General features: G+C 42.3%; 2 protein-coding genes and 1 pseudogene across 4 annotated transcripts; 1 reads left to right on the top strand and 2 right to left on the bottom strand.

Moving 5' to 3' along the window:
* Nucleotides 1-5,353: 5,353 nt before the first annotated feature.
* LOC116420360 lies at nucleotides 5,354-25,590 on the top strand (annotated as a pseudogene).
* Nucleotides 25,591-41,236: 15,646 nt separating this feature from the next.
* LOC105751073 (mastermind-like protein 2) lies at nucleotides 41,237-47,952 on the bottom strand. Of its 2 annotated transcripts, none has more exons than XM_031944786.1 (3): nucleotides 46,194-47,952; nucleotides 44,191-44,272; nucleotides 41,237-43,385 (listed from the first exon to the last, which is right to left on the bottom strand). In XM_031944786.1, exons 1-3 carry the CDS (start codon nucleotides 46,245-46,247, stop codon nucleotides 42,370-42,372), a joined length of 1,152 nt encoding a protein of 383 aa, XP_031800646.1. In that variant the 5' UTR covers nucleotides 46,248-47,952; the 3' UTR covers nucleotides 41,237-42,369. The 2 variants fall into 2 exon arrangements, with proteins under 2 accessions (XP_031800646.1, XP_031800645.1); XM_031944785.1 differs by having other exon boundaries at nucleotides 44,191-44,275; nucleotides 46,194-47,951.
* Nucleotides 47,953-84,522: 36,570 nt separating this feature from the next.
* On the bottom strand, nucleotides 84,523-139,394 carry MAMLD1 (mastermind like domain containing 1). Of its 2 annotated transcripts, none has more exons than XM_031944784.1 (2): nucleotides 138,947-139,394; nucleotides 84,523-88,870 (listed from the first exon to the last, which is right to left on the bottom strand). In XM_031944784.1, the coding sequence occupies exons 1-2, from the start codon at nucleotides 138,953-138,955 to the stop codon at nucleotides 87,101-87,103; spliced, it is 1,779 nt and encodes a 592-aa protein (XP_031800644.1). In that variant the 5' UTR covers nucleotides 138,956-139,394; the 3' UTR covers nucleotides 84,523-87,100. The 2 variants fall into 2 exon arrangements, with proteins under 2 accessions (XP_031800644.1, XP_031800643.1); XM_031944783.1 differs by having other exon boundaries at nucleotides 138,941-139,393.
* Nucleotides 139,395-144,179: the final 4,785 nt, after the last annotated feature.

Here is a 144,179-nt window from a genome sequence, read left to right as displayed (position 1 = left end):
GTTGCCAAATTTTTTGTGACCTCCACATTCAGTTACATGACCCAATATGGAGTCGCAACTCACAGTTTAAGAAGCTTTGTCATAATCTAGGGGAGGGGGGAGGGGGAAGGAGGGGAAAAGTTGGAATAGAAGGTTTTGCAAAGGTCAGTGCCGAAAAATCACCCATGCATATGTCTTCTAAATAAAAAGCTATAATAAAAAACGAAAAGAAGGAAAATACAATGTGTTGTCTAATGTAGACTGGTTATATGAAGTTGTTTGGGAAAAAGAATAGGAAATATACAAAAGCAGGTGGCCTTAATGATATATTCATGGATACATATGTAATATTAAAAGGGTTATTTAAAGCTAAAAAAGAGAAGAAGCTCTGGCATAGAGTATGCTGGGACCACAGAGGATCCTTCCAAGACAAGCTTGGTTTTTCAAGGCTATTCGGGGGTAAGGTAGAGTGTCCCAGTACAAGAAAGCAGCGCTGGTGAGCTAGTTTGAACTCAAACTACTGTAAAGCAGTCCCATCAAATTTAAATAGAAATGAATCCCTGCTGGCTGCATATTGACAAAAAAACATTAACTGTGTTTTATTATATTTGTGTTTATTGCAATGGAGTAAATGAGATTGAATTTGAACTCAGGTTCTCCTAACTCCAAAGCTGGTGCTTTATATACTGGGCCATCTAAGTGCTCCTTTTATTTATTTTCTTAAACACTGTCCAATGACGTTCAGTTTGTCTACCTGCAGATGGGAGCAGCTGTGGTCTAGCAGAAATCTGTCACTTGTTCCTAGGCTCACTTGCCGGGCTCCTGTGGTCACCTTGCCAATATTTCCATCTGCTGAAGCTTACCCGGCATTGAAGTGATCAGACTCAGCGTCAGCAGAATCTCCATCCTGCTGAGCTCTGCCTGAATCTGAGTGAGTTTCACCTGTAGAAAAAGAGCAATCCCAGCCCGGACTAGAGGATGTGCCCCCTATGAAGGTCTTGGGGCTGGTGTGGCCCTGACCTCGGCATTCCAGATGGTGTTCTGCAATCTGCCCGGCTTCAGAAGCTGGACAACCAGACTGTTAGCCAAAGAAGAGCCATCTTGATCCTTGATCGAAGGCAAGGAGATCATGGCTACTTGGCCAGGCAGGGTTCCGAGAACCATCATCTCCAGCTCTTTTGTGGGCTGAGCACTATTGACTCCTCCATAGACACTGAGAGTGACCTGCTTAACAGCATGGAGGAGACCAATAAAATCCAGGAGCAACTCAGCATGAAGCCTCCTCTCAGGGACTGGTTTTCCTCCTTCTCCCTAAGAGCATCATCAGTCAGTAGCTGTAATAAGAGGGCAAGTGTGTCTAAGAATACTCTGCCATGAACCCAGTGCAAAGACAAGTCTGTGGGAGCCCCAGAGCTTCCCATCTATGCGGAGGCTAGACTTTTGGCGATACTCTCCAATAATAGCCTAGATGCTGATGTGATGATTCTGAAGGAACTGGATGCTGAGGGCCTGGGAGGTGAAGCCCTGCTTCTAAGTCCTAGGGAAGCCAGAATTGCAGGAGGAGCACCAGGGTCCTGGCGCGCTGTGACTGCTGAAGGTAGTTTTACTCGCAAATGGGGGATGGAGGACCAAGGCTGAACCTGGGCATCTCAGCAACACCTTCTCCCTTGGCCAGACCTGTGTTTGGAGGCCTTTGGCCAAGTATAATGAATGTTTGGCCTATGTGGTCAACTTGTCCAGTCTGCCGTGTATCTACTCATCACTCAGGTGGCCAGCATCCGTGGGCTGATCACACCATTGACCAACTGACTCTCCTGAGATTGTGCTAACTCTAGTTCTTCTGGCCCAAAGAATTTGACACCTCTGATTTAGATTAGCCATGAACGAAGTGAAGCCAGTCCCCAAAGTGATCTACTCCCTAGAGAAATATCCTGGACTTTATGAAAACAGAAATCCTGGCTGATCATTCTTGGATGACAAGAGACCAGTGAGGTTCTCCCATCCTGGAACTACGTGAGTCCAAAACCACGCTTGCCAGTGTGGGCTCACGTACAGGTTACTTCCTAGGGAAGAAACACGAGGTAAGGAAGTGCATTTCATTCTGGCTTATTTGTATCTTAGGCAACAGGGCAAGAGTAGGGGTTGATTGAGTTGGGCTCTTCAGTAGGGGCCAGGATGATTCTGCTCAGGGTAGCTGAGGCACACCCTTCTGGGAAATCAAGATCAAGGTTCAGGACTATATTCCTACAATTTCTAAGCAGTAAAAGATAGCAGTGCAAGTAGTTAGGAAATCTGGGTCACAGAGACCAAGGGTTCTCTTTATGACCCTGACAGTGGTTCCTTATGAGCCACTAAAAAGTTCACAGTCACAATATCTTTAGTGAATGGAATACAACTACCTTAACAGCTCCCAGAAAGCTTCCCTTAAAATTCTGGCCACTCCCTCTCTACCTAAAGTCTCTGCCACAGCTTCTGTCTCTTAGTTTTGGGCTATTATCAGTGCTTTGAGGCAGCCTGGAGTAGTGGCAAGAGCCCTAGGCTAGGAATGCCTTGCTCAAGGGGGCCAACATTCAGGTGTGGGGAAGGGCAACCACTGTCTCTCTCCCTTACTTCGCATTCCTTGGCCAGCCTCCACCCTGAATGACACAGTCACACCTAGGACCATCACTGTTCGAGTCTCTTTGTCGTGACATCGCTCTTGCAGGCCTCATCTTTTCCTCTCAACCCCTTTGAGGTCTCAGTCTAGACTCTCCAGGAGATCAGCCACCTCCATCTCCCAACAAACTTTATAAAGACTTGGAAGGTCTTTTATGTTATTACCATAGTCTTGACCCACAACTGAATTATCCCCATATACCAGGGTTCCTCTTTATGCTAGTGATGACCCTAACCTTTATCACATAGAATTCAATCTTCTGAGCAGTTTCCAGATGAAGAAATCAAAGCTATGTATAGTCATATGAAAAAGTGTTATATATTACTATTTTTTAATTTTTGTGTTTTAATATTTTTTATTTTCCCCAGTTACGTGTAAAGCAATTTTTATGTTTGTTTTTAAAACTTTGAGTTCCAGATTCTCTTTCTTTTCTCCTTATATTGCCCCAAATGAGGCCTATGTGAAATTATACAAAACATTTTCATAAAAGTTATGTTGCAAAAGAATATAAATCACTATTGATTTGAGAAATGAAAACGAAAACAATTCTAAGGTACCACCTCACACCTATCAGATTGGCGAACATGACAGAAAATTAAAATGACAGATGTTAGAGAGTATGTGGGAAAATAGGGACACTAATGCACTCTTAGTGGAGCTGTGAACTGATCCAACCATTCTGGAGAGCAATTTGGAACTATGTCCAAAGAGCTATAAAATTGTACATACTCTTTTTTTCCTTTTTTTTAATTATAGCTTTTTATTTACAAGATATATGCATGGGTAATTTTTCAGCATTGACAATAGGAAAACCTTTTGTTCCAACTTTTTCCCTCCTTCTCCCCACCCCCTCCCCCAGATGGCAGGTTGACTTATTATTGACTTAATACATTGACATGTATTACCATGTTAAATATGTTAAAGTAGAAGTTAAATACAATATATGTATACATGTCCAAACAGTTATTTTGCTGTACAAAAAGAATCAGACTCTGAAATAGTGTACAATTAGCCCGTGAAGGAAATAAAAAATACAGGTGGACAAAAATAGAGGGATTGGGAATTCTACGTAGTGGTTCATAGTCATCTCCCAGAGTTCTTTTGCTGGGTGTGGCTGGTTCAGTTCATTACTGCTCCATTGGAACTGATTTGGTTCATCACATTGTTGCAGACAGCCACGTCCATAAGAATTGATCATCATATAGGATTATTGTTGAAGTATATAATGATCTCCTGGTCCTGCTCATTTCACTCAGCATCAGTTCATGTAAGTCTCTCCAGGCTTTTCTGAAATCATCCTGCTGGTCATTTCTTACAGAACAATAATTTTCCACAATTTATTCAGCCATTCTCCAACTGATGGGCATCCACTAAGTTTCCAGTTTCTGGCCACTACAAAGAGGGCTGCCACAAACATTCTTGCACATGTAGAGGCCCCTTTCCCTTCTTTAAAATCTCTTTGGGATATAAGCCCAGTAGTAACACTGCTGGGTTAAAAGGGGCTGCACAGTTTGATAACTTTTTGAGCATAGTTCCAAATTGTTCTCTAGAATGGCTAGATATGTTTACAATTCCACCAACAATGTATCAGTGTCCCTATTTTCCCACATCCCCTCTAACATTCCGCATTATCTTTCCCTGTCATTCTAGCCAATCTGACAGGTGTGTAGTGGGATCTCAGAGTTGTCTTAATTTGCATTTCTCTGATTAATAATGACTTGGAGCATCTTTTCATATGGCTAGAAATAGTTTCAATTTCTTTGTCTGAGAATTATCTGTTCATATCCTTTGACCATTTATCAATTGGAGAATAGCTTGATCTCTTATAAATTAGAGTCAATTCTCTATATATTTTGGAAATGAGGCCTTTATCAGAACCTTTGACTGTAAAAATGTTTTCCCAGTTTATTGCTTCCCTTCTAATTTTGTCTGCATTAATTTTATTTAAATTGTACATACTCTTTGAGTTAACAATACCACTACTAGGTTTGCATCCTAAGGAGATCAAAGGAAAGGGAAAAGGACCAATATGTACAAAAATCTTTATAGTACCTCTTTTTGTAGTGGCAAAGAATTGAAAATTAGAGAAATGCTCATCAATTGTGGAATGATTGAATGATATGAGATATGATTGTGACAGAATACTATTTACCAATAAGTAATGATTATCAGCATGCTTTCCAAAAACGTGGGAATACTTACATGAACTGATACAAAGTGAAGTGAGCAGAACCAGAAGAACATTGTGCATAGTAAGGACAATATGGGACAATAATTAACTGTGAATGACTTAGTTATTCTTAGCACTACAACGATCCAGGACAGTTCCAAAGGACTTTTGATGAAAAAATTCTATCCATCTCTAGAGAAAGAACTGATAGAGTCTCAGTACAGATTGAAGGATACTTTCTTTTAAGCTTTCTTTATCTTTCTTGGGTTTTTGTCTATTTTCTTTTGCAATGTGACTAATATAGAAATATGTTTTGCTCGAATACCCAAGAATAATCTCTATCAAATTTCTAGCCTTCTCAAGGAGGGGGGAAAAGGGAGAAAATTTGGAACTCAAACTTTTAAAAAACAAACGTTAAAAAATTTTGTTTACACGTAATTGAGAAAAAAACAAAAATAAACAACATAAAAAAGAATTCATTCTATTAGAAATTAGGATGTTTCTAACCCCATCAGTAACCACACTGAGAGCTCTGTCACAGTACTGGCATGTATGGGCCACTCTGGCTACAGCATACCTGGACTTCGCCAGACAGACCTGTTGCTATGTTAACCACACAGCTGGCTGCCATCACACACGAAAGCCCAGCTCGCTCCATTGTCAATGTCATCTCTCAGTACAAAGAGCCATGGTATGTTTAAATCAAAAGGCCCACTATGAACACTAACAGTCTGGGGAGAAAGACTTCCTTTCTACGGAATCACAGATTTTCAGAGTTGGAAGCGACTTCAGTTACCATCTAATCCAATCCATACTAAAAAGCATCTACAATGTATTTGACAAGTGGTCATTCATCCTCTTCTTGAAGACTTCCAAAGAGGGAAAAGGAAGAAGCATTTATTAAAGGACCTATGAAATGCCAGGAACTATATACTAAGCATTCTACAAATATAATTTCATTTGATTCTCTCAACAACTCTGGGAGGTAGATGCCACTTATATCACCAATTTACAGTTGAGGAAACCGAGGAAGAGATTGTGACTTGCCTAGGGTCACACAGCTAGTATGTGTCTGAGATCATATTTGAACAATGATCTTCCCAGTTCCAGGACTGACATTCTATCTATTGTGCTACCTAGTTGCCTAGAAGGGAACTTGCCACCTATCAAGGCAGCAGTTCATTCTGTTTGAGGGCAACTCTAATTAAAAATCATTTCTCAAACTTTCCTTTTTTTGCAACTTCTCCCCATTGTTTCTGATGCTGCCTGCTGAGGCCGAGTAAAACAAGTCTAATCTATCTTCCATATGACAGCCTTTGAACTACTTAAATATTCTCTTCCCTAACTTAAGCATCCCAGTTTTCTTCAGCCAATACTCATGGATTCAAGGCCCTTTGTCATCCTGGTTACCCTCCTCTGGATACAGTGTCTTTTTTAAACCCTGGTGCCTAGAATTGAACACAGTATCCAAGATGAGGTCTGACAAGGGCAGAATACCGAACTTCCTGATTCCAGGAAGCTAGATATCTCTTAATGGGAGTTTAATATTTCTTTAGCATTTTTCTGGTCACCACATGACATTACTGACGCAAATTGACCTTTGGGTTCCCTAAGCCCTCCAGATCTTTTTCAGATGAAGTCTTATTTAGTCAGCTTCTTCTGACTTCTACTTGTGAAGTTGATTTTTTGTACCCAAGTATTTTATCTAATGAATTTCATCTTACTAAATTTAGCCTAATGCTCTCACCATAGATGTGTATATGACATTTCATTAGGGTATGAATCTAGTGATTTATTTTTTTTAAGCAAACATTTATTTTATTGATTACAAAGGATGTCATTTTTATTTATCAGGAAAACAGAACCCCCTAAAATTGAAAACTTAATTTTAAAAATTAACAACTAAACTTGGCTTTTAAAATGAGATGGAATATCTATGCCTTGAGACATCAGAGAGATCCTGGGCATTCCTAGCATACCCTGTAAATATTCTTTTGTCTCTAGCCTGGCAAGATCTTTGTTGGTTTCTGATGGCAGCATCCAATGTGTTATATGCGCCTCCTCCCAGCTCTGTGTCACCTTCAAATATGGTCACTAAGCCATATGTACCTTTTATCCAAACCATTAATAAATATGTTAAATGGGGTGGAGCCAAGAAGTGACCCCGGGGGTACTCCCCTGGAAACCTTCTGTTACATAGACATTCAGATACCCTTCTTTGAGACCAGTTCTGAATCAATGCAGCTGAATTACAGCTCGGTCCACATGTCTTTATCTTGTCCACAGAAATAACATGAAATAGCTTATGAAAGGATTTGCCAAGACCTATGTAAACTATATCTATTGCATTTCTCCCACCTATGACATTGGCAGTCCTGTTAAAAAAGAAGTTTCGTCTATAACGACCTATTCTTGGTGAACTCTTTGCAATCACTACTTCCATTTGTAGATGTTTCCCAACCATCTCTATACCGTCAATAAGTGTGTATTAAGTATTTACTATGTGTCAGTTTCTAATATAGCCCATCTGAGCCACGTTACTTGAACTCATCAAGGGCATCTAGGTGATCCCTTACTAGTTCCTTTCTTATTAGTGAGTATCAACTCCAAGTTAGTCCTTTTCTGTCCTGTCATTTCCAATATAAAGGTCATTCATCCTTCTTGGCCAAGAAAACAGAAGCAAAGTAAGCACTGGGCAGTTTGGTCGACTCTTCCAGTTGTCAGTTATCGATATCCTAACAAGCTAAGCCAAAGTCCTTTCCCTTTCCCGACCTTTCATTTTTCTTAACATGGCCAAAATCTCCCTTGTTTGCCAGCATTTTACCAGGCTCAGTTCATTCTGGCCTTGAGCACTCCTGACACTTTTTTACAGGACCAAGCCTGGCCATTCATTCTCTACGCTAGCATCCTATGAACAATTTTTTTTTGGTTGAGCGCTCTCTCTATCTACATTATTCTCTTTTCCTAGAGAATTTTACTCAATGGGATCCTATCCATCCTCTGAATCCTATGAAATATGCTTTCCCATCTATGCCCAAAGGGCTATAAAACTATGCATACCCTTTGATCCAGCAGTTTCTCTACTGGGCCTGTATCCCAAAGAGATCATAAAAGAGGGAAAAGGAGCCACATGTACAAAAATGTTTGTGGCAATCATCTTTGCAATAGCAAGAAATTGTAAACTGAGTGGCTGCCCATCAGTTGGAGAATGGTTGAATAAGTTATGGTATATGAATGTTATGGAATATTATTGTCCTATAAGAACTGATCAGCAGGATGATTTCAGAAAAGCCTGAAGAGGCTTACATGAACTTATACAAAGTGAAGTGAGTAGAACCAAGAGAACATCGTATATAGCAACAAGAAAATGATATGATGATCAACTGTGATGCACTTAGCTCTTCTCTGCAATACATTGATCCAAGACAATTCCAATAACTTGGCATAGAAAATGTCATCTGCATCCGAAGAGAGATGCAGATCTCTCTATAGAGATCTAGACACTGATCTCTGAATGAGACTGAATGTGGATCAAAGCATAGTATTTTCACCTTTTTTCCTTGTGTTTTTTCCTTTTGTTTTGATTCTGTTTCTTTTACAACATGACAAATATGGAAATGTGTTTAAAACGATTGTACTTATATAATCTGTGTTAGATTGCTTGCTATCATGGGGAGAGGGGAGGAAAGAGAGGGAGGGAAAAAAATTTTAGAGCTCAAAATCTTACAAAAATGAGTGTTGAAAACGATCTTTACATGTAGTTGGAAAAAATAAAATATTATTGAAAAAAAGAAAGAAATCAAGAGAAAAAAGAAATATATTTTCCCCAAATCAAAAATAAATTATGCCTGGGTCTCTTCTCTCTCAGTATCTCTAAGGGCTTCTTAAACTTTTTCCACTGGTTACCCCTTTTCCCTTGAAAAAGGTTTATGCAACCCTGGGAATATAGGTATACAAGTTAAACATTTACTGATAATAATTTTCTTCAGTTAAAAAAAATCCCATATGGGGTTGGGACCCACAGTTTAAGAAACAGGACTTTGAGAGGAGATAATAGTCACTTTTCCACAAAGCTGCCATCATTTTTGCCCTAGTAATCAGTTCCACCCCATTGGTAAGAATCTCCATCTTCTTCCCCTGTACCTTTTGAAAAATAAATTGATCACTAAGGCAAATCTTGCAAAAGTTGCTTTGAGGGCCTTCAGTGAAACAGGCTACTATGCTTATAAAGGTCAGTGAGGAGGGAAGCTTAGCAATTCTCTTCTTGGAATTTCCTTCCAGACAGGATAGATTACCCATGCTAATAAAAAGTCCAGCCTCATTCCAAGTGGTGGCAGGATTGAATGCTGGGCATTGGGAGGAATTGGTGGGGGTGGGGTGTTGCTGTGCTCCAGTCTACATGCCTTAAAAGAGCAGGGTGACACTAGAGCAGAGTGATTGCCAGAGAAACCATTGGGATGTCTGGGGGAGCAGGTGTCCTTTGGGGGTGGGGATGGAGAGAGTGATAGAATAATAACTACCACCACTAGAGCAGCTTACATTTGTGTAGTTCTCTCAGGCTCAGAAATGGCTTTTCTTATAATATCCCTGAAATTGGTAGTACCAATATTTTTCTTTTCTTTTTTTTTTGGGGGGGGGGGGGGGGTCCAGACCCAGAATTTCCTAAATGTGGGAAACTCCCAATATGAAAATTCCCTCTGCTGATAGAGGCTGCCAATTTATCTTTAAATTATAGCTTTATGGAGATTTTCCTGGAGTTCTGGTAATTTAAGCAATTTATTCTGGGTTTACTGTGTGACAGAAACAAAATTTCAACCCAGGCCTTCCTAATAATAAAATCAACCTTCTCTTCATTATAGAGAAGGTATTCAGTGCTTAGGTGGACTCAGTGGAGGGGGCAGTGATGAGCATTTTAGAATTGGGCAATGGGGAAGGAGTGGGGAGTATCCTACTGAAAAGGGGAGGGAATAGTTATTATTTAAGCATTTTCAATGGTGGTTGGAATTGGCTAGGCTGGAGGATACTAAGGAATATAATCTTACCTCAATCCCAAGAAGGTCTGAGTATACCTCTGGGTATCTAAGTGGAAGATGGACAAAGAAGGAATTATTTTTCTTCTGAGAATAGTATCTGGAGCTGATGTTCAGAAGGGTAACCTGTTGCCTGGCCAGATACTGGTACTTATGCATTTTCATGACTCAGCTAAATATCCATTTGGTATAGGAGGCACAGCCCCTACCATTGCCTGCCAGGGTTCCATGATATAGGGGCACATCAGAGGAAGTAGAAAATAACTCATAAGGTCTTGTCAAGGATATAGCTGTCACCAACAGTCAAAGAGAGTCATTAATACTTAGCCTTTTGGTATATTCTGGATGTTTTGTTTTGTTGATCTGCCAAATGTTATTTCTTTTTGAAAATTTTATTTTTTTCGGAATTACATGTAAAAACATATTATTTCATTTTTTAATTTTTCTCAATTATGTATAAACAAAAATTTTTAACTTTTTTTTTTTTTAAAACTTGAGTTCCAAAGTCTTTTCCTCCCCATCCCCTCCTTGAGAAGGCAAGCAACTTGATATAGATTATACATGTGCAGTCATGTAAAACATATTTCCATATTAGTTTGCAAAAGAAAATGCAGTCCAAAAAAAGGATGGTAAAGAAAATTACATTTATTCCTATGGTTTCTAATGTTTTTAATAGAAATAAGTGTGTAATATTGCTGTTACAATGGTTCTGCTCATTTTCCCTCATTGTTGTTTTCATAAAACCAGCTCTTAGTTTTATTAGTTCAATGGTTTTCTTACTTTCAGTTTTATAAATCTTTTCTTTGATTTTCAGGATTTCCAATTTAGTGTACAAATGGGGATTTGTGATTTGTTCCTAGATTTCTAGTTTTTTTAGTTGTGTGCCCAATTCATTGTTCTGCTCTTTGTTTTATTGATGCAAACATTTAAAGATATACATTTTACCCTAAGTACTGCTTTGGCTGCATCCCCCAAATTTGGTATATTGCCTCATATACATTCTCTTTAATGAAATTATTGATTGTTTCTGTCATTGTTCTTTGACCCACTCATTCTTTAGGATTAGATTATTTTGTTTTTGATTAATTTTTAATCTATGTTTCCATAGCTCCTCAATGAATGTAATTTTTATTGCATTGTGATTTGAAAATGATACATTCGATATTTCTGCTTTTCTGCATTTGTTCATGAGGTTTTTATGCACTAAATACATGGTCAATTTTTGTGAAGGTGTCATGTACAGCTGAGAAAAAAATATACTCCTTTCTATTCCTGTTCAGTTTTCTCCACAGTTCTATCAGTTGTTTTTTAAAATATCTTTTCTAAAATTCTACTCATCTCCTTAACTTCTTTCTTATTTATTTCAGGTTAGATATATCTAGTTCTGAGAGAGAAAAGTTGAGGTCCCCCACTGTCTATTTCCTCCAATTACTCACTTAAATTTTCCTTTAAGAATTTAGTTGCTATAATCTTTAGTATTTATATCACTTCATTATCTATGGTACTTTTTAGCAAAATATAGTTTTCCTGCTTATCTCTTTTAGTTAGTTAAATTTTTGTTTTGCTTTGTTGGAGTCATGATTGCTACCCCTGATTTTTTTTTTTTTAACCTCAGCTGAGGTGTAGATTCTTCTCCAGACCCTTAATTTTACTCTTTGTGTATCTCTCTACTTCAAGCATGTTTCTTGTAAACAGCATATTTTTGGATTATTTAAAAATTTTTTTAATCCATTCTGCTATCTATTTCTGTTTTATGAATAAGTTCATCCCCTTCACATTCACAGTTATTCTTATTAACTATATATTTTCTTCCATCTTTTTCCCTCCTGTTTATCCTTTTTTCTTTTTTAAACCTTGTCCTTCCTCAGAAGTCTGTTTTTTTTTAATTTTTCTAATTACTACCTTCCTTAATTCACACTATCTTCTATCAGTTCCCATCCTCTTCTTTTATCCCATTCCCTTCTTTCTTCCCTATAGGGTTAGAGAGATTTCTGTTTCTGAGGTGTATGTTATTCCTTTTTTGAACCAGTTCCAATAAGAGTAAGGTTTAAGCATTACTCACTTACCCCCATGTTCTCCTCCACTGTAAAAACTCTTCCTTTTCCCACATGTGTAAAAATGTTTGTAGCAGCTCTTTTTGTGATAGCAAAGAATTGGAAAATTAGTAGATGCCCATCAATTGGGGAATGGCTGAACAAGTCGTGGTATATGAAGATAACGAAATATTATTATTCTATTTAAAATGATGAACAAACTGATTTTAGAAAGGCCTGGAAAGATTTACACGAACCGACACTAAGAGAAACAAACAACCAGGAATATATTGTACACAATAACAGCAAGAACGGCGGATGATCAGTTTTGAAAGACTTGGTTCTTCTCAGTGGTTCAGAGATTCAAAACAATGACAATAGACTTTGGACAGAAAATGCCATCTACAACCAGAAAAAGAACTAAGACTGAATGTAAATCAACACATGCTATGGTCACTTCTTTTTTCTGTTTGTTTTTTTTTAAATCTCTCCTATGGTTTTTCCATTTTGCTCTGATTTTTTTTTCTCCCAACATGATTCATAAAGTAATGTGTATTAAAATAAATGTACTAGAAAAAACTCTTCCTTTTGTGCCTCTTTTATGTGAGATAATTTATCTCGCTGTATTTTTCCTTCTTCCCTTCTCCTAGTGCATCCCTTTTTCTTGCCCCTTACTTCTATTTTTTTGAATATCAACCCATCATAGTCAATTCACACCCACACCCTCTTTCTATGCATACTCCTTCTAACTGTTCTAATAATTATACAGTTCTTAGGACTTGCAACTTATCATTTTCCCATACAGAAAAGTAAACAGTTTAACCTAATTGAATCCCTTATGATTTCTTTCATGTTTACCTTTTTTATGCTTCTTTTGAGCTTTGTATTTGCAAGTCAAATTTTCTATTCAGCTTTGGTCTTTTCATCAGGAATGCTTGAAATTCCTCTATTTCATTAAATATCCCTCTTCCCCTCTGAAGAATTATAGTCATTTTTGATACATAGGTTTTTCTTGGTTGTAATCTTAGTTCCTTTGCCTTTTATAATATCATATTCTAAGCCCTGTAATCCTTTAATGGAGAAGCTTTAAATCTGTGATCCTGACTGTGCCTTCATGATTTATGAATTGTTTTCTTTCTGGCTACGTGCAATATTTCACTCTTTTTGTTGCTTGCTTGCATTTTGTTTTATTTCTCATTTTTTCCCTTTTTGATCTGATTTTTCTGGAGCAGCATGATATTTGCGGAAATATTTATAAAGGAATTGCACATTTAACATATATTGGGTCACTTGCCGACTGGGGGTGAGGGTGGAGGGAGGGAGGAAAAAAATTGAACACAGGGTTTTGTAGGGGTGAATGTCAAAAATTATCAATGTATATATTTTGAAAATAAAAAGCTATAACTAAAAAAGTATACTTCCATTCCAATTCAGGCTTTATCACTTCTTTCTCTGGAGACTAGTAGAATTTTTTCATCATGAGTCTTATGAAATTGTCTTGGATCATTGTATTGCTGAGAATACCTAGAAATGCAATTGGTCATCATGCAATATTGTCAGTGCTGTGTATGCTATTTTTCTGGTTTTGTTCACTTAACTTGACATTAGTTCTTGTAAGTCTTTCCAGGTTTTTCTGAAAGCACTCTGTTCATCATTTCTTATAGCACAATTGTAATCCACCACAATCATATACCATGACTTTGTTCAGTCTTTCCTCAATTGATGGCCATCCTCTCCGTTTCCAATTCTTTACCACCACAGAAAGAGCGGTTATAAATCTTTTTGTACACATCGGTCCTTTTCCTTTTTGCTTTTGACTTCTTATAGAAATAGAAAGACTTAGTAGTGGCATTGCTGGGCCAAATTGTACAGTTTTATAGCTCTTTGGGCATAATTTAATTGTTCTCCAGAATCATAGGATCAGTTTACAATTCCACTAACAATGCATTAGCATCCCAATTTTTCCACATTCTCTTCATCATCTAACATTTTTGTTTTCTGTCATGTTAGTCAATCTGATAGGTATGATATGGTACCTCAGAATTGTTTTAATTTGTATTTCTCTAATCGAGTGATGTGAAGCATTTTTTTTTACTCATATAACTATATGAAGCTTCGATTTCTAATGAAAACCACTTGTTCCTATTCTTTGACCACTTATCTAATATGGGGATGGCTTATAAATTTGATTCAGTTCTCTATATATTTGAGGAATGAGGCATTTGTCAGAGAAATTTGCTGTAAAATCTATCTCCTCCTCCCCAGTTTCCTGCTTTCCTTCTAATCTTGGTTGCATTTTGTTTTGTTTGTCCAAAAACTTTTAAATTTAAGATAAACAAAATTATCCATTTTATATCCCTTAATGCTATCTCTTATTTCATCATAAATGTTTCCCTTATTCATAGATATCTGACACGTAAAACATTCTATGCTCTCCCAATCTACTTATCATATCACCCTGTATTGCTAAATCATGTACCCATTTTTGTAATGACCGCGCTAGCACCCAGGATGCCCCAGAATCAGCTGGAGTCAGGATAAGCAAAAGTTCTCAGTCTTTATTCTTGGTCCCCAGATGCAGGATTGAACAGGATGGGAGCAGATTCTCCGCAACTGCTTTCTCCCTTGTCTACCGCCAAGAGCGTGTCCCTGGCTAGCTTTACCCCACCCCCTAGTCCCTCCTACAATCCTCTATACACTAATCATGGAGCCAGTATGGACAGTGGAAAGGACCATTTTCCAATGCCCATAGAGTATTGGCCAATCAGTAGTTAGCCTCAAGTGCTCAGCAGTCCTGACCTCAGTGCATCAACCCAATAGTTTCAGCCCTCTACACATTTTGACCTTATCTCAGTTTATGGTGTGAAATGTTGGTCTAGAACTACTCTCTGCCAAAATGATTTCCAATTTTCCCAGCAGCTTTTCTCAGGTAGTGAGTTCTTGTCCTAAGAGCTTGAATCTTTGCCTTTATCAAACACTAGATTACTATGTTCTTTTACAGATGTGTAATATGTACCTAATCTATTCCACTGATTTGCCACTCTGTTTCTTAGTACCAGTTTGTTCTGATATTACTGCTTTGTAATACAGTTGAGATCTGATACTATGAGGCCACCTTCCTTCAAATATTTTTTGATTCCTTGATAGTCTTGACCTTTTGTTCTTCCAGATGAATTTTATGAGTATTTTTAGCTCCATATAATAATTTTTGGTAGTTTGATAAGCATGACACTAAATAAGTAGAATAATGTGGATAGATTTGTCATTTTATTATATTGGCTTGGTATACTTATGAACAATTAAATTTTTTCCAGTTGTTTAGATGTGACTTTATTTGTGTGAAAAGTGTTTTGTAATTGTGTTTATATAGTTCTTAGGTTTGTCTTGGCAATTAGACACCTAAGTATTTTATATTGGCTACAGGTATTTTAAATAGAATTTTTCTTTCTCTCTTGCTGCTGGAGTTTGCTGGTAATATATGGAAATGCTGATGATTTATGTGGGTTTGTTTTATATCGTGCAACTGTACTAAAATTGTTAGTTATTTCAACTAATTTTTAAGGTTTTTTAGGATTCTTTACTTATTTTTCCAAATAGTTTATGTAGTATCAGAATTAATTGGTTTAAAAAATATTCTGTGTATTTTCAGACAAGAAGCTTGCAAGATTTTTCCAGTATGGGAGGCTCTCTTTAGAAACACAGAAAATAGGGGAAACATACGGACATGTAAAGAACCCCAAAATAAATAATAGCTAACTTTTATAGAATGCTTACTCTGTGCTTGGCATGGTGCTAACTTTTTTTGGTTTTTTGTTTGTTTTTACAATTTTTATCTTGTTTGATGCTTAACAACAACCCTGAACGGTAGGTCCTATTATTATCCTCATTTTACAGATGAGGAAATAAAGCAAAGAGGTTAATTAACTTTGCCAGCGTCACAGAGTTACTAAGTATCTTTGGCCAGATTTGAACTTAGGTGTTCTTGATTCCAGGTCCCCATGTTCCATCCACTACACCTTCTAGGTACACCTATCCCAGGTAAGCTGCATCTCCAAGGACTCACTCACTTTTGTACAAAGACTTCTCTTCTGACTCTTGCTCTCCTTCCTGTCTCCACTCAGCTATGTGTTCATAGTATAAGGATGGGCACAAGGGACGAGCCTCTTTATTTATTGTTTTAAGGCACCTTTGTTGTGCATCGACCCTTTAGTAGGCAGCTAGTCAGTAAGTAAACATTCATTAAGCACCAACTGTTTGCCTAGTACTGTGCTGAGCATCAGGGATACAGAAAAAGGCAAAAAAAACCAGTTCCTGCTGTGAGGGAGTTCAAAGTCTCATGGCAGAAACAGCGGATAAACAACTATATACAAACAAATACAATATATTGGAGTTTATCAACAGAGGAAAGGCATTAGAAACAGAGAGGATGGGAACAACTTCCTGGATGAAGAGGGATTTTATCTGGGATTTGAAAGAAACTGGGGCAAGGAGATGAGGAGGCAGAGTAATCCAGGCATGTGGGACAACCAATGAGAATGTCTGGACTTGGAAGATAAGTGTTTCTTGGGGGGCAAATAGTAAGTAGACCAGTGCCCCTGGGGGATACGTGGAGGGATGGTGATATATGGCTTAAGAAGACTGGAAAAGTAGGGAAGGGAAGATTATAAAAGACCTTGGATGCCAGACAGAGGATTTCATATCAATCAGTAAACATTTATTAAGCATCTACTATGTGTCAGTTATTGTGTTAAGTGCAGGAGGTATAAAGAAAGGCAAAAAGACCTGCCCTCAATGAGCTCCCAATCTAATGATAGAGGCAGGTTTAGCTAAGTCCTATTAAGACCTGAGGATTTCAGGACAGTTTTACATCCTAAGAGGCCTCCCTGTTGCATTGTAAGGCAGCTGTTATTTTGATGAACATGTCTTTGAAATAAGCATCCCATTATTTGCTTCAGTCTTTACCACTGACAGCTCTAATCTTCTATTACTGCTGCCTCTGCAGGTTAACAGAATGCTTCTTTGGGATCTTTTAAGTCAAGTTTTTCTCTCTTTAAATCCTTTCAGCCACATTTTCAAACCTCTCTGACCTATTTACTTCCTTGTTTATTGATTTATTTACACTTCTAACAATGAGTCCCTTGATCAGAAACTCAATCCAATTTCCAGTAGCACCCTACTTGGGAAGTCAAAAACCCCGATACCCAAAAAGTCAACAAGAGATATCTCAGTGGTTTGATCACAGTAGAATAGAGGCAACTTGTAGAAAGCCCTATTAGACTTTTACAAAAAGCAACAAACAAAAAAACACACAGAAGTTGGGAGCCAAATCCTGGAATATCTTGAATGTCAAACAAGTACCTTGCTTGCTGCTGTAACATTCTTGGTATTTTGATATTTGACATTTTGAATTTTTTTGACATTTGACATTTGAATTGACATTCAAGGTTTTTAATAATTTGGCTGCCAGCTTAGTTTTTTTGGTCTTGTTTCAGACTATGCTCCTTCATGTACTCTATACTCTGATTAAATGAAATTCACCATCTTCTGGCTTCATCCTGGACTTTTCTGTTTCCATGCATTTGGACCAAGTCTGAACTAGACTTCCCTCTCCATCTCTGCCCATAGAAATATTGTTCTTCCTTCAAGACCTAGTTCAGGTCAATTTCCTTTGCAAAATCTTCCCTGGCTGGCCCAGTTAGTAGCAATTCTTCCCATCTACCAATCTACCAATTCTAAGATCTACCAATCTTGTTCGATCTCAACTAACTGGGAATAGAGTTATTTGTGTAAGCCTCTTTGCCACCCCCCCCCATTATGATAGAAAGAAAGAATGAGGTCAAATCTAACTCATATTTACCTTCTCTAGACTTCATTTTCCTCATTTGTAAAATGAGAACAACAAGTCTGTTGCTGTGAGGACAAAGATAGCAAATTTAAAATCAGTCCATGACATAGTAGGTAAAGCCTAATGGTTTGTGCAAGAGAGGTCACCTAGAGTCACACAGCAGCAGAAGTAATATTTGAGACCAGTCTTTTTTACACCAACCCTAAGACTCTATCCACTGCATTTCATTACCTTCTTTTGATGAAAGAACTTTATACATCTTAAGTACTTTAGCAATATGAACTATAAGCTCTGGGAGAACAGAGACTATGAGATTTTTTCATTGCTGTAGCCCTACTGCTTCGAACAATGCTTTGAATACAGAAGGGATTTAACAAGTACAAGATGCAAAGAACTGAATGTCATTATTTTATATGAACACTTTGGTAATTGGACAAACTCTTTTGAATGGCAATTAAGATGCTTGTTCCTTGAGCATGAACACGAGTTAAAGAGAGAAATTGATAACTGGAGAATCATTTCTACCAACATGGAAACTAGTCAAGGGCAGTCTTCTATTTATAAGTGGAATGGCACTTAAGTAGACCTTGACATTGAAGATATTCCATAATCTCCCAACTCACTTTCCTGGCCTTGTTTCAGACTACTCCCCTTCATGTACTGTAGCTTCTGATTAAATTAAGTTCACCATCTCCTGACTTCATTAGAAAAATATTACATTTCTGGAAAAAAGAAGAAAACTACTATAGTCCCACAAGCACTTTCCAAAGAATTAATTAGGTCATTTGAAAATCAGAGAGAGCAGCAGTCCTTGGTGGGTACTGGTCAGCTCCATGGTTTTTGACCAATTAATGATTCCATCAGACCCAGTGCGGAAGATACTAAAAAATACACAGTATCGTTATAAAGAATATTTCTTAAAGAAATATTGCACATACTGCGTCTTTCTTTTTATGCCTTAGGAGCTACTTTGTGATTGATTTTCCATTTTTGTATACTTTGGGGGTTTTGATTCTTACTTGATCTAATCTTCCAAAGGAAGCTCAGAGTTAGAAGAAACCTTAGTGACCACCTACTCCAACCCATATGTGAAAAAGAATCTCTACAAGATCCCCGCAAAATCGCCATTCAGAGCTTGCTTAAAGCTCTCTAGGGGGAGAAAACCTACTATTTCCTTTTTTTTTTTATTTAATAGCCTTTTATTTACAGGTTATATGCATGGGTAACTTTACAGCATTAACAATTGCCAAACCTCTTGTTCCAATTTTTCACCTCTTAACCCCCACCCCCTCCCCTAGATGGCAGGATGACCAGTAGATGTTAAATACATTAAAATATAAATTAGATACACAATAAGTATACATGACCAAAACGTTATTTTGCTATACAAAAAGAATCAGACTCTGAAATATTGTACAATTAGCTTGTGAAGGAAATCAAAAATGCAGGTGGGCATAAATATAGGGATTGGGAATTTAATGTAATGGTTTTTAGTCATCTCCCAGAGTTCTTTCTCTGGGCGTAGCTGAAAACCTACTATTTCCAAAGACAACAGTGGGAGGGGGGATAGGTGCGATTATTATCCCCATTTTACAGATGAGGAAACTGAGGCAAACAGACATTAGAGTACCTTGATTAGGGTCATGCAGCTAGTAAGTGTATGAGACTGAATTTTAACTCAAGTCTTTTTTTACTTCAAGACCTGCGCTCTTTCCCAGTCTTAACTTGCTTTTTTTGGTAATTCTCTATCTCTAATTCTTGCCTCAATAACATCCTGCCTGAACCCTGTCCATCATTTCCATCTTTCCCTCACTGAAAGCATGGACTCTGCCTCTCCCAGTTTCAATTCTTCTTTGTGAGAGGTCTTCCCCCATTAGATTGTAAGGTCCTTGAGGGCAAGACCATATTGTTATGTTTAATATAGTTATTGACACATAGTGAGCTCTGAATAAATGCACACTCATTTACACTCTCTCTCTCTCTCTCTCTCTCTCTCTCTCTCTCTCTCTCTCTCTCCTTCCCTCCCTCCCTCTCCCTCTATAGTCATTTTTTAATCATGTCCAACTCTTTGTGACCCCTTTTGAGATCTCTTGACAAAGTTATTGGAATGGTTTGCCATTTCATTCATATACGCACACACACACATATATATATAGATATATTGTGTATATCATTGGCCCTCTGATTCTTCTCTTTTCCCAAGCTAAGCACCCAGTTCCATCAATAAGCCTTATGGCATAAGATTCAAAGAATGTCACCATTCAGACTGCCCTCATCTGGAAGTTTTATGGCTTATTCTTATCTTTCTCAGACTGCAGTATTCAGAAATGCCCATGATGCTCCAGGTAAGGTCTGACTAGGACAGAACACAGAGGATCTGTTGCTTCCTTATTGCTAAAGTTCTCTCATGTAGTTCAAGATTTAATCACTTTGCTATCATACCCCATTGTGGATTCATATTGAACTTGAACGTTGAGCCTTTTCATTCAAATGGCTCTTTAGCCACATTTTCCCCCATATTGAATTTGTGATATTGATGCTTTTGAACCCCCATATAAGACTCTATTCATCCCTATTGAATTTTATTTTCTTGGATTCAGGTACAAATTGCAATCAGTTAAGATCTTTTTGGATCCTGTCTCAGTACTCTGGCATGTTAGCCATCCTTCCCAGTTTGGCGCCAGCTGTAGATCTGACAAGCATGCCACATCTGCTTTTATCTAGTTATTGATAAGAATGTTCAACAACACAGGGCCAAGTACAGATTCTTAGGGAATTTCACTGGGGATCTTTCTCAAAGTTGGATTTTTTTTTTGCAAAACTTCATCTGCATAATGGGTATTATATTGCTTCCTTTCCAGTGATGGGGGAGAAGATGGAAGGGGGAGAGAATTTGGAACTGAAAACAAAAATTATAAAATATATAAATTTAAAAGAAAAAAAGTTGATGTTGAACCATTCATGCATGAGTTCAACCATCTTGATTTTCTGTAACCCACATCTCTTTACCTTTTCTGCTTCCATGCATTTCAACCCATTATCCGAGTTTGAAATAGTCTAGTATGAGATACTTTATAAAACGCTTTCCTAAAGTCTAGGCTGACGAAAGCTTCAGCACTGTCCCAATGACTATGTGAAATGACAATGTCAAAAAAGAAGATAAACTAAATCTGGCTTGACTGGACCTGACAGATTCTGATAAAGTTCTACTAGGTCTTTTTGCTCACTGCTTTCTTTTACCAACCATTTGTTAAAGAATATTTTATCTTTATTATGATATTCTATAATTTTGCCAAGAATCAAAGTTCAGAGCTTATAATGCAAAGTTTCCATCTCTTCCCTTTTTTGAAAATTAGTATAGCATTTACTCATCTTTCTTTAGTCCTGTGATATTCCTCCCAGTCAACATGATCTACTGAATATGCCTGTAAAGGTCTTAGCAGTCCCACTTGCCATTTGTTTCAGGGCCCAAGGATGGAGTCCATCTGGACCAGGTGACCTGAATTTATCAGGGACAGCTAAGTGCTATCTGACAATTTCCCTGCTTGGTTACCAACGTCCTCTCACCCATTCTGTTCCACCTTTTCTAGTCCAAAAGCCATTTTCCTTGTCAGAGAAAACTAGCTCTTCTTTTCCTCTGGAGTTATTCATCACTATTCCTTCCATCCCCCTGAGCAGTGGTAGTATCCTGTGTTTGTCTCCATTTTTGATTCAATGTAGATACAAAATGTTATCCTTGGCTTTCCTCACCAGCCTCAATTCATTCTGAGCTTTAGCATACCCAATAGTATTTTAAAAGGACCGTGTCTGTTTTCCTGTTCTCAATTTCACCTTCTGTAGAAATCTTATTTAAATGCTTTATCAGTTGGTGAGCTCCCTCTGCATCCAGTATTCTTTTTAGATAATTTCCCTTCTCCTTCATCAAAATTGTATCTTTTATCTTCTTGTGAGTATCCTTGACAGATAAAGTGATATATGCTTGTAATCTCTGTTCCTGGAGGAAACCGAGACCAGTGGATCACTTGACTTTGGGAGTTGTGAGCCGTAGGGTTAAAGTTGATCCAGTGTCTGTATTAAATCTGGCACTAAAATGATAAACTGCCAGGAGTGGAGGGCTATCAGGCTACCTAAGGATTGGAAAATTGCAGCAAATTAAAACTTTTAAAAATTTCCAATCAGTATTGAGCCTGTGAGTGGTTGCTGCATTAAAAGAAAATAATTCCTATCCTTCCTTCCTGAGCCAATTTCCCCTGAAGCATTTTAACCTAGGGGTTCCTATCCATTCTTCCTCTGATAAGCATTCTGTTCCATCTCCCACTCGGGGAAAACTTTGGAAATTAATGGTCTTAGAGGTCCCCTAGTCTATTCTCATTCCTAGGAGGGAACCGTCCGTCCCTGAAGTAAATCAGCCTCATCTTGCTGGAAATTTGGAAGCAAGAACTAGACAATCATACTTCAGAACAAGCCTATTCCTTTTTCCATGTGCTAATCATTCAAGAGAGCAATCATATCTTCCCTAAGCCTTTTCTTCTCCCAACTAACTAGTCTCATCAACCCTTACCATGCCCATAGTTTCTTCAAAAGTTTGGTTTGGGTTTTTTAAAAACTTTTTAATTTCTATTTTTCCCTCACGTGTATTTTATTTTTCCAAATAGTTTTCAATATTCATTTTTATAAACTCTGTTCCAGATTTTTCTCTATCCTTCCTCTCATCTCCCCCCTTTGCAAGATAGTAGGAATCTGATATAGGTTAAATATCTGCTATTCAAAAGGTTTTTATGTCCCAGGAGTCAAAACATATCTCCTGAAAAAAAAAGGTGTTATAGTAAAAGTCTGGCCCAATGTGGTTAGCTGAGAAGTTGGACATCTGTATTGTTCTCCAACTCCAGCATTGTTTGGAATGGCGCTGTCAAACTCAGAAACTGGGGCCACTAAACCATATGTAAAGATTCCCTGTGGATCACATTTTGGCTTAGAAAACTACAAATTAATGTTAAATCTATTTTTATTGTATTTTTATTTGTTTTCTGAAATATTTCCCCATCACATTTTAATCTGGTATGCATCTCTGAATCTTTTGTGAGAAATGCAAAATAAGAGGAAGATGTAGGGCGGGTTAACACAGGAAGTTGGGTGGGTTCAGGAAGACCGGAACAGGTGCATGTGAAAATTGTTTTTCTTTTCTTAAAGGGCAGGCATGGCCTCAAGTCCCTGTTGCACCAGGGAGCCTGGCTGACATCTGCTATGTGGATTGCTGATCTGAATGCTGGGATCAGCAGGATGCCTTGGCACTAGGGTCTCCGATAAGGGAATGTGCAAAGTCGCAGGAAAGATTCGTGGGTAATGTGATCTTCAGAAGCAGAGTGGTCGGTTAGCTAGGCCCTCTCAGATCGGAGGGTGCCAGGGAGTCAGCACTGATAGGTATTTCTTGGCAGGTAGCTCCACTTGAGCATCTGCTTTGAGGGGAAAAACCCATATCAACTTCAATGATTCTGTGGCACTGAGCTCTTGTTCTTTTCTCTTTTTGTTTGTTTGTTTGTTTGTTGGAGGCAATTGGGGTTAAGTGACTTACTCAAGATCACACAGCTAGTCTGAGACTAGATTTGAACTCAGGTCCTCCTGACTCCATGGCTGGTGCTCTATCCAGTTGTCCTTATACTTATTATCTTGGATCATCTCCCCAATTCTTTCCCCCTCACTTTGACTTCTCCTTTCTCTCCCCAGCTGTATCCAAGACATGAATTCATCACTATAAAACACCATCCCACTCATACACTTTAAACCTAACACTATATTCCATTTTAAAAAACAGTTCATGATACAACCATTGTGGAGACCAATTTGGAACTCTACCCAAAGTGCATATTCTTTGATCCAACAACATCACTACTAGGCCTGTATCACAAAGAGATCATAAAAAATGGAAAAGGACCCACATGGACAAAAATGTTTATAGCGGCTCTCTTTTCCATGGCAAAGAATTGAAAGGTGAGGAGATGCCCATTAATTGAGGAACAGCTGAACAAATGGTGATATATGAATTGATGGAATACCATTATTGTTTTGGAAAGAATTACAAACAGGAAAATTTCAAAAATCCTGGAAAGACTTACATGAACTGATGCTGAACAAAACAAGCAGAAGCAGGAGAACATTGTACATAATAACAGTAACATTGTTGATGATCAACTTTGATGGACTTTTCTCGTCTCAGCAATACGATGATCTAAGACAATTCCAAAAACTCATGATGAAAAACAAAACACTCACGATGAAAGACGCTGTCTGTATCCAGAGAAAGAACTATAGGGTCAGAATGCAGATTGATGCATACTATTTTCACTTTTTTTCCTTTGTCATGGTTTTCCCCTTTTGTTATGATTCTTCTTTCACAACATGAGAGAAATATGTTTAATATGACTGTACATGTATAATCTATAAAAGATTGATTGCTGTTTTGGGGAAAGGAAAGAGAGAAGGGAAAAGTGGAAATCAGTATCTTATAAATGTAAGTGTTGAAAACTAATAAATAAATTTTAAAAAAAGAAAAGAAAACTGCCTACTAATATCCTTTGATCCAGTACCTTATATGTGGGTAACAAACTACTAATTTTTAAGTGCCCTTGGAAAACTGGGTCTTTGTTAATTAGGAATTCTCTGGAATCCTCCAGGGAGCAAACAGCTTTCAAATCTTTTGCCTACTCCTCTTCTACAACCACTGTCTCCATAGTTAGAACCTCTAATCTCAGATCTGTGCCCTAGTGAGGGTGAGAACAATGCTGAAAGCAAGGAAGGGCCCTGCCCCCAGACCAGTGACATGGGAGAAATAGCCACCACCACATTGGAGGAGCCTTCTAAAAACAAGGGCACCTCACTCTCCAAAGCCCACCTCTTCTTATCTGAGAGAGAGCGAGATAGAGATTGGGACCAGGACTGGGATTGAGACTGGGACTGGGCCAGGGAAGGGGTTTGGCTGGAAACGAACTCCCCCCATTTGCATCATAGCCCAGCTGCCATCTCCTCTAGCACCCAAAGTTCAGGCTGTGAGGATTGTAAGAGCCCTGGACAGGAAGGGGTTCTGAAGGTTCCCAAGGAGGGGCACCCAGTGCTCCCGAGGAAGGAGGCTTTCATCCTTCTCACAACGCAGATGTACAGCTCATCACACCCAAGCCCAGCTTACCTCCCGAACCTGGCATTTCCCCCCCCCCCCCCGCCCCGGTCTGGCTAGCTAACAGTTCTTTAGCCCCCTGGGCAATGGCTGCCCCCTCCTCCTGCACCCCAGCCGTTGGTATGGATCCCCTGCTGGCCACTGTGTCTGGAGCTTCCACAGGAGTCACCGGCTTGAACACCATGGCCATGGCAACTGCAGCCCAGGGACTATCAGAGGCCTCTGCAGCAGCACATCCTAGCCTCTGGGACTGGCCATGTTGCCCTTTGGAAGCCTCTTCCCCTACCCTTACACATACATGGCAGCAGCTGTGGCCGCCTCCATCTTGGTGGCTGCTTCCAGCTCCACTGGCTGCTGCCAGTCCACTGGCACCCTTTTTTGAATGCAGTGAAACCCAGACTTTGCTATAGCCCGTACCCCTTCCTGACAGCAACGGCCTGCTGGCCCTGGGTCTCCCTTCAATGGTTATGAAGTCAAGCACTATGTTGGAGAGCAAAGAAGCCACCCTAGCCTCTAGCCCAGCCTCTCTGGCTTTGAACTAGGCCTCTGAACTCAAAAGCTGATCTTCTACCGCAACCCTGGTTCTGGGTCTTTGTCCCCAAAACTCTGTCCCAAGGAGGAGCCCTCCACTAGCGAACTGCAGAGCATCCTGTGTCTAGTGAGAGGCCTAGAGTCCAAGCAAGGCAGATGCTGCAGTCGATCCTCTTAATGGCCTGCACCTGGGTCCCAGAGTTCCAAGCAAGGGAACCCTTTCAGGTGAAATAAAAATGAATGGAAATGAAAAAAAATTTAAAATTATCTGTATAGAGTAGGGTATGCTCTAAACCCAAGGAGCTTTTGACTTAACAAAGACAGGTGGGTTCATTAGAGCAGTCTCCCTTCCTCCAAAAAATCTCTCTGCTGGGCCTAAAAGGACAGAAACATGATTTCTGCTAAATCCGGGGAGGTGTTGGGACAGTGCTACTCTGTGAGTGGGTTTTTTCCATTAGCAAACAGACAAGACTGGCTCTTTAGGGACAGCTCTGAATGGATCAAGGCTTGAGCACATTCAAACCAGAAAGATCCATCAAAATGACCAACAGCATCCTGCCATCAGAAGCTTCAACTTCCAAATCTACAAGTCAAATAATGGCTCCCATTTCTCTAGTGTTTTAAGATTTGAAAACACTTTTCTTATAACAACTTAAGGCTTATGAGCTCCATTTTACAAATTGGGAAAACTAAGGCTCAGAGAGATTCCCTGACTTGTCTGGGAACACAAGACTAGCAAGAAGCAGAACAAACGTTCAGAGCCAAGTCTCTCTCTCTCCTGCCCACTGGGCCGACATTCTTTGTATCATGCTACAATCCCTCTCTAGAGATGTAACATTTCATGGCCACCCAACAGGCAGAGGCCAGGGTAGCCTTAACTGTGAGAGGCCAGGGTTATAACTCAAGTGTGGGTTTCTTCCTCATGCCTGAGTCTAAGCCATCTTGGTGGGAGTTGGGGGTGGTGGTGGAGGTGATTAGGTGGAGTACAGTAAGACTTTGGCCCTGTGTCACAGATATATGAATCTGTCTTCCCGGAGGATCCGAGGAACGGTATTCCCAGGACGACCTGATGAACAAAGGGCTGGCCATCAAACCCCCACATTACTGGTAGCATTCCTTGCAGAATGACAGGCAACCCCAGTGACGACAGCCCAACAAGATGGATAAACAGAGCAAGAACAGGCTGTTCTGATTAGAACTAAAGTCTTGAGGCATAGTATACTTTGTTTTTAAGGCCGTATAATGGCTAGATTCCATCCTTTTTTTTTTTTTTTAATACAAAAATGTTTCTTATCCATCTCATGGAATCAGTGTGAAAGCTAAGACACTGACCTTCTCACATTATATCTCTCCTTGAAATAGACTCAAATCCAGTTTCCTTGGACTTACTTCTTTTCTAGTCTTAGCTAGAGAAAGAGAATAGTAGGAAATACCGGCAAGAATGGTGGACTAGGTATCAGGAAACCCGGATTCTAGTCCTGCTTCTAATATGGCTTAGCTGTGTGACATTAGGTAAATCCCTTTTCCATCTGAATCTGGTTTTTTTTTTATCTGTAAAAAAAGAGGAGGCTGGAATAGATTGACTCACAATAAGATACTTTTTACTCTAAAATATTATGATTCTATAAGTAACTTGCCCAGGGTCTCACAGCTAGTAAGTGTCTAAGGCTGGAATTGGACTCAAGTCCTCCTGACTCCAACCTGGTGCTCTATTCACTGCAACTCCATCTAGCTGCTCCGGTAAAAATATTAGAATGACCACACTGGGTCGGTCCCATGGTCTGCTCAAGCTCAATGCTAAGCACATAGTAGATGCTTAATAAAAATCTTCATTTTTTTCTACTGAGAACCTTGTCTCATACTTTCTTGAAAAAATGAAGGACACAATAAATGGTCAAAGGATATTAACAGACAATTTTCAGATGACATAATTAAAGTCATCTATACTGATACTAAAAATGGAGGGGTTGTGGGAAAACTGGAGACACTAATGCATTGTTGGTGGAGTTGTGAAATGACTCAATCATTCTGGAGAGCAATTTGGAACTATGCCCAAAGGGCTATCAAACTGTGCAGACCCTTTGATCCAGCAGTGCTCCTACTGGGTCTGGATCCCAAGGAAATCATATAGGAGAGAAAAGGACCCACATGTGCAAAAGTGTTTGTAGTGGCAAAGAAACTGGAAACTGGGTGGATGCCCATCAGTTGGAGAATCGCTGAATAAGTTACGATATATAAAAGTAATGGAATATTACTGTTCTATAACAAGTGATGAAAAAGCTGATTTCAGAAAAGCCTGGCAAGACTTAGATGAACTAAAGCTGAGTGAAGTGAGCAGAACTAAGAGAACACTGCACACAATAATAATGAGATTGTGTGATGATCAACTGTGAAAACCTCCATATGCAGGTGGCCAACTGCATCCAGAGAGAGAATTATGGAGACTGAATGTAAATCAACACATGCTATGTTCACTTTACTTTTTCTTTTTCTTCTGTTTTTTTCTCTCATGGTTTTTCCTTTTTGTTCTAATTTTTCTCTCCCAATATGATTCATACATAAATGTGTATTTAAAACATTAATGTACCTGTAAAACAAAAAATAAAAAAATAAAAAAGGGGAAAAAAGAAAAAAATGAAGGCCTTTCACAAATTTTCTTATCTGCCCTCCTTGTCACATACCATTTAGGAATCTGTTATGGAAGCAACCCACTAGTGGCTGCTGGGGATCTAATCCAGACCATCAGAATAGATCCCTTCATGTGAGAGGATGATAACGATACAAAGACACTGAGAGACAGTTGCGTTCTCTAACCTCTCTCCTCTTCCCCCTTGCCTCTGATTTATTTAATTCCCAATCCACAAGCAACGTCTGTGTCAGTAAGGGCTGCTTTGCAATTCCTTCAAGTGTGTTATGAGTCCCAGCTGTGGGGGCTTTCAAAGAACTGACCTGCCCCTTCACACTTAGACGTGGTCCCTATCAGGTATCTATCACTACTATTTCTCCCTTCACTTCACTCTCTCACAAAGAGGGGGGTCTTCTACTCTCTAAGGCAAGCCCCTAAACCGCTCTACATGCATTGTTGATCCCAGCTTATCCTGACTTCTCCAGCAGATTGCCCCTTCTATCCTTCTCACGCTACCCAGACTTGGATTTCTCCTATCCTCAGGCACCTTCCCCACTGTCTGGAAACAGCCCCAGGTCTTCTCTACCCTATAAAAAATAAACCCAGAAACGAACCATTTGATCTGATCTCTATTAGTTATTACCCTTTGTCTTGAATTCTTTTAGAAAGCCACATACAATCAATGCCTCCATTTCCTCTCTTCTTACTGGATTCTACATCCTCTGCAATCCATTTCAGCCTTCCCATTCAACTGAAGTCAGTCTTCCCAAAGTCACCGGTGATCTCTTAGGAGCCAAATCGAATGGTCTTTTAAAAATCTTCATCCGTCTTTTGACCGTTTCTTCCTGAATACTTTCTCCTTTATAAGTTTTTGTAACGCTGCTCTTTCTTAGTTTTCCTTCTACTTCTCTAATTACTTCTTCATATCCTTTAACACTTATTCATCTAGATACAGGGGTCCTCAAACTACAGCCCGTGGGCCACATGAGGCAGCTGAGGACGATTATCCCTCTTACCCAGGGCTATGAAGTTTCTTTATTTAAAGGCCCACAAAACATAGTTTTTGTTTTTACAATAGTCCGACCCTCCAACAGTCTGAGGGACAGTGAACTGGCCCCCTATTTAAAAAGTTTGAGGACCCCTGAATTCTAGAATATGACTACTAACCACGGGCATCTCTCCCATCTTTGTCCTGAACCCAAGGTTCATAAATGTCCCATCTAGGACTCAAATCTAGGTCTCCTTCCTTTCAGATCAAGGCTACATTATAGAATTGCAAAAATAAAATGCTATGTGAAACGAAAGGTGAAAAAAATGAGGTGTCATGGCAGCATAAAATTATAATAATAGTTGTCATCGAGCCATCTTAGTTGGGTTTGATTCTTTGGCTAGTAGGTGTCAGAGATGAGATTTGAACTCGGGTCCTCCTAACTCCAAATCTAGCATCGTAGCCATTATGCCATCAGCTGGCTCATGTTTTAGGAAGGACAAACCAAAGTACTTGAAGAGGAATGCCGCTAGAACAGTGAGGAAATCTGTGACCAGATGTCACAAAGACAACCGAAGGGACTTGGGATACTTATTCTGTAGAAAAGAATTCTGGAAAGAAGGGTGGGGGGAGGGTAGGCATGATTCAGTTCACTTATATATACACGTGTGTGTGCATATACACATATATAACTCATTGTAGCTTTTTTGATGTTCAGTCTTTTAGTCGTATCAGATTCATCATGATCTCCTTGGGGTTTCCTTGGCAGAAATATTGAAGTGGTTGGCCATTTCCTTCTTCGGCTTATTTTACAGATGAGAAAACGCAGGCAAACAGGGTGAAGGGACTGGCCCAGGGTCACATGGCTAGTAAATATCTGCAGTCACTTCTGAAGTCAGGTCTTCCAGACTCCAGGACCAGCACTATGCTTCCAAATACTTGAAGGGCTATGCCCGATTTCCCCATTTTTAGGTTGAAAAGGTCCTCTGACCTCAGGGAGAGGTCCAATTAAGAGAATAGGGAAGGGGCAAATAAATCATTTAATTTTTTTGAATCCAAGTTGTTTCATTTGAAAAATGAGTCTCAGAGTTGTTATAATATTCCAGCAATCAAAGGAAAGATGCTTGATAACTCTTAAAATATTATGCAAATGTCCTTTTTTTGGGGGGAGTGGCAACATGGGCCAATTGAAAGAGAGAAGGCCTTGGAGCCAGGAGAAAACCGTGCTCATATCCCACCTCTGACCTTTATCAGTTTGATTGCCATGAGTAAATAAATAAACCTACAAGAGCCTCAGTTTCCTCATCTATATATAACTGATAAGCTTTTGATCTCATGTTTCTCATTGACCTTGCTCATAAAGATTCAGAGGGAGCTTAAGCTGGGTACACACACAAAGTTTTGGTTGCTAAAACACACAACAGAAAGAGTCCTAGAGCTAAAGAGTGGGGGAGCTGGGATGAGTTTGGGGCAGAAATGACCTACGATAAGACTAACAAGAAGGATTTAGGAAAGACTGAATAGAGAAAAAGAGGTTTTTTGGGTGCCTTTTTCCCTGCCCTCTGGTAACTAGACAGGACTGAGAGACAAGGTTCCTACAACCCCCTATCTTTTAATCTATGGGCAAGTCCAAAAGCCCGTTAGTTTCAGGACCATGGTTCTGTAACTTAGATTAATAAGTCCCTCTTGTTTGTAAGGAAGCCCCAAGAAAATCCAGGAATTTGAAGAGCTAATAGTTTGGGGCCTTAAATTTAGATCTTTCCTTCCTGTGGCAGCAGAAAGTAGACAGTGTTAGCTAGTCAACTCTGGCCCAAGCACTGAAGTATTCTGGGTAAGCCCTCTCCAGGTTCCATTTTGTTCCTCTGTTCTATTTCTCCTGTTATCAGTAAATATAGGAGATCCAAATCTCCCCAGGTGCCCAGACAATGAGGCGCTTCTGGATATATGGAGTCAATGTGACCTTTTCTTTCCTAGATTCTCCTTTCTTGTCTGCCTTCCTTCTCGTTCTCTCTCTCTTTTTTTCTTCCTTTCTTTTTCTTCTGGGGTTACAGTTCTGCTGTGTTTATGTGATTCACTCCATAAAGGCATGTATTTATTCGAGTTCCAGGGAAATGGAGGGAAGGTACCTTCCTCTCTTAACCCCCCCCAACCTCCCATCGTGGTGGGGGGAGCTAACCGCGAACCAAGACTGTCCTATCCACAGCACCCCTGGACTAAAAACAGGAGGGTGAGCACTCCACAAGGGGATGGAGCTAGAGAACGGAAAGAGCTTCCCCTCGGGGAGCCATCAGGAGATTAGTGGGTACTTAACCCCTGTCATTTCTAGCACTTTTTAACTGGATAGGATCAGATACCTGGTCAGCACTGCCCTCTGGTGGTTGAGCAGAGAATAAAAATAATAGTAGCATCTATCTCGCAGGACTGCGTGAGGATGCAATTAGCTGACGTCTATTAGGTGTTTTTCAAATTGTAAAGAGCCCTTCAGATGTCAGGTGTTGGAGGCTCGGTACTTGCTGAGCTCGTGATCCAACGTTGACCGTCCATGCCCTTTGTTGTCGGCCAGGCCTTAAAGCCCCTTTTAGGAGGTCGAACTTTGGAGTTTCTCCCCAGAGACACGGAACAAGGGAAATATGACACAGACAAAGAGACATAATGAAAGCTACCCAGGTAACCAGACTCCCCAGAGCTCCCGTGCTCTGCCGCAGAGATTTCAGCTTGTTCTTTTACTCTCCTTTCTGACCACACAGGAAGCTCTAGACTACGAAGGGCAGTTTAGAAAAACGAACCCAGAAGCCTTGGCTAGGCCATTTTAGACAGGTCGGCTTTAAGCAACCTGAGTGGATGGGGAAGGCCAGCACCCTTGCTAGGCTTCCCAGCATTCCCTACTGCCTTCCCGATTGTGGTGAGAGGAGAGGGATCAGCCAACCCTATTTTCCTTGGCCCCCGGAAGGAAGAACTGGGACTCAATATAAGAAAAAACTTCCTAATAATGAAAGGTATCTTGAAGTTTAATGAGCCTCTATAGGAAGGGGTGATTTCCCTGTTACTGGACATCATCACACAAGGCTGCACGACCACTTGTTGGGGATGTCATCAAGAGCTGTGAACTGGGGGCTTTTACCTGGGAGATTTTGTGATAAAAGGAAAGATACTATCCTGAATAAGGCTGCAAAAGGAGAGCTTGAGATTGGAGTGCCCCACTATACTCTAGGCATCAGTCTACAGGACTAGAGCAATTCATTTGGGGCCTCCCAGGCCCATCATATTTAATTTGGGGCGGTCTCCTTATGGTTTGCCACAAGAACACATCCCAAATGTGACCATTTGGTGACAGGAGGAGGCAGCAACAGGTGATACTTTCTCTCCGGCTGATGACTTTCTCGTCCCTTGTCAGTGTGCCCGTTTCAAAACCACGTCTCTGGTTTGGCTAGTACCAATCGCATCCCTTGCTTCCACCAGTAATTCTGAAGCCTTACAAGTTGATGGCAACTGGGAAATGACAGGTTTTTACTGGGTGATCTCTAAGAGCAAAATTCACGAGGGATCGATTTTTCCTTTCAGTAATAATAATTGTAGGTAGCTGATCTTGCTGCAAAAATCATATTAAGAACTGATACTCTTTTAAAATTTTTTAAATTTTTTTAAATTTTTAATAGCTTTTTATTTACAGGTTATATGCATGGGTAACTTTACAGCACTGACAATTGCCAAACCTCTTGTTCCAATTTTTCCCTTCCTTCCCCCCACCCCCTCCCCCAGATGGCAGATTGACCAGTAGATGTTAAATATATTAAAGTATAAATTAGATACACAATAAGTATACACGACCAAACTGTTATTTTGCTGTACAAAAAGAATCGGACTCTGAAATATTGTACAATTAGCCTGTGAAGGAAATCAGAAATGTAGGTGGGCAAAAATAGAGGGATTGGGAATTCAATGTAATGGTTTTTAGTCATCTCCCAGAGTTCTTTCTCTGGGCGTAGCTGGTTCAGTTCATTACTCCTCCATTGGAACTGATTTGGTTGATCTCATTGCTGAGGATGGCCATATGGTCATCATATGGTATTGGTGTTGAAGTATATAATGATCTCCTGGTCCTGCTCATTTCACTCAGCATCAGTTCCTGTAAGTCTCTCCAGGCCTTTCTGAAATCCTCCTGTTGGTCATTTCTTACAGAACAATAATATTCCATAACATTCATATACCACAATTTATTCAGCCATTCTCCAATTGATGGGCATCCACTCAGTTTCCAGTTTCTGGCCACTACCAAGAGGGCTGCCACAAACATTCGTGCACATACAGGTCCCTTTCCCTTCCTTAGTATCTCCTTGGGATATAAGCCCAGTTGTAACACTGCTGGATCAAAGAGTATGCACAGTTTGATAACTTTTTGAGCATAAGAACTGATACTTCTTTATATAATATTTAAACCTTTTCAAACCATTTCATACACATGATGTGTGCTCATTTGAGCCACCCAACAGTATTATTGGGTAGGTGGTACAAGCATTATTATCACTAATATTTTTATTTCACAAATAGGGAAACTGAGTCTCAGAAAGGCAAAGGGTTATGATGCCCGTGGGCTACATTGGTAATAAAGGTTGGAGACAGAATTTGTACCAGCTCTTCCAGTTTTTCGATCCAAGGTAGAAAATAGCAAATAGAAAATACTGAATGTTCTTGGGCCCGACTTTTACTTATTTTTTATATATTAAACTTGTATCAACTCCTTTGCATAATTAAAACAGACACCAGAAAAAGGGACAAATTAAGCTTAATGGGAGAGGCTCAAAATTTCACATTTATGTTCATGTTTATTCTTTCTCCCCTGTCATATGCTGCCCTCTATAGTTTATATATATAAGCAATTGGGGTTAAATGACTTGTCTGACTGTGTGACTACCTTGCTTGACAGGCTTCGGTGACTCCCTAGTACTTCTATGAATAAAAGAAAAGTTTCTTTGTTTGGCATTCAAAGCCCTTCACTATCTGGCTCCAATATACTTCTCAAGGACTTCAACGTATGCATTCTACATGTTGGGTAAACAAATTTGCTTGCTAGTTCCCACATGCGATACTCCATCTCCCACCTCTGTTCTTTTGCACAAGCTGAGTCTCATGCCTGGAGTACTCTCCTTCACCTCCCCCTTGTGGCCTTTCCTTTCAGTTGTTAGTTGGTGTTTTGTAAGAAATTTTGTATCCATTTTATACTAATTTGAGTATTTTTATTTTTCTGTAGAAACATATGAGCACCTTGAGAGCAGGGGCCATTTTTATATTTGTTATTGCTCCCCCAGCGTACTAGGCTCAATGTATGACCCCTATGTAGTAGGTACTTAAATCTCTGGGGGCAGCTAGATGGCACAGTGGATAGTGCACCTCCTTGTAGTCAGGAGGAGCTGAGTCCATATTAGACCTCAGAGAATTAACGCTTAACACTGTGACACTGCGCAAGTCACCTAACCCCAATTGCCTCTCCAAAAAAAAAAAAACAAAAAACAAACAAACAACTGTTGAAATATTATACTATGTTAAATACTACAGTATATATTATACATATACACTATATATACACACACACATATATAATACTATATAAAATATAAATTGAATGGCTAGGGGATTTCTAAGAACCAGGAGAGAGTAGGATCCCGAAAAGGGTGTCAGGGAAGGAAGAATGAGGCCAAAGAGAGGTTGAAGTGAATGAGGATTGAGAAAAGGCCATTGGATTTGGCCACTAAGAAATCATTAGTGGCTTTGGAGACAGAAATTCAGTGGAGCCATAAGGTTGGAAGCTGGATTGTAAAGGGTTGAGGAAAAAATAGAGGCACCTGTTGTAGAGAGCTTTTTGAGGAGCTTAGCCACAAAGGTCAGAAAGAGATATAGGAGGATGATGGGGATGGAAGGATCGAGGTGGGGTTATCTGAGAATGAGGAAGAGAGACATGGGCATGTTTGTGGGTGGGTTGTTCTTTGTCCTTCATTCTTGAAGCGGACCAGAACATCGGGGAGGCGATGCTAAGACACGCAAGCGATTGAAGAGAGGGAGGGCTGGCCAAGGTCACCGGCTTCATTTTCCCCTCCAGAGCCATCTGGGTCCAGTGGCAAGATTCAGATCAGGATGACTGGAAATGGCCCTGGTAGTAGGGAAGGAGGGAGCTAGTAGACGGAGGGATAGAAGAGAACTGACTGGATGAGGATGACATGGAGAAATCTATAGACACAGGAAGAAATCATTTGAGCTGGGAGAAGGGTTAGTTCTGGTAAGGAATAAGATGACCTCATGTGAGACAGGGGAAGGAGGAGGTAGTGGCAGAAAGGGTCTGAGTGATGAGATGAGGAAAAGGGAAGAAGAGGCGCCTCGTGGAGGAATGGCCTCCCTTTTTTCCCCTGTAAAATGAGAGGCAAAGTTCTTAGCTGAGAGACAAGGAGGAGGGGGAACCAATGGAGATTTCAGGAGGGATGAAAAGAGCTGCTTTGTAAAGTGGGCTAGTGAGTTAAAGCAAGTAGAGGATTGCCTGGCAACAATCCAACTATGTCTCTGTCCATTCATTTCAACTGCGCCCTACAGTGGATGGCTCTCAGAACTGTCCCATCTCCAAGATCCCAGATTTGGGCATTTGCTCACTGACCCCAGTTACTTGATGACTTCACCTATCTCCTATCAATTACCCTTCAAAATCAATGGATAGAGAACAAGAACACCAAGACCTTGGATCTTCTAAAGGCTGTTTCTGAGATCTTTTCCCATTATTTCAGATTCTTCCTGGTACTCCACTTACCTCTCTTCCAGGCTTAACTCCATCCAGTCAACAGCTACCGGAATCTGGCCCCTTCTTGACCTCCCATCACAGTTGCCCTACTCATCTTCAACCCAAGGTGCCTCCCACTCTGGTGGGAAATCCCACCAGAGATTTCTCTGCTTCTATTCTTTGGCTGCCAAAAGTTGCTGGACAGAGTCTGAAAACTGTGTTGAAGATACCCACTCTAGATTTAGGTCTACACTGTTCCTCAGCAATCCTTCTATTCAATATTTATTGATTTTTTTTTTTTTTGCAAATGACTTGCCCAGGCTCACAAGCTAGCATTTATTGATTTTTTTATATCATTCTGTGCCATCACCATTCCTAACTTCTTCCTTGTCCCTCAAGCAGTCAACCCTGCCTGTGTGACCTCCCCTTAAAGTAGATAACTCATCCTCCTTTTCACTGAGATCTAGGTTGTCCAATTTGGACTCCTCCTTCACGGGTAACTAGGTGGCTCAGGTATGTGTCCTAAAGTAAGGAAGATCTGAGTTCATATGTGACCTTGCTATATGACTTTGGGCAACTCACTTCATCACTGACTGCCGCAGTCTCCCCATCTGTAAAATGGGAATAATAATAGAACTCTTGAGATGATATATCATACTTAGCACAGTACCTGGCAGACAGTGGGCACTATATAAATCTCAGCCCTTAATAGGATAATCCAACTTTTGTTCCCACCACTGCCGAAATTTCTTCATCAAAGGTCCTTATCACCAAATCCAGTATCCTTAATTCAGTTCTTTATGATATTGATCATCTCTTTTTGGATATTATCTCCTCTCAACTTCAAAAATACTATGCTCTTTTCTATCTCCTTCTTCTTCCCCTCCCTCTCTTTCCTTTCTTCCTTTCTTCCCTCTTTCCTTCTATGGCTCCCTCTCTGTCTCTCCCTCCATGTACTTGTCTCTCAGCTATCTCCCTTCCCCTTCTGTCTCTTTCCATATCCCTACCCCCAGCACTTCTTTCCCCAATTTCTTAATGTTGTGGTTCCTCTCTATTTATAATTTCTCATTTAGAGAGCTTGTTTACTTCCACAAGCTTCACCTGTTCCCCCTGTGGCTAATTGGCACACCTAAATGCTTAGCCTTTAGCCTCTCTCGGAGATCTACCTTTCCAACTACCAACTCCATATATCGACCTGCCCGTCCCATGAAGCCTCAAATTCAACAAGTCCAAAGCTGAATTTTTGCCACCCTCCACTTCTAAACTCCCTCCTCCTGTCAATGGCACTATCATTATTTCCTTGAAAAAGCTAATCCCTCCACTTATGTTCTCGATCTTGTCCCCTTCTGTCTCTGCACCTTACGACAGATTGAGAATGTGGGATTGATTGTACATAGCAACAAGAAGATATACGAAGATCAATTCTGATGGATGTGACTCCTTCCGTCAGTGAGATGACTGATGCCAGTTCCAATGATCTTGTGATGAAGAGAGCCATCTACACCCAGAGAGAGGACTGTGGGAACTAAGAATGGATCACAACATAACACTCACTTTTTGTTGCTTGCTTGCACTTTGTTTTCTTACTCATTTACTTTCCTTTTTGATGTGATTTTTCTTGTGCAGCAAGAGAATTGTATAAATGTTTACATATAGGATTTAACATATATTTCTACCATGTATAAAATATTTTGGATTGCTTGCAATCTAGAGGAGGGGGTCAGGGAAGGAGGGAAAAATTTGGAACACTGCTATGCAATGATCAATGTTGAAAAATTATCCATGCATATGTTTTGAAAATAAAAAGCTTAAAAAAAAGAATGTGGGATTGGGAGTCAGAGGACCCGGGTTCAAAATTTGAGCAAGTCACTTAACCTAAGTTTTCTCCTTTGTAAAATGAGGGGATTGGACGAGACGATCTCTAATGTCCTTTCCAGTTCTACAACTCTGCTCCTTCTGGTTCTCCTGGAGTTTAAACCCAGTCCTTCCTCTTCTTTCATTTTTAATCTTTCTTTATGCACTGGCACCATCCATTTGCTGGTGACGTCATAGAAGGAACTCTTGCTCAGGCATAGATTGGATTAGATGGCGACTGGAGTTCCTTCCAATTCTGAGATTCTATGAGTGTTATTCTAAAAATATTATAGACGAGGAATTGCAAGAAGGGGAAGAATGAAAGCCAGAAGACTTTAAGTATTTCTTACAACTAGTTATTACAGTAACCTTGGCAGATGCAAATGAAGGTATTTGCAGTGGGAATAGGGAGGAGGGGGATGAATGTGGGAGACACTGTAGGGGTAGAACTGGCAGGCCATACTCATGTGAAATAAAGGAGACGAAAGGGACTGGCTCCAACTTTCTTTCCCAGACTCCTGTTTCTACTAAACTAACCATGGTCTGTTTCTGTTCCTTGACGTAGGCTATCCTGAATACCTTGAAGGTCTTTCCACTTCTTAAAAACGTTAAAAGCCTTTCCCCGATCCCCCCAAATGTTAGCAGTCTCTCTATCCTCAAAGTATAGTGTATTTATTTCAGTGCCTAAATGTGTACTCTTAGTAGAAGGTAAGTGGTGCTGCGGTGGATAGAACTCTGAGCTTGGAATCAGGAAGTCTCACCTTGCGGAGTTCAAATCCAGCCTCAGATACTTCCTAGCTGTGTGACCCTGGGCAAATCACTTCATCTGAGTGCCTCAGTTTCTTCATTTGTCAAATGAGCTGGCAAACCCCTTCACTGTCTCTGCTGAGAAAACCCCAAAGGGGGTCACAGAGACTTGGACATGATTGAAAATGAGAACACCAAAGTACAGTACAAGTAGTAGGTGCCCAATTCTTGTCTAATTGAATTGAAAAGATATGACTAAGGTTTCAAATGAAAATTGAGTGTGCCTTGATGACAGAAATAATTCAGGAAGAGAAGCACGTTTTGGAAGAAAGAGAGTAAGTCTGATTTTGGACTTGCTGTGTTTGAGGTAGGACATCCAAGTGGAGATTGCCTGAAGGTTTGAGGCTAAGGCAGGGGCTCAAGGTATGAGATAGATATATAGCTCTAGATTGAGAGCCAGGGCTGAGGATGGAAACCAGGTTATATTGGATTAAGGAAGGAGTGGCTGATGACGATCTGGAGGCATCCAGCATCTTGTGTAGACAAGACCCAGAATGATAGTTGGATGGGGTAGGATTAAGGATCTGCTTTTTTCCTCAGGTGGGGGGCCATGTGAACATGATATTACTACGATGAAATTACAGATAAAAAGGGGCCAGTAGAAAGGGAGAGATTAGAAATTCATAAGAGGGATGACTGAATTTGGGATTTAGAGCTTGAAGAAATCCAAGGGACCATTGGGTCATTTTGCAAATGAGGAACCCTAAATCCACACAAGTTAAATAAGCCGTTCACCACTATATGGCTAGAAAGCAGTCTAGGAATGAGGACCAAATCATCCCCAGTTCAAATGCTGTGTTCTCACCTTTATGTTCTATTACTTTGTCTGAGCAGGTCCCGGAGGAGGTGGGAGCAAGGGTGAGGGGAGGGGTTTGATTTAGAAAGGAGTCCACATGGAGGGGGAATGCCTTTCAATGCTCCTTCCTATGTCTTGTCAGCATGATGTCTTTTGAGGGTGTTGGGGGTTCATAAAGAGCAATGGAAAAGGGGGTTGATAGAGCCCAGCTGAGTTTCTTCAGCATAAATTTCCAGTGGAAGGGATCAACTTGATTTGGGAACTTTGTCCCTGGCTCAGCAAATAGGAACAGGAAAAGAAGAACTAATTATATCATCCAAAGCTGAGGATCAAATCCTCATCTTTTGTAGTATTGGCTTTTAATGTTTGCTCCTCTGCCTTATTAGACCCAAAGCTGGTATTAAAACCTTATTTGATCTTTTTGTCTCCCCCATTGCTTGGCATCCATATTTCCCTCGGTTTGCCGTATTTATGCCAGGCAATGTCAATAGTCCTTTCTCCCTACGATGTGATGGCGATTCATCTTTTCCACACTCTTGCTTGGTTTGTTTTTATCGAACCCAGAATGAAAACAAAGCAAGCTTCCCTAGCTAGTGGGGTCTTTGCTGTGCTGGGAGTATATGTTAATGATTGTGGAGGCAGTGGTTATTCAGTCCGGAATAACCGACTGACTCTTTTGCTTTGTCTTCCAAGCAGCTTGGGTTGGCCGGGCACAGAAGACTGGGCCCAGAATCACTGGGGCTCCTTTCTTTGACCCCCTCCCAGCTCAGTAGTTTAATAGATAAATCAAAGGATGAGCCCAGTAGCAGTGAGAGAAGCAATTGAACTTCAGTTACTTCTTTGGTTTCCCATGTTTCAACACCTTCCTGCTCCCCCCAGCCCAGTCTCCCCCGCTCCCATCTCCTTGCATTGATTTGGGTGCTCCGTTTAGGAGCACACATCAAGAGTGTGAGTGAGAAAGACAGAATTTCTTTTTTCTTTTTAAATGTTTTGATTAAGCAGCAGAGACTGCTTATTCCAAAGATTCTCCATTGGAGAAGGGCTGTTTGGGAAATGGGAGAATCGTCACATGACATCACTTTTCAAAGGCTTGCCCACATAGGGAATGAAGGGTGATCCTAGTTTTGTCTTTCAATGGTTTTCCCATTGAAACATCACTGAGCTTTGAATGGGGCATCTTTTCAATATGCGGCGGAATTCTATCTCTATGGAACTCTACCTTACAGAATAACACTAAACAGACTTTTCCCATGCCCAGTACCTACAAATACTTTTTCCCTAATGGAAAACATAGAGTCAGAGATCCACATTCTAGTCTGAGATTTGCTGCTATATGGCATGTATGATCTGGGGAGATTACCTCTCCACTCTGGGTCTCAGTTTCCTTTTCTGTAAAGGGCCTAAAATAAATGAATTCGGTCTTCCAGCTCTAACATCTTATAATTCTGGCTCCAAGCTTCCGCAGTTGCTGCTCTGTATTGGTAGAAGGAGCTTCCGAACACTAATAAACTCCCACGTCTGATCCAAAAAGAAAAGATCTAAAGTAACCTGCCAAGATTTACATAGAGACAGAAAAGAAAGGAAGCCAGAACCAACTGTCCCAGTCGGACATCAGCCCTGTCGTACCGGTGTAGGAATTCGAGTATGCTGAATTACTGGCCTAAGCTTAAAGTACCCGGGTCGGGCCTAATACTCTATTTCAGGTTTTCAAAGTTGCTTTTCTGCTCCCCAGCACTTGCCCACTGGTACTTGAGCTTAGGGGTTCTGAGCTACATAGAACTAAAGCCATTTGGGTGCCCGCACTAAGTGTGGCCGCGGTGCAGTAAGCCGTCAGGAACGGAAGGGATCGGGACGGTGGCCTGTGTGGCCCTTCTTTCTCTCCCTGTGCGTCAGAAGCCACACGGGAGCCCCAAAGCGGCAGGGAGGGAGCCACAAAAGGGTCTAAGACCTGGGCGGGCAGCCCTGCGGCCAAAGAACAAAATGAACACAGATGTGCAGTTCTCTCATGGCAGTTTATTATGGCATGAAGGAAGAACCACCCTGTGCTCAAAGCTGATGCTATATTACAAATGTATGGCTGAAGTAGGATGTGACTATTAAAATAGGATTCCACAAAGCATGAACATTTTAAGGCATTTACAATACAGTGGCTCTTCTATAAACATACACTTAAATATACATGACTGTAGCTGCAGACAGAAACCATCAGAGAGACAAATCTCAAATGAACTCTTCATATCGATAAACTCTTCTCCTCAATTCCAATTCTTACATTCAAACACATATTGAAAGGCCTTATAACCAGGAACAAATCACCTGTACACTACGGATATACACAACTAGGGGTGCCGAGACCGGAGGCGGGCTCTCTTCCAGTCTGAATGAGAATGGTAAGGATGCTTTGCAGTCTCTCCAAGGTCATCATTCAGAGCAAGGCAAGCTTCTCCAGGACACTTGCACGGGGCGGCCCCTCCTGGGCTTAAAATATTCCTTCCTATCGATCGTGAGCATTTCTCATGGTGGAGGAGGTTACTGCTTAGCTCTCCTCCATACTAGACACTTAGCATGCTCATCAGAGGCATCAAAGAGAAACGGGAAGGAGGCGAGAAGTCCCAAGGCATTCGTACTCCCGATCTTCCATTTGGCACTTGCTCAGTTTGCCTAACACCACCCCTAGTTCGTCTTACGTTATGTCAAACACACGCGTGTTTCAAGCGGTAATACACAGTATTACAGAAACTAACAAAATGATTTGCATATTTGTAACGAGGTGTAACAAGCAAAACTTCTAGAATAAAACAATACGTAAGCCAGAGATTTATTTACAAACTGTCACGAAGAGAAGTATAAATACTTCTATATCGAATGCTTAAGAAAACACCATTTACAAAATTTGGATATATACAGTCACTTGAAAAATGGCCAAAATTCAATTTTGTCACAGGTAAAGAACTGGCTCCAATTTATTAATGGGCAAAAGCTAGCTTTGGGTATGTGCCTGTACTTGGGGGTTGTTTGGTGTGTGTGTGTGTCTGTAGTGGGTTTGTGTTTTCCCATTTGGTGTTCCCCCACCCCCAAGCCCCAGCCGGGGAAGGAGGGTGTCAGATCTGAAGACCTCACCTAGAACTAAACGTGGCCGGAACTTTGATTGTGCTGCCCTAAGATGTCATCGATCATTCTCAGGTTGTTCAGCCACTCTTCGTCATTGTTGCTGCCGCTTTTCATGAGAGAATCGATGAAGTCTGTCTCACTGCAGCTGTCTGGCAAAATGGGATCGTTCTGCTGCGGGCCAAAATCGTACGGCGGCAGCTCTGCTGGAGGAGCCCCCATCCTGCTGAAGGTCCCAGATGCCTGGCTGGTGACCGGATAGCTCGGGGGCTCTATGCCTTGGGCTGGGCTGATCGGGTTGAAAGTAGAAACGCTTTGGGGTATGGGCTTCATGACATTCATGGCTGGCAACGGGGCTCGGGTCAGGCTCTGCCTCAGACTCTGACTGTTGAGCATGTTGAGGCTTTGAGCAGGCTGGCCTACATTCACTTTTGGAATCTGCCTGACCCCGGGCGCGATCTGATTGGGGGGGATCACCGACTGAGGGGAGAACTGTTGACCTGTCAGACTGGATCTCACATTTGGTTTGGAGAAAAGAGGATTGGTGAACTGCTGCATGTTGGTGTCTATTTGGCTCTGATTGGGCATTCTAGAGGCCACCGTAGAGATCCACGCCTGAGGAGAGGAACTCGGATACATGGCGGGAATTCGGGCCATGTTGGGCTGCCGTAACTGGTGAGGACTCGCGGATTGGTTTGCTAAGGAGCCGGCGCCGAAGCCAGGCAGAGCCATTCCGGGCTTGACCGCTGAATGGCTGCTGTGAGCCGTCTGGCTGACAGAGCTCAGACTAGCCGAAGTTTGCTTCTGTCGCATGGAGACGTTAAAATCGGAGCCAGACGGGAAAATGGCCTGTTGTTTCCCGGGGGTCTGGGGGATCATGACCATGCCCCCTGTGCTCTGGTTGCCAGTAGTTGAACTGATTCCAGGGGTCATGGTGTTCTGAAGGATCCCAGATGTGGATGGCATCCTGCGCGGATTAGTTGGAGGAGTTGGTATGGACTGGCCACAGTCAGAAGGCATTTGCTGTGGCATGGCTGCTCAAAGAAAGGAACACACAAAAATGAGACATCCTTGTTTTAGAAATATGGTTCTACTGGCGCTAAGAAAGAGTTACACCAGGTGTGGTGTAGGAGGAGAAGGATGGAAGTAGTACTGAGGAAGTTCCAGGTAGCAGAAAACCAGGCGTCACCTGAGCCACAAGGCCCAGGCAAGTTAGCAGAGAGCAGTCACGCACCAGCCCTCCCACCCCTAAGTCTGTTCTTGTTATAGTACTTTGAATTTATTCTCAGAACGACAGCTAGCTTGACCTTTGCCAAGTACCTATCTGTTTTTTGAGACTAGGTCTCCTGTCTCACCCTGGCCAGAAGAGTACAGGTCCAATCCCAATATTGATCAACATTGAAATTTTAACCTGCTCTATTCTTCTGACCTGGGCTGGTTTGCCCTTCCTTAGGCATCCTGGTGAGCTTTTGATCCAGAGGGCTTACTATATTGCCACCACACTCAGCGTGGACACCCAACTGGCTTTAGTTCTACATAGCTCAGAACTCCCGAGCTCAAGCAATCCACCAGCCTCCATCTCCGGAGTGGTAGGGACTATACGTGAGTGCTACCTGTAAGTCTTTAAAAGATGAATTTATTTTGATTTCTCTTTTGAGCTGACCAGGACATTTTCATTTGGGGAAATGGTTTTTTTCAGTTGGGATACCACTTGGGCCATTAGCAAGTGGTCATGTTGAGCTTTAAGAAGGAGAGAGTCCAACCAGGAATGTTTCATGAAAGGCCTTGATAGTTTCTAAGACCTTATGTTCCCTCTAAAGTTTCAGATTAGCTTCTTACTTGAAAACTGACTCATCTGTTGGCAGAGATAGGGAGTCCGCTGCTCAGGTGGCACAGCCATAACATTTGGTCTCTGCTTTTCCTGCTAAATAGAAAATGAAAAAGACACATTATATTACAGCTATTAAAAAACCCCGATGAGGAACAGTACCGAAGAAGCATTAAACGAGGGAGGCTCATGACACCATCTGTGCACGTGAGAACGAACAAACAGGTATCTGGACACTCAAACATTGAACTGGGAAAGGCAAAATGACAGCCAGTGATTTTCACCTTGGCCCTGAAGCCATCTAAGTTGTCCAATTCGATGCGGTGCAATTTGAGACACCGCTGGAGATACAAAGATCAAGGATCTTTTCCCTCAAGAAGCTTATATTCTACTTGGAACACGAATACAAGAAAGTAAGGACAAGTTTACAAAAAGTCATTTTGGTAAGATCTTCAATGGGACACAGTGACCAAGCTGTGCTTTGAAGGAAACCAGGGATTCTAGAAGTTCAAAGGAATATACCTTCCCTCATAGGTCACTTACTGAATGTCCATAGGAGAGAAGCTCCCCCCTCCAAAATTTCGCTACCCCTTAATATCAGGGTCCCATTTTTCGGCACCTGCGCCTATATAGTCCTGAGGTTGTTAATTATCTTAATATCTTTTGTTTTCTTCAAGGTTCAGCTTGGGTGCTACCTCCTACCAGTTTTCCCCAAAGTCTTCTAAGAGACCTCAAATTATCTTTTATTCATTTAATCTATTGGTATATTTTATACTCCCCTCCAAGTAGAACGAAGCCCCTGGAAGATAGGACTCAGCTTTGGCTTTGCACACAGTAGACAATTAACAAATATTTACTGACTTGATTAATGACTGATGAGATTAAATGCATATGTCTCGTTTCCCCGGCTCAAAAGCTCCTGGATGGCAGAAGCTGGTTCTTACATTTATTTGTATCATAAAAGCACCCGGTATGATGGTGGGCACAAAGTAAGCATTCGATAAAGGCTTGCTGAATGACTATAGGAAGGCACGTTTGGCTCTGCATCCTAGAGCTTTTTAACAAAAAATGGGACTATCTCGTGAAGTTGGAAGTGTAAAAGGAAAGACTGGCTGACCAAATGTCAAGGAAAACTACAGAGGGGTCTCCTACATGTGAGAAGAATGGTTAGTGTAGTTTTTGATTTCTAAGGTCATCATGCATTCATCCATTAATAAACAGTTTGATACCACAAGTAGCTAAGCTGTCATTGCCAATCATTCTCTGCTTTTAACTCCTGCTACCCTTCAGATCTAGAAAGAAACCTGTCTTTAACCTCAACCTTTCTGGGACACCAGACAGGGAACCTGCTGTTTTCCAGTGATAGAGCAAGAATGGAAGGGGCGAGAAGGTAGGCGTATTAGTAAACAATCCTGAAGCATCTCAGAGTTGCCAGAGGGAGGGACACGGTACCATCAGAAAGGATAATAAGTTGTTATAAAACCCGGCTTCTTAAGCTGTGGGTCACAACCCCATATGGGGTCACGTAACTGAATTTGAATCATGTAACTGGGTTATCAGATTATGATTTATTATCAGTAAATGTTTGATTTGTATACCTATTTTATATACCTGGGATTGCATACAAAGTTCTCTGGCGAAAAGGGGTCACGAGTAGAAAAACGTTATAGAAGCCCTGCTATGATACACAGGAATCAGCTATCGGATGGCCAAAGGGGCAAGGAAGCCCTACTCAAAATCTTTAGCTGGCTGGTTTGGCAGAAAAATTCAGAACTCCACCACTGAGTTCTACGCTCACCCCACCATGGAAACCTGGTAAATGGAGGGCCGGTAGGGTGTCACGGCAGCTTCTGGGATCTACACCGAGACCGCTGACAAACTGAGCTGTGATGTTGTGTACGGAGGCCAATCCAGCCCTGCCCTTACAACCCCGTCCGTGCAACTTGCATAAACCAAAGAGTGCCTGTCAAACTGCTCGGGCATACGTGGCCCATGGAAGCCACATGATGCAAACCTGCATGATATGCTGCCGGCGTAGGATCTGCTGCTTGAGCAAATGGTTTCTCATGCATCCATTCACTGTGGCTGGAGTGGCTGCTGGAATGGAGCTGCCTGCACTCTGGAGAGGGCCTGCTTCCTGAAGTCTGGCAGCAATGCCGGGATTCCCATCCTGCCAAGAAAGTAGAAAGAACAAAATGGGTTGGGGAAGATTACAAAAGAAACCATTTTAATGAGCAGTGGGTTTTCCTTTCTGTCCCAACCTCAGCCCACTTCCTGTCTTATGTCCCACTACAGCCTCCAGTGGACCTTTTAGAGCATGGGGATAGAAAGGCGCGTTGATCAGCTGACCATAGGGAACCCGAGAGGTTCTGTTTGAAGCCCTCTTCCCTGGTACCTGGTAGAGTCAAACATTAAGGAGAAGGGAGAGTGGGACTTTGAGGGGACTCAAAGTTACCTCTGCCCCTCCTCCCTGATCTGGTCTCTAGACATGGCTTAGATTAAACTAAAGCCCTAATCACTTTGCCACAGTTACAGCTCTGTCTAGAAAAGTTGACCAAAGAGAAAACGGCGGGGGTGGGGAATTTATAAAGAAGGACAGAAAGAAAAATGAGCTAAGGACACGGAGAGGAAAGGAGGAATTTTACTCAATGGCAGACATGACAACAATAATACAAATAATAACTAAGAGCTGACATTCAGCTAATACTTTAAGGTTTCCCAAGTGTTTTAAATGCATTTAACCTCCTAAGAACTCTTGAGGTAGGTGCTAGTATTACTCTCACTTTTCAGATGAAGAAACTGAGGCTCAGAGAGGTTAAGTTATTTGTTCTGGGTCCCACCACCAGTAGCTAGTAAGTATCCGAGGTAGGATTTGAATTGATTCCAAGTTCAATACTCTTAAGTGTGACCCTGGAAGGCTTCTAGCAGAAGAGATAAGCAAATCCAAGTGTGAGTAGCTCAAAGGAATCAAATGGCTTAGTCCAACCGTGGAGAGATTCCCGAGTCACAGTAACCCTGACAATACATGCACACCCCACACCACGGATTGCCAGGATTTTCGGCATCTTCATCAATTTTGAACAGCCGATGTCGAGTACCACTTCCCAGCATGATTCACTTCACAACATCTGAGTGTTAATGTGAACATCTGGTTGATAAAAAAAAGCTGAAGGAAAGGAATCAGATAAAAACTCTCTAACGCAGATATGAAGAAAAAAAAATCACAGAAAGCTCGAGTTTAAGGGTGGGAATCTTCTACTCAAAACCTTTCATTTTACAGATGGGGAAACTGAGGTAGTCACAGAGCTAATCAGCAAAAGAGCTGGAACTAGTACCTACTTAGCAGACACTTAGTCAGGTGCTTTTTTCACCAGGCCACATTGCTTCTGGAAGGTATATTCAGCAGCCAAACAGAGCATCGACACTCAGATTACTATTCCTGCTTTCATATCCAACTTTCCCATTATTAGGGTTTGTTATCATTGGCAGAAAAGAACCATGCACATTCTCTCCAGCATTCTTCCCGAGGCCATGCTTCCTTTGTTTTCCAAATGGAGGCCCCCCATCCTTTGTTTCTGAATCAATGTTATCAAAGAGAAGCCCAAAGAAAAGAGTTGCAGCCTTTTGACACTGAGAATTAGAAGCATGTGAAAACAGAGAAAACAGGAAATGACCAATGTTTTTAGTGACCAGAAGGAAATGGTGGCTAAAAGTTGCTGCTTAGTAGCTGGATACTCTAGGTTTTTTCTTTTTTCTTTCTTTCTTTCTTTTTTTTTTTTTTTTTTTGCTTAAATACAAGAGATTACCCAAGTTATTGAAGAATTAAAAAAAAAAATAAAAGTCATGGTGAAAGTCATCAAAATGACTCAATGCTCTTTAGTGGAGCACTGTCATAGTGTTAAGGCACAGTGGATGACAGAGAAATGTGTAAAAACAAGTTTGTCTAAAGATAACTCCCCTAGAACTCAAAGCAATCACTGGCACTGGCACCATGATTTTCTCCGTGTTAGGTGGATGTCAGGTGTGCTGACAGAGGCTGCCACATCTTATTCCTCCCCTTTGGTGTTTCTAGTATCTTAGGAAGTGGCAAAGAACATTAAGTCACTTTCACTTAGCTAGCAGCAAGATCTGGGCATCTTTCATTGAATAGGGCTGGTGTGGAAGTCTTAAAGCTTCCCCAGCGGTTCTTTTGTGTGCCAACCGGGTGAGGCTGAGCAGCTAACATAGCTCAAAATATGTTGACTAGCTTTGAGGCATGTTGGCCAGGGTGATCTCTGAAAGAATGATGACACCTTCTGAGGCAGCAGGGAGGCAGCAGTGCAATGATGGGGTGTAGTTTGGGTGGATGGCTGCTGTAGAGAGAGAGAGGAAAGAAAAAAGAGCCTCAGGTTTCCAACTCTCAGCAAGAACCATGTAAGGTAGAAGAGCTGTGAAGAGAGTTCCTGAGCCTTGCCAAGGAGCTACAGGAGAAAAAGTAGAAAGGCACAGTTGGCTGCTTGGAAATAGAACCACGAGGACTCGGGCAGGAGCTGTCTTCCAGCTATGGACAATTCTAAGGGTTAAACCCTCCCTGGCCTCAACCTAGGGGTTTTCCACAGACTAGCTTTGAGACAGGGCCCTAAGAACCCTTCTCTGCTAGCGTGCAACTCAGTGGGAGATTTTGCTCTTTTGTATGGGAGGACAAGGCTTGGGATGGTGTTGAGAATGATTCTATTTGACTTTCCCCTGTTGTTCCCTTTGTTTTTCTGTCCCAGCTAAACACTTTGCTATTTGACTTATAGTCCCAGCCTGGTATGTCAGTAGAATAATTACCAGATAGGGCTTGGACCCTATATTATCCCTCCAAGGAACTCAATAGCCTTTAAGAATTCCAGAGTGACAACATCAGTTTATACAAATCTTCCCATGTTTATCTAAATTCTTCACCATTTTCTACGATGTAATAATATTCCAGTACTTTCATATCACAGTTCATCCAGTCATTTCCAAATTGAAGGGCACCTACTTTCTTTCTAGTTCTTTGTTAATGCTAAAAGTACTGTTGGGAATATCTGGATAGGTGAGACCTTTCTATCTTCCTTGGCATATATAGAAAAGAGAGATTCTGAGATTCTTTGTAGGATCTCTGGGTCAAGGGATGTGAACAATTTAATGAGTCTAAAATATTTTCCAGAATGGTTAAGCCACGGAGTTCCACCAATGGGGTACCTATCTACTGACCTGTAATCACACAAATAAATATAATTGTGAAAAAAATTAGTAAGTGGAATATATGAATTATAATAACAGGCAAACTCATAAGCTACTACAAAGCTTCAGAACAGTCATAAGCACAGCAACTAAATAACTTTCTTATCTACTGTGGTCTATAATCCTATTCTAGCACCATTCTTGTCCTTTTTTTTTTGCTCCTGATTTCTATTCATATAGAAAATAAAGCTAAATTTCCTGCTTTCGGCTTCAAACCCTTTGGTGATCAGACAAGACACTGGTAATGAAAGGGAGTTTAGTTCTGCAATTTTTTCATTCATTAATTCAGTCATTCAGCTAACAGCTTACCAGTTAAAAGCCACCTACTGTGTGCAAAAAAACGATTATATTACTACTCTGTGCAAATCCCTACCCTCACGAGTTCTCTTTTGGCTAAGAGAGGAGTTGAAGGAGATCAAAGATGTAATAAGCCTTGTAATACACAGTGTTCCAAAGATCCCAGTGCAGTTTTAAATTTAAATAGCTTTAAGCATTAATAGCTTAAAGCTGCATTGAGACTTCTGGGATACTCCGTATATGGAAAATACGCTGAAATTTAATTCAAACAAATATTCATTAATCACTTAAGAGCACGGTGTTAGGTCCAGAAATTGATATAAAGTTAATGGAAGGCCCAGTCTCTACCCTCAAAAACCTTATATTTAAGGAATAGGATAGACCCAATTAGAACAAGTGATGTATAAGCTCCAGTGGAGGTCTCTGAGGCTGATCTTTGAGAGAAGTGTCAGCACAATGGGGTTGGGGTAGGGTGAGGGACAGAGGGGAGAATGAGTGGTATGGAAGTAGAGACGGTGGGTGTAGACAATTTTGTTCAGAAGTTTGGCAATAAAGAAAACGTACTACCCACATCTCTGCCATCACTTCAATTTTTCCCTAACTTGTCTTGCAGTGTGCAAACTGTCTGTGCTTACTGAAGCAAATGAGTTTGAGGCAAGGACAATCCTGTTGATGCTTAGCTCAGGGCTATTGCATTAGCAAGTCATAACATTAATGTCTCCCTTACTAATCTGTCCGTCCAATTTTAAGATTGTCTAAACTTCCCCTGGAAAATCGTGAGAGTTTTCCCATCGTGTTATTATTGCCAAGAAGGAGAAATTTCATTATTAATCCAACCACTTCACCAGGAAAAGAGACTGATTGTTGTTGTGAGGAAGGAGCATCAGTGGGGATGGTTCAGTACGATTCATCAGCCAATGCCTAGAGAGGATTTCTCCATTTCAGAAAGAACTTGTACTTCTCATTATCCACTAGAGGAAACAATCTTTACCTTGAGGAGAATGAGAATGAGAATGAAATAGTTTCCATGGGAAGACAGGGAGTGAATGCAAAATCTCTTATTTTTGGAAAACATGATTAGACCAAGCCAAAAGAAAAAAAGAGAGACAGACAGACAGACAGACAGAGACAGAGAGAGAGAGAGAGACAGAGAGAGACAGAGAGACAGAGAGACAGAGACAGAGACAGAGACAAACAGAGAGAGACAGAGAAGGAAGGAGCGAGGGAGGGAGAGAAAAAGGGAAGGAGGGAGGGAAGGAAGAAGGAAGGGAAGAAGAAGAGACAGACAGAGAGAGACAGAGACAGAGAGAAAGACAGAGAAAAAGAGAGACAGAGAGAGACAGACAAAGAAACACAAAGAGACACACAGACATAGAGATGAGGTGTTGGATTTTTTTTTTTTAGCCACCACTAGTGGGAACTACTGAATTCTTTTCCAGGAGAAAACACCCAGTTAAGTGTCAATACTAAGAATAGTTCTCTGATGTAGCCCAGAAAACTCCTCTATCTGTAACAAAGGTTAATGAGCCTCAAGATTGGTCTTTCTTTGCTTTACAAGAAACAAACAAAAAAAAATAATTCCCTTTCTTGTCTGTGGTCAAACCAAAGCAACCCCGTGTTTGAAAGTGTTCGCCTTTCGATTTCCCTATTGAAATGGACAGGAAAATACCATCTGCACAGGTGACCTATAAACTCAAAGTCCCTAAAAATGATGGGTGTTCCCACATGGATGGGGCAGTGCAACGTAGTGGACATTTTGAGATGGGACTGACTGATGAGGGTGAATTTGTACCGAATAACAGGAAACCCAGCTTGGAGAAGAATGAAAATTCCTAGACAAAAATCAAGGCAGCAGGCATATAAGTAGTGACATCTAATGTGTATTGCAAGTCTGTGCTTTCTCCAGAAAGCTTTTAAGGAACTAAAAATATGACCATAACGCCTCAGAAGTGCAGAATCTCTGAGTTGGTGGGAATCTCAGAGGCCATCAATTCTAATCTAGACTCGACCAAGAATCCCTTCTCCAACGTCCTGGCCAGACAAGTGGTCTCAATTACCGAAATATTTCAGCAGGCTATTCAGTAGGCCATCGTTACATAAGACAAAGACATCATGGTCAAGGAAAGCAGTGAAAATTTCCTTTCCATGGAGAGGTTATCAAATCAGGATTCTTTCTACTAAGGGATGCTACGGGGGAAAAAGATAAAAGAACCCCGAAATTATTTTCTTTTGGGGTTTGGAGGGAAGATTTTTGATATAAACTCAGTTCTCTAAACTCATTTTCTAAGAGCATGACAGACAGGGCAGGCAGTGTTGGTACTACTATGCTAAACTGAGAACACTTAAAAAACCAGCAAACCAAGAGGCTGTGTGGATCGGCCATGGTTTCTTATATGATCCTTTTTTCTATTCTTTGTAAATGGAATGTTCATGTTAGTCACTGAATGTTCAATTTGTAATAAAAACAAAATCGTTAAATTTTAAAAAAAATTATCTAAGTGCATGTTATCTGTATCATGTGTGATGACTAAAGAAAAAATCATTCTTCCTGATAACCTCCCTGCCTTGCCCCTCAAACTCGACTCTGAAAGTCTGAAATTGGGTTTGCTATTAGGGCTGTCTTCAGTGGGCTGTTGTTTCTCCTCCGTTCTCAAAGGGGACCACGACACCAGGGAGGTGATGCTATGACATGCGAGTGATTTGGAGTGAAGTAAGGGCGGGCTGTGCAAAGTCATCAGCCTCACTTTCCCCTCCGGAGCCATCAATCTGGCTTCAGCATGGTGCGATATCAGGGATTCCCTTTGTCTCTACCCCAAACTTCCCACCTGTGCCCCAAAAAGTCCTTGGCTGAGGGTCTTTCATTGGAATGAAGCTCCTACTTCTGGGGGGTGCTGCTGTAATCTCTGCTCTGTATATAGTGGTTTAACCAAAGTTCTTTCTCTTTGATTAAACTACAAAGTGTTTAACATGTCCTAGCTGGATGAAGCACAGGCTCAGTACGAATAAAGTGTAGTCATTAATAATAGATGAGGAAATGGTGTCCCCAGGGTAACAGAGCTATAAATGGGAGCCTAGGTCTCCTGATCCAAAGGCCAAAGCTCTTTCTACCATATTGTATAGTCCATGTTATTATAGCTTTCACTGTTTTGATAAGAGCATATGTAGTCATTGGAAAAGAATGTTGGCTATGGAACCTGACAACCTGGGTTTAAATCCTTTCTTACCCTGGTGACCACAAGAGAGTCACTTTCTTTTTGGGGGACTCAGTTTCCTTATTTGTTTTTACAGAACACTGGACTCAATGACTTTACGTTCCTTTCAGCACTAAATCGAAGACTTTGTGATAAGGAGAGAGAAAGTGAAGAGAGCGGGATTGTGTAACAGAAAGAGCCCTACATTTGGGGTCACAAGACCTCGAGTTCTGATTCTGGCTCTAATGTTGTGATGCTGGTTAAATCGCTACCCATTTCTGAGCCGTGTCTTCCAAGATGATATCTATCAACCTTACTGATCCAAGGGGAACCCTGAGGGGCATGGCTGTAGGGTGCAGTGGTTAGCAGAAAAGATCCACATCTGGTTTATGAAAACTCTGAGGGCCTTATTTTGGAGATGCTGCTGAATCTCAGACTACTAGAATTCTCTAGCGAATAATCTGTAGGCAAACATTCAGATGTTAAGGGGACCTTGTGGTGAATGATTTTGTAATGCCAGCAACTGCTCTCCCCAGCCCTCAATTTTGCTATTCTATAAATGTTGATTTTTGAGTCTCTGGATTTTTTAAAAATAGGAAACAAAGTCTATCTGGAAGTCATCATCTTGCACATGCAGAGGATCTGGCTTGGAGTAGAATCTGGGAAGATTTTTGCAGGAAGTTTTCCACTAATGGCAGAGTATTTTGTTTTTTGAAAGACCCTGCCCTGATAAATCAAACTTGTGTCCTATCGCATGTATGGAAAGAATTTCCATCTTGATTTTTCACTTCTGCACGGTGCACAGACTTTTACCCTCTCATTTATAGATGAAGAAACTGAGGCCTCAAGAGGAGGAGTGTCTTGTTCGAACTCAGGACCTCTCTAGAACGCCAAATCCCACAGTCTTTCCACTATACCACCTGTTCATTAATTTTTTTTCTTCCTTGTGGAAGCCTCATCTCATAAACAAACGCACAGGAGTAAGTCCTGCTACAGATTCAGCTCGGGGGGACTCTGTGAATACTGCAAAAATCCTGAGGAAATTCCTGCAATTCAGAAGCCGGTGTTTCTCTGTTTGGATTTACATTTCGAATATACACATGGGAATCCAGGACCAAATATTAAAGGGAACCGACCATTCCCATGCCTAAAGCCTTTCTAGCTTGGTATGAATCGGCTGCAGCTCGTATGCAGCTTGGATTCCATTGACATAGTCTTGGAGAATTATGGGATAACTGGACTAAGAAAAGGTGCCAGAGTAGGGCCTCTCCTTAATATGATATGATTAGACTCCTCTTTATGAGGACTCATCACCAATGGGCTAAGGACCGAACACTTAGAAGGGAAAAGAAGATGAATTTCTGCTCATGTATGGGCTGCACTAGAAATTATCTGAAGACCCTTGAAACTTTGATCCTGGGCTTCAAAGGAAGGATTGATTTGAATATTGTCAATGACCTAAGAGTGCATGGGATTTTAAAGAAATCATTCCAGTTTGAAGTTAAATTCAACTCCGATGTAGCATCTGGTCCTCCAGAGCTTAGGGTGAGGTGAGGTAAGAATTGAGACAGACCCCCACTTGCCGCTGAATTTCAAAGACTGGAGGAGACAATAAGTCCAGTGACTTGGTCCAGCTCTGCCTCAATTACATCCAATTCATATGATGTCATTGGGTCTCTTTGGGAACAAAGGATGAACAACATGGAGCTTAACCTACTAATTTGAGTGGAAGCAAGTACGGGGATTGCCATACCAACCTGGAAAGTGAACACAGGATTGTTCTAGTGCTGCAGAAATAGTACAAGTATGCCCCCCCCCCCCATCTCAACAAACCCTTTCTTTGGTTCTGTTTGAAGTTTTGTACATTTCAATTGAGTAGAGTGGTACTGCGGTAGAGTGGCTGAAGGCTCTATCGTTCCAATCTTGACTCCGACACATACCAGAACTCTGTGACCATGGGAAAACCATTTTCTCTCTCTCTGAACCTCAGTGTCCAACCCTGTTGAATAGGGCGAAAACACTTGTACCATCTACTTCACGTGACTTCTATGAGGACAGTGCTTCATAAATCTTAAGGGATGACAGAAATGTGAGTTGTAGTTGCTATTATTAGGGATAATAATAATAGCGGCTCAAATAGAATTGTAGTCTTGTTCCTGCCAGAAAGGACCTAAATAGATGTAGGAGGGTGGGAGTAAGGGGAGGGGTGGGTGACCACATCACAAAAGGATTCTTCACTTTATAAAAAGGATTTGTCACAAGATTGCTTTAAGTCAGAAAGACTAGTCCAACAAGTGACACAGAGAGGGAAAAACAGAGTGAAAAACACTTGACAAACCTGAGTATAATCAGAATTTTTTTTAAAGAGTCGACTTGAAATGACGTAATTGAGAACATCTAGGTACAAATCATCTTTTCAGGGGGTATGCCTATCATATCTTTATAATATAGCCTGTTTCAAGAGGCACTAGCTAGTAAAGCTCAACCATTCGGTCTCCCTGCTCTCCTACCAGTCCCTCCCGTACTACTCCAGCATTAGGGGACTTACCCAACGGAGGATTAAGTCTCTGATGCATCTATTGGATCAAAAAGTAGACTGTTCAGAATTCAGCACTACCAAGGGCACCAGTTCTGTCCGATCCTCTATTTTAGTTTCCTAATGTTCTGCCAGGTAAAGGACATGCCCAAGAGAATATGCCTAAAATTTGTGCCCTAAGGGCGTAGTTTCCTAAATTTATACACAAAGGGGACTCTTCCCTCACCCCAGGTGCTTTGGAGACCCTAGGATTTCTTTAGACCGTAGCCCACTGGTGCTTCATGGGGGCTCTGACTGAAACCACCTTCTCCAAAAAGTGTTTTAAGCTATAAAAATGTCTCCACAGTAGTGACATTCACCACTGGGAACGAACAGTTCTCAGTGGCCAATTGTAAGACCGCTAGTACTAAGCAGCTTGGGAGAAGAGGCTTTCCTGGGTCTGAAAAGAAAGAAAACAACTTAGTGAACTTCGTCAACTCTGAATTATCTGTCTGGGTTTATAAATATTGGGGATCTTATTTGCAAAGCTGGACTGACACTGTCACCTAGTCTATTTAAATGGGAGCTCAGTTAACATTAACAGAATTTTTGTTTACTCAAGTCTAGTAGGAGCTAGAAGGGAGGCTCTTTGAAAACTGAAATAATGACCTCCCAGCCCCAGGGGAAGATGGGAATCAGCAAGCTAATTACCTCCCTCCCCGACCCAGCTCTGCTTTCCTCCCATAGTTCTCTGTCAGCCAGGCAATAGAGTCTAGAGCCTGCTATGGAGTGGAAGCAGGAGCCAAGGTGGGACAGTTAGGCTGTTTTCTAGCATCTTCCGACTTAGAGGACTGGTTTCACGATTTGATTTTAAATATTGGAAGCTCCCAGGACAACAGATATACCCTTATTCAAACAGGAGTACCAATACACCTTCCAGAGTCAAAGAGAAATGATCTGGGGAGCAATCGACATTTTGGGAGGCCCAGAACGCTGCTTCTCTACATCAAAACTTCTTAGACTTTGGTTCGCAACCCCTTGTGGAGTCTCGTAACTGATTGTGGGTGGTCGTGAAACTGATAAATGTTTGATTTGTAAATCCTATTTTATATACCTATAGATCTGAGATTGTGTGAAAATTTTCTGAATGAAAAGAGATGGCTAGTGGATAAAGTTTAAGAAGCCCTGGTCTCGATTATAGCAGATGACTTTGAGGCCATTTAGGAAGGGATGAAGAAAATAGTCTCTGATAAAAGTTAGCACATCCTCTGAATAGGAGGCCCTTGGAGTTGGAATCCTTGACCGTTCTAGGTCGGACTAGATGGCTAACTCTATAGAGATTTGGGGATTTCCTCCTGTCAATGGTATCCACTTAAACACTAAGTTTGTATGAAATAACAACTCCAGAACACTTAAACCTTAAATGGCTCCGTAACTGTTAGCTTTTCTTATTGTTGTTGCTGTTGCTGCTGTTATTGTTATGATTCTTCTTCTCTTAGTGAATTCTGAGGGCAGGGCAGGGCAGAACTGGTAACAGACTCTATCTTCAGTTGAAGAATGCCCTGCTGTCTGCTTTGTTAGGGTTATTTTCCTGAAGGGTGAGCAGATGGAAAGCACTGGGCCTTGGAGAGCACACAGAGAAAAGAAAAAAACCCCCCAAATCGCTAGCCTCCCAGTGGAAAGCACTACTTGTTCTCACACAAAGGCTGCCTGCAACCAGACCTGCCATTAAAGGGCACAGGCTTAAGATGCTTCTTCATTGTGGTGACTGCTCTCTGATCACTATCACTTCAAATGCATCCATTTTCTCTGAAAACAGATGCAGACATTTTGTACACAGCTATATTTCATATGCAACAGCTATAAGTCCATGGTCTGCTTCCAATCTTTCCACCAAAGCACATACTGGCTCTTTCTACCGTCCTAACATTCCAACTCTTAATGTGAGAGTTTGGGGCTGACGGGAGGGCAGTTGACCCATAAATTTGGGAAGACAATCTTAAATCGCATTCCTCTTCGATATAGTTTTGGCTGGTGGCTTTCCGGCCTATCTCAACTAGACTGCTTTGGCTCTAGCAACATGGACATTTCTCATTTGTGTCAAATACCCTTCGACTGGAGTAATCTGTTATGCTAGCTTGTGTCCTAACAAGGATCACAGTATCAATCCATTTGCCAGTGAAGTTGTAACTATAGCACATATGTCTGGGAAGAGATAGCCGAGTCCCCCAACTTTCCAGCTCACTTTATGGAATACGGCACCCAATTGATGAGCAAAGCAACTGTGAAGTAAATCAGCTGCTTAGCCAAGAAGTTGTTTTGACTTATTTTGTCACTGACTTGACTGAATAGAATGACTGCTCGGGTGCCGCGTCTGTCTACGCACACTAACCGATCCGGGAGGCGGGGGCCAACGGCAGTTGACTTTGGCCAAACAATCAGTTACTTGAACATAGTTGACTGAGGTCATGGGATCGTGGATTTAGGGGGACTTTCAAGGTCCACCCTCTTCATTTTACAGGTGAAGAAACTATAGCATAGAAAAGTGAAATGATTTGTCCAATATCATACAGCTCCTCTGATTCCAAATCTCTTTCCAATTCATACTCTCAGGTTCCAGGTATTTACAGACATTTTGTTAATTACTTTTTGAGAAGCCTGTTTGAAAAATGATGTAGTCCCCCCTACATCAGCTTCTTCCTTAAACTGGGTCATTGTTTCATATCTAGAGTCCATAGTTGCATATCCATAGTCCATAGTGAAAGGCAGTATGGTAGAGCGAATGAAGAACTTCACTCGAAGTCAATGAGACCTTGGTTTAAATGGCATCTGTTTCACTTGTAACTATGACCACAGGCAAGTCCCTTAATCTTACTGGACCTCGGACTATACTCAGTTTTACAGAGAGAGATTGTCAGGAAATCACAGGGCCAAATACATCAGTACCCAAGATCTCATTATTGCAAGTCTCCAGGGTCCTGCAGAGTTGATGCAGCAACCTCTGTTCTCCCGTTTAGAAGGGAGGGGCAAAGTTTGGGCTTGGCCTAAGAATGCCACCCATGTGTTTTGGGGTCAATTGCTCAGCTAATACTAGATGTGTATAGGGTTAAAAGCCTTCAAAATCAGAATTATATGACTGCAACCACATAGAAATCTGAGAACAGTGTACCACCTCTCTAAAAAACAAGAGATGCACAGGGGAAAACCCTCCTCCAACAAGGAGTAGAAAAAACTCCAAGTGTTTCCATGTGAAATGGGAAGTAAGCTTGGCCCAGATAACATGGGGAGCGAGGAGAAAAGTCGACACTTAAAGGTAGTAGAGGATCAGAGATGGAATTCTTGGTCAGGTACAGAATGGCTAACTCTGATTTTGGGAAGCCTTTCTCCCAAGATTTCCTTGGTAAGACTCAATGGTATCAAAACTAAACATCTCAGATAGAAACTAAAATAGCCTTATCAAATCTAAGCGTTTGGTCTGAATGATATTACTGTCTGGGTGTTTCAGGGCATTAAAAGGCAACTTGTCAGCTAGGTGGCGCTCCAGTGGATAAAGAGCTGGAATTGAAGTAAGGAAGACTCATCTTCCTAATTTCAAATCCAGCCTCAGACTCTTACTAACTGTGTGACCCTGGGCAAGTCATTTAATCTTGTTTGCCTCAGTTTTCTCATCTGTCAAATGAGCCGAAGAAGGAAAAGGCAAAGGACTCTAATACCTTTGCCAAGAAAGCCCCACATGGGGTCATGAAGAGCCAGACGACTGAAAGCAACTAAACAGCAAAGGCAACTAGGTGGTGCAGTAGATAGTGTGCTGAGCCTGGAGTCAAGAAGACTTGGGTTAAATTTGGCCTCAAACACAGGTTATATGATCCTGGGAAAGTTGCTAAACTGCCAGCCGCTTCAGTTTCCTCAATTATAAAATGTGGATGATAATAATAATAAGAATGGCACCTACTTCCCAGGATTGTCGGGAGGTTCAAATGAGATGATATTTCTTTCTTTGTGAGGCACTTGGGGTTTAGTGACTTACCCGGGGTTAAGTACCTGAGGCCAAATTTGAACTCAGTTCCTCCAGACTCCATCCACTCTGCTAATTAACTGCCCCAGTTGATACTTGTAAAGTGCTTTGCAAACCTTTAAGTGCTGGTGATTATTATGATTATGATTACCTTGATTTGGGGATTGTTTTTTTTAAACTTTCCAGGTACAAGTTTGTTATTCATGAACTATATTCCAAACAAGCTTTAAAATTCTTGGAATTGGCAAGTGCAAAAAAAAAAGTGAGAGGCAAGTTGGTAAAAGGAAAGAGCTCTAGATGAATCTTTATAGCCAAACTACAAACTTAAAAATTGGGATAATGGAGACAACCTCACCTCAAATCATTCTCATTTGAAAAGGCAATATTTTGATTCGATGACCCACCAAAAAAAGGACTACAATATTCATACCAAGTCCATGTAACTCACTCATAAAACATCTACCCTCAGCCTTCCAACTATTTATAAACTGTATATGGCTCATTTTTTCTTTGTCATTTCATTACTACAGATTTGAGATCACTAGCCATCTGGAGCTTCATTTCATCAAGCTCTGATTTGTCCTTGGAGCAAGGTAACGTGGGATACAAGCATGAAATGCTGCTTTTCACCCCTGATATTTCTTTATGCTTCCCCCCCCCCCATAGATCTCCTTGCTAATTTTAAATCATTTATTTTCTACTACTTTGGGTTTATTTAAAATTGCTCACAAATAGACATCCATATATATATATATATGTATGTGTATACATATATATGTATATATATATAATATATATATGTGAGAATCTCATTTAACCATGCAAAAATAATTAAAAGCAGTTAATTGGTTTTATTTATAGATAATTTTCAGACTGGCCCAGAAGTACCCAGCGGTTTCATATTATTATCAATATTATATATTATCAGGAGGGGGGGGTCAAGCATTTTGCTTCTACTTTGTCACCTCCCAACATACACATCCATACCCTGGCATTAACACACGTGTATTATTACCACAGATTTAGAGATTACCTACAAAGCAGAACAGAAACTCTAGATGTCACACTTCAATTTGCTGTCATGTTCAACACTTTGTGACCTCATATGGACAAAAATACTGGAGTGCTCTGCCATTTCCTTCTCCAACTCATTTTACAGATGAGAAAACTGAGGCAAATAGGGTTGAGTGACTTGCCTGAATCACACAGAATTAAAGGAAGCCACATTTGAATTTAGGTCTTTCTGACTGGCGTTCTATCCACAGCAGCACCACTTAGCTGCCCCACTACCCAATTATTGTTATAGAAAATATCCCTCTGGCCAGGAATATTTTAATAAAAGTAACAGTTGAAGTCCACATTCATTCCTTAAAATCCAAAAGAATGGTACGAAACATTTCTCAGACTTCCCCAGTTCTGATTCACCTGTATCTTCTCTGGAGGCAAGAGTATTTTGGATCTTTTTTCAATTTTAGGATGCTAAAGGAAAGGTACAGAGGAGCCCAGCTCTACCACTTGCTACTGTGAGGTCTTTGGTAATACTACCTGAATTCTCTAGGCTTTAGTACCTCTTCTGAAGAATAAAGCTACATTCCTTGGCCTGGAAAGTCTGTTTGATTCATAAATTTATGAATCAAAACTCAAAAAGATCTCAGGATAAATTAGCCCAAGTACCTTGTTTTTTAGAGGCCAAGGAGACCCAGAGAGCATAACAGAAGACCGTGGCTAATTGGAACCTAGAGGCAAATTCATCTATCAGCCCATGAATCCACAGAAATCATGACTGGGCAAGTAATGAAACCAGCCCAACTGCCACTTTCTTGTGTTATCTCAAACATGTCCCTTTCTCTCTCTGGATTCAGTTTTTCTGGTCTTGTAAATCGAGACTGGATCTCAGTTCTACTTCTTACCTACCTGTATGACTCTGAAGGGCAAAATGAAATAGTGGGAATAGTTCAGGCCTTAGCATCATCAAGACAGGGATTTGAATCCTGTTCTCTCTCATTTACTAGCTATAGGATTGTGGCAACAAGTCACATAGTTTTTTGGAGTCCCAGTTTCCACATCTGTAAAATGGGAGCATTATACGTGCAGTAACTACCCTATGGGCGAATTGTGCAACCTAATGGAGATCACATGTACAAGATGGCTCTATATAGACATTAGCTGTTAGTATTATTGGGCCTCTTTCCTTATCGGTAAAATGGCCGGCTTAGACTAGCTGATCTCTAAGGTTCCTGGTAGCTTAGACATTTTATAATTCTATGATGTTCATTCAGAGGAATCGGCCCTTGTTCCTGAAGTCCACCCTTCACTTCAACAGGGCTCAGGTGTAATCTGAGATTCCAAGAACCTCAGGGGCACTCTGGATGTACAAAGATGGATCTATAGAGTGGAGGGCCAGGTTAGGCGCATGTATCGAGATTTGACTAATATCTTTTGTGACCTGAACTTCCAAGAGAATAATAGCTAATAACAGTAGCTAACATTTATATAGTGCTTACTCCATGGAAGACGGCACGTTAAGTGCTTTACCATTATCACCCCATTTGATCCTCCCAAAAGGAGGACAGGTGCTATTATGATTCCCATATTACAGGTGAGCAAAGGGAGGCAGGCAGAAGCTATGTGACTTGCCTGGGGCCACCCTGCTAGTAAGTGACTGAGACTAGATTGTAACTCCAGCCCAGTGCTCTGGACAAGTTAAACATCACCATATTCTACTTCTTCCTTTAGTCTTTTCCACTCCCAGTACACTGACAGTCTTTATCTCCTAAATGTTATCTGCTTTGCTGCTCTTATCTGGAGATGAGAATTAAGACTTGAATCGCTGAAACCCCAGCCTGGGCTGCTTGTAGCATAATAAAAATCACATCCTGGGGGGCATAAAAGCAGCATAGGGCACCAAGGAACGGGCGTCAGCAATTGAATTGTTTTTAAGTTTAAGAAATGCGTTTCTATCCCTGAAACTATGTAAGTGAGGAAAAAAGTAGAGCTTTTCTGCAATATTGACCCTAAGTGTAGTAAGTCCATTCAGTGGCCCTTGTCCTGTAAGCAAACAGTGGGAGTGGTTTCATTTGAGACCCCTCGAGGGAGCTGAAGGCCAATCCCTACCTTTCTGTCCTCTTGGCCTAGGAACAGGTAACTTTTCTTAGATCACCGTCAAGTAGCTTCCAGTGTAAGCCCACAGGATGATATCACTATAGCTCTCCCGTGTTGGGCATGGTCCAAGGAGGCAAAGGGAATGCTGGCCCCATGGTCACTGATCTGCTTTGTGAAAGGTTGATATCTACTCTCACATTATGAATTATTTAATGGGTTAACGATCGGGCTCATCTTCTCCCAGCCGATGTATGGCTTTTCAGCTTGCGAAGGGAGGCAAGAAGGTATTAATAAGTTTAAAGTCATCCACTGTAATTTCACTGGCTCTGGGGGACTTGAAGTTTCACTGGAGTCATCCACTTTTGTCTGATGACCAACCAAAATACAGAACTCTAAAGAGAAGTAACTAGGGAGAGAAGTAGGAGAAGAAAGAAGAAAGAAGAAAGAAGAAAGAAGAGAGAGAGAGAGAGAGAGAGAGAGAGAGAGAGAGAGAGAGAAGAGAGACAAAGGGAGAGATGGAAAGAAAAAGGAGACACAAGAGGAGGAGGAGAAGGGAAAAAAGGAGAAGGAGAGAGAGGAGGAGGAAGAGAAGAAGAAGAAGAGAGAATTATTAAAGAGGGAGGAGAGAGAAAAAAGAAGGCCCAAACACAGAAAAGGGGGGCAAGGTAGAGGAAAGAGGGCACATAGTAAAGAAAAGTATAATGTACAATGGTAGGGGTAGATGTATAGACATGATGGGGAGAGGGATGGGTACGGGAGAGACAGAGACAGGGAAACACACACAGAGTAAGAGAAAGAAGGGAGGGAAAGAAGAGAGAGAAGGAGGAAGGGAAGTAGGGAAGAGGAGGGAGAGAGAGAGAGAGAAAGAGAGAGAGAGAGAAAATGAAAATGAAATGGATAATAGGGAGGTGGAATCACAAGCTCAGAAGTTAGAAGGGATGACCATCTTAGTCAATCCCTTCATTTTAGAGATGAAGAAATTGAGATCTAAAATCCTGAAGTGGCTTGCTCAGACCACCCAGGTAGTGAGTGGCAGGAGTATGATCTGAATCTTGCTCTTCTGGCCCCCAAATCACTGATCTTTTCACTGAACTAGATGAAGGCAAGGAGGCAGAGAATTAAGGAGTTGTGACATAAATTCAGAGATATATAAAAATGTCTGAAGAGGTCTTTATGGACTAGGTCTCCTAGTTAAAAGAGACATTTATTAGTGCCTTACTGCAATATTCAACTCAAGCCTATCCTCTTGGAAGGAGCTGAATAACGAAGGTTTTTTCTCACCCTCATGCATCCCTCTCCAAGTATGATGGAAAGAATTTGGTTTCTGTTTGGGGCACCATTACCATTTCCTTCCTTAATTCTTTGGTGGAAGGTAGGGGGCCATCTTTCCCAATCTATGGGCTTTTGGTCAAGCCGTGGTTTTTTTTTTTTTTTTTTTTCTTTTGTTATCCACAAACTTGCTCGGGGTCCAATTCTTCTAGTATCCAAGACATGCCTTGGCTACTTTTGGAAGTAGTTTAGTCTTTCAGGTCAGTACTTAAGAAATTTAAGTTCCCGGGTGCTAGCTGGTATCCTCGTGGCTGAAAGAACTGATAGTGAGCATAGCTTGTAGTTTAAGGAAGACTTGAGCAAATCAGTCAATTTCTCCACTTTCTCAGCACGTGGAAAAATGACTACGCTGTCCTTGCACCACCAACTTCCTCCCCCAGTGGACTAAAGCAATGACCCAGACAGGAAAGACAAATCCCACAATTTACCAACAGGCAGTGAAAAGTCTAACAAGGCACTTAAAAGAGAAATTCAGCTCTATATTTTTTGTAAACCTGTTACTCTCCATATATCATGAGGACACTGGGAGCCAACTAGTCTTTAGCTCTCAAAATGAAATATTTTCCAAGTTGGCCAAATATTATATCTTGGTTTCTTCTCTGATAAATTGCTTTCTAGTTAATCAAATTGAAGAGTCAGGTATTTTCCCCCAAAGTTTAAATGTCACCAACAGAGCTCTCTGCCCATCAAAGATTATTAAAATCGCCTATAGTCTAGAATCAAGTCCTAAATGGCTTAGACGTTTCTCAGAATTAAGTATGAATCAAAGGATTATACTGAACTGGTAACTTGCTCTTTAGTTGCTTTGGAAACATACCACCCCTCCTTTCCCCCTTATCACAGCTATCAGCATAAAAAGGTAAGAAAAAAACCCTGGTAATTTACAAATCAGTAAGTAAATAGGATTCAATCTGAAAATCTATCCTAATAAATAAGGAACTAGATTGTAAACTCCTCTGCACAGTACCAACCACAGTGGTAGTCACACACAGAAGTCACTCAATAATCATTTGTTGAATGAATAGATAAACTACTTTAATAGCCTCCCCCCATGCCTTTTTTCTTTGATTTCTTTCTTTTTTTTTTTTTGCTGAGTCAATTGGGGTTAAGTGACTCCAGGGTCACCCAGCTAGGAAGTGTTAAGTGTCTGAGGTCGAATTTGAACTCAGGTCCTCCTGACTTCAGGATTGGTGCTCTATCCACTGCGCCACCTAGCTACCCCACCCTCATGCCTTTTTAAACAAAACAAAAGGATTGGCTTTTTAGAAGGTGTTTTTATGGTATGACCGATGTGGCTCTTGGGCCAGCTGGTCCATCTGAAGGTCAGAAGTGCTGATGATTTCTTGGGCTAGGTACCACTTTTGGCAAAGGGGAGGAATTCTGAAGGTCTTTCACCCTCTCATCTCTGTCTCCTGTCCTCTCTTTTCTGATTTGCATCTCTTTGCTGTCTCTTTCTTTCTTTCTCTCTGTCTGTCTGTCTCTCTCACCTTTCAAGTCTATTTCCCTAACTTGGTCCAAATGGTAAAATATTTCCAGACTGAGAACTGTGAAGCTTCAATGACAGTTTTCTTGCCCCTACTGAGCAGATGAAACATTCCTGACCCACTGCTGCACTGTATCTTGAAATGAATGTTTCTAGGGAGACATCCAACTGCCATATTCAGGGAAATTGATCAAATGAGAGACACAAGATTTCCTTTAGAATAAGTGGAAGTCACACAAGTGGAAAATGAGATGCTATTTCAAAAGGACAGCCCAAGCCGAAATGAAATCATCACAACTTTAGTGGAGGAAAATGGTCTTTTGGCACCTAAGCATCATTTTTTCCCATTTTCTGCTACAAATCAACTGCTTTTCCAGGAGGGACTCCTGTCGGACAGGATTAAGGCTGTGTCGAGGCTGCAGGACCAAGCACCGATCTCTCTATTTATGTGACTTGGGATTTGGTTGCTAGCCCCGGTGAGCACAGCTGCTCCTTGTTTACTTGCTGTGTTCTGGTCAGGAATGGCAATCTTTCCATGGCTCAGAATCTTCAACCTGCCCTCTCACTCCACAGGCTGAAATTCAGACAAATAACAAAGTTGGTATTTCCACTGCTTTTCCTTCTCCTCTCAGAATCATCCCTTTGGTTATCCTTCTTCCTTCCCTCGGGTTCATACAGATTCTCTGAGGCCACAAAGCTCTCCCAGTTCCTACTCCTCAGTTTACCATCCCAGCACCAGCATTTTAATTTTGTTTCGGACGTCCGAACGGACTTTGGAGATCACCTATTTCAACTCCTTTTTTTTTTTTTTTTTTTTATGGATAAAGAAAGGGACGGTCAGAGACGGTGATTCATTTGTCCAAAGTCACACAGTGAGATAAGGGCAGAACTGGGAGAACTCGGGACTCCTGCTTCCCATTTTAGGGCTTTTCATTTGTACTGTACGATCTCTTGGAAATCCACTATTATACCTTGTGTGGAACTCCAATTCGTAATCCCCGATTTAGCAAGGGAGCCCCTCGTCCATTAAGCCAGCAGGACAGGTAGATTAGGTTACTCTGCTTCAGTATCCTTGAGCACAGAACAGGACTGCTTATTCTTTCTGCCCTGTAATCTCCACCTCTCTCCACCCACAGCTCCAGTTACCACTTAAGCTAGCACCGTCTAGATCATTAGGGAACATAGCCGGGGGCAGAGTCCATGCTAGTCATCTGTCCTTGCTATGTACCTATTCACGCATTCCCAAATCCCTTCCTACCGCTTCCAAATCCATGTCATATTCCTCTGATCCGATATATGCGTCTCCCACATTATGTTCAGATAGACATCCCCGGAGAGTGAGTGCCCTCTCGGTCCCGTCCAGTTTCCCTAACTTTGTATAAGCTGTTTGGGGACCTCTTAGCTGGGGACAGGGGCTGAGGAGAAACAGAAACATACAGGTCCGGTCCACAGAAACACAGAAGAGAACTTCTTGTTTCTACTCTCCAAAGAACAGCTGATAATTCTCCACACTCTCTTCCCTCTAGTCACCGCTGACGGATGAAAAGAATTTTATACCACTGAGTGCTGACCCATCTCCAACTCTCTTTTAGATATGACATATTCTCTACAGTAGATCATTAAATTTGTAAAATAAGTTAGGATGGGACCTATTCCATCGTTGGAAGGAACTCCCAAATGGGGTATCTACCCCTACGAATACTGATCGATACCTTCTCTGTCCCTTAAATAGGCTCGGTGTGTTGCCTAGTGCGCTGGGGTGCGGCAAGGTTTAGGCCCAATCTGAGCCAGCCAGTATGTGTCACAGGCAAGTCATGAAGCTGGGGCTCTGGGCCTCGAAGCCAGCTCGCTATGGAAGTAAAGCTTTTCCGTGACAGGCCCCCAGTGAGATCTGAACTTAGGAAGAGGCCCACTCTCTCTGCAGGAAGTTAGGGACTGACCGGGAGTCAGGAACACCTGAGTTCAAATACTGTCTCCCATACTTTTTAGCTGGGTGACTCTGGGCAAACTACTTTCAGACTCCCTTTTTCTCCTCTCTAAAACGAAGCTAATAAAAGCATCTTGTGAGAATCATACAAGATAACACATATAAAGGAGTTTGTATATATATCCTTGTGTCAGATAAATGCTTGCTAACTATTAATAGTCTTACTATTACCCACTATTACAATGCTACCTTTCTGAAAATACATATCCAATCAATCTAAGGAAAAGAAATGGACATCATATTCCTTAAATATATTCATATTCTCGAAAATCTTAGTTGCCTCAAACTCATGGCCACTTTTCTGTACTGCCCCTAACCCCAATGATATCATATGACCTCATTTCATTTGCCCTATAGAACTTCCTCCCTACATCTGCCCAAAAGGGTTGTGTTTTTGGAGAAATACATACGAATAGGGCCAAGAGAAATGTGAAATGGTGACTGTACATATGTGTGGTGGGTGGAAGGGGTAATCTTTGCTCTTGAACTGACAGAGGAAATATGGCAAAATGTCAGGCCCTGAATATAGAACTAAAATCAGGGCTCTTGCCTTTTAAAATATACAGTGGCTAGAATTAGGCTGAGTTTAGAACAGAGAAGCAGTGTGATATAATGGACACAACTTTGTATTGGGAATCAAAGAAACTTGGTTTCAGGACAGCTAGGTGGCACTGCAGTGGACAGAGCACTGGCCCTGGAGTCAAGAGGACCGACCCCAGTTCAGATACAGCAATCCAGCCTCAGCCAATTACTGTGCGACTCTGGGCAAGTCACTTAACCCGATTGCCTCCCCCACCAAAAAAAAAAAGAAAGAAAGAAAGAAAGCAACTTGGGTTCACTCTGCCATTGATTAGCTTGGTGACCTAGGCCAGGTTACTGACCCTCTTAAGACCACAGGTTCCTCCTCTAAAATGAAAGGATTGGATTTGGATGACCACTCAGGGCTTTTTAAGCACTGGCATTCTATGACATTTAGGGAACATTTTTCTCTTTCTCTTTAATAGAGAAACATATCCTAAATTAGCCCAAACTAGTATAATTAAAAGACTGAATTTTTTCACTTATGCTTTAAATAACCTTACTTTTTCATTTCACAACACCCCTCTCCAAGATCTTTAGTTAGCCGGGACAGAAGTTACAACCTGCAAATGAATTCATGTCATTTTAGATTCTTCACAATCAGCAAGGCCGATTGCCCTAGAACTGGTTCGGTAATGAGGACACCAAGAGAAAGGGGGAAAGAACCACATAAGCCTTTCTCTCCCCAAGAGTGAGTGGAATGATAAAAAGTTAAACAATGAAGGCTAGTGCCAAGCTGATACAGTCTGATTTTGCCCTAACACTCATCGAGAGAATTCTGCCTGGTGCCCATTTTGTCGATCGTCTACCAGGGATTCGGGGAAGGGTTATCTGGCTGCTTACCTCACCTGACACATGAAAAGCACCCTTCCTAACAGAACTATAACTAGGAATTTTTTTACCCACAGAAAAAGCAGGAAAGGGGGGGGTGAGAAATGGTCCAGAGGACAATCTATAAATAGAGTAGTGCTGGAGGAGAAGAAGGCCATCCAGCCTGTTCTGGGGAAAGCATGTCTGAAGAGAGGGGATCCACAGTGATGAGACTCTAGGGCAGGCTGAAGGAGCCAGGCAAATGAGTGAGTTCATAATACACAAAGCAAGGAGGCAGAGGATCCTGAGGCATGGAGACGGTGCCCTCTGAATTACTGCAGGGAGAAAGGATGTTCTTCCGAGGGAGTAAGTATACATTCCCTTAGAAGTTAGCACCCTGGAAAAAAGGCCCAGTCACCACACCCTAGGTGTGTCTTTATTTCTCAGCCACAATTTCCAAAGGAAAATATAGTTGGCTGCTACTCTCTCCTCCCAGAAAAAAAAAATGTATACTACATATAGAAGGAATGATCTCATAAACACCTTTTCCAACAAACAATACAAGAATAGGTCTTTGGGGACTTCCATTAAGCATTCCTTTCACAGCCCAATGAATTAATTCATCATAGTTTGAGGTTTATTGTGGTTACTTTCTATTTCCTGGACCAGATACGTATGTCATTTTCCTCTCTGTCATTTCCCTTCTTCACCCCAGTCATGAATCGTTGTTGTCTTCTTTTTCTCACTGAAGGAAGAGAGAGACCTGTTGAAATGGGAAGTCCAAATAGACCCGTGCACACAGACAACTCACAACTGTACAATTTTGTCAGCTGGCTTCAAATCTTAACTCTTCCAGAAAAAGTCCACTGGCTTAAAAAGGAATTGAGCATCAATTGAAGCTCACTCAGTTTTTTATGCCCTTACTACCTGGAATTATAGTAATTGCATCTTTTTTCCCCTTTTTTATTTTTTTAGCTAAAACTCTTAGGTTACATCAAGTGCAACAGAGGCCTCTTAATGATCTTTCTATCTTAATCAAAGTCTATCACCAATCTATATCTTGTGTCTACCTTTTCTGTTCCTAACCTGTAGTCCTAGAGAAAGCCTTTCAGGGTCACAGGGGTTTTGTTTTGCTTTTCAAAAACTCCAAGACAGGGGTCCTCAACCTTTTTAAATAGGGGGCCAGTTCACTGTCCCTCAGACTGTTGGAGGGCCGGATTATAGTAAAAACAAAAACTTTGTTTTGTGGGCCTTTAAATAAAGAAACTTCCTAGCCCTGGGTGAGGGGGATAAATGTCCTCAGCTGCTGCATCTGGCCCATGGGCCGTAGTGTGAGGACCCCTGCTAATTATCCTTATGAGCAAGAAAGTCAATTTAGTTACAACCTGTCATTCTCTTTGAAGCAGCAAGCATCATTTGGATGTGTCCGAACTCTGATGAAGGGAGTTACAATCAGGTAATTAAAGGCTCAATTAAGGTGAGAAAAGAGAGACTCAAAAGAACAATTTGGGAGAGACTAGAGACAGAGAGTATTATTTCCTGATTTTTGGTGGATTTGAGAGATAGCATATGTCAATGAAAAGTCATGTCTTTTCTTTTTGAAAATGCTCGAGCAGATTTGACTAAAGAATAACTTTTGCTTCCAAGAACAGAAGGCAAAGAAGATTCAACCATAAAAAGTATGAGAAGTTAATGCTTCAAGACATGGTTAGCAGTCGCTGATGGATGAATAGATAGATATAAGGCCTTCCTGTCTACCTCAAAATAGTTTTTCCTTGACTTAAAGCCTTGTCTCCAAGAAAGCCCTGATAGAATGGGAGGAATTAGGCATTAGGAGCTATACTTTCTTACTCTGGGCTTTTGTTTTCTGTTATTCTCTCCCTGTGCCTTTTTCCCCCTTCTTCACCTGTTGAATTGCTATACCCTCTTGAGAGGTCAATTCAAATATTATCCCTTTAAGGAAACCTTTCCTGGGCACCCCTACCTCCCACCCCCTACCCCAGGAGCCTCTCCTTTGGACTTTTCTCCTCACTAAAGCACTTAATCATATATTATTATGTATTACATTCAACTGCGCATCTGTCTTTTCCATTGACACTCCCTTAAGCTCTTGGAGAACACGATGTCCCTAAGGCATGATCTTTGGTTTGGAAAGGACAGAACAAAATTGGCTAATATGGAGACAAAACACAAGATAAATAGAGAGATAGTAAGAGAATACCCAGCTCCCTTCAATAATGAGATCAAATCAGCAGACACAGGTCAACAACATCCCGGAGGGTGAATGAGGTGGTGGATTAACATTGTGGTGCCAGTGTCAGTGATTTTTGCAAGACAGTGAAAAACAGGAGAGAAGGATGGAAAAAGGCAAATATTGCTGTGATTTTCAACAAAAGGGCAGAAAGCAACATCCACAAATGACAGACCTGGTGAGCTTGATGTTAATCCCTTGCAAATTCTAAACCATTATTAAGGGAATAGTTAGTGAACGTGTAGAAAACAAAATGGTGATCACAAAGAACCAATATGGTTTCATCAAAGAGTAGGTCTTATCAAATTAGAGATTAACTTCATTTCTTCTCTTTTTTAAAGGGTTATTAGACTGGGATAATAGGGAAATTCATCAAAAGATTTCCTGAATTTTTTAAAAAATATTTTTTGTGGATGCCTTTAGGTTTTATATCACACTCATTTCCAGTTATTAAAATCCTTCCCCACCCTTGTTTATCTAGACTTTAGCAAAGCAATTGACAAAATTTCTCATGCTATTCTTATGTACAAGATGGAGAGATAGGAGTCCCATGAAAAACCAATTAGGTGGATTTGGAAGTAGATGAATGATCAGACCCTGAAAAGTAGGCTTTTATAAGGTCTACATTGGAATGCCCCAAGTATCTGTCTTTGGTCTCAAGCTGTTCAAAATTTTCAACAATAACATAGATAAGGTCATAGCATTCTTATCGAATGACCAAAAGACAGGAGGGATAGCTAAAACTTGGGACATCAAGTTCAAAAGATGTCTTTATAGCCTAAAACATTAGGTCAAATGTATGGTTACATTTAATAGAGATAAATTTGACACAGGTTTCAAAGGGCAACTTCACAAGTATAAGGTGGGGAAGGTTTGACAGGACAGCAGATCATCTGAAAAAAGACCTGGAAGACATTAGTAAGCTTAAGGCTCAATATGAGTAAACAATGTGATGTGGGAACCACGGAGATGAATTCGGACTTCGGCCGTGTTGAAAGAGCCGAGTAGCCAGGACTCAAAACCACAGCTTGATGGTTTCTTGGTGCCACATTTTAGGAAAGACTGATAATCTAGAGAGTAACTAGGATGTCAAAAAACTTTTGGTGGGGGGGGGGGAAACTTTGGGACCATCACGCCTGTAAAGATCTATTGAAGAAACAGGAAGTTTAGTCTGGTGAAAAGAAGACTTAGGTGAGACATGGTGGATATCTTGAAGTATCTGAAAGGCTGTTATATGGAACCAGATTTGGATTTGTTCTTCTTGACCTCGGAAGAAGGAGGAACGAGTCCTCTTTGTAAAGAGGCAGATTTAGGATCGAAGAAAACTTCCTCACAACTAGAGCTAACCCCAAATAGAGAGAAAGAGTTGCCATTCACCAGAGATCTTCAGGCAAATGTTACAAAACCCCAGGCATTTTACAGAAAGAATTCTGGTTCAGGTAAAGATTGGCCCAGATGCCCATAGAGAACCTACCCAACTTTGAAATGCTGTGATTCTGGGACAGAGCCCATGTCGTATCGAAGCTATATGTTTTCCCCCATACATAGCACACTTAATAAATGTTTGCTGACTTGTAGCTTGGATTTCTGTAACTGAGAGAGTATGTGATTGACAGAAGAGATAAAAGAAAGATTAGCATAAAGAGCAAGTCTAGAAGTAACCTGGCAATAGGGTCAACATAAGTATTCCTAGAGGCTGGAACAGGGGAATTGAAAGGGGAGAAGACTATGCTTTTCACTTACTAGGCAGCTAAATCATGAGGTAGATGGAGCATTAGATCTGGAGTCAGGAAGATCAGAGTTCAAACCCAGCCTCAGATTCTTACTAGCTTGTGACCCTGGGCAGATTATTTAACTTCTATTTGTCTCAATTTTCTCATCTGAAAATGGGGATAATAATAGCACTCCTATCTCCCAGGGCTGTCATAAGGATAAAATGAGATAATATCTGTAAAGTGCTTTGCAAATTTTAAAGCACTATATAAATGCTAGCTACTACCACCACCACAACTACAATGACCACTATTACTACTTAGTACTATTACTATAATGGTATCTCAACTTACTACTCCTACTAGTTCAGGATTTTTGTCTAGGCCCTTTCTTGAAAACATTCATGTAGTTTTAACAGGATACCCTATAAAGGAAGACTCGGAACATAACCTTTCAAGCTAAGCTGTCCTGGATACATCTGGCCAAAACACTGCAATGTATCCTAGAGAGACCAATCCTGTCAACTTTTCCTTGGCTCCAAGATAATACTCAGTTTAATTCACACTTGTAGGAAAATAAAGACAAAACAAGCTCTGAGAAGCTCATTAAAGCAAACAACCAACAACAAAGTAGTGCCACCTTTCAGTAAGGCTCATAGAATATTAGTGTTAAAGGTCAGGACCTTAGATGTCATTAACCAACTCCCTCATTTTAGAAAAGTGAGGTCCAGACAGGAGAAGGGATCCATTTAATGTTACCCAGGGAGTTAGGGGATCATTAAGAAGGATCACAATGCTTAAGAATTTGAACTCTGAAGCACTGTCCGGGTTTCAATCTTGCTTGCAGTTTTCCTTATCGACAGGCTAACTCTTTTGAAAATGAAGCTCAAAATCGCCCTGCACCATATACTATCAGTCATGTTCAGTCAAGATGTGATAAAATCACAATGTCCCCCTTCCCGTTAATCTTCAACAGTCACCCATTGTCCCTTAATGGAATACTATAAACATCTGAGCAACAAATCGTCTATTTAGACAATGTCAATATATAATTAATAATAATATGATAATAAATTGTCTAATATGCCATATGGACTTGGATACTTGGTGGTTTGGGGTAAAGCAAAAAAAAAAAAACAACTAAAACCCCCAAGTCCCCAGTGGAATTCCTACATAGAAAACGTGCAGAGCTAATCTCTAGGAAGCAATTAATGGCATCGGCTTCCTAAATGTGAACATTACTCAAGAACTCCGGCAACGGATTGAGGTTTGATTCTTGAAAGTAATAATTATAAAGCAGAAATCAAAAGTCTCTAAGAGTCATTCTAGGATAAGACATCGAGACATCTAAGAGATTTCCTTTTGGCTTTTCAGCCCTGATCTAGCACTGTCTTCAGAGAGAGCAGAGCAATGGACAGACTTACTGTGCAAAGGCTGAGAGTCATTTTACTTCAGGTACTTCTTTCCTGTGGTTGAGCTGCTAATGGTCTTGGTTTGGTGCCCCCAGGCCAGTGCTCTCACAGAACACATGCTGATGCCAATCTAGCTCTAACAAGTCCCAAGAGGATTTTCCAGATGCCTGAACAGCCTAGTGCCACTCAGACTCCCTAGCTCTGGAGGCCACACTGTCTGTCATTCAGGCTCTTGGTGCAAACCAGTGCTTGGATTACGACTCTACCTTGAGCATGGCCACAGGTGATGCTAGGGTTACAGAGAACTCAACTGCCCAGGCAGCCAGAAGGAGAAATACAATCCAGACGGCTTAATTCCAATGTTCACTGAGCCCAGAGCCAAAGCCACTGCCCAGAGCTGCACTTTGCAACTTCATTTTGCTCCTTATTGCAATCAATGGAGCAATAAAGGAAGTCATGGGCTATGTCTGAGGGGTTGGGATATACTTATTCTGCCAAATGGCACATTTCCATAGCAAAACCTAAATGGAGCTTATAAAGGAGCAGCTACCAGCAAAAACCAAAAAAAAAAAAAACAAAAACCCCCCCAAAAACACCTACAAGGAAAACCCCAAAGAATGTGAAAATCTGTGTTTTCCAGTGGGTATGAACCAGTTTCTCACACTGTCTTCCACATGATGCAGAAAGACTGAGAATACCTCAATGATGGCAATGTTTTCCCTTCAAAAATACTAAATATGAAATCATATATCAAAATATTTACTAGGTGGTAGTTGGGGAGATATACAATGGGCTTAATTCTTTCTATTTTATACCCAAATTTCTCCAAGTCCCCCTTTATCTAAGGGGCTAGTCTAGAACTTCAGGTCCCCCAACTAATATTTCTAGGTTCTGTCAACAACTTCTCAAGCCCCAAAGTATGCTTCTGCAGTAGTTAGTTAACCTCTTGGTTCTTGTTAGCTTATTAAAATACATTTACAGCCAAATGTTTTTCCCAATTACATTTGAAACATTTTAAATGAGAAAGTGAGTTTGATACTAGCCTCGTCAGAAGGAAATACGAGAGTTAAAAACACACTCTGGGAGACCCTCTACATAGACACTGACATGATTCTGTTGATGTTGGGAATCTCTGGGTTATACCAGGGTAGAGGACACTGATCCGTCTGGAAATAGAAGAAAAATCCTCAGAGTAGTGGTTGGCAATTCCATGGGGGGTTGTGTCTTTGGGGTGCTCTTATAATTTGCTGTTCTTACTATTATACTTGTAATGGCAGACAGAGGTCATGGTTTTCCTTTGGAGGGGCGGCTATGAGCCCGGCTGGTCCTATTGCTTTCATAAAGAAAACCATAAGTGAAAGGAATAAAGTTGAATGAGAGGAAAGTTGAGTAAAAGTGATGAATATGATTTTAGTTCCCTTTCTGAACCCAAGGCCACATGGGTCCAGTAACACCAGAGGAGCCAAAGGCCCAAGCAGTGTTTACTAGGGAATCCACCTCAGGATACCTACCAGACATGGGAGTGTTTTGTCATTCGAGCCTGGATTTTTGCTGATGCAAGTTCTGAGTGTACAATGAAGAGCATGATTTCCCTTGAAGATGCAAAGAACGACTGCATTTTGAATGTGAATTTCTATCAATGTAATAATTGTATGAGGCGCTTGAAAAAAAATCCAAGGTTTTGAAATGGAAAGTCTCGGCAATTAGTCGGTAGAAGGTATGAGTTGTTATCTGAAGAGAATCTGACATTGGCTCTCACATTCAAATTTCAGGTCCTGGGAATGCTCTTCATTTGTGGCTGAGACTTTCTAATGTGGCTCTTGGTCATTGTCCCTACAAGCACACTGGCTCCCCCACAAGGCCCCACTTTCCCTGGCTCCCTAGAACCATTTGTCCAGCTCCAGTGTGAATCAGTAAACTGTGAATCATCCTCATGCACTAGAGAAGCCATGAAACAGACACTGAGACAATATCAGTTCCTGTTTATAGTCACTGCTTTGTTCCCCCACCCACACAGAGAAATTTCTCCAAAATGACCAGAAAGAGAAAGAAATTGAGTTCATTTTTTTTTTTACCAGGAAAGTTATTTCTAGGTATTAAAAATGTACAGTAATCCATGTCATGCTTTTTCACTGAAGTCTAAAAAAATGATAAATTAAGGAAAATTCCAAGGGTCCCCACGATACAAGAATTGTACCAGTATTAATAACTCTCATCTCTGACTTAAAAAATCCAAGGTAGCAAGTCTCTCCTTCACTTTCACATGTGGCAACCAAATATTGTTGTTAACTAGAAAGGAATCAATAAGCAATTAAAACAAATTTTTTTTTGAGGGACGAAAACTAGAAAGACAAGTTTGAACCCTCTTTCTTTTCCCATGTTCCACAATTTATCTTTGAAAGGGTTGCTAATGAATGGCTAAGGGCCACAGAACAAGTCACGAATTATTTCCATTCAGGGGGAGCCGGTGCTATAAAACACTCCTTTCACAGCTTTGCTACCTGGATATCATCATTAGCAAAATGATTAAGATGGAGACATGCTCTGTTTCTTGGCCTTCCGTATTAGCTGGTTCTCTGATCTCAGGGGTAGCCTTGATTTCACAAAAGGAACTGACTACCTATTTTTATGACATTTACTCAACTCTCCCAGGGATGCAGATGATAGAGTATGTGTCCCTTCCTTTCTACTCAATCACTCCACTTAGGAATAGGTGATACAAAAACTTCTGTGGCGTATTAGAAGTGAGAAAACATGACCTAGGCCTTTCCATTGGATTTCCCATTTGTTTCTCCACCCACAAAAAGAAAAAAAGGCAGAATGGCAAATCAGTTGGATGGATGAGGGGTTAAGATTAATGATGAGTGATTCGGGCTCTAAGCTCCTCAATAGCAACGGTTAAACCTTACTGATGCAGATAATAATAATGTTGATAATGATGATGGAGTATCATTTTATATTTATATGGCATTTTCCCCACCACAATCCTAGGAGGTGGTCCATGCAAATATGATTATCCCCATTTTATAATGAGGAAAAAATGAAGCTCAGATTGATTGGAGACATGAACTGTTAAATGTTGAGAGCTGGCATTTAAACCCAGGTTCAATGGTCTTTCCATGGTATTAGAGATAATGTTCTCAGTTTCTGACTTTCCCTTGCCAATGCAGACACAACTAAATTCAGGTTTAGAATTGTGTACCTTAATTCCTTTCATTTTCAAAAAATGTATTTTCAGCCTATATGTGGTACACAAGAAGCAAATTTGACATGAAACCTTGGTAAAATGGGAAGACTACGCACAAAATAGCGGCAGAAAAGTGGCTTTCCATGAGAGAAGCACCGATTCCAGTCCAAGATAAGCTTTGTTAGGGTTTTTGTTTATGTGTTTTTCTCCTCCGTGCTTTGCGCTAGTAGTTGAGTTGAACTGAGCTAAGAAGGGGGGAAAAGGGTTGTCTTCTTTGCAGGGCATTTCAAGTAATATACAGAAAATACTGGCATCTGTGAGCATACCCAGCCACAGAGAAAGCCCTGGCTGGGGAAGTCCCTTGCTAGTTCTATACTGCTTTCAGCTTTAAAAAAAATCTCACTACTTTTGATGTGGGGAAATGGCATGATCTGTCCTTCTGGTGCACAGAAAAAAGCATACCTCATTGCGGGCAAAAAAAAAATAAAATAAAGACTCAGGCAAAGATAGGATGTTGTTTCTGATTTGCATCAGAAAGAGGAAGGTCTTCTCTTGAAGAGATTTGAACATTAAGCAATATTGATATGGTAGAAAGGTCACTCACTGGCTCAGGAGTCAGAATATCTAGTCTTAGCTCTGCTATAAACTAACTGTGTGACCTTGGGCAAATTCCTTGCTTGCATCAGGACCTCAGTTTCCTCCTCTGAAAAACAGGGGCCTGGATTACTTGAGTTAGTGCAGTATAGTAGATAGAATGCTAGATTTGGAACCAGAGATCCTGGGTAATTCATTTAACATCTTGGGTTTCAGTTTTCTAGTAAACTGGGGAGAGGGTAGACTGGATGACCTTTAAGGTCCTCTTGAGCTCTAAAAATCTATGATCTTCCATCTATTCTACACGTCCTAATGTATTTGTGTCTTTTTTTTATCAGGCTGTGAGCTCCTCTAGGCAGGGGAGTTTTTGTTTTTAATTACATCTCTGGCACTTAACACAGAGCCTGGCATACAGTAGGCACTTATTTATTATTCAGTCATTTTTCAGACTCTTCATAACCCCATTTGGAGTTTTCTTGGCAAACATACTGGGATGGTTTACTATGATCGTCTGCAGCTCATTTTACAGAGGAGGAAATTGAGGCAATTAATTAAATAACTTGTCCAGGGTGGTCACACAGCTAGGAAGTATTTGAAGGTCTAAGGCCAAATTTGAACTTGGGAAGATACTTTCTGATTCTAGGGCCAGCTCTCTGTCCTCGGTAGCACCAGCCAACCAGCCAGCCCTCCAGGCCCAGCACTATCCACTGTGGCACCACCTAGTTCCCTAGTTGGCACTTAATAAATACTGATTGCCAGATAGTGAGTGTTTAAGATATGCTTGTTGAGTGACTAATCTGATGATCTCTAAGCTCTTTTCTGGCTCTAAAATTTGAGGAGTCTATTTTACTCTTTGATTCCCCCTTCAAAACGAAAAGAATTCACAGTAGAATAAATGAAAGTATTTATTCCATGACAAAATGGGGAAAATCAGGTGAGGAAACTTGTCATCCTAAGAGGTGGTGGTATAGTTGCAACCCTGAATACATATAAGAAGGGTTCGGACGACTATGTCGCTAAATGGCACGAGATGAAGAAAATTGGAAGGATTCTTGTTTTCTTCTGAATTCTTGAATTTGAGGTCATATTCTCATGTATGATATATCTTGCAAGAGCTCTTGCTTTCAGAAACAGAACCGGAGTCGGGATGGCCATGGGACAGAGTGTGAGTTCCAATGTTCCTAAATGACACTCGAGGTTAGAGGAACGCTTGGAATTATCATAGACTCTTAGTCCATCCTCTGAACAATTCAGGCTTTGCTAAATTGACATCAACAAGACCTGTTTATTGGCACTGATCTTTTAAATTTGCTGTAGTCACAAATGAACTCCCTTCTACCTCCCTGACTCAATCAATCACTGAGAACAACCAGGGGCTATAACTTTCAATGGCTTTGCCATCTCACTGACACGGACACTCCTTCCATGAGTACAGTGTAAACCATCCATACCTTTTCATCTTGTGCAAATCTTGTCTATGTCCTTTTGTAAATTCTCCATAATGGATTTAACCAGCATGCTAGAGGGTTTCCTCTGGGTCTTTGAATATTTCATGGAGACCAGCCCAGCACTCTAGCTGCCCATCTGTTATTCCTCTCTCGTACTCCATGACATGACTGACCCACCTCCTTTTCCAGTTTCATATATATATACATATACATACATACATATTATATATGTATGCATGCACACACGTGTATTTAGAGAGAGAAATTCTATATGTACATATCCATACATGCACATATGTGTTTATGTGTATGTGTGCATGCATGTATACTATATATATATATATATATATATATATCAATCACAGTTGCCACTTTTTGAAGTCACTGTCACTAGTAGAGTGCCATAGATTATTTTCATACAAGTGCATGTGGAAGAATAGCCATATGTGTATATACATGTTCATATGGAAATGATAATTGAAATGGGGTAGAGGGTAGGCGGGAACACACCTCCCAACCAGGAACTCTTACTGGCCCTTTTTCTACAACTGATAGTCTTAGAGAGATTCCTGGGATACCAAGAGAATACTTGCCTCAGCATACATGGCTAGGCTAATATGTGTCAGAGGTGGGATTTGAACTCAAATCTTTTTTATTCTAAAATCAGCTCTCTAGCCACTAGGTCATTTCCGTTCTTCTGTTGTACATCCCTGCAATCTGAAAAACAAAATTTTCCTCCCTTTCTTAGGATCTGTTAAGTAAAAGTAATTTCTTAAAAGTAGATTATGAAAGGCCTAATTTTGCACTCTTCCTCTCTCCCTACCCCAACTTAAGTAAATTTTATTACTGGTCTTCAGAAACCCAAACAGCCTAAGAGGAGGTTTCAGAAAATGGTTGCATTTTAGTTGATAATTTAACAAGTTCATTAAAACTTGATCATCAAAAAAAATTCATAAAAACTCTCTCCTTATTGTTTAATACAGCTCACATAGCTTTAACCCTTGAAGGTTTACAAGGGCAATGAAGTATTATTATCCACATCTTACACATGGAGAAACTGAGATGCAGGAGCTAAGAAAGCATCAGAGCTGTAAACCCAAGTTCGGTACTTTCTCTATTACTGTGAAGCTTCTGGATTTTTCGTGAGATCTCTGCTTAGATTATCCCATCATCTCTCCTGACTTTTCCATTTAGAATAAGGATGGCTTTTCCATTCACATTTTTACCTTTAGCATAACGGATGATGACAACTCCAGAAGCATACATACAATGTAAATGGCTTTAAATTTCAACACTTCACCTTATTCTTTTTCTCTAGCCAGGAAAAAATAGAGGTTGAAGTTTAAAAGGTTAATATTTGACTTCCAGACCCATCTTAAATTCCCACTTGAAAAAAGTAAAATGGCTTTGAAGTAAAGGATCACTGATGTCTCTCTGATAGCAAAAAAACCAAACCAAAAAAAATCCCCTGCTAAACTAAAAAATAAGATATCAGATTCTTAGTCAAACTAATCTTTTCAAAGACTGAATTTCCCAAGTCCCACGGTCTGCAGAGCTATGTTTCCTGACAACTCGAGAGAGCTAATATTTTTTTTTCAACCTTAAAACACTTGCCTTTGAGCATCAGATGATGAAATGAGATGATATTTGTAAAGTGCTTAGCACAATATCTGGCACTATATAAATGCTAGTTATTATTATTACTGAGTAGTCCCATCCTCCACCTCTACCAAATAACCCAATGTAAAACAGTGAGGCGGATGGACAAATTAGTGTAAATATAAATATATAAAAAAAAACAGTCACTGGGGAAGATGTTTTCACATACATAAAAACAAGTTACATGGAGGTCAAAGGCCAGGTTCAGCATTGGTGCTTTTTCTAAAGCAGGTTCCTCACTAGCATCCTTTATTCTGAAAGAAAGACACTTAATTAGCTGAAGGGCTTGGTGCTCTGCCTTCAAAAGCATGCTCCTCTTCCATTCTCTCAAAGGTCTCTGCTCTGACATTATGCTATTATCAGCATTAGCCTTTGAAATCAAATCTGCTTTTTTTTATCTCTAGGGAATTAGAAGGTAAATTTTTTAAAAATGACATTTTTTCCTTGCTTCTATCAAAAATAAACACACAAAAAAGACACAAAGGAACATGGAATGACAGAGAAAGCATTCCCAGGGTCTCCTGAAACTGGTCTAATGTCTTGGGAGGGGACTAATTTTGCTGGTTTTCAAACAGCACTTTTGAGAACAGAAAAAAAGCCCGTGTGAGGTCTCTCCAGACCAGTCAAGAATGGACCATGAAAAGGGGGTTCTCTCCATATGAACTAAGCTGGTTTTCTCATTTTTCTCTTCAGTAGGAGGGCATGATATAAGGGTTAGACAAAAGTCAATTTGTAATGTTAATTAAGATGACATTAATTCAAGCTGATAAATCTGCTCAACTAGTAAAGCCCAAACCAAAGCAATAGGCACCAAAAGGAAGATGGGTTTCCCTTATAATTTCCTTCAGGCAGAAAACAGAGCCCATGAGTTTTAAGGGACTAAAAGATCCATTTGGCTCTCCCAACTTAGACTGGGTCTAAGCAATCTCCCAATCATCATTTTCAAAGTAAAACATTCAGTCAATCAACCAGTGACTACAGGATATTACACAAAGGTGACTAAAACTTTATCTTTAAAATGTACTGAACTGACGATAAATTCGGTGAACTTAAAGAGATTTTCCCCTGTGACTTAAAAAGTGTCCTTTTGTAGACTCGTAACAGGATCACAGATCTGACTGTGACATCTAGTTCAATCTTTTTATTTTGCAGACAGGGAAACTGAGGTCCAGAGAGCAGAAATGACTTTTCTAAGGTTTTCTTTCCATGTTTCCTATTAGCAACCTCGGCCTCAGCCATCAGTAGAGCACTGAATTAATCGAGAGACATTTATCAAGCACTTACTACTCGGTACTTCACTTTCAGCAGAAAGACAGCCCTTCCTGCCCTTGAGCTTACAGTCTAGACAGGGGAGACAACATGTATATACATGGCTATATTTAAAAAAAAAAAAAAGGACACCAGAAGCCAGCAGCGGCTGAAAAGATCCCTGCTGTCATTTTCTTCCATGTTTGAAAAACAGGCCTATTGTTGAACTTTCACCTCCTCTCCCTTTAGGAATCCCACCATGGGTGCAGAAGCAAAACCAGCTGGGCCAAATTTGTGACTGCTTGTGCCCAACTTCCTTTTCAGTTGAAAGGAGCAGTAAGGGGTACAAGTGAGCAGCTGGGGACAGGATTTGCCCTTCCTATGCTTATTTTTCCTGACCATGAGCACTGCCAATCGTGTTAGGTGTCAGCAGGGGTGCACCCAGCCAGGAGAATGGTGTTTACTGGAAGCTTTGAAATAACAGGTGGCCTGGAGGAATTTTTTACTGTATCCCGCCAAACTATTTCCAATGCTTGGGGAATCCAAAAAAGAGTTCCAGGTTTTAAATTATTGCTTGGCCTTCCCTTCTTCCTCTTAAATAAAAAAATACAGCATACAGGTAAATCATCATTAGCTATAATCCCCCTTTGACATCCTCCTTCAGAATGTACATTCCTGGAGGCAATATTAACAGTAAGACCCTTTATGGTATCCCCCGATACAGACTGTGCTCGCATGAACGGCTGCCAACATTCCCTCTGTGGGGAAGGCAGGGTTTGGGGAAAGGTGAAGACTAGAGGTTCTTCAGATTTACCAGCTGTCTGGTCAGTGGATGGTTTGGGGGACTGACTGACTGAAAGGGATGCAATTAATTAGTCACTGAAGATATAACGTTGCATCACACACAGCCCCATATTCTATGGGGATTTTATCTGGCCTCTCCTGTTCTTCCTCCCAGTCAAAACACCAAAATGCTCCATCCTTGGATGTGTTACTTTGCAGCTAGAGCCCTTCCTGTGCTCCTCTTTCTGTCCTTCAAAGGTCAGATTTCATACTTTGGGTTCACTTTTTTCCCCAACCGGTTACTACCCATATTTCTTCTCCACCACAAAGCCGTACCTTTCCCTCACTCTGGAGGAAAAAGGAATGGGGATATTCCACAACATATTGAAACACACATTTTTCTGCATGCAGGCATATATGTATAATATTTTATATATATTTATGTATCGACACAATACACATCACGGATACACAAACACAGGAGCTTGACGCCGGGACCCCGCCTCCCCCAACATTCTTTAGGATAGTGTTCATTTCCTTTTGGGCTTCTGTGTTTTTGTCTTTGAGCAATTGTAACTCTTAATCACTGGTTACCATGTGCAAAATCCAAGGTGGTGTTTCTTAATCCTGCTTTTGCAACACCCTAGGATAGCTCCAGTCCTCTGAGGGGCTGAGCTGGTGGAGAAAGGGGTGTCCTAAAAATCTCAGAGCAAATTGAATTGTACTCAAGTTTGCTTTTAAAAAATGAATGTCGGCTTTCAGCACTCAGGGGACAGAGGGTGGGTTTCACAAGAGTCAGACCAACAAGGACAGTCTCATAGCACCTTATAGGCTGGAAACCCCCTCCCCCCCCCAGCTACAGCTCTCTCCTGTAAGCATGGGCGTGAATGGCTTTGATTTCTTTTTTTGAGTGACTTCACTTAAATCAGTCACCTGATAAGAAAGTGAAATTCCCTGAAGATGCAATGTCCTCATTCTATAGCAAAAGATGGACTACTGTACACGGCTGGAATTTTCATTTATGTCAAAATGTTCCTTCCCAGGGATTTTCTTTCTATTTTCCATTCAGAATCTGCTTTTAGAAATGACGGTACAGATTTTAAGCAAACATTCAGCCTCTCAACAGTGCCTGCCATTCACAGGTAGCTCAAGGAGTTGTAATTGCCTGAGAAGGAAGGCCCTTTAGTGGGTAATGACTGTTATGTAAGTTTGGGTTTGTAAAAATCAATGAAACACTGGGATTTATCTGACTGGAAATGAGAAAAATGCAGCATCTATAACCATGTCTCAATTACCCTTATCTTAGCCACTTTCTCCCAGTTTGCCTCCAATATGCTCTCGCTGGTACTAGTTTCTCTCTGGTACTAGTTTCTCTCTCTCTCTCTCTCTCTCTCTCTCTCTCTCTCTCTCTCTCTCTCTGTCTCTCTCTCCTTTTGTCACTGTGTCTCTGCCTCTCTCTTCCCTCCCCTCCCCCCACTTCCCCTCCCTCTCTTTTCTTCCTCTGGAAAAGCTGCCACGACCAAGTGCGGAAGCCTGGGAAGTTACGTGGGGAAATCGCACAACCCCGAAGTCTGGCTAGTTAACAGGAGATGTTGACATGCCGTGACAGGAATCTTTCTTGGTACTCCTTGACTAGGAGGATAATATTCTCAGTACAGAGGTGGTAATGGAGTGAAAAGGAGGGAATAAGTCAGTCAGTCGACAAGCATTTAGTAGAGAGATAAATCAGGGAACTGGGGAAGAGCCTCAGGGGTCTGCAGTAGGATAGACAACTCATTGGCAATGTCTTGCCCAGAGCAGTCACTGAATAAATGCTTCTCTGGATTGGGTTCTGCAGTGACCACCTCACACAATTCCACATGACGCAGAACAGAGCCCAAGGGCTATCTCGGGAAAGCCAGGGGTTCTCCGCTTCCCCATGCTGTCCACATACATAAAGAAGAGCATTGAGGTCTAATTCATACCCGGCGCCTTACCTTGACTTGAGGTGGAGATGGGCAACTCATACCCTTGGCGGGAGGGGGGAAGACCTAGTCCTTCGGTTATAAAGAGGATACTCCCAACCCATCCTCGCAGAATCCTGCATTCACATGGAACCTCAGAGCTGGAAGAGACCTCAAAAGCCATTTATTCCAACCTAGAGTGGAGCAGGAATCTCCACTACAGCATTCTTGGAAAGTAGTCACTCATCCTGGGCCTGAAGAGCGTCAGTGAGCGAGAACCCTCTGGCCTGGATGTGGCCCCCTCTACTCTGTGACAGTTCTCATGCTTAGGCAGCTACTGAAGATGACTGGCTGCCACATGAGGGAGAGGCTAGGAGCTATGTGGTTTGGTGGGAGAGAACACTCTTTGCACTACTGAGTAAATAAAGACAAGGGAAGAAGAGAACAACCTAGCACAGTGGGAAGGAGGCTAGACTTGAAAGTCCAAGGACTTGATCTAGAACATTGGCTCTGCCATTTTGTGTGACTCTGCAAATCTGCTCACCTCCCAGGACCTCAGTTTTCTCTTCTGTAAAATGAGAACGTTGAACCAGCTGAAGGAGCTTAACCTAAAATCTAAGGAGAATGTGATTTCTTTTGATAACGGCATTTCAGTGTCATCCTCTAAATCACATTGTGTGCATTTAAATCAAATCACAGAAGGACACAGTAATCCTCCACCAGAATAATGCCTGAAATTGCTTTCATCAAAAGAAAATTTCTATGGATCACCTCTTCTAACAAAGGGTGGGTCTGACTCAACTACCCTTCCTTCCATAGGGCTTCATTTGACAGGTCATCTCTTGAAGAGATCTCAAGATGGAGGAGACAATAAGTTTTCCCCAAGGTGACAATAGAAAAGAATGAGTGTCTTCATTGGGGAAGACCAGGAGTAGTCTGAGGCAATGTCGTCCTCTGGAGGTCCCTAGGCAAGTTGAAATGACCCTGACTTTCCAAAGGCTATTCAGGGAAATCTAAATTCTTGCTGGTTCTACCAAGCCAGAGAGGCTTCTGGGACAGTTCTGGCAACACATTATATGTGTACTGTCCTACTCCTGGTCTTTCTAAGTGCACAGAGGCTCCCTCATCACCAGAAGGCTAGATACCGAGTAATACATTTGCAGGCGTCCCACGATCCAACAAAACCATGTTATCAGAGAACAATAAGGCTTACAATCTTAGTGGAAGGAATAGGCATCCCAATGAAGGCAGGGATCCCATTAATCTCTTTGGGCCTTCTCCTTCATGCACTCATGATCTAGCCAAATTGGCTTTCTGAGTCCACGTATGATATTCTGTTTCCTGCCTCCAAACCCATTAGCTGGTGCTCATTTGTGGAGCACATGCCCTCCTCATCTCTGACCCTTAACATTTCTAGTTTCCTTTAAAGCTCTGCTTAAGTGCTGCCTCCTCCCAGAAGCCTTTCCTGATTCCTCTCACCCCTACCAAGTGCTAGGGTTCCTAGCTGGTCCCTACCATCCTAGCTGGATGGTAAAAAAAATGACCTTGTATTATTTACTTGGCATATGTTTCATATTTCCTAAAATGTTGCTTTCCCTCATAGAATAAAAACTCCTTGAAGGCAGGGACATTTTCCTTTTTGCATCCCTAGTAACTAACACAGTTCTTGACACATAGTGGGAGTTTCATAAAAGTCTGTTGTTGAACCGAACCTGATTTATAACTAAGTAAGTTCTGGTTGAAGAATGCCCTGGCACGAATGCTTATGGCAGCAAAGTTTAAATAAATAAATGATCGTATCTCTTGTACAGTAATTTTTTCCAGTGGTGTTATTAGGTTTGCTGAATCAATCCCCTTATGAGCAAGAGCACCTGCTAGCTAGAATAACCCATCTACAGCCAGGGTGTGCCGAACCGCTCTCACTTGGGAAGCTGCCTCACCTGAGTGGGGGCCCAGATCGGTAACTCTGACCTCATTAATGCTAAAAACTAGTCAGACGCACGCAATCGGCTGGCTTCAATATGCTTTCCCCCATATCAAGCCCGATCTTGGGATCAGGATGCCTAGATGCGCTCTCCATAATTAGGCCACAATAGAATATACCATTTTCCCAAGTCAGCAGGAAATCAACAAAAGCCAGTCGGAGATTCTCTCACCTGTCTAGGCTGAGAAGGCAAAGAGGCAGGTGACATATGTCGTTGGGTCCTCTGCGGTTGCTGCATCATCTGCTGTAGCAAAAACTGTGTACTGTTGGGCTGCTGGGCCTGCAGCTGCTGAGTGGAGGCCTGTGGAGGCTGCTGCAGGTAGTGGAGCAGGGACTGCTGCCCTGAGCTTGCAGTCATGGTTGCCACCTTCTGGGGGGCTGCCTCAGAAGTGAAGTGGGACAGGGGCTTGGTATTACCAAAGGAAAAGGGCTCCTGACTTCCAGGGCCTTCATTCACCAGCCCGGACTGCAAGCCACCGGAAGCTTGCTGTAGGATCACACTGAGATTTTTCGATGGATTGTTGCTTATGGTCTTATACAGCGGGTTCTGCTGCTGCTGCTGCTGCTGTGGTGGCGGTGGAGGTGGCGGCTGCTGCGGCTGCTGCATCCCCCCGGCTTTACTGACGTTTGGGATCAGAGCGCCCTGTGGACTGAAGGACTGCTGATGCAGAGCTGGGCTGGAGAGCTTATCTGGCCGGTATGGTGAGGATGGATTGGTAGTGACCATGCTCGAGACCAGGCTGCTCGAAGGACTCTTGATACTGGTGGTAGGGATGGCCGGGGAGGTCATGTTGGAAAGCATGACATTGGGAGGGCTGAACTGCTGCTGTTGCTGAGTGAGAATGGGACTGGACATCATCTCTGAACCAAAGGGCCCGGAGGGACCTCCGCTAGAGTTGCCACTGACGGACAGATTGGAAAGCAAGGCAGTGGGAGAGGTCTGGAGGTTGCTCCCCGGCAGAGTGGTGGATGATATTCCAGACACCATGATGTTCTGAGGGCTGTACGGCTGCTGGTGTGGCGAGGACCCCGGTGGGTACGGTGGAGAAAGGCCCGGAGACGCCATAGTAGACCAGCTGGATGTTGGCATTTGCTGTTTTGTAGAAGATACTTGCTTGCTGGCTGCCAGGGCCTTCAGTTGGTGGGCGTGATGCCAGTGAGGTCCAGACAAGGTGGGTAAGGAGCCAGTTAGCATATTCCGGGGCTGGCACTTCGTCTGGGTTGTCGAAGAAACAGGCGAGGTGGTAGGCTTGCTGGGAGGATGAGCCGGGTAGCTCGCTCCTGCCGAGGAGGGCCGCAGCTGAGGCGACCCGCTTGTCACCGTCTGTCCGCAGCTAGGAGAAAACTCCTTGCTGGTGACGTGGTTCTCCAGGTGAGCCGTTTGAGGAGAAGGCTTAGGAGTGCTCCTCAAGGTTGGTGGCGCAGAAACTATCCCAAGTGGTTCTTCTGGCTTGCTCCCCAGAATATTTTCCAGATCAAGATCATTAGGAGAAGGATCTGGCATTTTGGTTAGCTCTTCCAGGAGATCCTGAAGCTCCTGATCCACAGTCTGCAGACTGTTTCCTTTTTCATCGTAATGAGCCATACCGTCCGCTCCGCCCATCGGCCCTTTCTGTCCGACCTCTGTATTTGGCGGCATGCTGAACGAAGACCCAACGTCATTATCGTTCATCTGATTATTTTCCAGTAGGACCGAATGGTCAGCCATGCCCACGGAGGAGGAATTATGATCCATAGAAAATGACGACATCTGTACCTCGGTACATGAGCTACTGGGGTTGGTACTTTGTCCCATAGAAAGAGTAACATCATCAAGGCAAGGTCTCTTAATGTCATGAGGGTAAAGGTCATCAAAGGAACTGCTGTCGGGAAAGTTGTCTCCTTCCAGTTTCCTCTTAATGGATCCCTGGGACTGAAAGAAAAAGATAATAAGTATTTGGCACATCAGAGCAGCAAAGGAAATCAGCGAAACGGGGCTCTTCCAACAGAAGCCAGCTGCCGAAACGAGACCTTAAAGGTAAACCGGCCCCGCCCCGATTAAAGCGAGCAGATACCGGAGCTGGATAATATTTTCTCAGCTCGTTTCTTTGTCTCCTTTTCTCCTAAACGGTTTTATTACATTTCAAATCGGGCATTAAGCCCCTTACATATTAAGCATGCCAGATAGTTATGTAAAAAGTCTTCTTTGCCCAATTAATGGGAGAGTGCAATGAAATGAGGCAGAAATCATCAATTGGATGAGCCGTTGCCAAAGCCAGACATTTAAGAGCTAACTAGGAAAAATCTAAGATATTTTTTTGATTCCTCAGAGCCAGTATGTCTGAAATAATCTTCCAAGTGACACATGTTCCAATTTTTTTGTAAGTGACATATCAATATGGACATTAAGCTTTCAAACCGTCTCCTTCAAAGACGCTTCCTCAATCACCTTACACCTCCCGGCTCGGCTCGGCACTTTTGCCCGGGCCGTCTGTCCCTCTGTGCCTGGCACGCGCTTGCCCTTCACCTCACCATCTTCCTATTCCCGTCTTCCTTTCGGACAGACCTCAGGTCCCCTCTCCTGCATCTACTGTCTTGGGTACCCATCTCCCATCCCCATCTCCCCTCTCCCAGCCGCTAGTCAGCTTCTCCTCCTCCTCCTCCTCCAATTGGAGGTCTTCTATTTCCTTATTGCCCCAGCCCGACACACCATTAGAATGTAAACCCCTTGAAGACAAGGGTTAGTTAAATTTTCTTTGCATGACCCACTCCTGGCACAGTGCCTGGCACATAGTAGGTACTCAACCAATGCTCGTCATGGAAGTGAATACTGGACAAATACCAAACAGCGGATAAAATCTTTAATCTGGAGGACGCTACCAAGCTTCGGACTTTAAAATAAAGTGAAGACATTAGTCACTCAGTCCATTTAAATGAGAGAATTATTCATCCAGACCTCTTGAAAAATGCTCCCCGAACACAATGGTTCTTTCACTGGTTTCATTCCTCATGCCAGGCCAGACCTTCCTAAATACAATTTTCTGTGGCTATCATTTTAATAACCACACCCTGTATATCAATGGGATTAACACCACAGCCACAAGTGAAAAGGGACAATTGTGTGTGGGGGGGAAGAGAGATAGACTACCTGTGTCCTGCTTAATCAAGAGAGGAAAGGAGGAGAATGGAGCTAAATGCCAAGGGAGGGTAGGATGGCTCAGATTAGACAGGCTTCCTCTTTAACATAGCTTTAGATAACTTTTTTTTTTAAGGCAGTCTTACAAGGAAATGTGAGGTTGACCTAATGATCCCCATGCTTCTTTTCTGACTAGCTTATACTTAAAGCTGAGCTCACAGCATGGATACGGTACACTTGCACACAATAGAGAAGGCAGGCAGCAGTCCCCCTTGCGAGTCTAATTTGGGCTTGGAGTTCTAAATGATCACCTGTCCACTTAATAAATGTTTATTGACTGACTGACTGATTGGTATATGGAGAGTTCCCAGGCAGAGTTCACAAGCAGCTGTGTCTAAATCCCAAGTCAGGAAGTTTTAGTCTCCTTATTTCACAGCTTCAAGAAGTAGGTTTCTCCCTACACACACACACACACACACACACACACACACACACACACCCCTGGTGGCAGTCCAGAAATGACTGCTTAGAGTTTTCCCCAAACCTGCAACACCTCTAAAGGAAAGCCGGCTCTCACAGAGGAGATTGCCAATCCAGGACAAAGGGGCCTGAAACATCTCCAAGTTCTCTGTGGGCAGGACTGCCAACTAGCAGGAGGAGAGAGAGTGGTTGATCTGTGCACAGTTCTAGAATAAAGAACTTCACGAAGGCAGAGAAGATCGGGCCAGTCACACAAGCAAATGCTTCTGGGACCTTAGCGAGACACTGCTAAGTTGGGGAAAGGGCAACGGAATGGGAGCAAGAAACAGGCTGGAGGCGGGAGGGCAAATAGGTATCACCTATATTTCTCTCTTTCTTTTATTGCAGGACATAGTCTCAGAACCCGTTCTGGAACAGGAGAATCCAACTTAGAACCCAGGAAGTACTGCCCCGAGCCTTTCTTTCTCTACCTTTTACCCCCAACCCCATGCCTTTCTATCAGCAAGAGGACGCTCAAAGAAACAAACACCAGTCATGGGCCATGAGATATTTCTCCTCTTTGGGGTTCAAAATACTGAGGTTTGGAACACTCCAAATCTTGGGACAAGAAAGATGATTCACTGTAGCCAAGGATCTTGGGTAACCTGACTGTCCCTAGGGGCTAAAATATAGGCCCTATGGTGCCAGAAGTTTCAGGATATAGTGTAGTACTTTGCCTTTCTTGGGCTTACTTTCAAAGGCTCCTTTGATCATACTTAGAAATCTTTTAGAGACAAATGTGTTGTTTCCAACTTTATGGTGAGGGTTTGCAAATGCTAGTCATAAAACTTGGACCTCACAGAGCCCTAGCAGTACAATTCAAATGCTGACCAACTTGAAATAAGGCCTTAGTAAAGAAGGATTATAGAGAGCCAAGAAAGAGAGAAGAGGGAAAAGAAAAAGAAAAGTGAACCCTCTGAGCTTCAGCCTTTCAAGCTAAGCAGTGGATAGGCCAGTAGGCCAATTATCCAGATACGGTTTTCTCTCTCGATTGAAAAATAAAAAGGTTTGCTTCAGGGTTTCCTTCTCTGTTGTCACATGATCTGTGACTCATTGGAGTCCATGATATATTCCTATGCTCTCTTTGCCAGAGGTGGGCCAGATCTCTATTTTTCTCCAGCCCCACTCGAAGGCCAAAGGCCAAAGTAGGTACATTGACCCGGCTCTGGAGTGGTTCTGATGAGAACCGAGTTGAGAATTTCACAAAGACACTTGCCATTTTAGGTCATGTGCTTGTAACTGCTGCAAACTCCTCACTGTTCTGGTTTGACTTCCAAAATCTGCACTACAGGATTCTGGGTCAACTAAACTCCATCTGTTGTTTTTGGCAGATCCTTAATCAACCATTCCTGGGTACTTCTAGACCAGGGGTTCTGCGGCCCGTGGATAGATTTCAGGGGGCCAATGAATTTGGATGGGAAAAAATCCATCTTTATTTTTACTAACCTCTACTGGAATTTAGTATTTCCTTCGATGATTAAAAACAAAACAAACCCAAAAAACTTTATCGCAAGAAGTGGTCCACAGACCACGGGTGGACATTTACAGATAGGGTCGATTTGGGTATAATATAAAGGAAAACTTTCTAACAAACACAGTTGTCTACAAGTGGCACAGGAACCAGGATGATTCAGTGGTAAGAACTCTGAATTTGGAACCCAAGGATCTGGATTCAGATCTCAGTTCTGCTGCTTACTCTCTCAGAGCAGACAAGTCTATTTTCTTCCCTGGATGTTTCTCCATCTAGGAAATGAAGGGGTTGGTCAGGAAGGGATGTCTAAGGAGACTTTCTAGTTCTAGAGCTTGTGAACCACTATGGGGTGTGTTGCCTGGGAAGACAGAGAGTCTTCAATACCACAGGTTGTGAGAAGACCATTTGTCAGGGATGTGGAGAAAGGATTCGGCCCACTGGAAAGAGTTGGACTGAGTGGCCTTTGGGGTCCCTTCTTGTGCTGAGACTTCCTTGTTACTCCAGATAATTTTCATATCACTTTTGCCCCTTCCTTTTTTTTTCTTCTAATAATGAAGACAATACGAGATCCTAGGCTGTAAGAGCTAAAAGAAACCTTAGAGATCGGGTGGACAACTCCTGTCATTTCTCCCCCCATCCATCTCTCAAATACCTCCTCTTGCGTCCACTCACACGGACGCCATTCTAGTTCAGGTTCTCATCACCTCTCGTCTGTATGATTGAAAGAGCCTGGTCACTCTGCATCAAATTGCCCACCAGTCCAATCCATTCTTTGCTCGACTGTCAGAGTGATTTTCCTAAGGCGTAGGTCCGGCAAGGTCACTCTCTTTTATTTGGTAAACTCCAGTGGCTCCCTAATATCTCCTGGTTCAAATATATACTCTTCTGTTTGGCATTTAGAAGAACTTTGCACAACACAGATTCATTCCTACTTTTTTTTTCACTTCCTTGCACATTATTTCCCTCCACACTTTATACAGTCCAGATCTATCATCCTAGTTGCTGTTCCTCATTCATGATACCACATTTCCCATCTCTGTGACTGGAATACTCTCCCTTCTGCAAGTACAAACTTCACCTATTCCTCTCTTTTGCATGCACCTATTCATATACATATTCTTCCCCCCATTACAATGGGAAAGGAGAGCCTTTTCTTTGTAACCCCAGAACTCAGCACAGTGTAAACACTTAATAGATGCTAGAGGATAGTCCAACTCCCTCACATTAGAGACAGAAACTAAGGCCCAGAGAGCAGCTCTGATCCGCCAAAACACACAGTAAATCACAGAACCAAAATTCAAACCCAGCTTCCTGGCTCCCAGTCCAGTACTTTGCTTTTGGGGGTGGGGAAGGGGGACAATTATGACAACTAGTATTATTTGGAATGAATGATTTCATACCAACATCAATTTTCTACACACTGCAAAAGTTCAAATTCATTCGCAAAAGCAAGAGCAGAGTAGACAAAGCTACCAATGTGATCTCATATGACTTGATAAACAATCATTAAAATTCATTGCAGAGCATGTGATAGTTCTCCCTCCCCTCAAATTATTAGGGAACAAAGACAGTCCTTTTGATCTGGGCCAAGTTCAGCTTTGAACTCAACATTATTTCTAGTCTACTTTGAAAATATGACAATATGGGAACTTTTTTTTATGGTTTTAGTCATAGAATGAAAAAAAAAGGCAAAGGTTTCTTGGAGGTGGTCTGGCTCACAAAGGCACAGGCCCTGTTCACAATGCTAGCAAAGACGGGGAAAATGCTAATTGTTTGCACTGTTCTTTCCGAAATCTACCAGGCATAAATTATGAACGTTTTGTTTTTTAACTTCCTACGCTTTGAGGTATACAGGAAAAAAAAATCTCCCTTAGTTCCCTTGCAAAAGCTGTCTATATTTTCTGCTGGGTGAGGGATAGAATGACAGAGCTGATAACTAAATAAACATTCCACTCTATACCACAGGGGCACCTCACTTTGGGCACCGAGAAGCAAGATGATCCCTCATCAAATTGGGAAGTGGTTTGGCCCAGGCTTCCAGCTCCCTTTCTTTAGGTTCTCTCCCCACCCCCAGTTTGTATTTTAATTAAAACAACAACAACTCGAAGCTTATGGTGGAAAGTCAGAATCGGCCTAATAGGTAGGGAGGTATTTGGGGGTTGGGTTGTCTTGGATGGGGAAGGGGAGCCATCTTTGGGGCTCCATATCCCATATACAACGCCACTTGGCAGGGTGACTCAAAGGTCCCACTGGGAATGCATTTCCAATGCCAGTACTACATCTACTTGGCAGTACCCAGAGCCAATCACAGCAGCTGTCTTGGTGAATTTCAAAGGCCTCTAGCTACAGGTAGTTTTTCAGCCTCTACTAGAGAATGGATCTCCCAGCCCATCATGGTCCTAAGTGGAAAGAGTACACTCCAAATCTAGTGCTCTTTATAATTCACTCGCATGGACTTCTCTGGGTCTCATTTTTCTCCTCAGTAAAATTGGGGGGGGGGTGCATCAGATGATCTTTAAGCTCCTAGCCAACTTAAATTTTATAATCCCCTGACCATATGAAGCCATGAACCTGTTACTTTGAACTCTTCACTGAGAATCCCTGCAAAGAAGTACCTCCAAACATAGTTCATAGAACTCGGGGTAGAGCCTTCCGTCAAGCCAAGAATCTCTTTGTTATGTGGTTAAACCATCGCTGACTTTATCTAGTTGACAAGTTTATATTTTAGCATACTGGATTTTCTTAAGCACAATTTCGCTCTTTAAGAAACAGCTCATGTAGTAAACTACACCCTCGATTCGGATCTATATTGTAACCTCTTTTGCGAGTGGCCAGCACAGCATGTGAGGGGCTCAGGCTCACTAACGTGGCCCGGCTTGCTTGCTAGGCAAATTTTACCTCCTCCACAATGGCCAATATCAGTGAAGTCAGCACTTCATTTTGGGTCTATTGAAAATCATTCTCTGCACTTCCTTCCCTTCTTTGCAGGGGGTGTGTGTGTGGTGGGGGGGGGGGAAGGGAGGATGACTATGGATATGGAACACTGCATATACTGTCCTGCTTGATTGATGTGTGGATTAGTTTTGCTGAACTGCTTTTTTCTCCTTTCTTTTTTTCTTCTTTGTTATAAGGGATGGCTCTCTGAGTGGGAGAGAGGGAGGGATGTACTTACTGAGAAAAGAAGGCAATGGAAAAGCAAAAGATGTCAATGAAATTAATTTCAACAAGAAAAACGATTCTCTCTTCTCATTTCTGCAACTTACCAAATATGTAAACAACTGATATTCATCAGCTGGAATATCTTCTTTCAAATTCTTTGGACACAAGGGTTTTCTCAGGAAAAAGCTCAAATCAAGGGGAGAGAGATGGGGAAAAAAGATGATGGGCCCCGATCAGGGCTGTGCTGTAGGGATTTTGTACTCATGGGGCGCCACCGATCATTCTAGGACACTCCCTTTTCCTGTTTCCATCAATGGCACTGACTGAGCTGTCAGTCATCATCAGGCCAGCTGGTAATTATTTACAGAGTATAACAATCTGGGGGGGGGCTGCCTCTCCTCTTGTGGAGGATCATCTCCCCCCCCAAAAAAGGATTCTTAAGCAGCAATATGAGGACACCAAGTGCTGATTGCTGAGGATGCCAATGGCTTCCCAGAAGCACAGTGGAGGGCACCTCAAAGGTCATTTGCTCCAACGTGTACCTCTCTCTAGCTTCCCCCCACATTGTCCCTATTTCTGTTCTCTGGGGCCAAATGGAATGAGCCTAATCCCTCTTTCACATGACAACCTTTCAAGTATTTGGAGATAGTCATCCACCTGCTTGACCTTTTCTGGATGTACTCCAGTTTATCAATAACCTTCTTAGAATGTGGTTCCCAGAACTGAACAGAACACACCAGCTGTGAGCTGATCTGGGTACAGCACAACAAAGCTATCCCCCTTCTTTAGTTCTGGACACTGTGCTTCTCCTCACATAGACCAGAACACTTCGAGGTTTTTTTTTTTTTTTTTTTTTTTTCTTTTGGCTGCTTGATCACATGGGTTGAAAATGCCTGGGTGATGACAAAACCTCCCAGATTCTGCATCTTGGGGTCTCCTTTACCACTATGGAACTTTGAGGGGGGTGGGGAGATCCTCCAGCTATCATTAATGATTTATCATTATTCTTATGAAATCATATTGTTATCACATTATAATAAAATTGATTTTTAATTATTATTATCATTATTAAAGATTTAAGAAATGTCTATATTGTAGTTGGCACCAGGTCTGGATTGCCAACAGTGGTATAGGTCAGCAGACAAACACATAAGCGATTATCAGCACAGTTTATGCACAGGCAGTGGGATTCGACACCACAAAGAAAATCCCCCTAAACCACAGAATCAGGACATCTGCATTTCAAGAAATGAGAGCTGAGAACGGCAGGGAATCCTAGAAGCTGACTGACTCCTAAAAAAGGCCCTGACTCACTGACTAATCTTTGTGAAGGGGTCCCGGGAGGGGAAGATTCTACCCCTGCTAGGAAGGCCCTCTGACTGCCAATGAGTCAACACTTCTACGGTACAGCTCACCGAGTGATGAATTTGAACTCCACATTCTAAAGCTCATCCTCTCTAGTTGTTCCTTAGGAAATGCAGCTGTGCTAACATCATCTCATTGACCCGTGCCCCGATTGCTGCTCTTGCCAACAATTCAGATCTCAGCCCGACCACGTCTGGGGGTCCCACACAACTCTTGCCCATCTCTTTGTTTAAGTTCGTAATATGTTGAGTTGGGGGTGGGGAGTTACTGGATGTATTTTGACATCGAGAGGGTACCAGTGGAGCAGAGGGCCCTTGGGTCTCGCCATGGAACTAATCTTCTCCCCCCCAGCCCCAGTACGTTCTTTCCCTTCCGATAGCTCCGACTGACTCTTCTTTGAAGTTTCTCATTGGTTCTATGTCGCAGCCTGCTTCCACCCACCATGTGCCTTTCCATTGCCATCTGTGGAATACTCAATTCCAAATCTTCAGACACTGTAGTATTTTGCGATTTGGAGTCATACAATACTGGTAAAATCAAGATGGGCCCTTGTTTCTAGCAGAAGCCTGGGAGAGCTCTGCAGTTTCCCTGAGACAATTCAACCTGCTCTCTTCCTCCTGTTTAATTCTGAGCCCAAGTCGCTGGCCAACTGCACCGTCTGTCCGAGCTTTCTCTCCCCTCTCCACTCTCCCCCACCTTTCTCCCCGCCATGACTACTGGAGACATGGCCACTAAGACAGTGTTACTATTATATATTATATCTATATAGCTGCTGTGAGGGTCAAATGAGATAATATATGTAAACCTTCGAGGAGCAATAAAAATGTCAACTAATTATTATTACCTCCATCTCAGAGTTGTGGGAAAAACACTTTGGAAACCTTTAGGCTTATGGCAACAAGAGCTCTTCTTGTTACTGCAGAAAGGGGAAGCACAGAGGAAGGGGAGGGAAGCGAGGAGCAAGGGTTTAACTAAACTGACCCAAGGTTTACTGCTGCTCTTGATTGCCTCGTTTTTAAAAATACCACACACTGTCAACCCAAAGTGGTCAGCATTTGCCAGAGGCAAAGTGTTTGCTGTACTCAGCCATCCATACTTGAGTGTTTGTGGCTTAGACAAGCTTTGGTGAGAGCTATCTGCACATCAGCCCCAAGGGTTTCAAGCAGCCCCCCGACGAGAGCAGTCACAAAAGGAGCAAATCCAATCTGGCAATTTTCCATTCCAACCTACAGATTTCAAGAAATGTTTTGTACCTTTTTGTAGCCACACCAGTTGGGAGGACTGACACTTCCAAGAGTGGCTCGGGGCTTGGAGATCTAGCTTGTTTAAACAATAACATCCTTTCTGACTTTCTAAGAAGGACCGTAGAAATAGAACATCCTAGAGGGGGTAGAGGCGAGAGTACTCATGTAACCTACTGCCTCATTTGACAAAGGAGCAGCCCGTGGCCCTCAGAGAAGTCGTTTGCCTAAGGTTACTACACAAGTAGTTAGGGGCAGCTAGGTGGTGCTGCAGCGGATCCGGTGCCAGAGCAGGAGTCAGGAAGACTCCTCTTCCAGAGTTCAAATCTGGTCTTGGACAAGCACTTAACTGTGTGACCCTGGGCAAGTCACTTCACCCTGTCTGCCTCAGTTTCCTCACCTATAAATGAGCTGCTGATGGAAATGGCAAAGCACTCCAGGATCTCAAGAAAATCCCAAATGGGGTCACAAAAGTTGGACATAATTGAAACAACTGAACGACGACAATAATTCGACGACGACGACGACGACGACGACGACAACTCAACAACAACACAGGGAGTTAGTGGTATGGCTAGAACTGAAACCCAGGTCTCCAATTCATAGACCAGTGCTCCTTTCCACTATATTCTCGTTTCTCTTGTCACCACTGCTCCAGGAACTAAAGGGTGGTTTGGGCTGGCTACCTAAGACCTTAACTCTGAGGTCAGGAACTGGGCATTTCTAACTTCAGGAGTTCTAGGAACTTTAGGAAACGAGGGCTTTTCCCCATCTGTCCCTTGGAAGAGAATAGCTAGCCAGCGTCCCTGCCTGCCGCTGTCAGCGGCCTGGCTAGGCCAGGCCCCTGGAGCTTTCTTCCATCTGTTTCACCATGGTGAAGAACAATTTGAATAGAAAAGCAGTGTCTAGAACATGGAAGGTCATGGTCCTGCTAAACTTTGTTCTAGGCAGATCACATTTGAAGTGTTTGCATACAAGTCTGGGTACTGACTTTGAGGCTGAGTGCTCAGAAGAAGATGACCAAGATGGAAAGGGGATTGGACACCATGCTGCATGAGGAGAACTTGAAGAAACTGGGAATCATGGGTCAGAAGAAGAGACTTAAGAAGGGCAGGGCATTGGACTTGAAGTATTCAAAGGACTGTCTTATGGGAGAGGGGGTCAGAGTGGTGCTGTCTGTCCCCACGGGGCAAAACTAGGCACAAGTTATTGGGAGTCAGATTTCAGCTCTACATCAGGAAGATCTTTCTAGTAATTAGAGCACTCAAAAATTGCAACTGGATGTCATGGGGGAATTAATGTGTTATCCTTCTCTGTGAATCTCCATGTAGTGTCTGGAGGATCACTCGTCCAGAATGCTCCAGACTAACTTACCTCTGAGGTCCCTTCCTTCTCTTTCTGTTAAAGCTTGGTAAAGAACTAGATTTCAACAGGGATGGTGATGATAGCATTTATACAGCGCTTTAATATTTGCAAAGTACTTTGTTGACCCATTTGATCCTTTACACAACAACCTTGGGTCCTAAGTGCTGTTATCATCCCCATTTTACAGATGAGGAAACCGAGGTTAAGAAAGGTAAAGTGACTCATTCCAGTTCACACAGCCTATGAGCATCTGAAGCCAGATGTGAACTCTGGTCTTCCTGGCTCCAGAGCCAGAGCTCTATCTACCATACCACCTAGATGAAGACAATGATGATAAATCACCAGCTCGGAGCAGCATCAAGTTTTTGGCTAAGACTTGAAAGCAGTTGGGAACAGCATACTACTCATAATTCTATCCCAGGGAAGGCACTAGGTGCTAGGCAGAAGACAGTATTCTTTGTGCTTGACCATCCTGGATTGGTGCCCTGGGCCTGTCCAGGCTCAGAGAGAGAAAGACGACTCATTGTACAAAAACCAAGACGTGCCTTCCCTGGGACGGTTAGGAGCCCTCTGTAACTCACAGAAACTTGACACCGTCCTGAGGTGGTGATTTATCATCACAGTCATTGTCAACTCTCCTTAGATCTAGCTCTCTATAAAACATTGGAATCAAGGGCTCGATCAGCAGCCTCTAGATCTGACCTGATTTAGACTGGGCAAGGAGAGCAAATAGTGGTGACAAGGCAGTTAATTCTCTTGGTGAGTAGAAGTTCCTCAGAATTTCACAGACTTGACAGATCACGGAAGAAAGAAAAAGCTATTACTAATTCTTCCCATGATGCTATACAATACCACTGAGAAGACAAAGACACATTGGTTTAGGTTCCCACTCGGGAAAACTTGACGGCTGGTGGCCTTCGTGATCGCCAAAGTCCCTTCCACAGATCACCATCTATGCCCCCAAAGTTTCTTCCCCTTGGTTTGCAGAATGGGGGGGGGGGGAAATCGCATCCCCAGTAAACAAAACAAAGCAAAAATGGCCCCTTCCATGAACTAATGGGCTTGGAATATCTTATCTCTGGGGTTCTTCTCTCTCTCTCTCTCTCTGAACCTATAATCCATTCTCTGGGTTTTACTTTCTTCCTCCATAAAATATGGCGTTGGAGGAAAAAGTAGTGGTCTAGACAGTTTCTGAGATTCCTTCCATTAATCTAAGAGATTCTCTTACTCCTTTAGTATTGCAAGGAGGAGAAATGGATTCCGTAGTTCTGTTCTCCTTAACTTCTGTCTCCTCATTTGGAAAATGGAGATAATAACTACATGTTCCTCCCTCACAGAGTTGTTCTGACAATCCTATTGTAAAGCACTTCATAATCCTTTAGACTATATATATGTATATATGTATTTATATATATGTACATACACATATAAATGCTAGCTATGATAATTATTCTTCTCCTACAAGAACATACCCCCTGGGTTTGACAAGCTAGCACATGGCTCAAACAAGACATTTGACTTTATTGCAAATTTCACCTGCTCCTAAATATAACGGAATCGATTAATTTGTGGATTATTAGCGAGTCTTAAATCCCACACCCCGCTTTACAACACACAGTGGGCACACACACCCTAAGCAAATCCCTATCATTATTCCGAGGTATTATTTTTGCCCAATTAAATTTCAGGGTGAGTTAGTGCTGTCCCCTGGCAAGGGCTTAAGCTGAAGAAGGGAAGGGAAGTGGAGACCACCACCAAATGAGATCTCTGTTCCCCAGTGCTTACTATGTGTAATGAAACATTAGCCTCTAACACGGAGACATGTAAGAACATTCCCCACAATGAAGGCTGCTAATTCTCAGCTCCTAAACTCTGGTCCACTGTGAGAAGTAGTGATCTACTTTTCAAGTTAGTTATCTGAGAGCCGCTGTAATTCAAACCCTGCCAATCAATCAATCAATCAATCTTTGTCTACCCATATGTCAGTCAAAGGGCCCTAGAGTTGGTAAAAAGCAAAATAAAAAACCTGCTCTCGATTAACTGTTTCAACAGGCCCAAGCGGAACAGCATCCATTTCCTTCTAGGCTTGGGTCAGCAAACTACCAAGAGGATATTAAATGAAAGAAGTGAGATCAGGTACGCGAAATAAAGAGCGTAATTGGAATCAGCCACTTTCCGATTCCCGCCTTGTTCTGCCATCCCTCCTTTTCAACTCTCCTGACCAGACAGACTTCTAATATACCAAAAACCATCTGAAAATAGTGGAAGCGAGCAGACAGTTGAGGGGCACAAAGCCTTCCTTATGTACTGCCCGTTGCCCCCCCCCTTTCCGTATTCCCCCTAATCAGGAAACTAGATAAATTAAGGCCTATGGGTGGGACCCAGCATGAGGATACCACCTGCTCTCTTTAGCAACCCCCAACCATCTGCTGGGAGGAGAAAACAAAACAATAAGCAGGACAGGTGAGTGAGGAACCAGGAGCAGGAGATTTTGCAAACAGGGGCCAAAACACAGAAAAAATTGGTGTCGGGAGGAGGCTAGGCAATTTAACACAGAGCCATTCTAGCTCCAGAATAAAAGCCAGGCTTTCCTTTAATCCAGCCGGTGATGGAAAGAAAAGGCTCCGCATTCAACAGTTAATCCCAGGGTAGCTGCAGTAGTTCCCTGAAGCCTGCCCCATTTAAGGAAGCTAAGTCCCCTCCTATAGGGTCATAGATTAAGAAGGAAAAGGGACCTCTCTCCATCTAGGCCAGATGCCTCAATCACGCAAATATCTGCTGGCCACGCTCCTGAGTGTGGTTAGAACCGGACTAAAATATAATTGGGAACTCTTTCACAAAATAAGTAAAAATGCAATAGGCCCAGGAGATGTGACCATGAAGTTTTTCTAAGTCAGTATGTCCCTGCAGGCATCCTTCCGATTTAATAGGCCGAGTCCAACTCCATCTTTAAAATGGAGACAATGAAACCTATAGTCCTAGTTTACAGGACTGGTCAGACTCAAATGACAGGAACCTTAGACTGAACTAAATGACCGCCAAAGTCTAACCTAGATGGTAACCTCCTTGAGGGCAGGAACTCTCATTTGCCTCATTTTGTATCTTTGGCCACCAGATACGACGCCTAGCAATATAGTAAGCTCTTAATAAATATTTACTGACCGACTGGCTGATTTACCTTCAGTTTCTCCTTGCCCAAGTTCATTTGGAGAAAGCCTTAGGTGGTATGAGCCTTACATTAAAACTCTGGAAATGGTCACCCTCCCGAAGGGGGTGCAAATCCATGGCTTTCCAGGAAGGAAAGCCCGAGAACAATCTGGGCATCGGTTAGCTTCTGGAGGCCTCTAATACCTCCCGGGCATCACAATACCACTTCAGAATGGGAGGAACTTCAGCCAGGTCCAGAGAGGTCCTGGCCCTCCAGAGCATGCACAGTCTTCTCAGTCCACAGTTTGCCCTCTCTGTCAATCAGGGTTTTAGAACTGAAGGATATACTCTCCCCACAGGGTTTGGATTTCACCATCGCATCTCCAGTTTAGGAGGGGGAGACAGAGAGACACACACACACACACAGACACAGAGAGACAAAGACAGGGAGAAGGGGAGACAGAGAAATAGAGAAAGGGAGGAAGGGAAGGCAAGAGAGGGGGAGAGAGACACACACACAGAGACAGAGGGAGGAGAGAGAGAGTGTGTGTAGTATGCTATTTACTACTGTCCCTTCCCCCTCCATCTCTTCCCACCAGCTGGAACGTTGTTGTACAGATGTATGCCTCGATTAGTCATCAGCAAACTTCTAGCAATCACATTTTCCTCCTAGAATATCAAGCGTGTTGTTCTGGTTACAGTTCCTGAAACGTAGTTCCTAATAAGAAAGAATAAGAATGAAAGGCAGGCTTTTCTCTCCTAGTCTGGGACCCACCTGATGTGGGCTAAAGGGTTCAGGGCCGACCTGGACGATATGGAACTGTGAGATTTCAAGCAAATCATATGACTGTGGTCTAACATATCCTGAATGACAGGGAGGTCTGCCATGTCACAGTTCAAGTTTAATGAAGTAATCTGACTTAGCAAAAAGAACAATGGACTTGGGAGTCACAGAATCCTAGAATTGCAAGTGGTGGAAGGGTAACTCAGAGGTCATCAAAGCCTGAAGCTCCTCTACATCATCCTGCCTCTGCTTCAAAATCTCCAGGGACTGGGAAACTCGCTCTTCTCCCCCCAAAAAAGTCCATTTTAATTTCCATCTGCTTTAATTGGTAGAAAATCACCACCAAAGTAGAGCCCAGATCTGTGTCTCTGCCCCCAGTTCTGCTCTCTAGGGCCAAGGCCAACGAGGCTAAGCCTTCTGACAAAGACAATGAGCCTTGGAATATATTTGAATACAGCTGTTACATTCTCCACCCCCATCCCTAATTCTTCTTTTCTTTAGGTGAAGGATTTCCAATTCCTTTAAGCCCATCCTCACATGGCCCCTGGTGAGTTTCTTCATCCAGTCGCTCCCCCTTTTCTGGACAAACTCCAGTTCAACAATGGCATCTAACCTCGTTAGGCCTCAGTCACGTAACTGTCCGCAGAGTCTGTAAAATGGGGAGAACGACTAGCTCTTGGCTTTGGTGAGAGCCTTACGTAGAGAGAAGGAAAGGATTCTTAGGATCGGTTATAATTGAAGCAGATGCTGAAAGAAACGGAAGGGCCCCGGTCTTTTATTCTGGTGAGAGAATCGGGTCCGGGCCCACAAGGAACTCCAGTCCCCTGCTTTCTGCTTAGAGCTCGGTCTGCCAATTGCCTCACTTTCCCTGCCTTTTCATCTCCATAGAATCATTTTATGATAATAATAGCTCACATTTATGGAAGGGGTTGTTGGTTTTTATAGTCCATTAATTTCAATACCCTATGGAACCTTTTCTACAGCCAATCAGGAGACTCCATGACTTCTCTCTTGGGCAATAGAGAGGTAGAGTGAGAGAGAGTAATTTGCAGACATCCTTTCTTTTAATCAAAAGGGAGATGGCAGCTCCATCTACCAAAAAGGAATCGAGGCAAATTTCACTCCCGGATTTCCAGGGGAGCCCCACTAGGACACCGACCACAGGGCTGGAGGCCACAGGACCAGGTGAGCCCGGGCTCGGATCAAGTCCTGCTGGTATTTCTGGTAACTAAACCCTTTTGGAGGTGAGCCAAGTTGGAGCCATATCAGACCAAATTCCCAGGCTACAGCCAGCTGTGTGATAGCAAGGCTCCAGCATATGGCTCTTGCCAGAACAAACAACACTTAGAATCTACTCGCTGAGCCCCAACCTCTTAATAAAGGATGAGCCTCATGCTTCATAAAGACAATGGGTCCAGAAATTAGGAGACAAGGTTCGGAGCTTCCCCATTTGTTCTTAATCTGCCTTTCCCCCGACTCCTCTCCTCCTGCCTCACCTTCTTAAGTGGGGTGTTCCTGTATGACACGGAGGGGGGGGGAGCCACCCAGTTACAAACTCAGAAGGTATCTGTGGTTCACTAGGCCTTTCCGCATTTAGCTGCCAAGGGGGGGATGGGGGTAGTTGCTTCCAGGCTTTTGCCACTCACCAGGCAACACTCAGTGGGCTTGGAGGGGAGAACTGGCTTCCAATACTGCTTGGTTATGTAACTTAACCTCTTGGGGCCTCAGTTTAGTATCCTCAGTAAGTGGGCACAGCCTCTTTTCTGAGACTTGCTAGGAGAGGAAAGACCCAATCAGTGACTTTGGGAGAGAATTGTAAGGAAATTTGCTCTTACAGTCTATCTAATCTATCTTTGTGAATTTTTTTCAATTAGAACAGTAGAGAAGGGACCACAAAAGGGCATTTTAGTTCATTTCCCCCCATCCCACACCCATGACTTTCAATTTTGCCCTCTGGGGACAGGAAGGACAAATTAAATCTCTGGGTTAAGATAGTTAAATTTCCTTTGTTCTCTAAGAGGACCATAATAGCCCAGACCCGCAAGTGAACTGGATTGAAGTGAGGGAGAGCTGGGCAAGGGCACCTGCCTCCCTTTCCCCTCCAGAGCCATCTGAGGCCAGTGGCTACATAGAGATCCCGACGTCTAGAGTCGGCCCCGGATGCAATGGGGGACCTGGGCCTTTTTAAACTAAGGTTTTCAACAGGTCTCAGTTTGTCTGGGATTGCATCCATTCGGTGACTAAGGCTGGGTAGCAGTTGAGGCAAAGAATCTTCTCTTTCACCTAATCTCTCCCCCACCTAAAAATCCAAATAAATAAACAAATAAATGAATCTGGGGAGGGAAGACTCTCAGGGTTTCTGGCCAAAGCAGAAATAACTGTTATTGGCATTCAAACTGAGTCAATCTGCACCCAAATAATGACTAAAAGGGGCTTGGGCTGGGAGGGAGAGAGGGAGAGAGAGGAAGAGAGAGAGACGGGGAAAAATGCTTTTAAGAGCATCTGTAGGTAAGGGTAGGATACCCTATGTGGACATAGGGACAGAGGGAAGAAAGGAGGGGAAGGAGGGACGGATGGAGGGAAGGAAGGAAAGAAGGAAGCAAGGAAGCGTCACTCAATTCAGTTGTAAGATTCCTTCCATCCTTTCTTCCTCCTTTCCAACTTCTTTCCTTCCTTTATTCCTCCTTCCCTCCTTCTTTCCTTCCTTCTTCCTTCTTCCTTCCCCTTTTCCTCCTTCCCTGGTGAGAAACCCTGAGGGTCTCCCCCTCCCAGATTCAAAAGTCCCTTGAGTAATCCTTGAATGGCCTGGGTCTCTATCTTCCAGATTTTGTCATCTCTAAATATTTCTCATTCAGAATAAATCAGACATCCTCTTTACAAGTCTTTTCTTACCAAGAGAGAGCTTTCCATGACACAGGCTCACTCAATCCAGTGATTTCATCACCTAGAAGGTGGTATGACCTAGGAACCAAGGCCCTCAAGTAGAAGGAGGCCTGGATTTATTCCTTGGTTCCACTGGCTCCAAGGGAGTAACAACGGAACTGTGGCTGTCTGCAAAATATGACACAAAACGTGCCACCTGACTTTTTCCACAAGTCTCATGGAAGGGCTCTTACCCATCATGTCCTCATCTAAGTCAGCCTACATTTACAGCAAAGAGGCAGGTATGGATTTTGTCATGGCAGGGAAAAGGGGAGTTAAGGTAGTTAGGTGCCAAATAAATGTTAGCTAATTGAAGCTGGGATTCATGGGAAAATGGGAGAAAGAGAGAAGGCTCAGACACAGTAAGAAACTGACTCATTCAAATGAGGTTTTATGTTCTAAAGTGGTTTGCCTAATGAGGAGGGGATTATAAGTAGACAGTAAAAATATAGTTCCAAGTTAAAAATAAAATCCAGTGGAAATGATCTTTTATGGGTACGAATTTGGTAAGGAAGAAAAAGGGAGGTGTTATTTTGTTAAAAGCATGGGAAAGACCAAGGGACATCCACTGAACAATCACCGATCACCTGTCCAGAGTTTGGTCAAATCTAGTCCTTTCTCTTTTGGGAGGCAATGGAGTCTGTTTCTTGTTCTGAACTTAATGATTTTTTTTCCCTTCATAGGGGAAGAAGATGAAGAGAAAAGGAGTTAGGGATAGAAGCTTATGAGATACCCATAGTTAAGGGGCAGGAGGAAAAAAAATAGATACACCATTTCTGAGAGGTAGGAGGGGCTTCTGAAAAATCCAATGTCACAGAAACCAAGGGAGGAGTGTCGAGAATGGATGTTTAATAGGTTCCAATGATGCAGAGAAGCTGAACAAGAGAAGGTCTGAGAAAAGGTCACTGGAGCTTTTTCCAGTACAGAGGAGAAGGCTGAAATCAGGCTTCAGGAAGTGACATCTCCCCTCTACCCCCCTCTCAAAAAAAAAAAAAAAAAACAATACACAATAACTATGACTTCTTTCAAAGCACAAGTCTGGTGCCATTTTCTCAGTGTTTTTAGACCTCTTCTCTGGAAATCAGTTTGCTTTGCTTTGTATTTACTTATTTAGGCATGTCTAGCCCACCTCCTCCTCCCCTCCCTTCCCCCACTCACTCATTGGAAATTCCTTGAAGGCAGGATCTGTTTTGTTTACCCCAGAATCCTTAGAGTCTAGCATGCACGGAGCCTCACACACAGTAGGTCCTTAATAAATATTTGTTGAATTTCTTTGGAAGTTAAGAAGGGAATAGGTGGCAGAGAGATGGAAGCCCAAGAAACAAAAGGCTGCGAAGGGATGCCGGACTGCACGTGCCCTCACTGTCTATCACAGGGCCATCGCTCTTCCAGAATTTTGAAAGCAAAGGAAAGAGGACAAGATGGCACCTGGAAGGGGTAGGCAAGATCAACCAGAGGGTTTTTTTTTTTTGGGGGGGGGGAAGGTTGGTCACAGTCACGCTCATTTTAAAGAGAAGGAAGACCTGGGCAAGTTTGATAATGGAAGCATTGGCTGAGGGATAGACTGAATCGATTATGGGAGTAAGCCGAGAAGAGATGGGGTTCAGGATAGAGGTCAAAGGCCCATCTTCAAGAGGAAAGAAACCGTTTTCTCCAAGACTGGAAAAAAGGCAAAGTATGCTAACAAGAGACATCTTCAGTGAAGGCAGGGCTAAAAAAAATAAAAGTTATTCCCCTCAAGAAGATTACATCCCACTGTGGGAATATAATGTGCACAGATAATTATAACACCCAGGTAATTTGAGGAAGGAGAGAGAATTAGCAAGTTGGGGAGGCAGTCACGGAGAGAATGTTCACAGAGGCACTTTAGTGTAGCCTTAGAGGAGGCAGAGATGGGAAGGGAGCATGGGAAAAGGTGGGCACAAAGATGGATTACTGAGTTTGGGGAGCAGCCAGTAGTCCAGTCTGGCTGAAAAGCAGAATATGGGGAAAGGCTTATTAGGAGGTGGATCGGAGATAGACTGATGAACAGCTGGAGTTCTGGTGCCGTACTTAGAGCCTCAAGAAGACTCACGATTGGACTACTTGAACATGGAAACTTCTGTCGAAGTATCATCTGAGTGTTCTTTCCACGTGCCCTGATCCCCCAAATAAAATGGCTACTAGGAGTCTGGGCCGGTAGCAGAGATTTCCCATCTCCAAGAACCTGTTGAAGGGCTGCTTTAAATGCCATTTAGTTACAAAATCCCAGAAATGAAAGGACCCTCAGGAAGACATGATGCAAAGATTCAAGTTCACTAATGGCAGTGGGCATTCTGCTTTACCCATCAGGACACACCAACAAAAATGTTCATCTAACGTTCCGTCATCATTTGCCAGATGGACTTTTAAAGCAAAATTCCTTTAAAAACAACAATTCATCTCCAACCCGTGCACTATTTTAATGGCCACACGCTTATGTAACGAGAACACGTGTTGGCCTCGAGTGCCAAGTTCTGGCCTGGAAAACTACCAACCCCAGTTATTGGCTTGGCAGCAAGACTGCCAAAGCCTGTCATAGTAGAAGAGGTAGTTTAGAGACTACAGAATAAACCATATTGCTTCCATTCTGAGCCCCTCTAAGATAGTCTATTTCCTCTTCTGAACCCTCCATAATTAAAGGCGGCTGGGAAGAAGGCTGAAACTTCATTCTGGCAGACACAAATGCCTCCAACTTCCTGCAAGCAGCATTGTAGCTCTCCTGCTACCTCTCCCTGCTCCCTGCCCTTCGACCTTTCTGCCTCAGAGCCCTAGTTATGGAAAAGAAACAACCCGGCCAAGAGTCCTCCCATCGCCAGTCTGAGTTCAGAGAACCACAGGCCTCTGCAAATGTCTGTATCCAGTGTCCGACGTGCCTAAGGCCTAAGCCAAGGGGAAGGACCCACAGATGACCCACACGCGGGGACCGTTCCGAATCAGGTGTCAGTCCCGGTATTTTCCAAACAGGCAGATGACTGAATAAAGTGGGAAAAGCATTAGACGAGACCGATCTTGCATTTCTGGCTTTGGTACCTACTCACTCCAGGGACCTGAGCCAGCCTCTTCTCCTCTCTAGACTTCTTTTTTTCCTTTTCTGTAGGATGATGAATTTAGGCTAAATTATGTCTAAGGCACCTGTCATCTTCACATCTCTTTTTGGTCCCTCAGTTGGGGTCTATTTAGGGCCCCAAGAGGCAGAAAGACTCTTCTGGCCCTACCTTCCCTGGGCCCTAGACTCAAAGCCCATTTACGGTATAATTTTTAAAGTCTTACTCTGGCTGTGATTTTTCCGAAGCAATGGACTTACTGAGCTTCTCCGATTGTCTCCATTCGTATTTGACCCATCCTGTCTTAAGAGTATCACAGCCCCTTCATTCAATCAACAGAGGAAGGTTCTACCATATACGAGGCTCTCTGCTGGCCAGCTTCCCCACCAAATGTGGACCTGGAGGCATCAGCTGGTCAGGAGAGTTCAGGAAAAGCGGGCCATCCAAAAGATAGATGGGAACATGAATGGAGGGCTTTACCGCATGCTCACATAGGGAAGGCTTTTTTTTTTTTTTCTCATGTACCCGATACTTCTCCTTTTAGCAAACTCCAAGGCCTTTTAGGGATCTAGGGATGATTTATACTAGGCATTCAAATTACCTACCAGCCATAACAATAGACCAAAGGGATAAACACAGACTCGGTACCGAGTCCAGAATTTCAGAGGCCTTGAGACAAAGAGCTTAGGAGTTTTAATCAAATAGCAGTATTAATACTGCCACGGCCAGAATTCTCCTAGAGAGCCAACGTTCCGCATTAAATATCAGCCCGAGGAGACCAGGGGATCACTGGCATGCGGGGATGCCATTGTCCACAAGCAGAATCAACATGTTTCCCTTCCATTACCTAATACAGAGATAATGCCAGGAGCTGAGCAAACACCCTGGTGGAAGGGTGGGTCAGTTGAGCTGCTCACACTTAGGTTGGGGATGAAAAGTTCTCACTGGTCTGGCTCCTGCGTGGCATCTCACTTTATGCTCCGGAACCACTTGACTATCTCCAAAAGCTTTTGCGACGCACAGGCCATGGTGGATCGGGGCGGCCCAGTAAAGGGAAATCCCAAAGCAGTTTGCACTGTAGCCATTAACTTCTCCCCAGCTGCCAACAATCTGCTGATTCCTCATAAGCCCATTCATCTCTCAGCAAAGCCCTTAATGCACACTCAGATATACTGTGGGCACCGCTGTGGATCTTGGGGTAGGGGTGAGGGGGAGGAAGGATGACAAAGCAAATAAGAGTAGGGACTGAATTTTTAGCAGTTCAACAAAGAGACCTCATTGGCCGACAACAACCGCCCCGTACCGCCAGCATCGGGAAATCGGAGAAGAAAATACACGCGTGGGAAATCCAAATATCAGTGCTGACGGCTCTCTTTGTGTGATACCTATCCCAAATGCCCTTTGAAAGCTAAGCTAATTAAAAATTTTCTTTTGGATAGACCTATACCTTTATATACTTCATTTTATATGATTCTTGGAAGTAGGTTTCTAGTCATTTGTATAGAGAAGGGGAAGTGCTAGTTCTTCCACTGGACTTTAACTTCTGGAAGGCAAGGACCCTCTTTTCTATGCCTTTTGTAGATCTTCTCCCTCTATTTAGTTAATTGGACTTCAGTGTATCTGTGTCCTCCCCAGTGTGGGCAATTCCTCTACTGGTGCTGATGGCAGCCTCTCCATGCCCTCTGAGCCTCCGATCCTTTGTCATGCTTTAGTGCCAGAGGCCTTCTTCTGGTTCTTTTCATATTTCATGGGTATCAAAGCAACTACACAAGCTGTACAACTATATTATCCTTTGCTTAGTGGTTAGAACATGGTGTTCATAAGGAAATCTTTCATTGGCTGAGAGGATGGATGGACTATGTGATCTGGGCTCCCTTACGTAGTCAGAGAATTTTAAGAGATGGAAGAAGCACTGTCTAACATAGTAGAAAAAGCAGGAGACTTGGGGTCCAGAGGTGCGGATTAGAAGACTCAGCTCTATCACTCACTGGCTACGTAACTGTGGCATACCATTTTACCTTTTCAATCCTCAGGTAATCTAGAAGATGGGGATGATAATACTTGTGCTACTGAGCATATGAGGATCAAATGAGATAACGCTCCACAGAAATGAGCGTTATCATTATCATCACGACCAATATATAGCTGCCATGTATGGTCGCTTTAGGCAAGAGAGAGTGTTGGGCAGTGGACAGGGTACTGGCCTCGGGTTCAAATTCTGCCTCAGATGCTCACTCGCTAGTTGTGCAATCATGGACAAGTAACTTAAACCTTCTTAGCCTCATTTTCCTTATCTGTAAAATGGGAGGGGGAGTGTTAAATTAAACAGCCTCTAAGGTTCCTTCTAGCTCTAAATCCATGATCCCATAAAGGGAACCAATAACCCGAACCCATGAGAATTCCCAGCGGCCCCCTCCACAACACCGGCAGAGTTCCTTGCAAACTGGTCTGAATGAGCCCCCAGCTCTTGCTATTTATTTCTTCCAAAATTAGAGTGAGGTATCAGTTCCCCATTTCCCAAGGGGACTGCCGTTTTAGGCATTACGGGACAAGGGAAGAGCCGAACAGACCTTCGCAAGACAATACTTAATTGCTTCAGAACTAATCTGGGCTGACCCCCATCCAAGGAGTCACGTCAGCAGGAACTCCCAGATCACTGGCAACGGACCACAAGGCCCCTGGCATATGTACATAACGAGGACCCGCCAACCCGGAGGGGTGGAAGGGGCAAAATCGTCAAGCCTTCACATTATTTCTGCAGTAGATCCTCTTTGAAAAACATATTCTGTGTTTAGTCTCTTGCCTGAAAGAGCCAGCCAGCTAAATATACACAGACCATTCATTCCAACTCTGCAGCTATCCAGCATGCCACTGACCAGAGATGCTCAGCTGGGATAATATTCCATAAGAGACAACAGCATGGTATTTTTTTCAAGGATGGAATATTTCAACCATGTTGCTAATTTTACTACCATATATGGAAACAAGAGGACAGGATGCCCTCAGGAAAACTGTGAAGTAGCCAAAATTTGTCCCCTTCCAGCACCTTCTCCTCCCTTTGCCTCCCACAGGGAACTCAATGTCCTTTTCTTGTCCAGAGAAGCCCCCACCCCCACTATGGTGGGCCCTTGCAGCCCTCCCAACCTTTTTCTTCAAAGAAACCCTGACCTGTCCTGGACCCTCGTTCCTCAGCATCTCAACCACTACCTTTTGCAGGAAGCCTTTTCGGTTCCTTCCCAGCTGTCGGTATCTTCCCTTCCCTTCCAAGGTAACCTTTCATCGAATTGAAATATAACTTGCATATAGCTCTATATATCTATTTCCAGACATTTTTTCTTAATCATTCAATAGAAACTCCTTTCAAAGGCAGGGTCCATTTTTTGCCTCTCTCCAATGTTTAGCATAATAACCTGGCACACGGAAGGTACGTAATAAATGCTTATGGATTGACCGCTGGACAATTTCTAGCTGTGTGATCATGGATGGATCGGTTAACATTTCTGCACCTCAGTTTCATTATCTGTAAAATGGGGAGAAAGCCTGAAAATGAGATTGCATCCTAATTATCACATGTTCTGTGCCATGTGAATCCAGGTTTTTAGAAGTTATAGTTCAAAAATCCCAGATTCTTTCAAAGCCTACTGGGTGCACTATACCCCACGCAGTGACCTACACAATTTAGGTAAGATGTAATATGTGCTCTTGGGAAGCTTAAAGTCAAAGAGAGGGTCAGGACACAAATGAAGATAACCATAAAGCACATATGACATAATATGTGAATGAGAGAGAGAAAAAAAAAACCAAGTGCTTTGTGAAATCCCAAGGGATCATCACTGACCCGGGAGGGAAAGGTAGAAAGATCAGAGAAGGCTTCATTGAGCACACAGCTAAGTGATTCAATGCATAGAGCTCTGGATCTAAAGCCAGCAGCAGCCACTCATTAGCAACGTGACCTTGGGCAAATCATCTAACCTCCGCCTGCCTCAGTTTTCTCATCTGTGAAAGGTGGATAATAATGGCACTCACCTCCCAGGGGTGGGTAGGTGGGTATTGTGAGGATCAAATCAGATGAGGTTTATAAAGCATTTTACAAACCTTAAAGAAATATATAAATGCTAGTTGTTGTTGTTATTGCTCGAGTTAGGTTTTTAAAGGATGAGCAGAACTGAACAAAAAGGGTGATGACACAGAATACAGAACAGTGTACAAGTACACTGCACACGGTACAGAGTATGCAAGGCACACGGTAAATTCTTTGTAATGTGAATAATCTCCCTTCCCCCATCCCCAATTTACCACAGGATTATAGGATTTAGAGCTAGGAAATACCTTAGAGACTCTATTGCAAAGGTTCTTAACCTTTTTGTGCGTGTCATCACTCCCCATGGCATTCTGGGAAAGCGGCTGGACCCCCTTTCAGGAAGATGTTTGTAAATACATGAAACAAAACACACAGGATTGCAAAGTAATCCAATTCTATTGAAATAGAGTTCTCCAAATATGTTTTAAAAACAAATTCATCTACCCTGGGTTAAGAATCCCTGATCTAATCCAAACCCCTAATGTTCCCGAGGAGGATACTGCAGCCCACAGAGACGAAATGTACCGTCCGGGGTCAGGCAGCTCACCAATGGCAGAGCTCCTTGAGCATCCCAGGGTCTGTGACTCTAAATTCAGCGCTCTATTATAAACCACGTGGTCTGTGTTTAGACAGGTTTGGAGTTCTGAATAGCAAGCTCTCTTAAAACAAAGCCTGCTGACATTGTGTTATGAACACAAGTTCAGGATCTAAAAGCCCCTTGACATCTCTACGATGTGTTATCACACGATGTGCTATCGTACAATATATTATAGATGTATATGTCCGTGGAGCTTAGCAGGCACCTTCATTTTTTTTTTTTTTGCTTTCTTCAGCAAAGAGCTTGTCACGAAAATGGGGCTGCTTCATTAAAAGCAAAACCAAGAAACCAAAACGGAATTTGGTTTTCTGTGGGGAAAACAAAAATCAAACAAAAATGATGACAGCTTTGAATGTATTCAGAACTCTCCTCCTATATGGACACATGGAAAGTGTTTAGGATGACATCACGGAAGGTCTCACTGAACCGAAGGAAGTTCCTCTTTGGGGGGGAAGGAAGCCTTATATGGCACTTCCTTACAGTTGCCACATGACTGTTGCCAAAAACTTTGTCTCTGCGACAGAAAGAAGGGCCAGGGTTTGGATGTCTTACTAACAGGAACTCCGACTCAGTTCCCCTCAGCAACTACTCGAAATTCTTTTTCAAATCTGCCTCAATTATCCTGAACGTCTAGGGAACACATAGGCCATTTCAGCTGGATGACAGGGTACCAATTCAAAATAGACACATCTGCTACAAGATTTTCCTTCTAGTAAGATGCCAAGTTACTGTATGGTGATTTTTGCTTCTCTTTCCTCTGTCAACAAATAATCTTCTATTGGGAAAGAGTAGAAGAAATATGATTAAGAGGGATCAGGGGCAGAATTTGGCCCAATGTAAGGAAGAACTTAAAGAGAGATCAGAGGCAGAATTTGACCCAATGTTAAGGAAGAATCTATAGAGAGGGATCAGAGGCAGAATTTGGTCCAATGTAAGGAAGAACCTAAAGAGGGATCAGAGGCAGAATTTGACCCAATATAAGGAAAAAACTATAGAGAGGTAGCATGCTGTGTGGAAAGAATCCTTGTTTTGGATTTTAATCCCACTCATATGCCTCTGGGGCTCAGTTTTCTCATCTGTAAAATGAGGCACTGGATTAGATTTTATCATCTCTAAGGTACTTTCCAGCTTTAAGTCTCTGATCCCCGATCCTAATAACTGGAGCTGTCCCCAAATGGACCGGGATGATTTGGGAGGCAGTGAGCTCCTTATCACTGGAGGTCTTCAAGTAAAGGTCAGGTGACCACTCAATGGAGATGTTACAGGTGGCAGCTGGTTCCTGTTCAGATTGGACTACATGGTTTCTGAAGGTCTTTCCAACCAACTCTGGGATTCTGTGAAATCAATTCAAGATAACAGAGGAACATCCAGCTGTTTTAACTGAGTTCAACTCTCCTGGCTAGGATCAGTTACATCTGAAGAATTCATTTGCTAGACACTGTCAGTAATTTCTGAGGAATTACTGAGAAGGAGTGATGGGTAAATATCAGTTTACAAAAAAAGAGAAGAAGGTAGATTCTGAAAACTAGAGAAGTAAATCGGTGTTAATCCTCAGTAAACTGTTCTAGAATGAATCATTTAATTGGTGTTCCATGTACATTTTGAGGGGAAAGCTGTGATATCTGTAAGCCAACATGTTTTTCCTAAGGAAAAAAATGTATTAGATTATCCCGGAGAACAGAACTATGACCTGTTTTGGACAGGTGCTTAATACATATGGAATTCAATTGATTAAATTTGAGGAAGAATTGCCAAAGTAGCCTCATTTCCTTATTTTTTTTTAAAGTAGAATTATTAGAGAGGAATGCCAAAAGACATTGCCAAATGTCTTGCTGAAATCTAAATATACTAAGTTTCTCACATAACTTTGTGAGCAAGATAAAGGTGAGCTGGATGATGATAAAATAGGTGGATTTTTAGTTGACTGAATGATGGACTAAAAGACTATCCATTACTGAGTGATAGATACAGAAGCCACTAGATTGTGTGGCTTGCCATAAGAGACTGTCCTCAGACTTAGTCAAATCAACAGGTTTTTTTTTTTTCTGTCAATGGCCTCAAGACACACATGGTATACTATCATATTTGCCGATGACCTAAGATGTAGTAGACGATGTTAGGATAGGCACTAGGCACCAGGCCCATGATTTCACTGGCATAGGGTTAAGGAAAACTCTCTACCAGTGTAGGTTGGAACCTTCTCTGCAACTCAGAGTTGCCTAGGGCAGAGATATCACTGAGAAATGACAACAAAATAAATGAAAATACAATTAGATATAGATAATGTTAACATGTGGTTTTTTAAATCAATCTCCACTCACCGGGATCCTCACGGATAATTCGATGGCCTTGTTGATATTTGCGTTTGACACCACTGACCTACAGAATGAGAGATCTAGTGATCTGTCCCAGATCAGGTTCAAAGGCAGGACCTGAGCCCAGTCGTCCCTCACTTTGAAGCGGGCTCTCTAACCACTACACGTTCATTGCCTCTCCTTTTATGTTGGATCCCAGACCATCTAAGAAGGCAAAATCTCACCAAGGATGGGTATGATGTACTCTCCTCAAATCAGGTTGAGGGAGGGATGGATAGATGGCCGTTCATGTGAATGAGACTTCAGGATTTGAGTGGACTGAAGCTCAGTATGACTCTGTCATATGGGTAGGCAAGAAAGCGAATGCAGGATGAGGTTGAATTAACAGAAGTAGCCCATTCTAGATTAGGGAAGTAACAGTTTAGCCCATACCTAGAATATTATACATTAGCTTCAGGAGGACATTGACCAATTGGACCTTGTCCAGAAGAAAGTGGCCAGGATGGGGAGGTATCTGAAAACCATGTGCTATATGGATCAGCCAAAAGAATTGGTATTTTAATCTAGAAGAGACAAGGCTTGAGGAGACTCAACTGTTTTTAGCTATTTGGAGAACTAGAATATAGGAAAGAGAGTAGACATTTTGAGAGAGTACAGAGCTAGAATCAAAGACTAGGAGGTCTAGGAAACCAGATTTGAACTCCATATGAGGAAAGACTTTCTAAAAACCGGAGCTAGCAAACAATGAGATAGGCTGACTCGCAAAGGGGTGAGGTCCCTGACTCTAGAAGTGTTTGAACAGCCCATCTGCTGTAGAGGGGATTCCTGCAGAAGGTAGATGAGCTCAGTAGTTCTCCTGCAGTCTGATTTTTAAAGACACGGGACTTAAAGGCCAAATATCAATTACCTACTTTGTTCTTTGAAAAGGTTTTGTCTGAAATCGGATTCATTTGTTTGGCAGATAGCTCCATGGAGGTAGCTTATGCAGATCGGTCCAAGGTCAGTGTTCTAAATGTAGAATGAACAGTACATGCTTCCTTGATGGGCAAACACAGCAACAACAGCATTTTCGACTCTTCTTGCCCGAGTCCTGAGGGATGCTAAAAATGGGAGAAGGGAGGCCCTGTAATTTCTGTCATTTGCTTTGGCACCAACAAGGCCACAGTAAATATCTTTTGAGGTAAATAGGTAGATAGAGCTTAGTTTCCAGGCTGAATGCTGTGCCACAGCACCGAGAGCTGAGTTCACTTCCACAGGAGATGACTTCAGGCTCTCCCTCGGAAGGACCCTTGCTGAAGAAAAGCCAGCCCAAGAACCCACCTGCAGGCTTACAAAAAGAGAGTGAAACACAACAATCTTGGGGCATGGCACAAACAATCCAATCATGGCTACGGTCTTGGAAGCAGTGTCAGACAGAGCTGGACCGTGGTCCACAGCATCTCTTTAAATCACAGGATTTCAGGGACTTTAGTGAGCACAGAATCATAAATTTCATACCAGAAGGGGCCTTGGAGATGATTGAGTCCAAACTCCTAGTTTTATAGATGAGACAATCAAGGCCAAGAAAAGTTAAATGACTTCCTTCAGATCATACAGGTAGTTAGTGGCAGAGCTAAAATTTGCCCTCTGATCTCTGCCTCCAAGCCCAGTATTCTTTTGTGTCTGCCCTTCCATTCAGCTAGTCACCTCTACCACCACCATTTTATAAATAAGGAAACCGAGGCTAGCCAAAGAGGAAAAAGGACCCCTTAGGTGCCAACACCTGTCTAGTAAACAGGCCAAAGAGAAACCACCAAATCCCTACTTTGAATTTGGAGATGCCGTGGGGCATGGAGACTGAGCCGTAGGACTTAGTGGCCAAATTCAGACAGAAAACCAGGCTGAGGACTTGACCTGTCCTACTTGATCTAATGAAATGGAGCCCTTTTCTTCTGAGTCAGGTGTGTGGATAGGGCTGCCACCTCTCCACCGGAGAGAATTTGTGACTCTCCTGACAGATAGCCCTTCTCCCAAGAAGTTTTTTTTTGGGGGGGAGGGGGTTTGGGAGCAGGGGATAGACCAAAAGAAATAGAATTTTAAAGCAGCTACACCATTCGTAGCTAGGAATGAAAGTGGTTTAAAATGTTTTTAAAAAGTCAAGGCAAGAGTACTTACTGCTGTGGCTACATAAAAATGAAACCATGTAAATTCTGCTTTCCCTTGAAAACAAAAGGAAATAACTTTCTAAATTAGTTTTTTTTTTTAACTTCTGCCTTGCCCCTATAGCTTTCACTTGTACAGTCTGAGAGGCAGCTGGCTCAAAGGAACGCTCTCTTGGCCTAAGATTCAGAAGCTTACGCAGCATCCTTAGCCTGCCTTTGCAGGAACCCTGCTGAGAGTTCTTGGGCCAGTCATTTTGCCATCTGTGCCCAAATTCCCCCAATCTACTCCCTTCTCCTAGAAAACGGGGGGGACTCTCCTTCCTCCCGAAGCTCACTCCATGGGTGGTAACATAGGCAGCCGCCCAGGCTGCCCCAAAGTGGGGAGTTGTAAAGATGGATACTTGCAAGTCAGATTTCATGGAAATGACATGTTTTAATGGCAGCCTAGCTCTGCTGCCCATAGCCGAAGGGGATTTCTTTTGCAACAAGCAAGTTGTATGTTTATTGTGTGGTGGGCTGGGCCCAGTTTTCAGACCTTGCTTAGGTCATCCCCAAGCCTGCTGTCCTCCCTCCCCCCACCCCTCTGCTTACTACTCTACTGCTCTAGCTCAGGGATGGGAGCCAAGAAACTGTGGGGCATGATGAATAAATCACTGGGGTTGGGAGAGACCTGGATTCGTCTCTCTGCTGGGCGACGCTGGGCGACCGCCTCCCTTCTCTTGGAAGCCACGGCCTCTCCTTGGGGAAAACGGGGACACTAATGCCCGCACCTCTTACCTGTGGAAGGAAGCTCACTAATCTCAGAACACCATTAGGAAAGTGTGCTCTCGTCATCCCTTGACGTGTGTCAGCCGGGGGCGACCCGGGTGACGGGATGAGATGCACATGGTGTCTGATGGGTTAGTGACCTAGGACAGACATGGGAATTATTTACTGCAGAAAGCTCTTCTGTGCTGCTGTGAAATCATTTGCATAGTATGGTGGGAGGAGGAGGGAACCAGAGGCTCCCAGAGGAGGAAGTTTCCTTGGAGGCCTAACCCACATCTGAAGTGGAGTCCTGTCTACTCCCTCCCACACACCAGCCGCCACACAAGCAAGGAATGCTGGAACTACAAGGGACCTTAGAAACCAGCGAGTCCGATCCCTGCCTTTTAGGGGACCGGCAAAAAGAGCGGAATGGCAAAGGAACCCAGATATTCCCACTCCTGAGTCCAGAGCCCTCTTCTCTCACCGGCAGGCTGCCTCTGTCAACAAGCCTTACATCCTCCCTATTTCTAGCACCGGGCAAGGAGCAACTCCTCGTTCCCGGGCTGAACTAGATTTTAGGAGCTGGGCTGCCATAAGCTAAATGGGAGCCTTGGGTGGCAAACGCGCTTTACCTGAGGCCCTCATTCAAGGTCATGGTGTTGAGAGTGGCTTGTCTGTACTGGGTTCCGTTACCATCCACAGTTTACAGAACTGCCTGAGAACAGAATTAGGACATCATGACCCAGACACCTGCTGGGAGCTGGGAAGAAGGAAAGCAAAGAAGCAGGTTGGGGTGGCTGAGGGGATGAGCTCCCAAGGGTGTGCAGGAATTAAGACCAAACAGTCCAGCCACATTTGTGGCCTTAGCTCAGACTTTGGGTGTTTTGGTCATTTGCTTTAATGGCCCGTTAAAGTGAAAAAAAAAAAAACACCTCTCTCTACACACACACACACACACACACACACACACAGAGAGAGAGAGAGAGAGAGAGAGAGAGAGAGAGAGACTGTTGGAATGAGATTCCAAAGCACAAACTTTTGGGACAAATACTTTCTTCTGGTTCTAGAAACTCATCACTCCAGGCAGTGTGTGGTCAACAAATGTCTGTCTGTGGAACTGACGTCCACTCGCGACCCTGACAGTGAAGAATCTGAAAAACGAGAAGGCTCAGGATGGAGCTGATCAGCCTGAGCTCAGGGAGGGGGCGGCCTCATTTTCACCGTCTACAAAATCGTTGGGATATTCAAGTCCAACAAGGCAAGGGTAGTTAGCGCAGCAATCGCAGGATTTAGAGCTGGAAAGATCTTTTAACACTTATGTAGAACACACACACACAAGCACACACCCCTCTCTCTGCCTCTGTCTCTTCTCCCCCCCTCCTCTTCCTCTCTGTCTCTCCCTTTCCCCTCTGTCTCTCTTTGTTTCTCTCTCTCTCTTTTTCTGAGTCTGTTTCTTTCTCTTTCTACTCTCTCTCTCTCATCCTGTGAAGAAGGAAAGAAAGACTCAGAACAGGGAATATACTGGCCCAAGATCATCAGTGAAGTCGAATGGAAGAACTCACATGTGACTCCAAATCCAAAGTTCTGCGTCCTAAGTGACACCCTCCTTCTCTATCCTTAGGGAAAGCTCTTGGTTGCTCTCCTCAGATACCACTACCTTTTCTTTGATTTTTCATTTGATTTCAAGGTTTTGATTTCTCCCTTGAGAAGTTCTTGACATCAAGATACCCTTAAGTCATTAGGGCAGTTTGGTGCCGAGGAGCCCCCTTTTAGAATCTGTATAGCAGTAATATCATGCAATACAAAAGAACATCAGTTGTGGAGTCAGAGGACTGGGTTCGAATCCTGACTCAGTTCCCTATATGACTCAAGGCAAGCCACTCCCCTCTCTGCTTCTCAGTTTCCTTATCTGTAAAATGAAGAAGCTGGGCTAAAATCACTTCTGAGAGCCCTCTGAGCTTTAAATCTGTGAGCCCATGACTATTGCTACTGATGTTAAGGAAATTTGGCACGGAGAGGCAATGTCTAGCCCTCAGGTGATGGGGAAATCATCACCAAAAATGGAGGTCCTAAGATTTGGTCTCTTCTTGGCCATTGTGTCCCAGTTAGATTTTTCTAATCCTAACAGGATCCTACTGTCGTGGAAAAGCCTGAGAACAGCTGTGTGCATTGCAGGAGAGCACCCAAAATAGAAACATGCACACGATCTGCAGGCACTTGACCCAGAAAGTTCATAATTGCATCATAAATACAGTACTCCTCACAGTAGTTTGACCATCTACTATATTAAGGCTTTCTCAGTAGGTAAGAAGGCTTCTTTTGCATTCACACCGGAGCTCCAAGGACACGTATTTCTTCTACATACCTGCAGACTAATTACCAGTCCCAGTTTACTGGGACTGTGGGGTAAACCCCTCTTCCCCCAAAGCTTGTAACAATATACATTTTCTTCACTGTCTTTAGATAAGGCCCTCGATGGCCAAGGATGGTCTCATGACCTCTGACCTAGGCATGCCCGAGACAATAGCCATCAGAAAAATGCCGTCAAACATACACAGTCGTTGCTGAACCATATCATGGAATCATCATTACCCAGCTCTTTGGTGCTTCCTATACCTAAGTCCTTAGGTGGCTTAAAGTGAAGTGGCATCCATGAATCTCGCCCTAGGGATAAATATCACCTTGGCAAACACAAACACAGACATACAGAGAAAGTCACCCAAGTAACTAGACTCCCTAGGTAGATGAACCAGTGTGTTTTAAAAACCATCTGGTCATAATATTAATAACCACTCATGAAAAGCCCTTTTGGTTCAATAGCATCAGTTAGAAAATTTCAGAAAAGTCTCAATACACTTGACTATGTGTAAACTTTAAGAAGTACAAGGAAAGAGGGACAGGTACAGGTAGAGGTAGAAGTTAAAGTGAAGATGATCTGACAAAAGTCAGAGCAGAGCTACAGCAACATTAAAAGCCAATGCAAACACCAAGCCTTTAAGAGGAGATTATAGGTGAGCAAATATAGATAGTATACAAATTGTATTGTGCCATCTTCCTTTTTTTTTTTTTTTTATAGAAGATGTAGTTTGGAATAAAGCTTCCAGAAGCATGGAAAATCTTTCTAATATGTACAAGGAAATGCAGGATCCAAAACTGACTATGTTCTTTTACTCTCATGCTTCCATTCAGATTGGTTGAAGAACAAATCTGAATGAATTTAAAGGACTTTGGAACAACATGTTCTGCTTCTGACTAGAACTATTTGGATATCAAAGCAACATTTACCAAATGGCCATCATGGGTGGGGCAAGATGAGGTCATGTGCTAGCCGTTGTGGGGTATACAAAGAAGATTAAAAGATGATCTCTCTTCTCTGAGAATTTATACTCTATTTGGGAAGATGACATATATACTTTATAAAATGTATGATCTCATAATTTCATTTGTGGTCACTGACTCCACTGATGGAGGGTCTAGGATTACCTCTTCTCCCAATGCCTTAATAAATAGAAGTAAGTTGTCTTCATGAGATTTTGTGGCCAAAAAGAAAGAAAAAACTCTGGTAATTAACCTTCAAATGATAAATGAACCTTTCTAAATTTAGTTAGGCTAATCCTCAGACAACAGATTCACAGTCCCTTGTTGGACCAATAATCAAAATCATTCCAGTTTGAGTAAGAGCCTTCTAAATAGAACTTGTGCTCAATTCTGAAAAACCTTCAAGATTTAGTCACATAAAAAGTATAAAAACCAGAAAAGAAGAGATAAAATTATTACTTATTTTGAGTAACAGTTAAGAGACTGAGCTAATACCTTTAGTAAAGTAGCAGGAAATAAATCAATCCACAACATCATCAATACTTCTACATAACAAGAACAAAACCAGGAGGAAATGATAGCAAAATGTCCTTTAAAATAACTGCAAAGTATATCTGAGAGTCCATTTGCCAAGACACAACCATGATTTATATAAGTACAATTATGAACTACTCTTCAAAGAAATAAAGGAAGATAAATAACTAGAAAAATATCCACTATCCATGGTTGGGCCACACCAAACTTGAGAATATAAACTACTTAGAGGATACTTTCTTCAACAGAAACTGACATTAAAAACTACAAAGCAGATAGCAAAAGGAAAGGTTTATACTAGCATCTTATGTCACATACCATATAATAAGTACCAAACAGATAACTCCATTCAAATATAAAAGGTCGCAGCATACAAAATAAATTGGAAAAAATAGATGGATTTTAATCTCCATTTAGGGGGAAAATCCTCAAACCAACTACAAGGGGGGGAATTTATTGACATGAAACTGAAAAGATTTTGCATGAGCAAAATCAATGCAGCTACGATAAGAAAGGGCATTGTCCATTATGAAAAATGTTTTCATAAAGATTTGATATACAAGATATATAGAGCATTATAAAAAAATATAAGACCAGAAACAATTTCCTGATAAGCGTCCAAAGGATATGAACACACCGTTCTCAAAAGAAATGCAAACTATTAAAAAATTTGCTCTTCAAGTCACTAATAAAAAGAAAAATATAAATCAAAATGACTCTGATGTTTTATCCAACAAATTGACAAAAGATGACAGAAAGTATAAAGAGTTAATGTTCAAGGGACTGTGGAAAGGTAGGAAAGTCAATACACTGTCAGTGGAATTGTGATTGCCTTAAGCATTCTGGAAAACAAATTATAATTCCCCCCCCCCAAATGATTAAAATGGCCATACTCTTTGATCCAGAGATTCCACTGGTAGGCATGTAGCCCATAAAATTCAGAAACAAAAATAAAAATGCCCCTTATTTGCCAAAATATTCATAGTAGTGCTTATTTATGTTAGCAAAAAATTGGAAACAAAGTAGGTGTCCATTGATCAGAGTGGTAAGTAGTAAGGACTTAGACTTGACTGTAATGGAATATCATATCACCTCAAAAGATGAGAAACGAGGAATTCAGAAATACATAGGAAAATACATATGAACTCACAAAAAATGAAATAAGCAGAACCAAGCAAATGAGAGGCAAAATGGATACCCAAAATAAGCATTTATTAAGCACCTAAAATGTGCTAAGTACTAGAGATACAAAACAAGATATTCCCTTCTCTCAAAGATCTTCCATTCTACTATAATCAATGAGTAAATTAAAACTACCAACCATGAAAGGAAAAAGAAGAATTCCTACATTTTAAGTTGAGAAGTCTGAGGAACCGGTTATGATGTTATTAAGAACAGGCTCAGGAATTCCCCCATCTTGCATGTGAATAACTTAAAGACTATCCAGAACATTAAGTAATAAATTATTGGGGAGAGATTCAGAAATAACTCCCCTATGAGGAAAATGTATTGCCTTGTGTTCAAATCACAAGGGAGCATAAAAGTAACCAGCCCTACATTGAATCCACATAGTGATGAGTTACTTCATTGACTGTGGATGAATCTACAACTAAATGCCCTCTCATTTCCAAAGTCATGCATATAAATGAATGAAAAGAAGACATTTGCATCATTTCTGTAATTACTCTGATAAATGCCTCCTGCATGGCATCTCTGGACAGCATTTTCCAGTTCTCAAAGAATTTTCACATATAGTATCTTCTGATTCAATTAAAACGAACCAAGACTAAGTGCCTTATGCTGAAAAAATATCAAGTTGAGTTAAGACCCTTTCTGGACCCTCATTGAGCTTACCATCCAGCAGATTGAACTATGCTAAGCAATGATTTGCTAAAGGTCACAAAGTTCCCAAGAAATCAAATTCAGTTTCAGATTCAGATCCATAGCACCAACAGATATAAAACACAGGTCTGGCTTGGGAAGATGTATCCTTTGCCTTCTATAATCTTTATCATTTCAAAACTTGGGATTTATGGTGATTTTTGAGAACCAAAAAAATTAAAGAATAAGGTTATCAGTATTCTTTCAATTAAAGGTAGACTGCCAATCCAATACAAGGACCTTGAAAACAGAGATGCTTTCTATTCTTTTCTTTTTTTTTTTTTCTTTTCTTTTTTTTTTTTTTTTTTTTTGGTCCTTGGATCCCTACCATCTAGCACATAGAAGGGACCTAATAAATGCTTCTCGACATTAAGTGATTATAAGTCTAAATGGATAACTTTAGAGCAAGGGATATATGATGTTTCAAGATGCACATGATTTCACTGTGGGGAGTTGGGGGGAGTTGGGGGTGGGGAAAATGTGGGTATCATCCATGGAAATTACCAAGGGTAGGAGGAACAGAAAGCAAAACAAAATATCAAAAGTACAGTGAAGACAACCTAATGAAAATGAGACTGCAACTCCTCCTAAGCTTCCCTCTCTGTGCTTCTCATATTTTGCCCTGTAATAACTTGAGAAGAATGTAGCTTTCTTGGCAAGTTGATGGCCTAGTCATCCATTGGGCTGTCAATCTTGGTTCCTTAGTCAATAGTAGGAGCAAGGGAATCTCCATTATTCGGCTTGTGTGGTAAAATGCCTCTTTAGCACCAGGTCATTTTCCCAAGGCAAAAACAAACTGCCTGGTAACTAAAATTTGACCACACTGAGGAAAGCCCAACTGGCACCTCCTCCATGGTTTTGGCCGTGCACCAAACGTAGCAGCAGCAGCAGCAGCAGCAGCAGCAGCAGCAGCACGCTGCACTATTCTGGTGTGCTGACAAATCAAAAAGGCTATCCACACCTAAATAGGTACAGTTCCCTTTAAAGTCATCCCCTTGGGAGGCTGTACCTCAATTTCAATGAGGTTGTCATGGCACAGAACGGAGATTCTTAAACTTTTTCCAGTCACATTCGCTCGAGACATTTTTATGTGATTCTGGGTATATAGGTATATAAAATAGATATATAAATCAAACATTTACTGATAATAACTCCTGATTTCATAACCCCCATATTCAATCATGAGACCCCATATGGGGTTGTGACCCACAGTTTAAGAAGCTTTAAGAAGCAGGATACAGATCACCACAGGATTGATGCTTCTTTGTCAATGGACTGTTTTAAGCCCGGAAGTCCTTCATCCCAAGATTTTATTCTATTTTTTTCTGGTAATAGCCAAAAGTCATTTGGAATCACATGTGCCAGCTAAGTTGACTGATCAAGCTGAGAACTACCTTTTTAAAAGCATGGCATCGAGTAATTTCATGAGTTATCATGAAACAACTTTATGCGTCATTGAAAATACTGTCACCCGAAAGGCAATGAGAAGCACCTGATAGATGTGTTATCATGCAAGAACTGCAGAAGACAAGCAGTACAAAGTATGTCACCAGAGATGTTTGGCCAAAAACGAAGGTAGGCAGTTTAAGGGGAGCCACAGATAAATTGACAGGTGGCCTGCATGTTCCATTTGCGCGTCAAGAATTAAAAGCTGCATGGCCCCCAGCATATTGGGTAGACCACCTGTGAGAAATTTCTGAGAGCAAAGATACAAGATTCATCAAGGATGAAAGAGCACGGAGAGGTTATATTGTTGGAGGGAACACTTACATTGGTAAGGTAACAGATCCATCCATGTATTCAAGAGACAGAGAATAACAAGACCAATTTCTTTATGTAGCTCTTATATAAACCATCTCTGAAAATTTCAGAGCATGTTCAGTCTTAATAAAAAGACAGTAATAATCTAGATGGAGATATTCTGGTCTATTAAAAAACAAAACAAAACAACACATCCCCCTCCCCCCCCAAAAAAATCCACAATGGATTCATCACTTTGAAAATAGTGCTTCACGGGCTCATACATAGGATCATTTTCAATTCAGACATTAATTAAATATTGTGTACAAGGCAGAGTGTTATATGTTGGTGATATAAAGGCAAAAATATCTAGTCCTTGCCCTCAGGGAGCTTACACTGTATTGTTCTTAATTCTCCTAGGAATCTAGTTCACGGTGAGTTATGAGTTTGGGATAGAGACAGAGACAGAGACAGAGACAGAGACAGAGGGGAGGGAAAGAGAGAGCATTTCAAACCAGTGCCTAGACACTAAGTGGGTTTTTTGTGGCGTCCTAATGGGTGACCAGAAAAAAATGAAGCATGATTTCAGGACAGTCCCTCCACACCCATAATACACACCCTGGGGCCCCCGGGGCCACCAAAATAAAGGTGATTTACCGAAAATGTACTGGGCCTGGAATTTTATAAGTAAAAGCCCTCTAGTTATGCGAAATGACATCACCCCAGAGCCCTGGGCTTCCAATTCTATTAACAGGAAGGAAACAGACCCACTGCTCTTTAAAAGCAGCTTCCTCTTTGCTCTATTAATTTCAGAGATTAAGCAAGCCACTCCTCTGGAGGCATAATAGAGCAGGCTAACAGCTATTATGTCTGCTGCAACTGCTGCTAACCAATTCTTGAGATTTGGGTGATGTGTGGCCCTTGGCTCTCAAAAGTCAAGGAGAGAGAGACCATGCGGTCAAAAGCTTTCGGCGTCCCTTGTTTTTATAACTTTGGTGGCCCTTTGAAGTACAGTAAAGATCCCTAAGCTGGTTTCAGAATCTGGGCCACAGACTATTTTTAAAGGAGGCGAGTGGAAATATGTCACATTAGCCTTAAAAGGACCAGGACCAAAGGCATTTATTGAATGGGAATTCCTTTTTGTACCCTGCCCTTGGAATCCCTGTTCTCACTCATACTGAGAAAATCAGCCTAACCAACATACACTTCTTGTAATTCTGACAGCCGCGCTATATTAGGGAAAAAGAGCTTCCTTCCTTCCTGCTCTAGTTCAGAGTGTTGTGATATTGTAAATAATCATCCTGAAAGGGGAGGCCTGAGATCCGTATTTAAGGTCTAGTTCTGTCCCTACCTCTGACATCTTGGATAAGTCATGGGATCGTAAGGTTTAGAGCGAGGACAAGACCTTTGCGACTGCCTTTCATTTTCCTGAAACCTGAAGCTCAGAGAGGGGAATGGACTTGTTCAATGTCACATGGGTACTGAGTGGCAGACCTGGGCTTTGAACCTAGGTTCTCTGCTATCAAACCTAGTTCTCTTTCCCATCCTTCTCCTCTCCCTAAGGCTCAATTTTCTCGTCCATAAAATGGAGAGATTAGATTAGACTTGCTAAAGTCCTTTCCATTTTTAACACCCTGCCCCAATAAATGGCCACAGATTATGGTGAATGCCCGTTGACATTTACTAACACGATAACCACCGCCTGTTTCTCCAAAACCCCAACCACATTATTTGCATTCAAGTTTATGATCAGAAACATCCAGCAAGGCCTCTTTTCTACCCCACGGCTCACTGCTGGAATATTCCTAGGGCCCCTCTGGGCTCTAAGATAAATGTACCCACTTCCATTTTCCTGAACATTTTTTTGTTGTTTCAAACTGAAATACTATCAAAACTCTCATTTTATTCTAGATTCTTAAAGGTTTCTTCCAAGCTGTGAAGCAAATACTAGGATAAGGACCTCAATGGAGGCAAATATGTATATACTTCACACAGGCAAATGACTCCACTGAGAAAAATATTAGATTTGTTCTTGGTTTTTTAAAATTAGGAAAACTGTTTTGTAATAGTCCGAGGACTATTCTCCTGAACTAGGCCTGAACGGGCCTTTTTCTGGGCCTAGGGAGACACAAGTCTGAACTGCCTGGTGCATCCTCTGGCCACGGAACAGAATAAAACAGGTAAGGGCACATGGAGTCATGGGAAGAACACAAGGGTCAGGAGCCAGGAGATCTAGGTCCGGCTCCCAGCTCCACCATATATCATGTGACCTTAACTAACTCTTTTCCTTCTGGGCCTCAGTTTCCCCTTCTTTAAAATGAGGGGGTTGGGCTATGCCTCTAGGATCTCTTTACTTCTGATACTTTCTGACTACTGCTCATCCTGGAAACCCTCCACTACCCTGCCTTTGTTAAGCCCGTGTGCTAACCAGCTCCAGATAAGCACACACTTGAGAGAAGAAATATAGTTTATAAAGGGGATCACAAACACTTTACATAAGTTGACATGAAACAGAGCAGCAGAAGGTTGGCCACCAGGGAATTAATTTTTTTTTAGCCACGTCAGTTTATAAAAGACCTTTTCCTAACTTGTGGAGAGGTTGGGATCTATGCCAGTAGAAGGAACAGATTTTTTTAAAAAGAGGCACAGATCAAGGACTCTGTCCTGGTTCCTCTTCTCTTCTTGGTGATCTCATCAGCTTCCATATATTCAATCATCATCTCTCTGAAGAAGATAATCCCCAGATCTATAAATCCAACCCTCATCTGTCTCCTGAGCTCTCGCCCTGTTGGGCCTTTCCATCTGGATATCCCATAGGCAACTCAAAATCAACATGTGCAAGATGAAACTCATCGCCTCCCCCTTTCCTACCTCTAAACCCAACTCTTCCTCTGAACTTCCCTTTTTTCTCTTAAGGGTACACTATCCTTTCAGTTACTTGGCTCCAAAATATCAATTATGTTTGATTGTTTCCTCTCCCTCCCCTCCCTTCCCCATATCCAATCGGTTGTCAAATCTTGTCAATTCTATCTCCATAGCATCTCTTCTAGAAACCTAATCCTCTCTCATCCATCTTCTTTATGGTGTAAAAAATGCTCCAGGTCCTTCAGTGGGCCCTAATTCCTCCAGAAAATATAGACTTCTAAAACTTGGCCTTTAAAATCTTTCACAAACTGCCCCCAAGCTCCTTTTCTAGCTTGATTACAAATGACTCCCCTTCACTCTGCATTCTAGCCAAACAGGTCTACTTATGGTGCCTTAAAGTGTTCTGCCTCCGTGCCTTTAGACTGCCTGCTCATCGCCAACTCCTACGATCCTTAGCTTTATTCAAAGTTCAGTTCATGAGCTTTCAACAGAAAGTCTTTTCTGATCCTTCTTCCTCCTGAAATGATCATGTATGCTCTTAGGTGGGCATCCCAGTGGAATGGAAGCTCTTTGATGGGAAAGACTATTTTTCATTTGGTCTCTCATATTCCTAGAGTCTAGCACAATGCCTGATTAAGAGTACATATTTAATAAATACTGATCACTTGGATTTGGACTGAAACATGGGATTGGAAGTGGAATATATATATATATATATATATATATATATATATCCTCTCATTATATTATATAATTCTATAAATGACCCATGATCTGACCCGATGGGAGGGGATAAGGAAGACATGACAAAAGACAGAGAGGAAAGGAACAAGAGAAAAGAAGCAATGCACATGGGATGAAGACCTTAGCAAATCTTTAGGGATGTACCAAGGTCACAGGTTGCCTCTCCTTCACCCAGAAAAGAAAACGATAGACTGCTAGTGTAGGAAGAAACCTTATGACTTATCCAGCCAACCCATTCCACATATAAGAATTCCCATGGAAACCTCTTGGATAGGTGCTTATCTAGCCTAGTGGTGTTAAACTCATATAGAAAAGGTACATGAGGATTCCTGAAACTGCAGGTTGATTTAGAAAATCACATATTGACATTATCAATGTTCTACTCAATTTTTCTGTATTTTCTTAAATACCACCTAATTAATTTTAATCTGATTCAGACTTCTCTCCCAAGTATTTTGGTTCCTGGCTGTTCAGCCTGGCGGGTTTGACACCTCTGGTCCAACCCTTGCTTAAACTCTTCTAGTAATGCTTCACTAAATTGCAAAACAGCCCATTCCATTGTTGCAAGGCTCTGACCATTTGGAAGTCCTACCTTATATTCAGCTGAAACCTGCTCCCCTGCAACTTTCCATCACCTCAACCACGCTGATCCCAGTTTTGTCCCCTGGAGTTACCCAGGATAAGTCTGCTCCTACTCACACCTGACAGTCACTTCTTTCTCCAAGTAAAACATACTTCAAATCCTCACAGGGCATGGTTTCCTGGTCACCTCCTCTGGACAAGCTCCAGATCATTCGACTCCTTGTTAAGATGTGGCCCTCACAGCTCTGGCAGGACAGAGAACAGCAGAACTACCACCTCCATTGTTCTGAATGCAACTTTCTAGTAACAAAACCTCAAATTTATTAGTTTTGGGGCTGCCTAGTCACAAGTAATCAAGACTCCTCTCCTCAGGCTTTTTTTTTTTTTTTTTTTTGGCACAAAATTCTAAGTAGATTCAGCCTAGCGCTCTAGCCAATTAGGAACTCTGGGGATCCTGAATCCATCTAATCTGCTAGTTATTCTCTCTAGCTTGTTGTCAGCCACACATTTGATAGGCCTTTATCAGTCACTGATATAAATGGTGACCAGAGGTGGGTCTAGCGTTAAGAATTCTAAGAACTCTTGCTAAGAATTATCCTCAGTTAGCAGCTGGTATATTTTTCCAACTCAACTCTCCCTACCTGGCCAACAACCTTTTTTTCTACATCGCAGAAAACAAAACAACATACCTAAGTCACACCTAAGCAAGGGAATAAACAACCTTAGAGGAAAGCAGCCATTTAATTTTCACATCAGGTCTACCGATGACTAATTAATTCTAGAGACGGAAAATGTGAGCGAGAAACCCCGACAAACGGCAATTTCAATGTGGGTCCCTGGTCGTCTGCAAAGGTCCTTCAAGGAGCACCACTGGCTGCCTGAAAACACAGGAGCACATACTTCCTAAAGAACTGCATTTCACATACAGCTTACAGTGGTCTAGGTAATGGCAGCAAACATCATTCAAGCTTAGGATCTAGAAAGTTGGACACATTTGAGAGCGTGTCTAGGAAACCCAGAGATCTGGCTTCTTCGTGACAAATGGTCTTACTCAGGGAGCGTTCAATGAAATCGTTTTTGATCAAAATTCATCATCTCCCAGCTCAGCCACCTCCCTTATTCGCCAGGCTGGGTTCCAAGTGACTTGGTTATTTCCAATGAGGAAAAATATTTGTCATTATTAGGGAGATCTACAAGAATGGAAGGAGGCTCTAAAAAGGCCAGGTCCCAAAGCAGAATCCCAGAAAATGATTTGAGAAATGGGAACATCTGTAGAATTAGATTAAGTGTATAACTCTCCAAGGAGATCAACAAATAGTTGCAAAATGGAACAGATCTGCAGTCACTTCTACAGTGATCTGATTCAACTAGACAAGATTTACTGAGCACCTACCAGCTATCAGATGCTAGAGAGAAGAAAAACCTCTTTTCTCATAAGGGGCAATAAAAAAGGTAACATGGAGTATGACAAGGACACGGTCTCAAATGCAGATTCTGCCATTTAATCCCTGTGTGACCTGGGACAAATGATTCTTTGGGCCTCTTTTTCTCTAAGTGTAAAATAAGGGAATTAGACTAATTCCCTTAGACTAGATATTCTCTCAAAGATTCTTTTTATAGCTTTGACAGTCTGTGATTCTCTAAGTCTAGACACGATTCCTGTCCTGAAGACCACAAGGAACCCTGGACATTCACAATTAAACCTGAGACTCGTGCAAACTCCCCGGAATGAGATATCGCAGGACTCCAAAATGAAGCATAAAAAGGCTGAGAAACTGGCCAATTCTATCGTCAGAGAACATTTCAGCGCTTAAGGAACTCGTAACGCTTTGTTCAATATTTCCGTGTGTCAAAGGGAACCATTTGCAAGGGATACAAGGCATCTAATTATAATCTCCTGCTAAGAGATATGTCAGCTTCTCAGAACATCATTTGTAGATTTACAAAGTCAATGGTAAAAGCATCAGCTGTAGTAGTTGCCACTTTATCTAACCCAGGGCCAAAAATGACACTCCATTGAGGGAAAGAAATAGGAAGGGCTTTCAGCCTTGGGAGAGAATAGAGGGTTGACCAGTTCCTTGCCTCAGTGTAACTGCCTTGCTTTGCAAAGTGACCTCCCCAGGCCTTTTTTCTCTCTTTAACTGCTGACATCGTGAAGCTGTTGACCTTTCACCAGTGACCTGTGTAATCAATAAACAACTCACCAAGTCTTTCTATGGAGCTGCCCCCAGCCCTGGTTTGTCCCCTTTTGTGTCCCACCAACTGCTATTCCATTTGACCTTTTCGTCCAGATCCCTGTTTTGGGGTGAGCGGATTAAAACCTTACACACCTGTGTCCTTTTTAGCTTCAAGACTGCCAGGGCTTCCAAGCCAGGGCAAGCTCTGGGCAGTTTGAAGCGGCTTGTTCTTAAGACGGAATCCTGATTCAAGGAACCAATACTTGGAGAAATCAACATTACAGGCAAAAGCAAAGTGTTTTTCAAGTTGGCCACTTCCTGAAAACTCACTCAACATTAAGTGGGCAATGGACAGCTGCTTATGGCTGCTCTTTCTGAGAAGTGAGAGTGATGTTCTCTGCCACTTTGGGAGGCCAAAAGAGGACAACCGTCCAGAAAGGAGATGACAGCAGTAGAGAAAATATCAAGCTTGTCACACAGGCCCTTACGACAAAACTAGATTCATCCTGTCTACACTGTGGGCCATTTTAAAACCTTTTTTTTTTAAATGTTCATTGACTTTAACAGCACGCAACCTGCCTCTGACATAAAAGAATGTCACACAATTTGAAACGTTCCTGATTTTCAAAAGTAATGAGAAGTAGAATGACAGGTTCGAAAGTGATTGTCTATTTAATGGATCAAATTAAAAATCTTAAGTCAAATTGTACACTTTGAGGCTTTAGCAGATTTAGAAAAAGAGCATCACAAACCTGAAACGAGAGACCAAGAAAATGATGGTTGGTTAGGATCGGTCTGGCTGGGCTCCAAGGGTCTCAGACCACTCACCACAGGTCAGCAAACACACCTTTCTAGGGCTGGCAAGGATATAAAAACACTTGGAGTGCCCTGGAGAAAAGGGGTGTCTAAGTTGAGTTAGAATTGTTTAAAACCATCGATAATCCTGTTCAACTGGCCCCTCGACTTCCCTACTTCCTAAATCAGCCAATTCCCATTTGCGTTTACCTTGGTGAAATGGAAGTAAACCCAAGGATTTTACCTCTTCCAACCCTTCCCCTTCTGAACCCTCACTTGAACGTGTCGTACATTGCTCCAGAAAACATATAAAAAAGGGGGGTTTGAAGGTGATTTCTTCCTGCTGGCCCTTTCTATACTGGCTTCCTTGGAAGTGCTGGAATAGGGAAGGCAATTGGATTTGTGGAGAATTTCAGCAAATTGTCATCCTCTGCAGGAGGTACAAGTAGCTCTCTAACTCCATGCACAACAGGAGAACCCCAAACTTTGGTAAATGGTTAAAAATGATTAGCAACCAACACTGGCATTCAGAAAGACAAGGGAGAGGATGGACCCAGTGCTTATGGTACAGAGTAGTCCAAGACCTGGGATCTGCTCTGACTTCTGCCACTCACCAGCTGTGTGACCTTGGGCAAGTGTCTTCCTCTTTCTGTGTTTTCACCTACAGAACGAGGGGGGTGGGAACTAGATGACCTTTCCCCGCTTTGACAGTCCAGGTCTCTGACAACTTCAAGGTTTTCTTAGAATGGATATTTACTGTTGGGAGAGAATCCCAAATGGGATTACTACCAAACCTAATGAGAAAAGATGACTTCCTGGTAGTGAATGCTTGAAAGCCTATGGACTGTTTCCAAAATCCAAAGGTGAAAAGAATGAATGATTTGGAGTCGGGATCTGGATTCAAATCTTAATTCTGATTCTTACTAGCTGTGTAACCTTTGAGCAAATCCCTTTCTCCTCCTTGTGCCTCAGTTTCCTCATCTGTAAAATGATGGAGTTCAACTGCAGTCATAAGGTGCCTTCCACCTCTCTGTATGACTGACCATCTTAGATTCCCTCTCGCTGGGGGAGCCACCAAAGATAACCCACTAGGATTCTTAAGTACCAATTTAAAGAAGTGTTAGCTTTAGCTCTTAATCTAAGGGAAGGCCCTTAGGTATGGCACTTAAGTGCTTTCATCCCTCCCTCCCACCTCATAACAACTCTGAAAACAGAGAACCCTGGACTTCAAGTTGGAAAGATGTCATCTAGTTCAACTCCCTCCTGTTGTAGATAAGGAAACTGAGACTCGGAGAAAAGTGTCTTCCTTGGGTAAGCTACAGAAACGGAATCTGACTTTTGACTCCAAATCTGGGATTTTCTTTTTCATATTTAATATGTGTAGAGGGAGAAACCAGGCCCCAGGATTGTTAAATAAAATTTGTCTGAGGTCACACAAGGAATGGGTGGCAGGGTAGAAAAAAGTTTGGGTCTTTTACCTCCTAGGCAGGAAGAGTTCTTCTTACGGGGTGACCTGAATAAGGGACATCTTGAGGTTTGTACCATATTTGCCTCCCAGCCCTACGCACTACCTTTCCAACAAAACAAGATTGTATCAATAGGAAAAGTTACCCAATGAAGTCATTTGGTTTTTTTTTAACGTGTGGTTTGAAAAACAGACAGAAGCATTGACTTGGGGACTAATAAGAAGACAGAGGAGGTAGAACGCCCAAAGCAAAAATACGGTCTTTGTTTAAAAAAAAACAAACCCTGAAAAAAGCGTTGCTGGGTTAATTTTGTCTTTTAAAATCCATTTCACTGATCTCATCGGGTTTACAATAACATAAACACATCCTGAAAATGCTACTTAAAAACAGTAATAACTCACATTTGCGGTTCACGAGACACTTTATATACATCATCTCATCTGATCCTCGGGACGACTCTGTGATGTGGGTACTCTTCTCCCCATTTCACAGACGAGGAAACTGAGGCTCATAGAAATTCGTGACTTACCCTTCGGTCACATAGCTACTAGTTTCAGAGATGAAATTTGAATTTAGGTCTTCCTGACTCCAAGACCAGTAGTCTTCTGGCCTTTAGACCTTTCTAGCAACTTGCTTTTATGCCTGAACAAATTCATTCAAGTCTTAGAAATGCAAATATTTGCCACGTTATTCCATAAAGGAGATCAAGCCAGTGTGGTTGCTACCAACGGTTTTTGCAGGATACAATTTCATTTGTATCCGTCTGCCTCTTCGTTCCCAATTGGCTAGACTGGCCCTGCTTTAGAAAGAGAAAAGAACAGGCAGATATAGCTACACATTTCTGAAGTGGGTCCAGCAAATTTTCTTTGAGAACTCATTCAATGAAAGTGTACAAACAGACATAAAAACAGGAACGTCGTTTCAGAAAGAGCTCCTCGACTCCACGTTGGGACAAACATAACCCAAATGCAACGAGGACGCTGAGCTTTGGGCTCCAAAAGGAGATGGAAGGGAAAGCTAACACTAATATTTTTATTAGACAATCCTGTTTGGGAGCAGACGCCAATTTCCGCATTCAAAACTATGAATGTGGATTCTCATGGCCCGCTTTCAACATACTGTTAACCTATTTAGCAAGCGACCAGCTATGCATTTCTGGGCTATCCTGGAAGAAGACAGAAAAACAGAAGGCTTAATAAACCCTCGCCATTAGTGTCAGACCAAATCGCTTGACCCCACAGCTCAAAAATACTCAGCCCATAAACCCCAAATGCTAATAAGACAGACATCTTTCCCCAATCCAGTCAGTCTCTTTTCCCTGAGTCCTAAAGAAACAGGCTGGGGCCTCATTGGAAATGCATGTGTCATTAGGCACGCCTCACTGGGGCTCCTGATATTTCAATAAAGGAGGAGGAGGAGGGAGCTAGTTTCAGAAAAGTGGCCCAAGACTTGCTTCAGGCCTGTTCTGTGTCAGGTCACTGCTCCTGTTTGCTTGTGCTGAGCTAAGCTTCAGTTAACAAAGTGAACTTGAGATGTTCTCAAATGTATGTGAACTGCTGTGTATCATCACTCCTGGATCTCTACTCTGTCTACTTCGGCTGGCTTCTTCTACACTGTCAGGTAAACCGTTTCGAAGCAGAAAAAAAAATGTCACAATCAGGATCAGAACTCCCTCCACACCTTCAATGGCACTGTTGGCTCAGATTTCTTGAAAGATAAATATTTAACTTCAGATTTTCAATCAAACACAAACATATTTCTGGGGTTGAAGATTAAACCTCCTTGAGCTAAGAAAAAAACAACATCAGGGTTGTGTGCTTCACGGAGATAGTGTGACATCTTGGAAGAGCACAGGGAAGTTGTTGGAAAACCTGTCTGTCTCCCAAATCTAACGCTTCCTACCTGGGTGAATTTGAACGAGGCCTTGCCTTACTCCTTACTCCCGGCCCTGGTTTTCTGGAGTCATCAAATGAGGGGGTGGGACTATGTGATCTCCAAGGCCCCTTGGGGCTCTGATGCTCCACGAGCCTATGACTCACTCTACCGATTTTGGAACTACAGATTCTCTCAGACTCCAGTGTTTTCCTTCTGTCATATACCCAGATGACTGGGAATGAGGGCATACCCGTAGAAAGCGCCTAGGGCCAAATTTGACATGAATTCACCCATTGAGTCAAACATCGTGCTTCATTCATTCTGCCCATGTCTCTTTGCCCCTTAGGATTTTTTTCTTTGGGCCTCTATCGCTTTCCATTTATCCCTGTTAAGTAGCTCCGAGCCCCTGGAACGGGTGTCATAAAAAAGGCAATCTGCTCATTCTGTGCCTCAGTTCAGTGGCGGGATCCCCTCAGCCAGCTAACTTGGGTATATCCGAACTCGAATGTCCTGATATATCTTTACCTTTAAAACGCTAGCAAAATCTCTGGAGAGTCAGGACATTCATTTCATATTTATTTAAGAAATCCATCGTGTTATCAGATCGTATCTTGGCCGGCTTTCATGTGGGCGCCGGAAGTTAGAGGATTCTCCCTTCGGTGTCTGAGACTCTGCTAGCCATTAAAATCTAGCCCAGCTCTCAAATGATTATGGGCTTATACTCAAGACTCAGGCTAAAGCCAAGCAAAGTATTAGAGCTCAGCTGTGCAGAAGGAATTTGTGCTGTCAACATGTGCTATTGTAAAAACTCACTGCTATCGTCAACCAAATCTTTCTGAGCACCCTTACTGAGCTGCGCAACTAGGCAAAAATAATAATAATAATAATAATAATAATCTGGCCAGCAAAGCCCTGCCTGCCAGCAATCTGTCTATCTTCTCATTCACTTGATTGGTCAAGTTTTTCCTAAGGAGGTGACCCTGTACATGAATGGGAAGGCAGAAAAGTCTAAGAAATTAGTCTAAGATACTGCTGTGAAAACCCAGGTCCGGAGGGAATGGAAAAAGAGACCAGGACCGAGGATTTTAAAGACTGAGGAGCATTGAGACTTTAAAATGACCTTTTGCCTCATCCAAGATGGCACAAATGACAAGTTCTTAGAGGGGAAGGGGAAGATGGAGCTAAAGCAGCTTTAAGAGAAAGCTCTAGAATGAATCTAGAACAAGAAGCTTAAAATCGAGGGCAGGAGTGAGATATGCCTGAAAGGGAGAGTCGAGTTAGAATGAGCGAGACCCGAAGATGCTTTGAAATGTCAGAAATGAAGCAACAGCCACATGGCAACATACGCTTGAAGACCGGATTGATGGAGTGGGACAGTCTTGAGGAGGTAAGAGGGGGAGAGAAGAGTTTGAGGAGTTAGTTTGAAGCGACTGGAAGGCAAGTTCTTGTTGCTAAGGTGAAAGATCAGGATGATACAAAGGCTGTGAAGGTGACAGATAATAATGGAACAGAGGGAGAAGTCAGAAGAATTTTGAAATACTCTCACCTAATAGCTATGGAGGACACTTAAAGTGTCCTCCTTAAATGTGTGCGTGTCTGTGTGTATTAATAATGTTAGGTTTGGAAATTCAAAACCTCTTTAGGTATTTTGTGTACTTGTATGTACTTGTATATGAAGACAGAACCCAACAACGAGTTTTTTTTCAATGAGTTAAAAGAAAAAAAAAACCTAGGGATGTCAATTTGGAGCCAAATGAAAGTCTTGTCTCCAGAATAAGTATTTCTGATTTCTCTTACTGAAAATCTATTTGGTTTTTCCAACATGTTTTCGTGTGCTTATTTTAAAGCTCTTGACTTTCCATAAGATTCTGAATCATACGATTTTAATGACTGACTTTATCTTCACATCATTTTTTTGTCAAATTTAGGGATTTACAAAGCAAACAAGCCAGTTAAACAAAGCTAATTACATTCACCAGCGACATCCTTGCTTTTCCCCCTCAGTGCCCGGTGATTTCGGCTTCTGGTGCTCTGATAGCTGCTGACAGCTTGCTGGGACAGAAGAAGGAAGTAGGTCAGAGTAAGCCAGGGTCAGCAACAGAGAATCCCATTAGACAGGCTTAGAGGGCAATCCTGAAATCGAGGAAGTGTGTGATGTAGTGACAACGTCCCAGACACATAACAGCCAGCCTCGGGACAGCCTCCGGCAGAACTTGTACATTTATCGGCGAGTCATTATAATGACCCCAGATAGAGCTTCTCCAGTTGATTTGTGATTCCTAAGAGGTTCTGCAGAAACCAAATGACAAAAATGGACTTGCAGTTAGCAAGATTATTCCAGACCACAGGCAATATACCATGAGCTACTCTTGCAATGTGACCCTCTAGCTTATAGTGCAGGCCTAGTTTCTAGGGGGAGGGGGGGAAGCAATCTCTTAATATCTACAAAACACAGCTGGGGAGAGGGGGGAGGGAAGGAGGGAGGGAGGGAGGGAGAGAAGGAGACGGGCAGTCATTCAATTCAATTCAATAAACATTCATTAAGTGCCTATTATGTATAAGACATTGGGACTATCAGGCAAAAATGAAAAAGTACCTGTTCTCAAGGATTTCATGGGCTCTCATTGATTGTTTTTTTTTTTAAACCAAACCAAATCCAACCCAAACCAGTGCAAGTATACAAACAAATGCGTAAAAATGGATTTCTGCAGAGGTGAACCATTTTAGAAAGCTAGACAGATGGGGGGGGGTTTAAGCCTGGGGATTTCAGGCCCCCTGTGCTCAGCCAGGCCCAATTCCTCCAAGGAGGCTGTGGCCCTTCCACATTTAAAACAGGAATAGTGGTCCTGGCAATAAGGTCTTTGCCACCTCTAAGGCAGCCCGTGTATCCCAATAGCATTAACAAGGTCCAAAATGCTGATTCCTTCTGGGGAGAGGATGATATTTTTAAAAAAAGGGAAAACCGACTTCCAAGTTAAAAAATAATAATCTGGGTGAATGATGTTGAAATAGAAAACATTCCTCCCAGAAGGTTTAAGAAAATGCCTTCTCATATCAAAGTACAGATACCCTTGGACAAGACATTGACAAGGAAGCCCATAATTTTCACTGGATTTTTTCGTGCAAACTCCCACATAACGAAGAATCTAACTAAACTTTCAGTCTCAAAAAGGTTGGTTTCTTTCATTGTCATATCATATCCATTGGTATGAAGCATTCCCTCATGTATCTGCTTGTTTATGTAACTCCCTCCCAAGAACTTTTAAGTGGATGAGAGCTGCAAGCCAAGCAGTCTAAATTTATACTGGATTTGTTGGGCTGGAAGAAGGGAAAGCCCCGAACCTCAGGGGGGTGCCTAGGCTACGGCCCCCAACACATCCAGTTCAAGTTGCCATCAAACCATTTCTATTTCAATTACAGGGAGTGATTTCTTGGAACTACCCGGGGTTCATTTTTGCAAGTTTCGAGCTCAGAATGAAACCAGACATTTTGTAGGAGGGAGAAGGGCTGATGTGGGATCTTGGATAAAGTGATGGGCTTTGAGTTAATGAGATCTGGAGTTCAGACTTTGATTTTGACTGTCGCTGGGCAAACATTGACAAGTCGTGAACCTCTTTGAATCTCCAAGCTCCTCCCGATTTATCCACTAAACTACAGACAGATGATATATTGGCTCTACCTTACAACATAGATAGATAGGTATTGACAGGATTCATTGGAAGTTACCATGAATACAAACACAAATAAAAGGCTAGGGCAATTTTCTTTGGGTCCGAGGGCCATATGGACAGCCATTTCATTGGCAGTGTACAAATCCATGAGCGTTTCAAAAATAAAGGTGTTTGGACCAGTAAAGTGGTTTGGATTAGTTTAGAATGTTCGTTTTATTGCCTGTTCTTGCAAAAGCCAAATCACAACTTGGCAGGGCCCAGAGAATCCCTACCCCTTGTCCTTGGAGGAGAATAACAATACTAAGTCAGACACTTGGGGAACTCTCTGTTTTTCTCTTCAGAGTCCTTTGCAAACATTAAATAATCAACTCATGCAAAGTCTTCCATGGTTCCCAAGATACCTTTCCAGCCTTGTCTCCCATCATTCCCCTCCCAGTTCTTGGCCCGAGTAACTTGCTCACGCTTTCCCACTTCTATTCTGTGTACATAGTCTTTCATTTCTGTGCCTGTAAGGGACTTCCCCTACATTCCGCCCGTGTCATTCCTCTTACTCTTTCAAGGTCCACTAGATGGTAAGGGAACTGGAGATCATGCCATCTGAGCACCAGCTAAAGGAAATGGGATTATCTAGCCTGGAGAAGAGAAGACTCGGAGAGTACAAGACAGCCGGCTTGAAGAATTCGAAAGGCGAGCATGTATAAAAGGGATCGGATTTATTCTGCTTGGTCCCAGAGGGCACATCTAGGAGCAGCAGGCATCATTTTCAAAGGAGCACATTTCTGCTTGAAGTCAAGACAGCTAGGTGGCACTGCACTGGATAGAGCCCTGGGCTTGGAGTCAGGAAGACTCTTCTTCCCGTGTTCATATCCAGCCTCAGACGTTTACTAGCTGTGTGATCCGGGCAAGTCACCTCACCCTGTTTGCCTCAATTTCCTCATCTGTAAAATAAACTGAAGAAGGAAATGGCAAACCACTTCAGTATCTTTGCCAAGAAAACTCAGATGGGATCGTGAAGAGTTGGACAGGAGTGAATGACAAAGGTGAACTGGGGAGATACAGGAAAGGAGAGAGATTCCCCCTCAGTGAGGGTCTTCCAACAGAATCTGGATGACTCCTTGTGCTGGGAAGGCGGTAGCGGGAATTATTCTGGTGCAGGTATATAGAAGTCTGCAAGATTTCTGAAGTCTCTTCCAACTTAGAAATTCTGTGCTTAAACCATCTTTAAAGACCTTAGATAACCAGCTCTAGATTTAATGACTCTCTGATTATATTAATTTTTTTATCCTTTCCCAAAGTAGGCTTGATAAAAGATTGAAACTGAGTGATCCCCCCAAGTGATGAGTGGTGACGGTAGCGTCTAAGTTAGGTTCAAACCCAAAGGAGACGGTACAATTCTAGGTCTCCCTCGAGGGCCTTCCTGAGTCTACCCACTGATATACGTGGTAGTTCAAAGCAGTATGTACTACAGATGTCTGACAGTCTACCCCCATCCAGGTGAGCAGGCAAAAAACCATTTTTTCCCCAAGACATTTAGCTGATGAAAAGGCAAAGTTAAAAATACATCCAACAAACTAGAGCAAGTGGTACAGAGTACCTTCGGCCACAGGGAAAAGCGGAAGCTCTCTCACAGCACTCAAATCTAAAATTGATTGTACACACTTGATAAAAATCAATGTAATCTGCAAGTAACTGAATACTTGAAAGGCAAACTGTCTGTCGGGTGACTCAGAGGACCCTCTGCCATGGCTCTCGTTCCTCGACCAAAATGTTTTTTCATAGTTTTGCCTAAGCTATTTCACTTAATGCCACCATCAAACTTCCTTTTCCCATTATCTATGACCACAAAGGGACCATATTTCAAAGTCACAGGGAAACCTATGTCAATGCTTGGTGATGCAATCTCCAAAGCCCATTTCCCAAACTGGGTTATGAGCCATGTGAAAAGGGCTTCCATGAGAAGCTACAACTGCAGGCAACATTCGCTACTCAAAAACACTAACTAACTAGCCAGTGACATAGGAACAATAGTTACTATATGCAACAACTTTTCACTGTTTTTTGGGTGGTTTTTTGGCTCCAACCCCACCTCACTCCCAGCTCTTTATCCTGGAGATATTCTCAGCTCCACATTTCCTCACACGAGAATTCCTGGGCTCCACAGATTTCCTTATTTATTTATTTGTTTTTGCTGAGGCAGTTGGGGTTAAGTGACTTGCCCAGGGTCACACAGCTAGGAAGTGTTAAGTATCTAAAGTGAGATTTGAACTCAGATCCTCCTGACTTCAGGACTGGTGCTCTATCCACTGCACCAACTAGCTGCCGCCCCCCCCCCCCAGCACCCTTCTCTCCCCCACAGATTTTTTTAAAAAGCCTCAAACAAAGCCTTCTGTGACCAGATCATTTGGGAAAAATACTACAGCAAAGGATTTCCCTAGGGTCCCTTCCAATTCTGAAGTCTATCTCCTATGATAAAGACATCAGAGAAGTAGTCTTGGGGAAAACACCTCGTAAAATTCAGTGCTCCCGCTCATGTGACCGTCTTCCCCTTAAGCCTTCAGAGGTTCCTAGGTACCTGCCTTCCCCCAGGAAAAAAAAAGGATCCCAAAGCTGCTTTTAAAGTCGCTTATTCACACTAACCAAGTCATAGAGTCCACTGGCTTCCCCCCCTTCTTCCTCTGCCTTCTGAGCAAGCATTTCAGGCCAAAGCGCCTCCAAGTTTCATGGTTCAAACTGAGCCCGCCAATGGCTAATGCAAAGTGAAATCCAGCGGAGCCACAGGGTTTCCTTCCCTACAGCCGGGATCTCCGGGCCACTGAAGAGCTAGGCCCCATGCTGGGAGATAAGGGGGCAGGGAACCTCCACCAAAAACCCGGTCTCCCGGTGTTTAGAGCCGGCAGCAAGGTCCAATTGACTTGAATCCCAAAGAATGCTTTCTCCTGCCCCACCCCCCAAATCAAACTCCCCGTGATAGGGCTCGCAGATGTAGTAGGGGCTCCTGCAAGCAGCAGAGGAAATAGCAAAAAGCCACAATTGTGCAAGAACACCGGGACTCTCCCATGGGGGTTACTACTGCTTGCTTGGCCCGGCTCTTAGGGCCGCTGTGAAGAAACTGCTCTGTAAACCAGAGAACGCTTTTTAAAAAGGGGGTGGGAGCCTTGTCATCCGTATTTTAAAGGAGCAGGAACGGGGCCCCACGGAGAAAGAGTAAAAAAGAAGAGTACTATGGAGATAGACTAGCTATAGAAGACTGGATATACACTAAGGATCTATAGAACACTGGATATATAGTAAGTATCTATGGAAGACTGGATATATAGTATCTATGGAAGACTGTGGTTATATATTAAGTATCTATAGAAGACTGGATATATACTAAGTATCTACAGAAGACTATGTTTGGTGGATCATAAGCAAAACCGAGAACAGCGGATGCTCCGTTAAGCCTGGCCAGAAATCTGAAAATCTGGAGTTCACGTCCCTGCTCAGCCGCTAGCCAGTTGCAGGACCCAACCTGAGATCTCAGTTTCCCCGTCTGCAA

The sequence above is a fragment of the Sarcophilus harrisii genome, chromosome X (assembly GCF_902635505.1).
Source record: "Sarcophilus harrisii chromosome X, mSarHar1.11, whole genome shotgun sequence".
Taxonomy (NCBI): domain Eukaryota; kingdom Metazoa; phylum Chordata; class Mammalia; order Dasyuromorphia; family Dasyuridae; genus Sarcophilus; species Sarcophilus harrisii.
The sequence above is the reverse complement of the archived record's forward strand: the minus strand, read 5'-3'. Positions and strand labels throughout refer to the sequence as shown.

Excerpts from the sequence above, each read along its gene's own strand:
- LOC105751073 (XM_031944785.1), bottom strand. The coding sequence starts at position 46,247 with ATGAGAAACCATTTGCTCAAGCAGCAGATCCTACGCCGGCAGCATATC. Across the intron at positions 44,276-46,193 it reads GCCGGCAGCATATCATGCAG|CAGGAAAAGCAGAGACCAAA; the intron begins GTTTGCATCATG and ends TTTTCTATTTAG. Across the intron at positions 43,386-44,190 it reads ACAGATGAGTCAGTTTTCAA|CCATGCCACAGCAAATGCCT; the intron begins GTAAGAAGCTAA and ends TTCTTTGAGCAG.